Here is a 134,562-nt window from a genome sequence, read left to right on the forward strand (position 1 = left end):
ATATTCTTCAGGAAACACAAGGAAATGTATTTCTCTTAATGGAGAGTTAACTAGCGTTAACACTTTACAAATTTCTTTGAAAATCTATGTCTATGTACTATCTTCCAGTCCTTTATATTGGGTGTTAAGAAAAATACTGGATGGTTTTAAAGGAGCAGCAAAAATCAGTAGGCAGCTACTTAGAGTATTGCAGTATGCAGATAAGCAGCTTTGCTAAGCCTGAACTTTGCACAGCAACATCAATACAACTTGTAGAACAATGAACTTCAATATAAATGCTGTGGAGGGAGAGAGGAAAAATGCTTCTTAGAAACGAAGCAGTAAAAGGCGTTAATGCTTGTTGACAAGAGCCTGCTTGAGTTATTTACTGTGTTCAAATACTTTGCAAAAGAATTCCTAGCCTTCAGAAAAAAAGGCATGGAATTGATGTGGCCTGTTTGTGTGAAATGCAACCCGCTACCAACACAAAACTAGCACATTGAGAAAGGCTTCCCTTCCACAGGGTGCAGCAAAAGAATAATAGTTGGTGGTTTTTAATCACACAGAATTTAAATGTCTGTATACAAAGAAATATTTTAAATCTGACAAATAATATGTCAATGTAAAAGATTTGAAATATTTTGTGTGTCATAGCTTCTTAAGTGTATGCTGTAAGGATTATATTGGCATGTGTCCTGGATAACTGCATTACACTTAGGAGTGATGAAGACGTAAGTAAGTTATTTTGTTATACTAAAGAAAGGATGCAGTGAGGTGTAAGAGTTTTAAGTACTCACTCTTAAGAAAATAATTCATTGCATACCTGGCTATTTATTCAGCTTTCTGAAATGGAGTAGTGACAGCAATCTAGCCTTCAGGCTTTCCAAGCACTGAGTAGGGCCAAGATAGTAATTCCAGACGTAAAAGATGAATGCTTCTGTGATTATTCTAGCTTTGCTGGGAAAGCTGGTTTCTAAGAAGTTTTTGGGTAATCTGTTGGAGAACTTCAAGTGATCATCTGTTCTCATGCTTGTGTCTGGAAGGTCTAATAGTCTGTCAGACTTCTGGTTTCTTATTTTTTGGGATCATGTGACAGTTGTCTTCCTGTGTTTTTCCTGTCTTTTAATATGTATACTGAGGAAGAATATAATACTAGAGACTGCCTGGTGTGGGTTAAAACAGATTCAAAACAGGTATTAACATAACCACTGGCTCCTGAACATTCCCATCAGAAAGCTCTTAGGATATCTGTAGCTGCTGCCTTCCTTGTCCATGACTTAAATACATGTATGTTGTTAGGTGGGTGATCGCTCTTTCCCTGTCCCTGCACACACAAGCCTTCGAAACCTGGTTCCCTTGATCTCACCCCATGCTGGAGCTGGCCTTGACAGCACTGCAGGTGTGGTGGGTTTCACCTTCCCTGATGTGTACATTGGGGAAAATGCTTTAAAATTTAAAAATAAATAAATAAATAAATAAAAAAAAGTAGTAAAAGCTGCCCACAAAGGTTTAGGTCCAGAATGTGAATAATTTCTGAATAGTATTTCTCATTCTCCCCAAATTTTCCTGCTGCTTTGTATGAGTAGACATTAGCACTTCCTTACTCTTCAAGTCCACTGTCAAAATCAGATGAGAAATTAATTTACATCATAGGAGCTCCTGTGCATTTTGGTAAGGGCAACATTTAATCTGAAATTGATAGCTAGAAAAATCTAAGGAAACAAACAGTGTAGTGATCTGAAGCAGTGATCTGAAGACTATGTGTCTTGGTTTGATTCTCAAAGTACTACAGATCCTAACAGAGAAAACGTAACTTCTTGACTGTTGCTTAGATCAATTATAAGCAGAAAAAGTAAATGCGTTAATTTTTATGGCTATGTAACAGCGGATTTTTTTTTTACTGTTTATCTATTTCTACATTTTAAAACTATGAATATTGCAGTAGCAGGGGAAAAATGTGGAATTTAATTTTGTTTTAATTAAAAACACAATGAAAAGTGATGTTTCAGCACGGCTTAAGCAAATTCAGCTACTCTCATTTAAATGTTCAGAACATTTTTCGGTAATTGTAACTTCCTAAAGATTGCAGGATTTCATGCACAGATTTTGGCCCAGAAAATAAAAAAATCTTCTGGTAAGCAGTCTTCAGCATACAAGGGAAAACAAAAGGCTACGTTGCTATAAGAAACCTGAGATCAGATCCAGGGGTACACCTCAGCACCTTTGTCAATCCTTGTAGACCATTAAATGCCCCATGGCCTCAGAGAGCACTACAGACAAGTCTGTCTGCCCTGATGCCTCCTGAATGTCACCTGAAAGTTGTGCTTTGTCCCGAATATTTTATTATGCAAAACCCCAAATGCGGTTTTATTTGTTTATCTGTCTACATATACATGTTATTATTTATTTATTTATTTATTGTCCGGAGCAATTTTGCATAAGACTGGTAAGATAAGATGACAGTATTGCAAAACATCCAGCTACAATTTCAGGTATGTCTTTGGGGAAATTATTCTAATACTGTGATACTTCTGAATCAAACACATGAGTCCTGCATGAAAATCAGTAAGAATCAAACTGTTCTTATTGCCTTTCTGTCTTTGTTGGATACTTAAAAGGCTATCCAAACTTTAATGTGTTGAAGCTTTTTGTTGTTTTGTGAGTGGTTATAAAATTATGGGCTTATCAAGATCTGAGAGAGTTGGTATGGTTGGAATAGGCACACAAATTGGTAAAATGTTTTTTGAAACTTTGTTGGAACACATTATATCACTTTCATTTGGAAATTGGAACAAAGCATTGTTTGAGAATTTTCAAGTATTTTGAGTATTTCTGCTTCTAGTAAAGTTGTATAAATATTTTTGCTCATGGTTTCTCTCTTTGCATGTCTTCAGTGACAATCAACTACAAAGCTGCTGTGTTTTCAGATAGCTGCCTGAATTTTGGTACTTATGGTTGCATCACACATCAGAAAGCTTGACTGGTCTTTCTAATGGCACAGGTTAAAGCTAACCACGTATCTATTTCTACAGCTGAAGTATTCAGCTCCAAACACAACTTAGGAAGGGTGAAGACAACACAACTCGTTTTGCTTAACTGCAGCATTGCTGTGGTACATCCACTTGAAGGTCCAGATGCATGGATTTTGCTCATCTTTTTAATGTCAGCGCAACATAATTTCACTACTGTGAGCTTTGATTGTTTTCTACAATTTTCTCTTCTGCTGTGGAAAAGGTAAACCTAAATGTTCCGTGTAAAAGGTGGTGGCATATCAGCATTCTCTGCTATCAATCTGGTGGTTTTTCTGTTTGTCACATCTCTGCCGTCTGTGACTACAGTGATTTGTTTCTTTTCTGTCTGTCTGAGACTAATGTTATGTGATCTTGATTTGAAAAACTGGTAGAGTGGCCAGCCTTTCATTTGTCTTGGGAAGGATGCTGGAACTAAATCATTACTCTGTTGCTGAAGTAAAGGAATTATGCAGGAGTCGCTCAGCAGAGAGGACCCTAAGATTGTTTCCAGAACAGTTTTGGCTTACTGAAAAATAAGTGCTGTGTGAACAAACTGCTGTTCCTCATCTAATATGTCACAATATCCATCCAAATAAGTGAAAAGGCTGTTCTTTGATGTATTTTAAGTGCTTATTAACATGAAGTACTTAGAAAATATTTTAGATATTTCCAAGGGAAATCAGGGATAAATCAGTCATTTTTGCTTAATCCAAAATCTCCCCTGGACACATTTGGAAAAACTCTACTTAATTGTATATTTGTTCAGGGATATCAATTTGTACTTCATGATGTTGTGATGCCAAATGTAGTGTTTCTGTAGTAGGTCATAATTCAACACTCCAAATACACAGCAACATACTATTGATGCTCACCCCCAGGAGATAGGGTGGGTAAAATATTTGAAAGTCTGACTTCTAGTACTGATTTCAGCAAAGGGAAATGTAAACAAAATATCAGTTTTTATGTCTTTCACAACAAGGATTGCTTCCCTTTTAAAACTTATTTTCCTGTATGGGAAATGGGGCTTTATCTACATATTACCACATGCAATCCTTTGATGTTTCAATTTCTAAAGATTTGTTTTCTTTCAGATTTTTCATCTATGCTGTTTGTATGTGCAGTGTTATTTAATCCTAAGGAAGAGCAAAGTGGTTGATTTTCACAGTTTTAAGATATGAACACTGTCACTTGGGGCATCTACTTACCTTTTGACTAGGAAATGAAATTTCCCTTTTGCATACACAGTTTCTCTTTCCAAACCTACTGGGCACGTCTCTGTCAGATGCAGTTATATTTTGAAGAACTACTTCTTCTCATAGAGGAGAATAAACAGCAAATACTCAATGATTTATTTTGACTTTTAGGCTTTAGTGTTTGAAAACATTTGAAACAATGACTTGGGTAATATAATAGGAATTATTAGTGGGTTATGAATGACATTAAGCTCTTTTTATTCCGTATTAATAAGAAATCAAATTATTTATGAGGCCTTTAGCAAACATATAGCACAAGTTTAATGCTCTGGACTCCATAAGGAGCGGTTGTTCACATTTAACATACGAGGAAAATATTGAAATTGAGGTTTTCAGTGTCAGAGGATTAAAAATATTGCTTTTAATACTGGAATATCTCCTCACATATTTGGAAAATGGGGATGTAAATGTGTTAAACATATTTAAAAGATGTGCTGCATATCTTGGAAAGATGTGCTGCATGAAGTTTTATAATGAAGGACAAATCTAATACACAGACTTTGTTCACCAATATTGGCTTTTGCATATATCAGCAAAATTTTGAGTCAAATTTTGAGAGAGATTTAACTAATTTATGCTTGCTCATTTGAGGTTTTGAGCATTCGTTTGGGGGGAAGAGTTAGGATTTTAAAATGTTATCTGAATACTTTACATTTTTTAGTACACAGGGCAAATAATTTGTTTTATGGTGCAGATTGCCCCAAATACCATTTTCCAGACTGTATTTGCTAAGCAAATTCTGCCTGTGATAAATGTAAGCAATATGGAATGGAAAAATGGTCAGAATTTAAACTTGTTCTGCAATGATTTTCCACCTAATGACCATTAAGTTTTTTTAAGAACACTGAAATGAAACTTCTATATAGACAGTCACTTATATGCATTGCTAACTCATATGTTACTTAATTTCTGTGATTTTCCCCAAGATAAGCAACTGAGAGAGAGACTTTGCTGCTTGAATTTTATTCAAACTAATCAATCAGGACAGAAAATGAAGGCATTATTAATATTCAAACTGCATTTTCGCTTCCCACAGAAATGTTTTTTATTATTATGGCTAACTGTGTCAGCAGTCAGACTAGACATAAAGTCATTGCCAATTAATATAAAAAATCCTGTCTTTGATTTACTAGGAGAGACTGCAGGGACAGAATTTTTTATTTTATTTCATGCATGTCTTCTCCCCAGGCTTCACCTGATTAAGGTATTGGCTTTCTGTGGGTCAGTGTACTTTTAAATTATTAACTACTTTACTTCAATCTATAATACTTAATTAAAGCTTAAAACAAAAATAAATTGGTTATGTTTGGTCAGCCAGATGGGATTTTAGCAACATAATAGAGCTTATAGGTTTGTTTTGTTTATAGGAATACTGGATGACCTTGAAGTGTTCATTTGGCTAATGTGGACTCTTTAAGATAAGAACCCAATTTCTTTTCTTCTCTTTACCTGGGTTAGGATTAACAGTTTGCATTATCAAAAGGATATTAGTACATGACAAGCCTACAGATATTTCTTAAGTTATTTCGCTTGCTGTCATTCAGAGACAGGATGAAGGCACTGTCAGCAGAACTCATACATGTTTGACTGCAGCTCTGGGTGTACAGAAAAGAAGGTAGCTTTAATATTCACCCTCCAAGATTTGCTATTGCATTCCTTAAAGTCTCTTTTTGTGACTGAGCGGAACAATGCTGTTGTTCTGTTGCCTTGAGAGGCAGAATTTAAAAACGGAAAAGCTATTAGATTGAAACAGTTATTTCCCTGCAATCTTAGAACAGAGAGCAACTAGATTAAGAGTTAGGTATTAAACTCTTCCAACCCTTCTCTTTTTTGCTGGAATCATTAAAGTCCAAAGGACTTTGTAGTTGGTATCACTTAAAACCAGCTGGGCAAGAAATGTAATTTCAAAAGGCCACAAAATATTCTGCCCTAGTACAGACATCAATGATGGCTGCTCTGCTATTTCTATACTTTTCAGTTGCCACTCAGGAGCTGGAGCACATGTTCTTTTCATAATAAAAACAAAAACCTTTTCAGTAATAAACTCTGCTAAACTCTTACATTTTTATCCCAAATTCCACATGTATGCAACATACCATGATGCCCTAGTTTACATCCAGCTGTTTCTTCAAGGTTAATTTGCTGTGAAAAGAACTTGCTTTTGATATCCTAGAGAGACTTTTATACCTTTTAAATAACATAGATGCTCTGTTTTCTTTTGAATAACAAGTACAGCCTCATGAGATTATTCCTCCTGTCTTCCTCCCTTCTATAGTACAAATGCATTCCTTTAAAGGGAGCATCTGTGCTGAAGTTTTCTCCTGCTTTTATAAAACAAAATGTTAAAAAATTAATTTTAAAAAGGTCATTGTATGGGCTACGAGGGCCAGTCTGATACAGATGTTACTCAAAACTGAACACAGGCAAGCATCCTTTTGGCTAAGATCAACTTTAGCTCTGGTTTGATATATCTTACATCAAACACTTTCAGGGGTCATGCATCAAAAGAAATGGTGTGTAATTTCCACTAACTCTGTTTTTGGGGTATTGCATACTCTTAAATATCTAGGATTCAGCTTTTGAAATTCCTTTAGGTGTACATATTTCCTGGAAGTTGAGCACTTTACTGTTAAAACTTTGCCCCCATGTACTCCAGCACTCACTAGTCTGTACAAAATTGCATGGTAATATAGGTTGCTATCCTCCTGATCCTCAAAGACAAACCTTCTCCTTCTACTCTGCTATTTTCAGTGTGTATAATCTTCACACTCAGAACACTGAAGATCTGGATTGTCAATATGTACCTTGCTGGTTGGAAAATTCTGTCTCTTGCCTCCTTGGATTGCTAACACTCAGGAAGCAGGCTGAGCTGAGGTGCTAACAGACAGAGGAAATAAAAGGAAATAACAGGAGTTTAAAGAGGAATTGTACAGAGAGACAGAAAACCCATTAAAATGTCTTCTCACCCTCCAAGTTGTATGTTTCTGTCACATGGAGCCTTTGCTGTATGTATTTGGCAGGCCCTTTAGTGGAACCTATAGCTATCTGGCAAGAATAGAGGCATAAAGTTGATTTATCTGAGTCAAAAAAAGAGCCAGAGCTTACTGAAGCATGAATTTGCAGTGTACCTTAAAGGGTAGGTGTGGATATACAAGCAGAATTTCACATTTATATTCCCATAGCGTAAGAGAGGTTTTTACAGAGATTTTCATGGAGATTTTCTCTACAAACAATATCACATTATGCAGACATTCGTAATGCAGAAAAGACTTGCACAAGGTACGCAAGTTCATACCTGCCTTGAATACCTGGATAAGTTACTGAATTTTAAATCCTGTGTGTGTACAAGAAAGCACTGAAAGAAGATGCACAGGAGGAGCATAAATCTTGGTATATATTTTTTACATCTGCAAATTTTATTTTGGGGTTGCGAATGTCATCAGCTTTGTTTTTCTAGAAAGTACAAAGTTGGGAAATAACATAAACATGATCCACAAGTGAAACGCAAATGGCATGCAGCCAGCCCAGAAAAAATGGAATTCATTACTGTGATAATTTTTTTACATTAGGAGATATTTGTGGTGGTTTAGCCTGTGCAAAATAGATCAATACATTGAAAAGATATTGTTCAGTGAAAGCTTAATCAGTTCAGGTTTGTAATTGTCATTGCCTCAATAATTACATAACTGGATCCTTCTACCTGTCACATCCCTTCACAATCACTTTATTTTCTTTTAGTGTCACTATGTTGGATGTTAAATTAGTTGATAATAACTTTGGTAGGGTTGTATCTTGCGTTTTATAACCTCTTAGTAATTTTGCATATCATGTGTGGACATCATGGTAGTGCACTGTTAATTACTTCGCTTTGAATTTTAAATCTCTAAATATTTAGTACTTGGCTTAGATAAAAGAGGAATTGCTGATCTGTTGGTTGATTATCATAACTTGAGTCATCAGGTGACAGGAAAATGGATACTGAATTTAGTTTCATTAAACTTCTCAGACATGACTGGGTATTTTTTATTGTTATTTGATGCGTGATCTTTCTGACAGCTTATTTTAAAATGCACATAGTTAAATTTTCTCAGTTGTATTCATTTTCCCCATGTTCATGCAAAGAGCACTTTAACTTTCAAAGAATCCTAAATCAGGGAAAGCATGATCACCTTGGGAAGAATATTATCCTCAGCACATCTGAGAGAGTCACATGCAGAGGGCTCCAGTTATTTTAAGCCAATACTTCTGTCTAGAAATAGCAAAGCTACTGTGAGAAAGTTTATTACAGCAACTGGATGCTGGCATAGTGGACGGCAGTGTGGATAAAGGTGTTAGCAGAGCTGCAAGGTTAGTTATTTCCTGCAAACCCATAGACTCATAGCAGCACCATGGCTGACCAAAGGCTCAAGCTAACACTCTGATGTTACTCATAATCTGGTTCCTGGCATTATAAATCATGCTGTATTGACAGAGGGGTCAGTCCTCTGAAGGTGTTGTCATATGATAGGGGATGCTGACATTACTGATGTTCCCCTAGCAGAAGGCAATATGTGGGTGTGAAGTAGGCTTAGAGAAGCTAAGCTTTGTACAAACATCATGCACTTTCTGCAGGTTAATCAGGTCTTTAATAAAAGACCATGAAAATGTCAGCAGTCTGAATAAATAAACCAGAGCTGTAACTGAATGTTCAAACAATGAAATATAAACCCTTTTTTTATTAACACTCTTCACACAGAGACAAAATGGATGAAAATTACAATCAGAAAATATGTATTTTCTAAATATTGTCTATAAGCTTCAGTACATACTTGAATATGCATTACATGTTTATCTTGCAGACATGATCACACTTTAAAGCCTGCAGTCCAGAATTTCTAATGAACAATGTTGCTTGGTAAATAGATTAAATAAATGGAAGAATTAAGTAATTAAGCAAACTTTTGGATTAATTAAGAGATGATAATGATAGGAGGAAAAAAAAGATAGTTTTTGTATCAAGGCAAAAAGCCAATCATATATCTTTTTAGTCAGAAGTATAAAATGCTCTTTAGCCAACCTTTTCTTGCAGGTAGTGATAAAATAAAACTATTCATAAAAATACATTTTTCTGAATTTTGCATGATGAGATTGAAAGGTGACTAATAACACCTGCTCTCCAAAGGTCCCATTCTTGTATCTTGAATCCTGAATTAGATATATAACTTCTTGGGATAGTATTAATTCCTGTTATTCTTCTAGGAGGGTTTTGAGCAGGTTTGGTGGGGGGGGGGGGGGGGGGGGGGGTGGCTTGTTTTTTTTTTTGTTTTTTTTTTTCTTTTCAATATGAAAACTGGCTGAGAAGTTTGCTGCTTGCTCTTCTTATAGGATTTTTCTCTCTCATCTTAAAATAAAATACTGTAGCAAATTTTTCTCTGGTTTGCTTACCTGAGGAAGTCAAAATAATGACAGATCTCCTAATCAGTGGAACGTAGATACAAATACAGGAAAACTATACTTATTGTCAACTGCAGCTAGGTGGGAGTACAGTTGGTAAAGCAAGATAGATTTCATTGCAGCAAGAAAAATTTACATTTGGTAAAAGAAAAACATTTTCTATCCTCTACTGTTGAGAATATGAAGCACTGGTATAGAAAACCTAGCCATGCCCTTTAATTTCCATTCTTTAAATAAACAGTTAAACAAATATTAGTTAGGAATGACAGTCATGTCCAATCTTTCTCTGTAACACAGGATAGACTGTGTAACCTTTGTAGAAGAAGGAGTGTGGAAGAAATTATGCAATACCTATCTAATAAGACTGATGAGAAAGTCAGTATGCAATTCATCATTTTTCAACATATGGGATTTGTTTCTCCTGCCCCCCCCGCCCCCTTCTTCATTTTCACCTTTTTATTGTTTCCAAATGAAATGGAACAGGTTTTCCCAAAAGCACACCACAGACCTTGCCCAAGTTGATCATACCTGTAGAACCATGACCACAGCCTCTGGATCCTTCCTGTACTCTCAGATATACCCCTGTTTGCATTACCCAACTATGGTGAAGGTTAAAATGAAGATTTATACTTAGAGATGCAAGGTAAGTTCTAACTGACATTTAGTTTTGGCAAGCCTTCTCCTCTTTTATATGTTGAGCTCTAAGTTCTAGTGTTCAGCCAGGTTTTGACACAGGTGCGGTGTAGTGCCATCATGTGGATTCAGGATGGGTGGAGGCAGAAGATAGGCTTGAAAGACAAAAGTAGGTTTGGGGCAGGTATGCAGATAGTTTGAATCACCACAGACAGAAAAATTAAGGTGTTATTCTAGATTACCAGGTTCTGAATAGCCAGCCCTCCATGATTTCTTGGATATTGAGCATCATTTAATCCAGTAAATTGTGGAAGCAATAAAAATATTTAAAAACAGAACTTGTGTCACAAGCAGAACAATAGATAAATAACAGTTCTTTGACAGTATTCTTCTCTTTTCCTAGATGCCTTATTTTCTTGCATATCTGTCATGCTTATTGTAAATGTCAGTGCAGGTTGGTCTACTTGCACGAAACTTTTGGTCTAACTGTGATAGTCACCTAACTAAGCTCAGTAGCATGTATAGTGTTGATTATGTCAGGACAGTGGAATCCGGAATGCATCAGAAAAAAAACAGATATACAAATCAGTCTGTAGTGTGAATGCAGCTGTGGTAGTGGGACTGTAAACTGTTGTATATATGGAAGCAACTAAGGCTGAAATGGGACTTTTCAAGAAGTCCCACAAACCAGACTATATTTTGAAGTCACTATTAAAAATAAATACATAGAGGAGATCACCAAGTGGGATGTGAATTATAACACTATATGGTGTGTTGTGCTGCAATTGCCCATGGAAAACAGATGTTTTATTGTTTGCTATGGGGAAAATAGTAATGCGTATTTTGAAACTTCTTAATGAATTAAAATAATAATCTGAAATTCATGTAGTAACACATTAAAAACCTGTAACGGATACATTGTTAGATGGGTATTCTCCTATTCGGTAGCTGATCTAGCTTACTGATTTTAGATCAAAGCTTCTTGAAGAGCATAAGAAAGTGTTTCTTTCTGCAAAGACTAATGGTCTTTGCAGAAAGGTGTTTCAGTGTCTAACAGAGTTCCTGTTGGGTACTGTCCCTGTCACTGAACATATTATCCAGACATTAATGTTGATAGCTTTGCCAGTTTGTTTATGAGAAAGGCCAAAATCTGAAGAGGCACAGACTAAACTAAATCCTTCCTTCCTTCCTTCCTTCCTTGTCAAGGTCTTGATACTACACGTGAATAAGAAACCTAATATTACCTCTGCAGTGCCTGTCTCATGGATTAATAGCAGAATTTAGTCTCCCTGCATGTTAACATGCACTACTCTCTCAGCACCAATAAATTCACACAAAAGTACCAGCAGTTCACCAAAAACATTAAGTCCTGTGCTCTTTCAATTCACCTCAGGTGCACTATGGCTGAGATTTCATACGAGTAAGTCTGCTTGATGACTACTGTGTGAGAAGAGCCATATTATTGCTTTAATTACTTATAATGAAGGATCATGGGATGGTGATGTCATCATTTTAAGACTTACTATGTCTAAGTGCACTGCCAGGAAGAGGAAAGATGAATGATGACTTACGTACCTTGGACAAAATTCAGATAAAAACCACTTCAAAAATGTTAATTATTTGAGGTCATTTTCTATTACATAGGATCTGTTCTTCAGAATTTCTTACAGGTTAATAAAGATGATTGAGGAGTGTTCAGCCTGGGTTGGTTTGACAAGAAAAAGCAGCAACTGTGTGGGGGAGGGAAAAGAAAGAGACAAAGGGTGTGATTTATCGATGTGCACTTTGCTATTTGTCACTAACAAAGAGATGGTTCACAAATGTCTCAGACTCAAAGCTGTGATCTGTCAGAACTGCTGAGCTGGGGAAATAATGCCACTAAGTAAAAATAGATTGGTCAGCAGTTGCAGACTTATCTGTAAGCAGGTCATCCCATACTATCTATATGTGCAGCAGGCAGATCATTTTGCTGGGTTAGGAGGAAGATAACTTTGTTGCAGTGTTGTCTGTTATCAATGTTTTTAATTAGTTACATGATTGACTAATAATAATTCCCCACTGATTAACTGATTTTTTTTTTTTTTTGATCTGGCTAACACTTGCTTTATTATTAGGTGATTTTTCATTTGAATGAAATACTTCATTATCAAAATGCAAAGGGTTTTTACCACTTCTGAGGGAATGAAGCAGTCAAAGGGTGCAGAGGGGAAGGAATACTGACATCTGTCAGGGAAAAAGATATTAAGGGTACTATTGATCAATGTTAGTCTGATAAAAATTATTTGGAGGCTCTGTGAAATAATTGTGAGGATCCACACTTTTCTTTTAATCTACTGCCATTTGCCACAGATCAACCTTTTTTATAATGATGAATGGAATAGGGTTTAATATTATCGCACTTCTGTGCTCTGTAATAATGCTGATCATCATCCATAAATGCTCTTATATTTATTCAATGATAAACCTAATGCTTATTTACAGTTTTCTTTGCATCTCAACTCAAACATAGTTACATGTACATACACAACCATCCTCTCTTCTTTGAATAGGCAGCCTGTGTTATCATGGGTAGTGATGTGCATGTGAACTTCCTCATCATAAATCTGAGGCAGGCTTTGCTGCAGCTAGCAGGAACCATCACAGTAAACAAGTGATGACATTGAGTTGGCTCATAAGGTCCTGATTCTCCAAACATGTATATCATTATATCTTGTGTGTAGTATCTATAGAGTGGCAAATATGTTATATAAATATATCCCAGAAATGAGTTTGCAGATTGCATGGAAATACTGAAAGAGCAACCACACATGTTGCATTGAGCAGTTAAGCTGCCCTTAATATTAGCAATGTAAATGCATGCTTAGTAAGCTGTTAAACTGAGTCTTCCAGAGGGAATCGACTGAGCTGTACTACATAAAGGCTTGTAGCACTTTTGAATCTTAGGCTTTAGAATATGAGCCTTGTGAGCAAAGCTATTTCTGCTGGCATATGGACCATTATTTGTCTTCATCTCAGTGGCTTATACTGTTCTAGCACTGAATACCTCTTTATTTTATTTTCCAGTGTCTGTCACTGACCACACTGGCTGTTTCTCTTGACTGAGAAAATGTTCATGTTAACTTGCTTCCATCTTGAGATACTCATTTCATTAGACTAGTGACCCAGAACATTAACACGGTAATATGATTGAAGTCCTCCAAAGACTATCATCAGTTCATCCACAGGCCTATCAATCTGACTAACCCCTGCAGGATCAGAATGAATTACATCTTTATGATTTTCAAGGGATGGAGGCTTAAGAAGAAAACATCAAACTGACTCAAGATGAAGCAGCCGGATAACTGATTTTCAACCATGTCAATTAGTGTGTGCTTTGTGAGGCCTGTAAGTCACAGGGAGTGAGGAACGTACACAGCTAAGCTTAACTAGGGCTTCCCATGAACTTCCAGTAGTCAAGCAAAGTTTTCCTTTGTCTCCTGAACAGGCCTTTAGATACTGACTCTGAGCTCTGTTCCCAGCTATGCTGCTGACTCTGGGCAACTCACTTTATATCATAGTCCGCGTTTGTGGTCTCTGATAGTAAATGTGTTTTCCACTGAATCCCTTTCGATATGGGAAATATAATTCTGAGAACGGAGAGCATGAGGTTAACGTTCATGCAGCACTAAAAGCAATGGACATGTGAGTTACCTCCATGAAAAATCTTGTTTTTGTATTCCAGAAAGATAAATTATAAACTTTTTCGCATCGGAGCAACAAAAGCAAAATATGTTGTTCTAATACTCGTAGTGAGCTCTTTTACTGGCATCTAGGTAGGAAGTAATGGTAATATTTTTGCCACAGCAACTACGTAAATGAGAAATACTCCACCCCTGCTGAGACACTGTAGATGTGCTTTTTGCTACCTGACAGTTAAAATGCCTATTGTTAGCTGTACTTTCTTAAGTCATTCAACTGTTTTGGATAGCTAATGAATTATCAGTTTTCTGCAAATGAAAAGTAACAACTTTGCATGTGTAGTCTTTCCAGCTACAAGTATTTGCTAAGCTTTAGATCAACCTTATGCAACAGCAGTGAAGCAGATAATGTGCAAAAGGGAAAACTGTCATTGCCAGATCCAGTATTTTAGAGCATGTCCACTCATACAGCAGAGACACAGCACAGCTGCCTCAGACAGGCCCTAAGTCTCAACTGACTGGTGACAAACTTGCAGGGTTTATTCCCTGGAGTCCGATGCAGCTGATAAAGCCTTTCTACTCCTAGCTGTGGAGTTGGTGTCACTGTACTGGGGGATAAACATTTGAACAGGTGAAACATTCTGTCTCAGAAAGAAATTTCCAGATCCCATTCCCTTTGTCTCTAAACTCAATCATCACTCCTGTCCCAAATATTGCAGTCTCTAACACCTGAGGCTAGCTTTAGATGCTGACTGTGTAGATTGCAGGCTGATGTGAGCCATAGGTGAGCTGTTTGCCAATTTGTATGGGGTCATGGGTGGCAGCAAATCCATTTTCCTAGGTTTCCTGGGCATCTTGGAGCAACAAGGCCACTCTTTGGGCTGTGTCAGCAGGCTCTGGGCCACTTTGTCACTGTTTAGTGACTTTCAGCCAGTCTGTGGCCACGCAGTACCGACAGCTTGGAAGCAGGACACTAACTTCTCTGACTTCATCAGGAAGCTGATCCTGGTGGGCCTATACAGGTAAGAAGCCTTAAGCCAATCCTTATGTTTTGCTCAATACTGGTGCTGGGTAGGTGGCTGCTGGATAGAACATTGACAAGGAAGGAGCTTGTCCTACCTGAGGGTGTCCTCCTGGATAGCATTCACTGCTCCATTATGCACCAACGCATGTCCTTAGTTCATTCCTTCATTGTGCCTCATGTCAGCCTTAGTGGCTTTGTGTCCGTATTAGACAGCCTTCAGGGAAGCACTTGAACAGTTGCTAGCAGAAGACTCATAGCAGTGGGAGGAGTTACATAGAGAAGTGCAATAAGAGCAGAAAGAGTACCTCAGAGTTCAGGGAGAAAGCTGAAAACATGCAATGAAAAAGTTAAAAGGACAAATTTTTATTGTGATTACATATTGGAGATATTTTGAATTCTTATTCATGTAGGATTTTGTGGTGACATTAAGTCATCCTGCCTAAGCTAAGCTCTGAATCATCTTTATGAAGTCACTGCAGGTTTCTTGTGGCAATAATCAATAGAAACTTATTTTCAGTCTTATTTCAAGCGTTTCCTGGGGCGAAAACTATTCTCAGGAGTTCTATCTCATGGGTAATCACAGAAGGTTTAAAGCATGTTGCTGACCCAGGTCAAACAGCATTTCAGGATGTATTTAGAAAGACTGGGTTAGATTCATAATGAATGCACAGAGCAAAATAACTTTATCTGAAAACATACAGTAAATAGTTTGATTCATATTGTAGAGCAAGACTTCTAAGCTAACACAAACAGATTTAGGATCTGTGGACATTGTTAGGTGATACTAAAGTCTTGAAATCCAAAATGGAAGATGTTGAAGGTAGTAGGTCATTTAAGATGATTTCAGGGTTGTGATTTGGAAGTTTTGTTTAATAGCTTAGAAGAAGCTATTAAACAGAAACTCATCAGCACTGAACATTACCTTCATGCTCCAATAGAGTGGTTCCAGTTGGTTTGTGCTACAGCCTCTTGTCATTTTCTGTCTATTTAAACTTCAAGTCCCCAGTGATTCAGAAATCAGTTCTGACAGAGCATGCATTCTTGGTTTCCGCTTTCTGCTGAACAAGATGTCCACAGGTGACAACCAGTGTTTCCTTAATGTAGTTAACAAGGTTTAATCTAAGGCCCTTTCTTGTGAATGTCTTATTATTCTGACGCTATTTCCCACTAGCTTCTTAGATGGTGGGTATTGAGGACTGTCAGCTTAATGTCTAACATTGTACTTCAATGTGAACTGCTTAATTTCATGTCCTCTTATCTGTGGAATCTTGTTAAGAATTATTGTGCTAAGCATGCAAAATAACAAAAGTAGATTCACCAAAGGCAGTTTCCTGTCTAGCTTCTTAGAAGACTCTATCAAGCCAGTGTTTTTCTTTTTTCTGACCAGTGGCATAGAAAGATATGTGTTTCAGACAGGCAATTTTTTTGTGTGCCATTAACATACAATTTTTTGTTAAATTTGGTTTGACACTGAGAATTTTTTTCAATGTGGACATACAGCACCCCTTGAAAAAAACAAGTACAACATCTCTACGATATTTTCCCAAGAGAGCAGGCATTGTGGCCAGCAGAGTGCAGTTAAAAGTCTCTTCAAGATAATGGAGAAACAGTTACCCTTATATAGGGAGTTGAAGTGTGATATCCAGGGATTCCTTATCAGTTCAGGCTGTTCCCGTGGCCTCGCTGCTATTCGGGGCACCTTCAGGAGAACCAGCCTGCCAGTGAGACAGAAGATTGCATTCCCTGGCTGCAGAAGTCAACTTCCTGTATGTCAACATCCCTACAACTTTCTGCTCTAGGATTTTATTTCTTACAATCTCTGTCATCAGTAGTTCAAGGGGCTGCAGCTTTTTTCACAAACCAGACATCCCTTTCATTCAGAGATGCCTTATGCAAAGCATTCACTGAGGAACCAACATAAAAAATTAAGACAAAACCACCTTCCCAATGGGAGCACTTCCTTGGTATGTGTTGATGAAATATGTCAAGACTCTTTAAATTGACTTCTTAGGTTCACTGCATGGTTTCTCTTTCAATCACAATCTTCTGTCCGGTCTGTGCCTTAGTTGTGTATATTTTGTTACTCTTCCAATGGTTGATTTATTGGTGGAGAGACCAGCTGTGACTAGTTTATATGAGATGTATTATAGGAGGGCTAAAAGAGTCTGGTTTAACTTAGAAATGTTGGAGCTGTAAAAAATGTTGATTGCAAGTTGACAGAGCATTGAGTTACTTGGTTTGATAGAGCATTGATTTACCTGATTTCTGTTTACCTGGATCAGTCAAACCAGTTTCAGGTGTTAACTGAGCAATGTTTCCATGTAGACAGTGTAATGGATAAAAGAAGATAATTTCAGGTCATATCTCATGAATTGTGTTTGTCAGATCTAAGGGGCAGTAGCCAATGTTCCAAAATTTTCTCTTCCAATTAATGAGTGGTGTGCCTGCTCCAAAGCTATTGCTGCACATCAAACACCACCTGTGTGGCCTTGCTTGTGTTCACCGAGTTCTTAGTTTTAGTTAAACAGAGTTGTACCTGCCAACAAAACTGAAACAGCTGCGTTGAATTGCTCTGAGATACCATGTAGTCGGGAGTTATAAACAAGAAACTGTTTCTTTCATATATATGCTGCTTCAGAGAAATTGAAATTCCAAGCAAGACAAATTTCTCTGAGCTAAAATACAGGATACTCCACAGCCCACACAAAAAGAAAAAGACTTTAAGCAGCTGAACCTACCATGCTAACTTAAAAGAAAAACTGCCGAGCCATTGATAATAGGAGACATATATATGACTGTCATCTCGTCTCATAACATGCATGAATTAAAAATATGGTGGTAACCTACTTTTGGTTATCTGCTTTAGGCATTTAAATTTTCTCTTCTGTGTCTCCCCTGGGCTCTGATTTCTGCTCTTCAAGTTCATGGAAGTCAAGGCACAAAGGAATAGTAGAATGAATTTCTAAGGGTTTATATTATTTCTGTATATGTGTGTGAAGGTAGGTGTAGTTTCACTAAAACAGAAACATTTCTATCTGAAAATTGGAAAAATAAATTTGAAGCTGTCCTCAGTGTTTTGATTTGCAACAGCAAGCCAAAATAAAACCTTACTGGTTTATAGTATTTTTTATTATGTGCATTACAAGCAGAGACAAGTTTGAAGTTATCTCATGCTTGTTGCTGTTTGTACTGTTTGTACTAGAGAAACTGCAGTCAGAACCATGTACTATATAATGGGTAACTGCAACAGAGACCCTGCCTCTTCTCCCCAAAATACACATATACAGTGTTTTGTGCTTTTACATAGGCAAGTGTGTCTCTTCAATAAGAAATGGTAGGAAATGCTCTATCAGTGTATACTTTAAAGGCTGTTGTGACCTGCCATTTTGAACAGGGACCTAACGGAAGAGAGGAACAGTTTTTTCCCATGTCCTTGAAAGTCAACCCACATGTGCCTCGTCTTAAGTCTCTAATTTAAGGAACTTGCACGCTTGTCATTTTCTGAAGACTTTCTGCTAAAATCTCAGAGTGGTTCATTCGTCCGTAATGTGTTCTCCACTCTATAGAGCCGTAGGGCCATGCAGGATGTTGGAGTTCATGGATCTCTTGCCTTAAGGTGAATCTATACTGGGCTGGCCAATAATTAGCATCCATTTCTCTTATTGGTCATGACAATTTTGAGAACTTTCTAGTCCTTTTTAAGCTCAAATTGTGATCAAATTCTGAAGTTCAGGGGCAGATATGAATCATGGCACTTTTTTGTTTGGGGTTTATTTTTTTGTTTTTTGGGTGGCTTTGGGGTTGTTTTTTTGTTTGCTTTGTTGTTGTTGGGTTTTTTTGGTGTTTGTGGGCCATACTTAGCATGTTGTATATTTACAATATATCATGTCTACCCACCGTAGAGTCCAACAGATTGCTCTTTTCCTTTGGAATGGTTGTTTTCAGCCATTTAAACTTTTGTGGTAAAACACGCAGCACTCAGTGTGGCTCCATATAGTGCAATTATGAAATTTTGATTTAAAAAAAGGTTTTAGGAAATGAAATATTGGAACAACCTACATTCAAGGACAGTATTGTCGTATTAGGCACTAAAAAGAGGAGCAAAGTTTATCTTTCCAATCTGAAATCAGATTATTTATTTATGTAATTGTATATTCTTGCGTTCATACAACTCTGGGCTGACTCAGTGCACAGGAAGAACAAAGCAGAGTCCCCTGTTAGTCTCAGGTATGTTATTTTGAGGTTACATCTTTGGGTTGGACGCCAGGAATTTGCAAGTTCCAGCACAAGTACTGCCGTCGACTTATAGGAGCTCTTGAATGAGACTTATAAAGCATACGAGTGAGCAAATAAAAAATATATGGGGCAATCTCTCTGTTTGCATTTCCTCACAGGCAAGCTCTTGATTTCATTTTTAATGTAATGTTCTTTAAATGTAGAGACTATGTGCACGTGTAAGAGAAAAACACATCCTGTTAGATCGATAGAATGCAGGGGCAAACGTGCCTCTATAAACCATGGCGAGAATGAAGATATGTGACCTGACTACCTGAGTGCTCTCTTTTATGACTATGATATTATATATTTAAAGATACACTTTAGAATGAATCCAGATCTCTTGAATTAGCTTAGGATCATATTTCCTAGTTTCTAATGATTACAATTTAGTAACATATGGTGTTGAAAGTAAATCAGATTTTGTAGATCATTTAACCCAATACAGGTTAACTTAGAGGTGAAGTCCCTTGTAAATCCTGAATCTGTTATTTTATACTAATTCCTATAGTGACAAAATTAATTTTTATTCCATTGAATGTGATCTTTTCTTCATTAATTTTAGTGTGCCTTCATGCTTATATTCGTAACCGAATAATGGTCATGATCTCATCAGATCTTCCTTAGCAGAATTTGACCTGATGAAAACTATCAGGTCAGTGGTTCTCCTTATGGTATTGGCGCAAATCTCCCACTAGCATAAGTTATTGTAACTCTGTTCTGAACCTATGAAAGTTTACAACAACTGAGCACCTTACCTGTTGTTACTACAAAGCTGTTGTGTTACAAAGAAGATCTGGGGTTTTTTTTGCTTCTAGTACTAGATCATACATAGGAGCAGCAGGGTTTATTATTTCTACTGCTGGCGGCTTCTTTTGTGGAAGACAGAATGATTTGAGAGTCCATGCCTCTTGGCTCTGGGCTCTGCAGAAGCTTTCTCATGGGTTGGTTTGATTTGTGTGGAAACTCTGTAACGTGGTGAGTCAGCAGCTACCATGCTTTTCAAACCCCCTGTTTCCCACCACGTATCTTGTTAGAACTGAAGACTGATGACTGTGGCAGAACCCCACCTGTGACTGTAGGTGACATTGCCAATGGCACTATGGCATTTACCAAACCTTCTTGTGGGTTGCAGGAACTGGCAGGAAGAGTAGCATGACTAGCAAGTCTGCTTGGCTTCCACACACAGAGATGTCTGTGCCAGGAGAGTGAGGCCTCTTCTCAGGAGCGGTGTGGTAAAGGTAAAGCTGAAAAGATTTCAGAGCTTAGCTGTTGAATTTAAAGCAAATCAGATTTTATAGTGCTCAAGGAAGAGATGGGTTTGTCACTCCAATTAACTACATTTCATATTGAACCCCGAGCAGATGTATATTTTTAGTTTTTCTACATTATAAGTTATTTTTAAAACTATCAGGTTTGAAACCTCTAGGCTCATGTTTTCAAGTTCTCTGCAGGCAAGTGTGCTATTTAATTAAGAAATAAAAGGAAACCTGAGGTCCAAAAATATTTATTGGGCATTCAGAAAGTATCACAGCTTTATATGGCTGTTGTTGTTTTTATTCAAGGTGGTAACGGAGTACTTTTTAGGGTCATCTACAAGCTTCAGAAATGGTTTTGGTGAGTTGCAAAACATGGTGAGTAGATTGAACAGAATCACTCTCCATGACATTCACCTCCTCCAGGTCGCTGTAAGGGTACTTTAGCCAGGCAGTAAGCAGGAAGCTTGCCTTGGCCATAACCCAGGCTGTAAGTTCCTTATGAATAACTAGGGAATTGAGGTTTCATATCTCTCAGGTGGGCTTTTACATTTGACACCAAATTCTAAGAAACAAGGATGAAATAACTTTTATATTATTATCACCATAGTAGTACATTATCTACTGGAAACAGACCTGGAAAAGAGTCAACAAAGAATGTTTTGTATTTTGTTAGCTGGTTTTAATTTATCAGCTGCCAGTTTCAATATATTTTTCTAACTAGTTGTACTGTAACTTCTGGAAAAATATCTACCCCCTACCATTCAAATTCTGATGCAGGATGTGTGAATATGCTTGTGCGTGTTCATAATGTTTCCAGGCAGATTCAAAATGTTTGTTTAAAAGCTAGAAAAATCTGGTCTTCAAAGTTCAGAAGAACTTTACTGCTCATACTGATGTGGAGAGATTTATCATACTCATGTTTGTTAATACCTCAGGGAAATTAGTGTCTCTTGAGTAATGGAATAAATATTGAGCCTCAATGCCAAGGTGCCTGCGGGTTACAAGTGTTGGGATTGTGTTAAAGTACGGTTCCAGGCAAAAAGGATTGTCTGTGCAAATGAGATAATCATGAGTCATCAGCCCTGTTGCTGCCCCTCATACTATCCAGGGTATATTCCTGTGGAGACGGAATGGCAGCAGCTGGCCCAGCTCTGCTGGATGCCCTTGCAACATGCACATCTGCCTTGCGATGTTGTGGGCTCTTCTGCATGGACCAGTGGGCATCATCACAGTGAAAGGCACGCATTATGTTTTAATCACACTCCTGCAATCCTGCTGGCCCACAATAGTGTACAAAATGCAGTTCTGGATTTCATTCTGAGTTTTAAAACTTATACTATTGAAAGTACAACAGTTGAATGTCAGTGTGCATCTGATTCCATATGCCTCTTAATTTATATAATAGGTAGCATTCATGGCACTCCCAGGACTATCCTTAGAATAATGGTATGAAAACTGAGCTGTATTTTTCTGTCAGCTTTCAGGGCTCAAGTAACCAGACAGGTGTAAGACATGAGATTCTTAGTGGAAATGAAACAAGAAAACACCCATTATTCACAAGTATTGGGAGAACTTGTTTCCTCTTTGCATTGAAACATCCTAGCACAGTTATCCTATGCTTCACAAAAACCTGCAGCAAAAGTCAAGCAGGTGAAAAATTCTGATGAACCAATAGTCTGAGAACTGTTTCACTACTGACTTGTGGTGGCATCAGATATTGAGGTCTGTTTGGCACAAGAAATCAGATGTATATGATTTATGATTTCATTATTGTTTTGATAGATAAGTTTATGCTTTTAGTGAAACAATTTGATGGCCAGAAACAGGCATTGTTGTGGATTAATGTAGTTTCAAAAGCTCTATGTTATATTCATAGTGACCTGAACTACCCTTTCTTGGATGAACTTACGGTCTTATCGCCAAGAAGCAGCAGTGGGGTCTGATGAGGGCAGCCAGCTCATGGCAGGAATAGCTTTATCAGGTCACCAAAGAATTTTGGTTCTTCCTGGTCTAGCCCAGGCTCGTGATCTGCTGTTCTGTTTTCCCTTACACAGCATCTTCACTTATGCCTGTCCCTTGTCACTGTTTTCACAAGAATCCTGGTTTTGCCATGAAATCTATGTATTGGACAATGCTGAGCCCTTGCTTAAATGACCAGGATGCTTGGTGGCATTCCTTCTCCACAAGAATGGTTTATTTCCTCCTGACTTGAAAGAAGTACATTCTTGGTTCCTTTCTCTAAGTGCTGTGATGGGCACATCCCTTGGCATAGGTTTGCTGCTTTCTCAAGATAATGGGTGTTTCTGATCATTTCATAGCACTTTTGGATGAGTACTCCAGGAAAACATACTGCTTTCTTTTAGGGATCTCAAATGGACAAAAATTAAAATAGATGGTGTGGTTATTGCACAGTTTAAGTGTTAGCTGTATGTAACAAGTAGGGAAGAAAGGAGTAGACAGAAGGATTGTGGAAAACGTATATGTAACAACTTGAATGAAGTATCAAGCAGATAAATTCTTTGTCATTCTCACAATCAAAATTTGATCTGTCCTTTTACCATTAAATTTATCTTAGGAAGAACATCTGTTCAGTGCCATCTCAGTTGTAACTGTATATATTTCCGGTTTGATCACAAAGTAGTGTTAAGTGTTAATAAGCATTTTTTATCATTTTAAAATGTTTTTTTCCTAACATGATCAACAATAGCTGTCAGACTGAAACTCTAAAACAACCAACTTCATAGCTTGGGAAAAAAATGTTTAAATCCTGAACTGATCAAGAATTGTATTTCAAACACAATCTTCTAGAAGGAGTTTCATCTATGAAAATGTTTCTGTGTTCATGCATGAATGTTTGGTTAATGTGGAAGCGTAGAACAGTCCTCAAGTGTCCTGATGCTAAATGAGCATGACCTAAGACTTCTGATGAAATCAAGAAACAGCTATCAATTAGCATCAGTTTCAGGAAGCATTATCGTATCAAGATATCTCCAGGTGCCTTTATAAAAGGGGAAAAAAAAAAAACAAACAATAATTTAATAGCTCAGTCTGCTGTGCCAAATGAATGACTCAAAGCAGGAGGGAAAAAAAATATGCACCTTAGTTTCACAATTGCACCAACCTGCAGGGAAGTGTTGATTTATTTCCAAAGTATTTTTTCTAGGAGAGTGATGTGAGAGCTCCCTGTAAAGCTTGAGCTCATCTGGAGACTTAAGGACATCTAACTTTTTATTCCTCATTTTGTAGAACTGATTTTCACTCAATTTTCACAGGGCCGTCAGACAAAGAAACCAAGTGAATGACATGAACGTGTATTTTATGCATATTGGAGCAGAAGTTAGCTGTTGGAAGGAGATGGTTGTTGTAGGCTTGTATTACCCCAGTAAACTCAAGGGCAGATGCTTCACAGTCTGTGTTGGGACCCCTTTAGGGGTCTGAAAACAAGTTCGGGCAGGAAGGGTTTCATTTTTCTCCCTGAACTTTGAATTCTGAGTGAAAATTCGAAATGCCCCTATTTTGATAGGTTTTTACAAGGTTTCATGAGGTGCTGCAGTTAAGTTATTTTTGTCTTCCGTCTGGTAAGCTAAGTTTCCTGGATGAACTATGTTTCCTCAATGTACCATCACTTTTCCTTGTTGAAGGCTTGCAGCAAACTGCAGACCGAAGAGGAGAACAGCTCCAGCAGGGATGGTGACTACATCAACATTGGAGTGATGATCACAGTAGCTGGAACACCAAAGACGTTAGTATTTAGTTCCTTTCTCATCCAAGTTGGCAACCTTTTTCCCATGTGTGCTGTGCATAAGCTATGATCCTCTGAAAACGTATAAATCTGCTTAAAAGCCTGAAATCAAATGAAAAAATTATTCTGGTGACCTTACTTCTGCTCCTTGTATGACGAACATGATGGCATCTAAAATCAGTTTTAATGCGCTGGAGCAGAGCCTGAAGTTGGCAGAAGAGTACAGCTTTGGCTTCACTTGCTGAGATGCCAGAAGAGATTGGAAGTCCTTGACATTCTTCCAAGAAGTCACTTTGTCCTGGATGGAAACTGGCGTTTATCAGTGCAGATGATAGTGGTGTATTTTAGATGGCATCAATATTGATTTGTATACTGTGCGAGCTTTTAAATATGATTTAAGATAAAGCTCAGCTTAACGTAAGACAATGCTTTCTCCACAAAGCATTGATTTAATGTTAATGTTTTATATGTTTCTTTCTTTGCTATAGCCTTTCCCTTGGTTTATGGAGACATCCTAAGTATGTTTCATAGTTTCCCCTTCCAGGTATTTGTGAAAGCCCTGCAAACACTTGCACATGTGAGTAAATATTCAAAAGTTTATACTGTCAGGCAGCTTCAAATGCAATTAATTTATGGTGATTGCTAGTGTTCATTCTCAAGTTTGTCATTAGTCCTTGTACTTCGCCTCTTGCTCTCCCAAGGCTTATGAAGACCAAGGGACTGCTTGATGGGGATCTAACAGAGGAGTTAAATTAGGCTAGTTCTTTATCAGCTCTACAGGGTAATTTCTTGTATTTTGCCTCTTGCAATGTTGGGTATTTTAAGCAGTGTCCTTACCAGGCTAGAGAGGAAATTTCCTATTTGATTTGTATGTGAGTAATCTCTAGCAGTTCCTGTTAGGTGAAATTGCACCGAGTATCACTCTACAGTGTGTGCCTCTTGCTCAGGCGTTTCAAAGTGTGAAGGCTGCGAAGGGTGAGAGTTGTACCTGGGATCTCTGCCTGAATCCTGACGCCCAAATCTCTAGAGCGGCGCGGCTGTGGCGAGGCAGCATCAGCTGTGGGGAGAAAGAGGGGGCAGAAAATATTTCCCCGGCAGGCTGACGATGACCTGGGAGGAGAGGTGAAGGGAAAGGGGCAGGGGTTTCCTTCTGCCGGGAGCTCAGCGTGCCCCTGCGGGCAGGCGGCAGGGTGGCCGCTGCTCGGCGCTGGGGAGCGCGGAGCCTGTGCGGGCGCGGTGGGCGTTGCGGAGCTGCACCCGTCCCGCCCCGTCCCGTCTGGGGGCTGCCCGGTGGAGTCCAAGAGCGGTGGCGAGGCGAGGGGCGGTCGCGGGCTCTGCGGCGGGCATTTCCCGGCAGAGACAGGTCCGGCAGCGGCGCGTCCAGCGCTCTGGGCGATGTTCGTTAGCGGCGGCTTTTTCGGACTGCGCTTGTCGGCGAGCCCGGCCTGCTGTTAAAGCGTATTTTGTATTTGAATCGGCTAGATTATTTTTTTTAATTATTATTATTAATAATTTTTTCCCCTCCCCCGCTTGTGGTTTAAAAGTGGCGCTCGGCCGTTAAGCGGGATGCTCGCATTCCGCGTTACTTTGGTTGCCTGCCAGGTAGAGCTCATCTCTTACAGCATCTTCCTGCCATCAAGCAAAAATTGTCTCTTCTCCCAAGGATTAATTATTCAACACGTTTAATGTGTTTGGGGCGGGGAGGCGGCCACTCGGATGCATCCTGGTGCCGCAGCGCCTGTCCCTGCTTTGTCTCGCACCTGGTGTGTTTGCGCGGCTCGCCCGCCTTCCTTCCCCCCCAGCCTTCTCGCACTCGCTCCCAGCTCCCCACTCCCCCCTGCGGAGCTGGGGGCCTGTGCACCGGACCCCGCACCTTGCCCGTGGGGATGCTCGGGGTGGAGCCGCAGCCGCGCCCCCTCCGCTCCCCTCGGCGGCGGCTCCGCGGGCGGGCGGGGTGTTGGGGGGAGGTCGGGGGGCTGCCCGCCGGGCGGGGCGGCAAGTGTGGGGCGGCCCTGAGCGGCCCAGGGAGCGCAGACCGGCGGCCTCGTCCCGGTGCGGAGGAGGGGCTGGGGGCTGGCCCGAGCCGGGCGGTGCCGCCGCCCGGGCAGCGCGGGGGGCTCGGCTGCAGGCGAGGCGCGGAGAGAGGCTTCGCCTGTGACTTCGGCTTCTCCCCGCAGAGCCCGAGAGGCGCCGGCACTGCTGAGGGGACAAGGGTGCTTTTTCCCGGCCGGTGGCAGTGGGTCGGGACCCAGGAGGGCCGAAGGAAGGAGCTGGCGGAGAGGCATCCCGAAGAGGCACCCCGGCGCGGTCCGTCCCGTCCCTGCCTGGCTCGGCGCGTCCCACCGCGGCCGCTGCTGCCGCCCCGGGCTATGGGCCGGCCCGACTGAGAGCCCGCTGAGACCGGTCCGCAGCCCGCCCGGTGCTGCCCGGAGCGCCGGCCGCCGAGGCGGGGCCGCGCCGCGGGAGTCCAGTCGCAGGGAAGATGCCCTCCGCGGGGCGGACGGCGGGCTTCCTCCTCGTCCTCCTCTGCGGGGGTAAGTACCGCTGAGCCGGCCCTGCGGGAAGCTTTGGGGCTTAGGTGACCGATGCCACCGGCGGCCGGGGCAGGCTCCGAAAATCTTACCCAAAATACAAACATGATATAAAAAACCCTAATACTTTCTCTTTGGTTTTTAATCTCCAAGGCTAAGTTAGAACAGATGTGAGTTTACTTGCACTTTAAATTTATGATGTGAAGGAGAAGAATATTCAAGTGTATTCCTATTTTAAGTTTCTAAAACATTATGCCTTCTCTGCTGCCCCCCTCCCAGCGCTTTTTGTATCATCAAAGTAAATGGGGTTTGGATTGATAAATGAAAATGACCAAAATATGAAAAGTTATTGGATACTAACTTGGATGATGCTATCCCACAGATGTTAAGTTACTAAAGCAAACAAAAAATCCATTATATCTCTTTTTCTTCCATATGGCTTTGTTTGCCAATACATTTCTGATGTTTACATGAACAAATCAAAGTTGCATGCTAGAGAATGCAGTATAACCTTGCACATCAAATATGCATTTGCGAAAACACAAACACCAAGCCATCCCAGTAGTTCACTAATTGGTACGACAGAGAGTAAAGGGCAGCATTAATTCTGTACTTGTGATTCTCTGTAAAATATGCATCTTGGTCTTTCTCGTTATTGTTTCAAATTCATTGTTTTAAGTTCACACCATCTTAAACTACTTTCTGTAACTAGCAGAGATTATTAAGCCTCTTTATTTCATTTTTTCCTTTGTATGCTAAAATGCTTCAAGTTGCCCTTATTCCTTCTCTTCCTAGCATATTATTGTTAAGGCCTGACCTTCATAAAAACTCAGTGGTACCCAAGCATAGGATGTGTGGGACATACTATGTCTAAAATTATTTAAAAGATAGAATGGATTTTATCCCAAGTCATTTCACTCTCAGGAAGAATTAGCCATACTTGTATTGCTAATGGATGATCTATCCCGCCTACTTTGCTTTTATCTTTGGCAAATCCATTTTCTTAAATGTTTTTGGCAGAATTAGGAGAAATGTAATTTACCTAAGTTGTTCAGTTTGAGGGGTATGTTTTCATTAGTGAAAATGATTCATATGCATTTGCTTGAAAATGATTTCCGCTTAAGGTGGACAGATGAACTTCTATTCATACTGTGATGCCCCAGAATATTGTATGCACTGAACTAGCTGGTGCTTGGAACTGCCGAGCTGCTTATACATTTATTTGTTTGTTTTTCTTCGTTGTTTCCCTTTCAGTTGGACTGTCGTTTGATTTTACGTTTAGCTGTATAAGTTTAGATGAATTTCACTCTGTAAGTCACAGGCAGGAAAGGGAGTTGTCTTTGTGTTCTCCCCACTCCAGATAGATATCTAAGCCTTTTCTTTCTGTAAGTATCAGACCTAAGCAGTTGCAAATGAGTTTAAAAGACTCTTTATTATTAAATGTGACCCTAAGTTGTTAACTCTTGGATCTGTCCATACCTTGGAGGAATATTATAGGAGTTTGATTTATTTGAGTAGAATAGATTCTCAGCTAGACTTTGTTTTTCTTAATACTGCTTGCTTATAATTGCAAATACTAATTTTGTCTACGTGCTCTGCTTTGACTGGTGAGGTTTAATGCTTGATTCCCCTTAATTTTCACTAAAACCATGGGGAAGAAAAGTTGTATACATTTAGGATCACACTTTATGGTAATTGTATTCATAGTTATTTCAAGAAGTCTAGCATATTAGCAATGTCGTATGGGTGTCTGTTGCTGGAGAAGCACTGTTTCACATTCTTGAGGTGTATGACACTAAGTCCTATTTATCTAATAAAAGCTGAGTTGACAACGGGGGTAAGATGAGTTACTATATCTTGAAGGTATCGGCAAAATCCCTGCATGCTTGGAGTTCCAGTTCAGAAGCAGAGCTACCTTATGTGTGATGCTGCAGTCCCCTGGCAGGAGGAGGAGGAACACAGTGAAACTTCAGTAGGCTCCATCCTAGGGGAGAGCCAGAGATTCATTAATGGTAACTCTGTTGTGTGTTTGCCGGGTGTTGTGATGGAATCTCTCTTAGCTAGGCAAGACCTCGTCATTGAGGATTCCTACCCAAAGTTAACATGCAGTGATACCCTTGCAGTCCTCTCCTATTGGTACATTTTGGGCTTATCTAACCTGGGGGGGTTTGGAAAGCTTAAAGCTGCAATAGTTCTTAAAACTACTGTGTTTGTGCTCACAACTAACCGAAAGGATTTCTCTAACTTGGAACAGGATTGCGTTTTACCAGGAGAGCTGGATTAATCAGTTTTGTGAGCATGCTGTTAGTTGAAAGGATTAGATATGGTTCTTTTGTATTGGTGGGCTTCAAAAAGCACACTGGACCATTTGTTCTGAAACAGAAAGGTTGCAGCCTGCTGCTTTTGCACCATAAGCTACATGTGAGTCTCCTACATGCACTGGTATTAACGTGCAGTCAGCCTAGGAATAGAGGAAATGAAAGGAATGTTTCATCTCAAATTAAGACTTCTGTCATCAGTATCAATTCAAAGAAAACCAGGTTTTTATTCTGGAGCATACACATGTATTTTTCAGAAGTTTTACATCATGTCAGTTGTACGCTTCAGGGTGTTTACTCGCAGGTTGCACTGCATGACTGTTTGGCACTGGAGTTCTGATTCATTTCTGAAAGCCCATTGATATAAGAGAAGGATCTTGTTAAGTGTAGAAAAAAGTGCCTGTGGGAAAGACTTGGTAGGATTGTCTTGTCTGGAAAGTAATTTTTATTATTAAAGGGAATACTTTTGAAGAGCTAATCTATCCTCAGTGGATAAAATGAAGTTTGAAGCGTTACACTATGTATGGAATTGGAAGGGAAACCTGCATCTACATTGAAATAATAGAGATGCTACTTCAACAAATGTGCTTTTGAATACAGATTACTCAAACTTTTTTATTGATTATGATATGAAACTACTCATGAGCATATTCTGATACTCATTTAAGCACTGTTTGGGATCAATTCTCATACTGCTAGGGTTACTGTTAATATTATATTTTGACTGGTTACGATTTGCAAGAGCTCCTGGCTCAATTTAAGCATCCAGATCAAGGACAGACTTTAGAAACCAACTGTGCAAATGTTGACATTCTTCTCCCCAAAGTTTAGCCATTTTGTGTAATATTTGTATTTCATAAGATAAAATGGATGTTTTCCCTAGGAAAGGACACCTAAGTGATTCTTAAAACCAAAACCAAACCCAAAAAACCCTACAAACAAGCAAAAATCCAAACCAAAACAAAAAAAGATTTGCTGTGCAATCTTTAGATAAATAAAACAGTGCTTATCAGATCAAATGGTGGAGCACAGACCACTGCCTTGAGTCACAGGCCGTGTTAAAGACAGACATAAATTTGTGTGCCTGTCATTTTGGCAGTGATCTGGTCAGACAATATGTGATTCTGATTCTACTTTGTTTGCCCTGACTGTAGGGCAAGCACAAAGATAATCTGTGGAGGAACGTGAGAGGCGTTTCCTTAGATCTTGAGTGTCTTATTTGGACAAGGTCTAAGAGCTATGAGTAAATTTCAAACCTCACTGTTCTTTTTGGTAGAAAAAAAGTGTTATTTATGACACTTTGGTTCTTTTATGCTTTTTTTTTTTCTCTGCCTGGAGGTTCAGCATCTTATATGCTGGCTCTTCCCCAGGCACCTCACAGCCCACTGGTGGCACCAGCAATTCCTCTCACTCCAGTCACCTGCTTCTGCCTGCATGGACCATGAAACTTCTGCCTCACCCACGCAGGACTGACTGTGGGGTTCATTCCACAGGAAGGTGCCTGGGTCCTCTGTGGCCTTCTAGGCTGAGCCTGTCTCCTCACTTTACTCCTATTCCCAGGTCCTTCACCTTCCAGTTCCTCCATAAATGAAATATGGCACTGAAGTTCACAACCTGCAGCATTTATCGTTTCACAAAAAATCACTGTACCGTTTTGGGCTTTTAAACTTGTTCTAATAGGATCCGTGTTTGTGTATATTTAATTTCCTTCTCATTGCTGTGCTGTCTGTCGCTCAGGTGCCTGTATTTGCCTGTCTGCCTGTCTTCTCAGGGTGTGTGTCAGGTCACTGTGCAGTATTGGCTTGATTAGTTCCGCCAGTCAGTTTGCTGTCGTCTTGGTCTTTGGCTTCATTCATGGGTTTTGTTGCTATCATAAAGACAGTACAAAGGAAATTAATATGAACATTACAAAACCCCAGCATTTTAATGCTAAAAACTTTATTCTTTAGGCTGTGATTAACAGACAAGATTTCTTGTAGTATTAACAGAAGCAGTCAGTTTGTATGACAGCATTAGTTCAGTACCTGAATACAAGATGCACATTGAGTAGCATGCCCACGTTCAGTTTTCCATCTGCATGGAACACTTTTTTTTTTTTTTTATTTTTTACTAAGGCCACAGATACAAGGGGTGAGAAACTGTGTATTTTGTCAGTCTCAGTTTCTCCCCCACTTTGGCCCCTGGCAGGAGGGAAAGGATTCATTCGCTTGTTGCTGTACTCACATTCTTGGCACTGCTGCTGAGGCTGGTAGCAAGGCGAGTACTAATTCTAGTTTTTTTTGGATTTGAACAGAGGTAACTGTTTTGAGGGAAGTTAAATAGTAGCTCTCTCCTCAGTACCTTGTTTAGCAACTGTACTGATTTATGCATACTGTGTATTTAAAGGGGACAGACAGTAAACAAGAATTCATAGCTTCCCCTCCTCCTGGGCTGCTCTCTCCCATATAATGCAAATATAATAGCAAACACAAATATACCACAGGTTGGATAAAATCCATGCTGCTTGGAGATCTAGAGAGCCTTTTTGTGTAAAGGTCACTTGGAGTCCGTCTGCGGTGAGGAGAGGGTTTGCTTTATTCATAAGTCAGCATCCTTCAGCTTTCCGGCAGAACCAAAAGTGGTGCCAGCTGGTAACTGACTGGAATTGTCTCTTGGTTTTGAAATGTAACAAATTGCTAGACACTGCTTATTGGGTGCTGGCATTTGTAAGGTTGCGAAACTTACTTGAACACAGATGGTGATTCCCTGCATGGCAAAGGTGTATGTTAAGAGCATGCTCCTTCAAGATTGAAGCATGCTCGTGGTGCCGAATCTGTTCTTAGCTCTTGCTTCCTACCTTGGTTTGATTTGACAGAAGCACACCTTAAAAATTCACCAAATTATTTAAAAGAAACTTTGGAATTGCTTTTTCTCCAGATGTTTGGGTTTTGTTGTTTGTTTTGTTCTAGCACATTTTGGTGAGCAGACAACTAAAGCATGGCAAGGATAAATAAAGCAATTACTGTTAGGAGAAGGATAGATTTGAGGTTTGCATATTAGATTGGTTAGATCAGGATTCAAGTTCAGTTAACAGCTGTGCTACAGATTTGCTTGTTGTCTCACACTGTCAGTTTTCTGTAAAATAGCACCATCGCTAGCATTCTCTTTTGCATGCCACATGCACTGTTGATTGCCCCTCACATAACCCCATACTGGGGCATAATGGACGTGACACAAAGCGGGGAAAATACACTGGAAAACAGTTTTCAGAATTTCTAGAGTGGTGATGCACCAGTGAAAAAAACAGTATCAGAGAAGTAGTAGATTGCTATAGAGTAAAATCTGTTCAGAAGCCTTATCTCTACAATGGAATCTTTTCTTTCATCAGTGAAATTCATTGGCTACTTCCACAATGTGGAAGTGAAGGTGAAGCCTTTTGACAGGTTTTCATATAGATAAGATGCTTGCTAATAAGTTTATAGAGAAAGTTTGTGTTGATAACAGTGAGTCTGCTGAGGTGTGAACAGCCAGATGGATTTTGCTCCTTTTGGAGCTCATCTTTTTTTCTAAAGAAGTACCTACAGCCATCTTATTCTTCAGGTGTTTTGTCTCTTTGGCCCACAGAGAGGACACAAAACTGGTTTTCTTAAAGGTTGCTTCATAAAAACAGCTCAATAGTTTCAGATTTCTGGATCTTGAAATGGGGCCATAAACATACCTTGTGCATTTTTACCTAAAAGAGATGTTCCGTAAATCTTCCAAGATGAAGATGATCATCAGCACTTTAGAGTTTAAGGGAAAATTACAGTCATCACAGTCAAAACAAGGCATTGGAAACTTTAAGGGGATAATAGTGCCAAAAATGTTGTTTGACTGAATTACTTTAGATATTTGGCTAATTAAATCAGGTGATTGTAAAAAAGAAAATGGATATATTACTCCTAATGGTTGTCTAATGGCTTTTCAGTGTATGCATTTAGAAAACTAATTAAACATTATATTTAACTGATATAACAAAGTTGCTTGTGTTGCTGTAATGGGTGGTTTTTTTTAGTGTCCATTATGGCTTTCTTCTAAATGACATAAACTTCAATCTTGGATAATAAATCAAGTTTTTTTTCGTTATTCAGAGACACCAAGTTTTCTTACATTGACAGTTCCATTATCTGTTCTTTCATGTGCAGAATGGCAAAACTCATGTGGGCATCAGTAGACCAGAATGTCACATAACTCGAAAGCCCCTTAAAGGCTAGTTTTGCTACTGAATTAGAGCAGGTATCCAGTAGTCCTATCAGTGCCATTCTAGAGCTGACTTGGAGTTGCATCTTAAATCTCCCAGTGGCTTAAAGACACAGAGACATTTCTCTGGTTTCGTAAAGAGTAGGTAAATAATTGTGAGTAGTTCTTTACCACGCCATTCCTGCATCAATATTTGAGGCTTTCAGATTGGTCCCTTTGACTCTTTTGAAGAGGATACTTCTACATTGAATTTTTTCTGGAGTTTTTTGCCTTTGTTGGTAAGGTGGCCTTCCATGTTCTGTTACCTAAAAGTAGACCTTGAGAAGTTATTTCTGTGCAAATAGAAATGAAAATGTAAGATATATGAATGGTTTACAAAACGTTGGTGAGATTTGATTTGATTTGATTCTCTAGGTTATCTTCTCCACCTCCTACCACTGTGTTCCTCAGAAATTACCTATGAAATTGAAAGTACCTCTTTGTGTTGCTCCTGTGTGTTTGGGAAGAAGATAAGATGACCAGTGTTCCCGCTGTTTTGTGCAGTAGGGGTGAGGGGAGAAAGAATTTGGATTAATATGAATAAAACAGAACAGAAAGCTGTAGAGAAACTATGGCTTACTGAAATTTAGTTCATAACAGTCATCTATGGCTTTAAACATCTGATTTTTTGAAATACATATATTAAATGAATTCTCTATTTGGAATACCCAGTATAGAATGATTAATATGTACATTTATGACGATCATTCATCTCAAAGTAGGAGAGGGTTTGAAATATGCATGTACTCAAGTGCTGCAATAAGGCTTTCTTTTACAAAGAATAAAACCAGACACTGGCAAGTTGTATGAAAATGTTTCTAAGTTATATTGACATTGCTTTGTGGTCTGCAAGACTGTAAGACAAAAGGGTGCTGTTCATGAAATCTAAGTAACAGTGATAGGAATGGAGAGGATTCAAAACTCTCATTGGGGGAAGGCTTAAAGTTTTATTTTACTAGGAAAAGAAGTAGTTTATTTTCCAGGGGAAAAAAATATTAAAAAATTCAAATTGGGAGTAGGGGAATGAGAGTAGATTTGGGGGAAGGGCGTTGACTGTTTTGATACCATCCTATGAAATTGCAGTGTGATAACTGGGAAGTTCTGACAGGACCTTTGGGGAAAGTATCCAATGCTAATTATTAACAACAGCAAAGTGCTTCATTGGCACTGCTGGTATGAAGAACATCATTTTGTAAAGCACTTTAACAGAGCCTTCTCACATCTCTGAAGTACTTGGGTGTATGCTTAGGTTTAACCCATATCAACAAAGTGTTTTAGTCTGGGACTGCTGAATAAAAGCCCTATAAAGAATTGCATAGAATTCCCTAAAGGTAAAACTGGCAGTATATTCAGGTGCCAAATTTCTTTGCTACCCTTTGATGTAAAATTCCCTTTCCTGTCATCTACCTAGACTAACAATTGTCATGAAATGTAGGTTTTACTCTCGTGCGAGCAACACATTACAAGTGTAAGATCTCAAACTTCTGCTGCTGCCTGCAGAACACAAATGGCCCTGGTAGTTTGGAAGCAGCTTATGTTACCACTCAGGAGTGTAGGTGAGGCTAGCTTGCCCTGAGCTCTGTGTTGTCTTAGTTTACAGTATCTACGCTAGTGTGTTTAGAGCAAATTTGGTTATTTTTGGGCTACCTTTTCATCTTAGAATTAGATACAGTGCTCCTGACCAGTTTCTCAATAAGAGATAAACATTTGAGATACTTCTCACTCACAGCATGGACAAAGTCCTATGTGTGTGTGTACGTGCATTTATTTATTTAGATAGTTTTACTGAGGAGCCTTCTTAATAGTCTAACTAACTTCCCTGGGTTCGACCATCTGCCTTTAAATCTTTCTGTAGGCCTGTTGTTTCCTTGAACTATATGCATATGACAACGGTTTCTGGTGCTCCACTGCCTTGGATCACTTTTGCTGTGAGTTACTATGGGGTACTTTGTATTTTGATAGTCAAAGTGCCTGTGGAAAGAAATGATGACTGCCTGTTACTGCTTTTGAGCAATTCAGGATAGAGGTTTCTCTAGTTGAACCTATGGATGTTGTTGAAATAAAAAGGACCGAGGAAAATGATTTCTCTAGAGTGGCTCATCACAATCCCAGCTATGAAAAGAAAAAGCGATGAGAGTGTTTAAATTTTGAGTTTGAACATCAGGTTTTAAAGTGATGAGGGGGGAACAGTATGGCTGCAATATAAATTTTATTGCACATTTCAATTGAGTATTGCTGACATCCTCCAAATGAGAAAGCATTTTAAACCGTTTTATTGCTTTGATAAAATTTTGCCTTTGTGAAGATCAGAAGAGTTGTCCTAAATTGCTTTGCTAAGGACGTTTTGGATACTAAGAGTTTATAACGTACATTTTCCATATCCTATTGTATCTTAAAACAACACAGAGAAAACAACCCAAGCATTTAAAACCATTTCTGTAAATTCAATAACAGGCAGCATCATCTTAAGACACTGTGACAGACCATGCGTATCCCCTCTATAAAAATCGGAAACATTTATAAATTATTTTTTCTTGTAATATTCAGGCATTTAAGGGAGCCTGTTACTGCTGGGGAGAGGGTCTTTATTTAACTCTTTCTATTCTTAAACTTTAATAAAATTTAAAATTAAAATTGGACCAAAAGTTTCAGGGTGGTAAATGGCTAAAGAAAACAGGTAAGAATAGAAAGCCCAAGGTTTTTACTCTTTGCCTTCTCTCTCCCCCCCCCCCCCCCTTCTCTTTTTAAAGCTGTCTGCCACAGACTTTATTGTTACTTATATTTTCATAATGTTTCCAATACTTTATTAAAGCTTTATCTCCTGGTGCCATGCAGTTAGGTGGGAGTCTTCCCCTTTGTTGAATAGCTTCTGTCCTTTGTCTCTACACAGGAAAACTCAGCATCACAGCCTAGACATCCTAAGTAACTGAAAATCAGAAAACAAATTAGAAGAATCTGTACAAGACTCTAGCCTCTCAGAGTCTGTGTCCCCACAACATGACTTCTAGGAGACAGTAAGGAAAAGGCATGTTATTTAAGTATTTATGTTGGTAATCACAAACTCAGCTTAGCTTGAATATAGTAGTGCCAGTGTAATAAGGAGACTGGTGACAAGGGCTTATTTTAGAAAATGTTCTGTTGCTAAAAAAATCCCTCTGCCAATATTTTTCTTTTTTTTTTTTTTTTTTCTTTCTTCCTGGTGATGGTGATGATAATGTCAGAATTACCACATGGAGTCACGCTAAAACTCCATCTGGCTCAGTAGCCTATTTCTTGATGATGACTGGCACTATCCAGTTTTGAAGGGTGCATTTTGGCCTTCATACTTCTTGGAATGTGATGGATAATAACAAGAAGTTTAGAAAGTGCTGTTTTTGAAGAAAAATAGAAACGATCGATAATATTTAGTGACAAAAATGAGAGCAGAGAAAGCAGTTAAAATTTTTCAGTTCATGCAGAAGTATTATAAAGATGGATGTAATGCTGAAAATGGACTAATGGTGGAAACGACATGGGGGTTATAGCAAGTAAAATTCAGGAAGTGTTTTGGTAACGGGCAGCCACAGGAATCAGTTGTCTGCATTCACTAGAGGACTTTTGTTACTGGGAGTATCTTAAGAACAGGTGAGACAGCAATGTATTGATGTGGGAATGTGTAACAGGTCCTACCTTCTGTGAGTTACATGACCTCTGCTGGTAACTTCATCTTACAGTTTTATGCTTAAGGTGTAAGAAATAGAACCAAGGCAGCCTTAACTTTGATGAAGTTAATGCCTGGTGCTTGATCAGTCAGGACTCTAAGAGATCATGATAACTTGAGTTTGTGGTCAATGGGATTTGAGAGTCAATATAAAAATACTTATAATCTTAATCGTTAACAGCTGAATAGACAGGAGCTAGATGCCTTTGATGTCAAGACAAGTTTCTGGAGTTTCTGGTTTCCAGAATATCCTCAGGGATGTATTTGATCTGTGGTGGTCTTTGTATTTTTGAAAATCAAGTTCTAATACCACGCTCAGTGTTCTCAAATCACAGGCAATAAGTTGGGAACCTCACACTGGCACTGAACATTTCCAGTTAGGGCCTTGAAAAAGCTGGTATGTGTATGGACTAACCCAGTCACCCAGAAGAATAGAGAGAATTCTGTTTTCTTCAGACAGAGAAGGAAATGCATTGGAGTGGTAATATTCATGTTGAAGTAGACATAGGATTTAAAAATCCATTTTCTTAAGAGTTAAACTGGATTTATGCTTTGGTAGGCAGGTCTTGTTAAATGAGATTTTGATGACAGCAGAAAGACCATGGGAAAAAAAACCAAAAACAAACAAACAGTGCTGGGATTATAACTCTATTGTCAGTATTTTCCACCCTGAATCCTAAATTCAGATTACCAGGACTGCTTATCTGTCTTTGACTTCTGCTGCTGAGAGCTGTCCTCTGGTTTTCCCCTTTATCAATGCAGTGCTTTGCTAGATTTTATTCTTTGAAGAACTACAGCTTGTGTTTTTTTCCATTCTTGGTTCTGTTTCACTGCAATAATGCATTCATTGTATTTCACATCATTTTCAAATAAAGTGTTTATGTTTAAATGTGCTTAATTTTAAAAAGGGTTTGGGACATGAGTTACTTAACTGCTGTTGGTTGCCAGTACTGGTCTCATTGAAGGAACTGATAAGGTGTTTTACAAAATAAAACTATGGGGGAATATGATGCAATCCTATAATGTTATCCTATTTCTCATTCTGAGATTTTTGTTCACCTTCTATGTGCCAGCATAGTATAACAATAGGTTGTATCCCATTCTGAATGCAAGATAGAGACAGGAAATCACTATGAAGAAAAGAGAGATTATTATTCCTCCTATCCAAGGATTGAATTCAATCCTTGTTAGTCTTGATTTAAAGGCGAATTGTTACCTTGTCACCTTTTCTGGCATTTGGACAGAAATCCACAAATGTGTGGAACTTCTGTTGAAAATGAAATTGCACTGGGCTACGTGATTACCTTTCCAAATGTCCTGATAAAGAGTGCAGGTGCTGTCACAGCACATGTGATTTTTTAGACGTGATTTTGCATGGTTTTTTTTTTTCCCCACCTCTAGCCTTTGAATAGTTTGTCAATGCCATCAATCTCACAATCGAATTAAAACTTAAGGCTTAATTTTTTTTTCTTTAATTAAAAAGATAGGAAGAAGCATTATTGTCACAGAGTTGACTTGGAGAAATTGCAGAACACCTCATCTTTCTCTTTTTACAAGATGCCTTCTTTTAGCAACTTTGATTACCATTAGCTATCACTAGGTAATAGCTGCAGGTAGAATCATAGAATGGTTTGGGTTGGAAGGGACCTTGGGGATCATCTAGTTCCAGCCCACCTGCCACAGGCAGGGACACCTTCCATTGTATCAGGCTGCTTAAAGCCCCATCCATGTCTGGCCCTGTATCATGGAGCATACTGCCTAAACTGCTGAACTTTTTTGTGCAGAGAGCTGCTAGTACCTTTTTTGTTAGAAGCCTATACATCATTAGGGTAGACAAGAACCCCAAAATGTAGCCTTGCTTAGAAAGAATGAGCTTAAAAAATCTCAATGAGAGAAGAAATTAAGAATATTAAAAAAATCCATAGTAAATTAATTCAGGTCCTACACTCCAGCTTCTGTGCCTATCTTATTTGCTTGGGAAAAATCTGGCAAAGTTGGTGTTAAAATATATTTATTTTCTGTTGCTAATGCCCGATCTACTTCATGAGGGAAAACTGACCAAGTGTAGGGAAAAAAATCAGGAAACTGTCAATGCAGAAAGTACTGTCGAAAGCAGTATGGGCAAGATTTTCATATTATGGTTCACTAGTGCATTTAATGGGGTCATAATCTTTTCTAGCTGCTCTTAATGAAGATTGGTTTTCCCCCTAGATTTCAGGTAACCTGTAGACTGTAAAATAATTAAAACAAGAATGAAATTGAGACTATAATAAATAGTGTGGGTGGTTTGTTTTTTTGTTTTTCTTCTTTTTTTTGTTGTTGTTGTTTGTTGGCGTTTTGTTTTTTTTTGGTGTATGTTTTTGGTTTGGGGTTTTTTTGTTGTTGTTTGGGTTTTTTTGTAGGTTTTTTTGTTTTTTTTTTTATCTTTTAAGGATGCTGTATGTGCTTCTGGAGAACAGCACATTGAGACAGGTTTCGATTCCTTTCAATATGGTAACTTCTCCCAACATCAAGTAATGAATGAATGCCAATTTGATGGCAACTTCCAGTGTTTGAAAATTACTTTGGAATAAAAGCTGTAAAAGGGAGGGATTGCTCCCTTTATCTCAATGAGACATTAACCCTGTGGTCTTCAAAAGTCATTTAAATGTGGTCATTGGCAAGGCTACATTTTTGTTTGTTGCCTTTGCTAATCTTTTTAGTAGAGCTGTCCAGATAAACAAGTTAATCAGTGGACTGTGGGAAACAAATGGCCGCTGATGGGCATCATGATCACTGCCGGAGTTAGGTGAATATTTAACAGGGTCTTCAAACTCTTGGCAAAGACCATCCAGCAATGTTACCAGTGGGCTAAGACACATAGATTTGGCAGTGGCTCTCTATTTTAAATATCTATGGTTATATTTCAATAATAAGATATTGTATTGTAATGTATGAAGTGAGAGGTTGCAGACTGACATAAAATGAGAATTAAATAGACCACATGGACTGTTTTGCTGATTTTTATCTTGCTGAATAATGTTAATGTTATTTTGAAAATACTGGAGGAGGACCAGGTGCATTTAAGTTGCTTAGCATTTGCAGGAGTCTGGATTTCTCATTATAAAATTGAATACACTGGTCAAGTACACAGATAAATATGTACAAGCTTATCTGGTTTTGCTCTCTTGGGAGTAGTACTTCTGAAATTATGATTTAGTTCAATACATGATCCAGAGATGTTGATAGTCCTTCTCTCGTATTGGTGTTTCTGTATTGTACCTCTGGCCATTGCACATCCATGGTGAAATGTGTTATGTTTTGATCACTGCTCCTGATGGTCTGTCAACCATAGTAAACATCCAGGATGCCCTAATAAACAACTATTTTGGTAGTGCTTGTGATTAAACCCTTCATGATAAACTTGCATATTATTGTTAAAGAGAGGATGAGGATTGAGGAACATAGAGCAGTATAAAATGCTGGGAATCCCTGTTACAGGTGGTGATACTGTATAACAACATTTTGTTAAACAATTTTGAATACACAGCTGTCTCTCCTCTTTTTTTGGAGACTAGGTTGGTTTTGTGTCAAAAAAGCCTTATGTGTACATATTAAGAATAACTGGCTAGTCACAGTGTCGTGGTTTAAACAAAGTCAGCCATAAATCACACAGTCGCTCTCTCAGTCCCCCCCTTTTTGGCCTACCCCCCTGCTCCTGGAGGGATGGGAAGAAGAATCAAAAGAATGCAACTTCCACGGGTTGAGATAAGAACAGTTTAGTAACTAAGGTATAACACAAACCACTACTGCTACCACCAATGATAATAATGATAAAGGAAATAACAAGGGAAGAGAATACAACACTCTCACCACCCGCCGACCGATAACTTGCCCCCCAGCCCAACCAAGCACCCACCGATACCTAGGCCAACCCCACAGTATCTAGCCCTTCTGGGTAACTCTCAGTTATATCCTGGGCATGACGTGCTGTGGTATGAAATACCTCTTTGGTCAGTTTGGGTCAGGTGTCCTGTCTCTGCTTCCTCCTGGCTTCCCCTCCTCCCTGGCAGAGCATGAGACTCAGAAAGTCCTTGGCCAGACCAAACATTTGAGCAGTAACTAAAAACATCGGTGCTACCAGCACTGTTTCCAGGCCAAAAGTCAAAAGCACAGCACTGCACCAGCTACCAAGAAGGAGAAAAAATGACTGCTACTGTTGAACCCAGGACACACAGAAAAAATTAACAAGCAGAAATCTCTGTCATATGACTTGAGGGCATCTGCTGCTATTCTTAAGGCATACAGAAAGGACTGTAGAGTAACTTTCTGAAACAATGGTCATTTTCCTTATAGCAGGCTTAAAAATATGTTTAAATTTAGAATCAAGCCTTCTTCCAAATACTTAAGGTTTGTCTGGTCTGTTGGCAGCTGTCAGGTTTCTTGGTTTGTTTAAATTTAAAATCTCTAAAGTAAAGATTAGTCTGCTTGATCTGTAAGGTAGGGATTCCATCTTCATACACTTAGGCCTGTCAGAGCTGGTCCAGGACGCTTCTGGGCACTGATGTCATACTTAATACATTTTATTTTAGCAATGGTTGATTAGCACCTCTTCCTGTCAGTAAAGCTGGATACATTTGTCAAGAGAGAAACTGCCATTTCTTATCATCCTGTGGTATCTCCTTACAGTTGTGATATTAAGCTCTGCTTCCCTCACACTTGGTATGCAGAATGAATGGGGCTGTTTTAGTATGACTTCTGTTTTTATAGTTAACTGAGCTTTGAAACTGTCTCCTAAATCATCCTTGCCAATAGCATTAACTACCCCTTTGCTGGTAGTCAGAGATTATTCTACAGTAACTTAAAGGGTAACTCATCTTCTTTTGTGATGACAGGAAACATGGAGGGATGTAAAAGATAATGGCTAATTCAAAGCAGATCACTCCACTCTGCTTCTGGAAATCCATCAACTCCATTCAACCACAGATCTGAAATTTTGCAACAAACTTTGAAAGCTCTTTCCCTTTCACTGCTTCAGTAAATTGTTATCTGGGGGAGGATCATGCAGATGCCCTTGAGTTATGATGCCTTTCATTACGAAGGGGTGAATTGCACCTTAGCCTGGCATTCAGAAGCCTGAAAGATTCAACTACTGACTGTGCTTTTGCTGCTTCAGAGAGGGTAAAAGAGAGATGCAAAGTAGATAAGTGATGTGATGTTAAAGAAAGGTCTTTGTCCTTCCTTCTCATTTTGCAGAAACAACCCCCTGGAAATACATCATTTAAAACTGTGCTCGTGCAGAGATGAGTCACCCCAGCCATACGGCTGGAGGAGTTAGTGAGGCAACAAGGGCAGGTGGAGCCATGGAACAGCAGGTGAATTGATCCTTGAGTAAACACCTGTGTTTGCTTTTTTGACATTTTCTTTTTAAAGACAGCTGTGGCAAAGGAACAAGAAGATGTCGTGTAATAATAGCCATTTCAGAGAGGTAATGTTTTCAGAAACAAGCTATATCTATCTTTCTTTGTATGGCAGCTCCATCCATACTTCCTTGTTCATCACCTGGGGTTGCTTCCGATATACAAAAGCTAGTTGGTTTGTTTGAGAGCAAGGTTGTTGCTGCTCCTTCAGAGAAATGTCATTAGCTCCTTCAGAGAAATAATGTTATTTACTGCGGATGTGGGGCTGGGATCAAGAAAACGGTCCTCTTAAGTTCGCCCCAGTCTAGATCAAGAGCATTACCCCTTGCGTTCTTCTGCAGCAAGGCACCTTGGAAGACCTCAAGCAAAGCACATGAAAATTCAGCATCTGACTGCTTGCTCATGGGGGAACTGGACAGTAAAAAGACTGAGATTGGAGAAACCCCCTCTTTAAACACTCCAGAAAACCTTAGAAAAATGCCATGTCCAAGAAGAGTCTAAAGACAGCCACCTGTTCTGAGAGGCTCTGTTTGAAGGCAGGGGCAAAGACCAGATTCTACTGTTAACAGCTGCTCTTAATCTTTGACTGTGGAAGTTAATTAGGCAGCATTTAGGTATGACAGTGACAAACACCATAAAAAATTATGAAGTAGATTGTTTTTGCTAGTCTATGATAATAATTACAACTCTTGATAGGTATCTTGATAAGTACTGTGAACTATTTTTAATTTCCTGAGAATAATGCAACTTATGATATCTTTATGAGGATGTTTGATTTATTGTTGAACTCCTGGATCCATGTATTGAAACTATTAATGATTGTTATGTATCATTCCTACTGTGAAAAAGTGAGAAACATGGTAACTTGCATGCGTTAAAATGTGAACATACATTTTAACATAGAATCATAGAATAGGGTTGGAAAGGACCTAAAGATGATCAAGTTCCAACCCCCCTGCCATGGGCAGGACATGCTATGGGCAGGACATGCTATACATCTCTCTATATAAGCTTTGTCCAAAGATAAATAAGGCAAATATTCCACAGTACTTGTAAAGCAGAGTAGGAGTTGCCTTATTAAAGTGGTCAATCTTCCTATGCTACCACATGCAAAATTGAAAATAGAGAAAAAAAAAATTAATGAAATAAGCAGATTTTCAGTGAAAACCATTATCACAATATAGCTGCACTGTTTAACAAACGCCTTATGGAAAACAATACAATATTCCAGTGAAGCTGCTTTTATTTTGTAGTATTTCTTTACAAACTAATTGACAGTGGGCTTGATAAAATTCATCTTGTTATGATAGATGTATTTCTATTACAAGTAAATTTTCTTAAATGAATTAATTTGTTTTACATATTCCTTGCAAAGTCAGTATGTTACTTGAGAATACAGCCATTTGTTAATGCCAGTATATTAACTGATGGGGGGGTAGGGAAGTAAATAAATGAAGTAGAAGGAAATAAGGTAGCCATCCACCAAAAAGAGTTTAAGTTTTGCCCAAACATTATGACAAGCTCTGCTGCCTTCAGAATACTTGGATCAATCCTTACAACTCACCCCCTTTAACAGAAATAAAAAATCCCTGAATGTTCTGAATATGTACATCCCCAGACTTCCTATCCAATGTTAATCAGAGAAGGAAATTTTGTGCCAAGTTGGCTGTTGTCTGAAAAGTTTATAGCTGTTTAATAAGAAAGTATTTGGTATATTTTTGTTGCAATGATGTACTTGTTTTTTTTTCCAGATAGTACGCTTGCATGCTTCTGACTTGTAGTACGGTTCAGGCGTTTTTTATTGGTAGCTCTCATGATTTATGGCTTGCCAAGTGACATTTTATTTTCTATTCAAGGTAGTACTGGCTCAGATTCTTCAGTTAATCACTTTTATAAGTAAAACTGATGCACTGGGTATTTATAGAGCAATTTTCAGGCCAAGGTCTTTGAGGTATTCAAATTACCAAAAACCATGTGGACAAACATAACCTGGTACATGCTGATATATATTAGTCAGAAAAGATTAAAGAAGGAGGCTGTAGCTGTAATGTCTAGACTAGCATTTGTGACTGCTTATACACTAATATGTGTCTCTTTTTTTTTTCAAGCAGAGGTGTTCAGATGGAGCTTAAGGTCTATTACAAATTTTCCCCTTGTGGTAGAGGTGAAATAACTTTGAATAGGATCAAGCTTTGCGGATTTCAGCTGCAAAACTCTCATTAAGTTCAGTTTCACCTTTTGTGTTGGTTTTGAGACCCTGCAGAATTTCATTTGTCACAGAGAGAGTTTGCTGAGGAAAGAGAGAGTTTGAGAAACCATGATTGCTATTACAGTCTGTGGTGTATAACCTGGCAGGACAAGTGCCTGTGCCCAAAGACGCTGTAGTTCATATCCACGTGTTTGTAATTAAATTTAATTTCTTAAAAAAAACATAAAGCATGGTTTGGGGAAAACACTGCAGTGTCAGCTGATTAGTGGTGGAATGAAAATACATGCTCTTACTGGAAATCAAGTGCTTTCCTCTGATTTTAAGGCATACAATGATGAAAGTGATGCTGCTAATGTGCATTTTTCACTCAGCCTTAGAAGTAGAGGAGTGCTGAAGAGCCACATGAATACATATGTGTTGGAATTAATGTGTTTTTCAAGGCCTGGTTGGACAGAGTTTTGGATGACATGGTTTAGTGTGAGGTGTCCCTGCCCGTGGCAGGGGGGTTGGAACTATATGATCTTAAGGTCCTTTCCAACCATAACTATTCTACAATTCTGTGAAACCTAGTGTAGATATCTGAAGGGATGTGTGTTCATACTTTGAAAAATAATAGGAACTTGAATGAACAGGTTATCGTGAGAGCTTTTGCATATCAGGATTATTTATATGGAAAAGAATAACCTACACGATCTCATGGGATTCTGGCTGCTGAGAGGGCATCACACTGGCTTGTCAAGAAGTGCTTGACAGGCTGCAGAGGACAAACTATCACATGAGGTGTTAGGAAAAATGGTTTCCTTGTCATTTCAGTTCTTGGCCAAATCTCTTCCATTTCACCGTTTTATTTCCTTCTCCGATTTGTAAATGTTGATCCAATGTTGTAAAAGCTCTTTGTGGTCTGTGAATGGAAAAGTACTCTTAGTTCTAGTAACTAAGTATTACAGTTTTCTTGTTTGCTATTTTCAAGCATTGTTGTAATTTTTTTAACCATTTCAGTATACAGCTTAGTGGAAAAACTTTTTCTCTTACAGAGATAATTCTTATCGATTTCATCATATGAGACACTGCAACACTGTGGGAATGGTGGAAAAAGACAAATGCTGTTAATTCACTCTTTTGTTGGTTTAAGTAGGATTCTCTCTTGGGTATTTCTTCCATTTGGAAGAATCAGGCAGTATTTGTGCCTGTTGTAGTACGGTGTTTGTTTAAAGGCAGAATTCCAAATACATTTGTTGGCTTTTCTCCTGAAACATGACTGTAACAGGGACATGGATACCTTAGAGAGCTAAATATCCTGCAGTCTGGTTTGCTACTGATGTGCATACATAATTTCCACTGACAGTAATGGGAGTTACATGTGTACAGAAAACAAAACAGACCCTTAAAAAATGTTGGTCAAGTAATAAAAGCTAGTCTAAAGAGAGTGCGGAAGTAGGGAGTGGAAAGGTGACTTTTTTTCTTTTTACTTCTTTCTCTTTAACTTATCCTCACTCCATTAATGTTAGCTTAATATTATTTTTATGGATTCACTCCTGAGTTGTTAACGGCATAAGAGGCAAGATGAGATCCATGTGTAATAGGTAAGCAGAAGATATTAAAATACACTTGCTCTAAAGAGAATGAGAGAGAAAACTAAAAAGGCTGGAAAAGGTTTTCCCTTCCCTGCTCCCAGAAGAATTACAAGAGCAGTTTTCCCATGTAGTGGTTGTACGGTAGAAGAGTCCACCATACTAATGCGCTGCTAAATATCTTTTGCACAGTAGCAAATAGTAGCAATGAGCCCATAGTGGCAATGCTTTGTGTGTAGCTGCCCTCATAGAGGCACTGGAAGGCGTGCCTAGAGCTCCTGTGCAGCTGAGTTACCCACACCAGCGCAGGTATGCTGGCGGCAGGGAAAGACCCTGCGTGTTCTCAGCCATTGCAGTGCCCAAGGACTGGGCTTCCTGCCTTGCCACAGACCAGGGCACTGCTCCGTCTGTGTATATTACAAATGAAAACTTAAAGATTCTTTTCAGCAAAACAAACCAGCAGACCTGCATCCCAGTAGCATTCAGCATCCAAAATGTAAAACTACCTATCTCTGTATTTGTTGGGAACTTAACGTTCTTAGCACCATGTGTTATTTTGAACTCTGAAAACAAGAAACGTAGCTGGTTTGGATGCTGTCAGGGTTTTGAGTGTCTTCCTTGAGCTTCAAGTGAGAAAGAAGAAGCAAACTCCCGTATAGTCAGATCTAGCAGTCTGTAGTCTATCCCCTAATTAAGTTCTCTGCAACCAGCATGTTTTCATTGTTAATCAGTAGGCATTTGTCCTCAGAAGAAACCAACCCAGAGGAGTGTAAGAAAGGCTAAAACTGTTGAGAAATCTGAACGTTACACAAAAGACATAAAGATCAAATTGTCTGTTTTCAAAATAGCTGAACATCATGGCATCTTAATAAAGGGAGCGCTAGAATATGTTCTCCTAATAAACCTCAGTAAAACCTCTAAAAATAACTACACAGATATATTCTAAGTTGATTAGCAGTAATTGAACTGACTTAATGTAGTTGGATGATGTCATGTATAATATTGCTCTAATTTCTGTAGACAAGCCATTTGAGGTCCTTTTGCAGCCAGCATAAATGTCTTCATGTTGCTAAACTGAGCATTCAGACTAAAGCAGCAGAGCTCTGATACCTGAGTGTTTTATCTGGTTTCTTTGAGCTACTGTGTCTTGCCTGTTTAGCAGATTTGCAATGACAAATATCCTTGTTTTAGTGAAAATGTGGAAACTGTATAATTGCATAACAGTTTAGACCTGCTAGTTGTATAATAATAATAATAGAATAATAAATGTGAAAGATGGAAAGGCCCTTTGAAAGCATATTGTTTCAAAGTTTCCCTGCAGTATGCATTTCCAGGGTTCTGTCCAACTAGGTTCAGGCTGCCCAAGCAATGGGGACTGTTCCACAGTCTAATTCATCTGAATAGAAGGAAGCCTGGAAAACTATTTTCCTAGGTTTGGGTCCTGGTTTTATATCTGCTCTTACATTTCCTTGCATACCTGCTCTTGTATTTTTACAGCCTTTAAAAGCTTGTAATTGGTTAATACACATGGTATTTTCTTTCAGATTTTTGCAGCTTGGATTATTGCTTTTGTGGAAATAGTTTTGTAGGGTTGTGTTGCTAGTTTTTTGAGGTCTTTTGTTTGGTTGTGGAGGTTCTTTTGTTGTTGTTTTTAATTTTGTTTAGATTTGTTTTCTGAGGGCCAAGACACCCATAAATGATTTAAGTATCCAGAGTGTAGTACAGGATGTAAATATGGCTTCTACAGAAAGAAATTGGTGTGTCCTTGCTCTGAGATTTTTCTATTTACTGACCTAGACTGCTTTAATATAGAAGTGCCTCTAAGTTTTTCTTCATCAAACTCTGTGTTACTGTCAGTTTCCTTCATCATGTCATGGGGTACTGGAGTATCAGCATTCTTGGGTGGTGTTTGATTGGGGCACCAGGATATCAATTACTGAATATTCGTTTTGCTGACCCAATGGAGAAATTCAACTGTCCAAGATTTTCCCTGCTCTTTACTAGATCTAAAGGTCAAGAGCAACACCTTGTGAGAAAAAATTAATAATTTATTTCTGAAACCAAAGATTTTTTGTTTGGTTTTGTGTGGTTTTTTTTTGTTGTTTTTTTTTTTGTTCAGAATGGTTGCTCAGTGAGTGATTCACTAAAGCAATGATGTGCAAATCCTGTCAGAAATTTGCACTAATCTCCTGAAACTGTTGAAGTTCCAAGGGCCCTGTTAGTTACAATCCTGCCCTTAATCAAGAGGCCTGGCAAGGCCAGGGCTGCAGCTTCTGTTCCTGTATTATTAAATATCAACAGCTAATAACCTACTTAGTTAGCACTAGCTGATTTTTTAAATGATAGCTTATGGGGGGAGAACATATCCTGTGGATGAAGGGAAGAGTCATTAACTTCCTCTTCAATAATGACATTTAGGAGCAGGCTTCAACATGCCCGTATTTTCCCCTTTCTCTGTTAGCCTTTGAGGAGATTTCTTCTTTCCCTCATATGTTGTTTTGCCAACTGTCCTGGATTGCCTGCCGGTAGCACTTAGCAGTTCAGTTTTCCCAGAGGGCTTGCAACATGTTTTTCTGGCTCCTGCTGGAGAATGGACCTATGTGGCTGAATGTGAATGCTTTTTATAACCTCTGTTCTCTGTGCACTTACTTAAGTGTCTTTTCTGACCTTTTGCAGAATCAGATGCATGTCTTACAGGTTTGAGAGTTGCTGGTGAAAGCTATTGTCTTCCTAGGAATGGGATGCCAGTAAGACAAGGGCTGACAGATTTTGGAGTCTTTCTGTCTCTTAAAGACAAGTCTTAAGTGATTCAAATCAGGATTGAACCTATAGCATTTTCAGAGAGGCTGACAATGCCATTTTTATGTGCAACAGTGCACTCTATTCATCAAGGAAATGACCGCAGAAATGTGTACCCAGCTGTCTCCCTATCAGAAACATCTATGCGTAGCAGCTGCTGATGTTTGTGATGATCATTTCCCATCAGACCCTTCTTATTTTAGTGGATAAGCATCAAAAAAAGTAGTTAAAATCTTGGAACTCAAGGACACCTAAGAGCCAAAATCAAAACTATTTCAGTAACACCACTGTTGCATTGCCTTAATCCATTTTAAATTTAAGTCAACATTGGATGATGTTCCCTACATGATAGAGCTGTGCAGCGTGCCCTGCAGTCCTTGTCCCTTGAGTATGCCCTGCTTAAAATCCTGGTCTTGGCTCACTTAGCCCAGAGGGCCTCTGGGGCTCCACAGCACCCTGCAGACCCCAAGTTACTTCCAGGCGCTGCGTGGGAGCAGGGTGCTCACATCTCCTCCAGCTGCTCAGGAGATGCCTGCGGCGCTCACTGTGAAGCGTGCCTTGGACATTAGCAGATAGCATCTGAGCAAGGGCGTGCTCTAATGCTTTGATTTTTGGTTTTAATTTTTAAATCTTTTTATCCGCTTTCATAAAGAGACTTCTCGTTTTGGGTTTGTATTTTTGTAGGGTTTTGGTGTTTTGTTTTTTTTTGGTTGGATTTTTTTTTGTTTGTTTCTGGGGTTTTTTTTAATTCCTTTTTGTACATTTTGCACAATTTTACAAGAATCACAGCTAAAGAAGAGATGATATCGTGGCAAGGGCTTTAATCTATTATTTATTAGACCTCAGTTAAATGAGGTGCCTGTGACAAAGCAGGGTGTGTGGTTTTGGTTAAGTCCCCTGGGTCCACTGGTACGCAGCGTATTAGGACTGTCAGTGCAAAGTGCTCTTAAAAGAACTTTGTATTTGGATCATAACCCCCCTTACTACTTCCAGCTCCTCTTTGCAAAGGAAATTATATCCTTAAAGGCACAGGTTGTAGATGGATTAGGTCTGTACTGAAAACACATCTGTGTTACAGACTTTACCTGATGGACATAGTTTTGTCAGCAAAATCCGTTTAGATGTGGTCCTTAACCCTTCTGTACCCTAGTTCTCCAGGTGAAAATAGGGATAAGTTTCTTGACAGCTCAAGATGGAAGTGGGAATACATTAAAACATGGTAAAACCACTTAGCGCTACAGTAATCAGGAGGGATTCTGTAATGAGGAGATATTATTTCACTTTTATGTTTTAAGGGTTTGGGAGCACTGATCCACACAGAAACCACACTGTGCAATTTGTGTTCATTATTCTATAAAAACCTTCTGTAAGGAAGAAACATATTGCATCTTGGAATAGCTTATAGCTGTTTCAGAACTTTGCATTCAAACTGTCGTGTACTTTTCTGGTGGGGCAAGTAAATATTTATCAACCTAGTGTGAAAATGCTTTTTCTTGTCCTGAGTCAGATGTTGTGGAAAAAACATAAGGTATGTGAAAAGGGATGAAAGAAATATGCTGGGGATTTAAGAACTTCGTTTACACTACCAAACAAATATGAATGCATAAACAAGCATGACTACTTTTTTTTCTTACTGTTCTTAAGTTATTAAACCATAGGCATACTGATCCAGTCAGCATGAAAAGTGTTGGGTCATTTTACGCTGTTCAGGTTTGGGCAGGAGGACACGTGGACTAGGAGATCTTGGACAGTGAGAACCTTCGTGGATGTTTTGGTCCTCAAAGTGGCAGAAACCTTGTTTTTTCAGTAACCTTAAAGCTATCTTTCAATGAATGTTACTTCTTTGAGAACAGAGGTAACATACTGAATACTTAAGTGGATTCTCAGGGCAGGAGTGACCCTTAAGCTCAGATCTGCCTTTTTTCTAACTACCTGGCAATGTACACGACCAAAGGAAACTGAAATGATCTAGCCAATAGTGCCGACAGTGCAGGATGATCCAGTAGGCCTCACAAAGCGGGTGTTTTTCAACCACTCAGAGCTTCCAGTCCAGGCTTTGCCTCCCAAGCTATTGAAGCTTTCTCTGTTAGATCAGTGACTTGGAACAATGATCAGTGCAGCAGGCTTCTTGTTTGCATGGTTTCCTGACAGGAGGTAGATTTCCTGTATTTCTAAGTGCCGATAAAATCAGGACACAATTGCTAGGTTCCCAGCCTACATCCGTGTCAGATATGTACTAGTGGGATGCCTTCTTTTTCTGAGGTGATTAGGTTGACACTGGAGTGTCTTCAGTGCACCTCGCATATATTCTTGACAAAAATTCTAATGAGCTATTCATTTAACTTTGACCCTCTTTCTTTTTTTCACATTAGTAATATCAAAGCAATAGCAATTTTTATTTTAATACTTCAGTTTCACTGTCGGTTCGTTTTGTTGTTTTGTTGTTATTTTTTCTCCCAGTTCTGTGAAGAGCTGTAGTATTTGACTTTACATGGAAAACTGTCAAATTTGTAGTCATTACAGATTTAGTTTAGAGATTGAAACCTAAAAAAGGGAAAGAGTTTGACAGTATATTACCCATGTTTTTAAGAATGTGTACGAAAATACAGACAGAAAAATTGGGAAACAGTTATGCTGAAGTATATACTGATGAGACAAGACACATGTATTTCTATTTAGGCATGCTAATTGATAACTTGTATTTGTGGCCACCTAACTATACAATAGTATCTTTTGTAGAATACCCTGCTAAAACTGTAATCTGCAATCACTTAAGAGTCTTAAGAAAATATAAGAACAAATTCACTGACTAGAATAGCATACAGAATATGGTGCTTGCCTGTTTTATCTGGTGATGTAGTATCAATGAAGATTGATTTAATGGTACTTTCCTCATAAGAAGTACTCAGGAAAGCAATTTCCCATTCTTTCCTAGTACTTTGTCCAGGAAAACAGAATTGGAATGAATTCTGTTAATGTTACTGGAAAAATTATGGCTTCTCCTTCTGGAAAGAATAATGGCAATTTTCATTGGGACATCTTTTTGCTTATTTGGAAAAAAAAAAAGGCATGAAGTTAACTTGATTTTTTTTTTTTTAGATGGTTATTTAAAATATTATTTGATTGAAAATAAATATTTTAGATTTTAATTAAATGAACATCCAGTGCTTTTCTGGGTGCACATGTTTATATACACATGCAGGGTAGTCAAAAGTCATTATTGCCTTACTTAGCTGCTCCTTTGTGACAGAGTTTTATTCCATTCATGAGAGATTAAATAGAGAAAATGTAGTAATAAATCAAACTTTATTTTGGTTAATGCCTTAACCATTGGAAATCATCTGGAATCTGTGATCAAATTGCTAGCCCACTATTACTAGCCATTTGGTGTTTCCATGTAAATAATGATGGACAGTAGGGAACCACTATGGTTGTGCTATACTTAGCAGGTTTGTTAGTAGTTTTTAACTTTCACTAGAAAAACCCCAAAACCACCCCCCCAAAAAAAAAAACAAAACCAAACCAGCAACCCAAAGGAGGGGGGCAAGAGATGAATATCTGAAAATAATGCTGACTTGGATTAAGTTAATAATGAATATTTCCATTTGGAATATTCAGAGGAGTGAAGTACAGACTCAAACTATATGTAAATTCAGTCTTTTTTAAGGCCGAAGCAAAACAAGGGTTAAGATTTTTCGTGTTTCTCTCTTGAATTGTGGTAATTTTATGAAATTGCTGTGCAGCTGATCTGGGCAGGAGACCAAACCTCTCAGTCTGAAGTCTGATCCAGATCTGTAACTGAGAGCAAATTTGTATACATGGAACTCAATATCAACTCTGTATTTGTTGCAAAAATTTTTAATTAAGGCACCTTTTTTTAGATCACTTGTAAACTCAGAAGCTTATTCCCACTAGTTTGCTAATTTGCCTCTGTTTCTTGCCTTTACCACATTTATGTAGCAAACAATGCTCATATAATATACATTAAAAATATGAAGTATGATAAATTTCACATAATCTGACCAGCTAGAATAAATTTTAGATGCTTAGAACATGTTTTCAAAAGCTACTTCACTAAAATAACTTAATGATCTCCAAACTTGCAATACCTTGGAGGAGGAGGTCTCTATTTTGTGGAGTCAGTGTTATTGGGCTGTAATGGAGATAAATAATTGGAAATTGTAAGAGTGCAGTCAATATACTAAAATATTCTCTGAATTCCTCCTTAGATGTTTGGTGAGCACTTATACTTTAGGGTGAGAAAGGTGTGTGGTAGCTGTGTAGCCTAACTTTTCTAGTTTCTCTGGATGAATGTCTGCTTTTCAAGGTCTGCTGTCATAGTGGAGTTTGTTTTAGAAGAACACTAGTTTAGACGTTAAAAAAGTCATGATGGAGAGTTGAGTTACCCATTAAAACATATCTGATGTAAAAGTACATTGGTAGCTTTTCAGTGCAACTGCCTGATTAAATGTTGCATTTCCTCCATGTGCAATTTTGTAGGTATTGGATTTGGGTAGTTTGTCTGTTGTTTGAAGTACAAAAGCTGTAGTTCGTTCATTAGGAGCATGAGGCTCAGGGTTGCAGATTAACCAGCTGCACTGCCTGCATTCATGTGGTCACAACCTTCCAAATTTACCCCATCATGAGAAGAAGAATTAATTATAGTCCTAATTGACTGCTTCCTTGGATATAAGCAGGAAGGAACTGCTAGGAGGCAAAGTGATTAGTCAGTTAAGCTAGTTACATCAATCAAATGTGCGAGAAAGTTCATCATCCTAAAGGCAGAGTAAAGTAACGTCAAAATACAAAAGCCATCAACTGTTTCATTGGGGGGTTTGCTGTGTTTCTTTTGTCACTTTTCAGAGGACTTGCAGAAAATAAAAATATAAATACATGCAATTGACCCGGTTTGTGCTCAACAATCTGTCTGGATTGTAGTGGAAGAGGCAATACAGCAATCTGTTCTCTTATCAGACATTGCATGTAGTCCTCGTTAAACGACCTTAACATATGCTTTTCATGCAGATGGACAAGTCACATGCATCTCCCAAACAAATAGCTTGGTGCTGCTATCTCATCAATCCCGTCAGTTGTGCCAAGGAGCTGGAGTCTCTTGGTTGCAGCCTACTGAGGCTGCAACCAGAGAGCTTGATATACTGAAATCGTCAAAGTTCCAACTAGAAGTTAGTTGGCAGTGCCTTGTAGCGCTCCCCCTGCTTCCCCCAGCTGCTGGCCCTTCCTCTCCCAGGGAACATCTGGCAGTTAGAGGGCAAGTGAAAAACTCCTGGAAAATCCCCTCGAGTCATGATCATATTCAGTTCAGGGTATGTTGGCTTATTGTAATAGACTGGATTGTAAACATCAGCTTTTAACGACCCGTTAAGTTTTCCTAGCTTTGGCTAGCAACCTTTGTGAGAGAGAGAGGGAGAAAAAGGATGGGTACTTATTCTTCTCACTTGCACTGGGATGCCTTTGTACAGGGCTAGACACGCAGATCTGGGTTGTCCATACAACCTTTCATTTGGGCAGAACTGATTTAAACCCAGCTCACTCCTTTAGTCACACGCCGTTCTGCAATGTGTCAGCACAGCTGAGGCGGCAGGGTGGGAGGGAGAAAAGATGAAATGTGGGTGAAAACTGCTTTTGCTGGCATTGGCAATAACGACAAAGGTCTGTGGCACTAAGGTCTCAGAGCCTCGAGGCGCAAGCTCAACACAGAGCGTATGAGTAACTTCCTTTGCTTCAGGGGAACCACTCATGTGCTTATATTTAGCCACATGAACTGTGCTTCAAGGGCTGAAAGCTTTGTTGCGGTGCGTTATTTTATAAAAGAATGCAGTTTCACTCACTTATATGTCGATAACTAGGAGCTTAGTTCAAATGGAAACAGAAGGCTTTCTGTTTGCCTGAGCTCTGGAGTGCTGTGGGTGCCAATCTTGTGACAATTCAAGGAAAACTTGGGAAATAAAACTGTGCAGGAGGTTAGGAAGGGTGTGAAACTATAAGAACCAGTAAGCCTTCTATAAAGTTAACATTGGAAAAACTAATTACGATTTTATATGGTCCATTGGATGTAGTCATGTGTTCAGATACCAAATTTGCACACACTGAATACTTTATCTAGAAAAAGGCACGTGAGCAGTTATGCTAAATGGGTCTTGACTGTAGCTGTAAGATCAGGGTTTGAAGTCTGTGTGTATGTGTATTACTACTATTTTTGTTGTTTGTTTTTTTCTAGACATGTGTTCATGCTTATGAATGAACATGTACTAGTATGTAGTCTAGTCTGTGGGTAAGATGTAACTTGTTTCAATCACAATAGAAAAATGAGCAATATTAATCTTGTCCTTGCTTTGCTTCTGTATTTTAAACTTTGGACTCTATAATGATTGATGGGCTGAATGTTAGTCAGCAGCTTCACTTACGAGCTTTCCAGGGTAAATGAATTGTTTTAGAACATAGGGTATTCCACATACTTAAGGAGAGACAGATTTAATCCAAATTGCTCCATAAGAAACATGGTTAGTTTAAAGAAGCGATTTAATTTTTTTTCTGATTACAATTATGATCTGTGCAGTGCTGTTTGTATTAGCATATGCATTTAGCATGGATTTTATTTGTATATGTTTGCTTTTATAAATATCAAATCCATAGCTGCATTAAAAAGTTGCTGCATTTAATCGTTTAGCATAATGCTACATCTTTGGCAGATGGTTCTCGTTTTGTAAAATGAAGCATTTCTAGGAAGGTCATCTTTCACTTGCATATAACTTTTTTAATTATCTTGAATCAAAGGTAAAATCTAAGAAATAATATCGGGACTGTAAATGTCTTTGTGCGATTAGATGTCTTTTGGCTAGCATTCTTTTGGGCTCAATGTAAAAGAGGTTATTGTAAGTAACAGGGCAAATGGTTCTGGGTGGCCATGCTTGAGTAGGGGTGTTGGGCCGTATGATCCCCAGAGGTCCCTGCCAACCTTAAGTATTCTGTGATTCTGTGATGTGCTGTTTTAAAAAAAAATCTATAGCACAAGACAACGGTTTCTGAACAAGTGCCATCTGTTTGTGCCTTCTCAATTTTCCTTGAAAAGTGGAAAAGATATTGATGACTGGATAGGCTTGAGAAAAAGGCACGATGTTTCAGAAATGAACCAACCTACAATGGCTAGGGTAATGCTGAGGAAACAGGAATACTCTCTGCAGGTGAGCGAGCCTCGAAGCTATATGACCATTCTATTCTGGACCTCAGCCTTATGACCATGGAGGTCTGCTGTATATCTCTACTCTCTGTCTTTTGCTCCAGAAGAGAGTTATAATTTGCCCATACAGCTGTATAAGTTGATTTACTCTACCTTTATTCAGAGAAAAGTGAATTAAACCTGTAATGAATAAATCTGATTTTAAAATTACATTGTTGATCATCACTGCAGCAACATGTGAAATCCTTTCTGAGGTTCACTAGTCAAATGTCTGAAGTACAATACAAAGTAAAATATATGCAGCTAGGCATTCCCATTTTGAGAGCCAAAGCAATGCGATCTTTGTAAAGTATTTTAGTGAAATTGGGTCAGCCAAAGAGCTTTGAGTTGAGCAGGTCCACAAAGTCCTTAAGGCATACAATGAAAAATAGTGGGTTTAATGATATGTAGACTGGTTGACTCCACTGGGCTTGTAAAGTAGCATTCATTCAAATGGATGGGGATCATTGAAGAATTATAGTCGATGTGCTACATTAATTTTGGTTCAAAATGTCCAACCTTAAACCCAAAATATTACTGAATTAAAGCTTCAGAGAAACACATTAAGCTCTTAGAATAGTGGTAATAGTCCAAATACCATTTTGAACCTAAGTTCTGGACAAAGAATTTTAAAACAACATATATCATTTCCCAGGGAGTACGAGCTGGGACTTTTAAATGTGTTTTCCTTATCTAAGGTCTTAAAACATAGTATATTCTCTTTTCTTTTTGACTAACCATTTTTATGCAACAGTTCTCTAAGCATATATCTTTCTCTCCTTAGGTGTAACCCATACTTTCACACATTTATGTCATTGTGAATATGCTAAAATTTGTCATTTTATCCTGTCTGCAAGTATTTGCAAAGTGTTTCCTGTAGTTTCAAACCTGCTGAAGTGTGTAGGGTTCTTGATCTCAGCAAGTTTGGATGAGGCCCGTAATTGTATTAAAAATAGATATTTTCGTAAGGGGTGCCTGCACTGTCAGGTATCTGAGTCTATAGTCCAGTACAGGCTCAGCATTATTTACACAGTAGCATGAACTCACATGTGCATTTAACCTGGGGTCTGTGAGGAAGAGAGCTGAGGTGCTGCATGTCCAGGCTCTCCTTTGTGAAGTTTGAACTGGCTTGGCACAGCAGTGCTAGCTGTAATACCTCCCAAGCAGTTAACCTAGACTTTCCACCCAGCTTTTCTCAAACTGTTTCCAGTCTAAGAGCCAAGACTGCCAAAATATCTGATCCTTAAAATTTGGAGTGTTTAAGGAAATGCTTGAGCCCACTGTGCATCCTTTAGTGAGACATAGTCCTTAGTCTCTAGTTTTCAAGATTCTCCTAGTGTGGCTGGTGAGATGGTGAGCATGAAAATCAGTCAGAAGTGTTGGCAAACAGTAGGTGTACTCCAATGGATCTTACCCTTATATATTGCTACCTGAATTTCCATCCTTAGTTCAATGCTAACTGTAATACATGTAACTAAGCATCTGATGCATGTTAGTTGTGTTAAGTCTTTCTGAAACACTCAGTTTTATATCCATGTATGTAAGCACATGTGAAAGGCCACATGGTAAGGGAGGTAAACTGTGTTTGCATCACAGGAAGTGGGGCTATAAGCTGCATGCCTCTTGACATTTCATTTTTATTTTTTATATAGCATAAAAATATTGTATGTGTGAGGCTATCCCTAAAAACGTTAGTGAAGAGGACGCATTTGGAGCAGATCAGATAGCCTTCATCTAAGTTGCTTCCCACAGTTGCCTCGTGTCTCTCAATGGACTACTGTATTTGCAGCATTAAATGGAACTGTTACGCTGAAGCACTTGAAGACAGACCTATGTAGAGTACCTCCAGAGAAATGGGCAGAGTGGTATGAGGTGCCAGGCCTCACTGGCAGTCCCTTTGTACCAGAAACCAAAGGGTTTTTTAACTCAACATTGTGTTCCAAATACAGAAGTCACTTGGGTTAGCTGTCTGAGCAAAGTCTTCTCCAGCACATGGAAAAATATGGGAGATCAGACCTGTCCTGGGTTCAGGACACCACGACAAGACCCTTTCTAATAAAATAGGAAAATATGGAATAGTCACTGGAAACCACGGTGCTTTTGGACTGATTCATGAAAGCTTAAAGCTGGAATCTTATCTTTTCCCTTGAAATCAATGTTTATTAAATTGATAATTATTTTAAAACTGGGGAAATATGCAAGGGACTGACACTCTGCTTCCAATCACTTTCATCTTTGCTAGCCGGTGTGTGGGAACTCCTAGCAGAACTTGTCAATATTCATTCCAGAGCAGAGCAACAGGAAAGCCACAAAATACTTTTAAGCAACTCTGCTGTCACTTTTCTCATACTGAAGCCTCATCAGAAAAGTGAGCAATTGTCCGGTACCTTTTGCTGTCCTTCACTCAGAAAAATATTAGTGCATCAGCAAAAGAAATGTGCACCAAATGTGCGTAAAAACTGACACCTGTGGCTGGTTAATGCTCTGGGAAATAGCATTGGTGCTCATCAGTGAATCTCTGAGACATGAAGATTGATTTATATGCTGGACATCTTATTCTGCAGCCCAAAACTAGGAGAATATTATTCAGGAATGTTCTAAGGTACCCAGCTTAGTTGATTGTTGTATGCATTTTGCATCATACATGAAGTGTCAGTGGTTACAGTCAGTGTGGATCCGTGTTAAAGCTGAAGCTGAGTTTCTTACTTTCAGTGAGGCCTGGATTACGAAACAATGTTTTAGGTCACCTTTTCCTCCCCAGAAGAATAATCTCTGGAGTTCTGCTCAAGTTTTAAATGCATTTTGTTACAGGCGTTTCAATATGTTACACAGATCAGGTTGTATTTCCCCCTTCTTCCCTTTCTCTCAGGTTTTTTTTTGTTGTTTTTGTTTGTTTGTTTGTTTTTTTAATTCCAACTGCAAATTGGAACTTTGATCTGAAATTTCCTAATGCAGTATTTTTTTATCCCATGTAGCATGAGAATCCTGGGTGTTTAGTCCAGCAGGTTACTATTTTTCCCATTTCTTTTCTTTCTATCACACTGAAAAATTCTAGGAAAGTTTAGCTTCAATCTTGAGTCCTGAACCTGTCAACAGAGAAGATTTGTGAAAGCAAGAGTACATCCTGCTGTGAGCATTTTATTGGTAGCTGTAGCATAGAAAGAAATCTGGAAGTTATAAAGGTTTGTATGTTGTGGTCTCTTTTTGGCATGAAATATAAAAGTTATCATTAATGATGAAATGAGAATAAGTAAGTGTATGCCTTAAGTTTAAGCTTTGTTAAGTTTTTACAACAAATAGCATGAAGCCAGGCAGCTATTTATTCCTAATCCAGGGAAACTCTATTTCACAAAAATCGTTCATGGAAAAGTCAGTGCACTTCAGTCTTAGCCATGACACAAAACCCTGCTTGGTTTGTTGATGTCAGTGTTTTTGTGGTGGTGGTTTGTGCGGGTTTTTGTCGTTATTTTTTTACTTGCACAGGGCAGAGTTTCTGAACAGAGAGACAGCCTGCAATTTAAAATCTACATTTTGGTGGCGTTCAGTTGAAATCTGAACTTCTATTTTCATTATGGTTTAAAGTCTTTTAGCTTGTGAATATTACTGCCTCGGTAAGGAAAGAGGAAAAGCAGAGGAAATGAGTTTTTTTTCTGACAGTTAAATTTAAAACATGAGCTTTTGATGAAATGGTGAAGCAAGCACCTTTGCAGAGGAGCTGAAAATCAAAATGCCTTGATAAAATGTGCATGGGGATACTCTGCTGGTATCTCCATGCTGCTACTGACCTGATTACTTCTTTGTGACTGGAGATGCCACTGGAGGCATTTTCAGCTTAGAGCAGAAAGTATCAATTTCTCGCACTGAGAAAGATGTAAATCTATAAACGTCGTGCTTCAATATTCTCTTTGGGTTGGGCTGCCCAGGGACTGGTCACTGTATGACCATAGTACTTCCTTTGACTCTGGGACTGTCACTTAGACTCTGTTTATACACCAAAAAGGTGTGATCAGGATGACTACTCTGATAGTTCAGAATAGATGTTAACATCAAGGACTGTCTGTGTACATGAGTGCAACCCAGGGCTCTGTACAGTCCTCAATGTAGTAGAAATTGCTGATAGTTAAAGATAGTAGGTGATCAGAAGTTACCTAACAGAAATGCTGCTGCTTTTCAGTTAGTGAAACCTTCATCAAAAGTGATAGAGAAGAATTGCCTTCTGTTGGCAGTGGAGGATATAAACATGGGACAAAGATTTAACCTGGAAGTGAAATCATTTCTAAAGTAAAAAAGGCATTGAAATAGCTATCAGATATGTTAACGAAATTCAGTCTTTAGTAAGCGGAGAATTGTTTTGTATCTGTGATTGTTTGGCAGTCTTGATTGTCTGGTATGCCCTGTAGCAAGGGACTGGGCTAGAACCCAGAAGTTACTTAAAGGAAAATAAAACTTTTGTAAACTCCTGTAAAGGCCCCTGCTATTTCAGGTTATACTGCTGCTTTTATTACTGGGGGTTTTGGGGTTCTTTTTTTCGTTTGTTTTTTTCTTAAGACTTCTCTAGTTCATTCCTATAACTTGTCAGGAATATAAGGTAGTTTGTGTGTCTCTTAAAGCTAGTTGAGAAGAGCTGTCTAAAAAAGCCATCAGTGTCAAACCCCATATAATTAGTGTTATGTCAGCCCATTTCCAAGCCTTGTCAATACAATTTCTGCCCTTTTGCTGACAGCATTTATGCTTTACGACAACAGCATAATGACTAGCTACTGTGTGGTAATAACAAGAAGTCTCCAGAGAAGTTTTTCTGTTTTATTAAACAGTGATATTCACAGCTGGGATGCAGAGGGTTCTTGTCTTTTCATTCATCTATTTATTTAAATGATGGCAGATGTAACATAGACTTTTATGAAATTATTTTAAAAGTAGGTCTGTATTGTGCAAGCACTTAAGAAAATATTCTCTGCCAGGGTATCTTCAGGAGTTGGAGGTTCAAGTGCAGATGTGTTATAACAGTATCTTAGGTCTTGTATTTTCATTTGACGCATGCGTTTATATTAGGAGATAACATAAAAAAAATGAAAATAACAAAATGACAAGACCTTATCGTCTGCATTTCATTTCACAGATAATCTAAGATAATAATCTAAGCCAAAATGTTCTGTCAATTAATGACAGAATTTTAAATAAATAAATAAGCAAGCTCACAATTACACTAAGATTTCACTTCCTGGATTGAAAAATTGAATTGCAGGCTCGTAGCTCCCTGGAGTGTTTGGAAAGAGAATAGCAGCTCTTAATAACAGAACACTTTTCCTGTGAGAGGTGGATGCATGTGTCATTACCATTTCTCTGGCAACTTTTCAACCACCAGCAGCAAAAGTTTTCACTGATTGCCTCCTGCAGTAAGTCAGTGATGATACTGCTGTCTCTTTCTTTAATGAAGTGCAGGAATTGGAGAAAATGAGGGAAGCCAGAGATATTATATATGGATAAAATACAATTCAGGCTGAGCTATTTGCTATGTCACTACATGAGGTCTAGCAGGCTAATTTTTATACATCTGCACTAAATACAGAAAATAGTTTTTCCAGTTGAACAGTGGAGAATCCTAAGTAAAGGAGTTGCCTACTTGCTAGAAAGCAAGAATATGCTGTGGACACCTTTTCTCTGAAAATCAGACCCCTCTTGCCATGACCCACGTAGAGGGGTTGCTGTTGTTGATCAAGAAGACTTCGTGCAATTACCCCAAAACAATACTGTTACTATTGGGTCTGGGGTTACCATTTTGTCAGTTGTTGCAATCCAGTGAATGGGGAGGGGAGGAAAAAAGCTATCTCTGAGAAATACTGGTACATATTTTGCTTGAGTGTATTTGCCCTATGAAGATGGCTCAAGCATAGGAAGTAGATGGCTGTATTTGTGGTCATTAGAATTAGGATTGCACTGAGCTGTCAGAAAGTGATCCCTGGTGTCTGACTCAGTCTGTAATTGACAGGAAGACTCATTTTCATTTTGATGGTGCAGAATCAAGTGCAGCTGGAGGGAAGGAAATGGGGAAACTTGATACAAAGTAGTAATGGAACATAGGAGTTTGTGCGTATACAAACCTTTGTCATAAATCAACAGTTAATTGTTTTTCATTCATTTTCATGAGTTGGGATTGTGAAATTTAGTACTTTATATTTATTAAGGAAGCAGCATAGGGATGTAAATCTGTATCTTAATATAGGAAGTGCATTATGATGCTGATCATCTCTTTGACTAAGATAATGAATTTAAACTTATTTGTCTTTACCTTTAAGGATGCATTCATGTTATCAAGTATGCATAAAAATTCTGCAGATAAGTGTCTCATGATTTATTTTTATTTTTTTTGTGAAACAAATATATTTAGTTGTCAGTGCCTTGTTCTCCTCCAAATTACTGCTACAATCTTTACCTTGTGTATGAACTCAGTGCTGTTGGAGTAAATATATGTGAAAGCTAATTAAAGTATAATGAGTTTAGAGCACTTGTACATCTCAAAATCGTAAAATCCGCAACTAATAATGTAGTGACATACAACTAGTGTGTCATTTTTATCACAGAACAGCAACACATACATTGATGGTCTTCTCTGGCTTTTCATTATCACAGTCTCTGCATATACATAATGCTTAAACACATTCTAGAAGGCACATAGAGAGTGTGCACAGACAGTGAATAGAAAAACAGTTCTTTACTTCTAAAATTAGAAATAAAAAAGCTGACTGAGTTCACCTTCTTGTCTTGGCATCTCTTGTAATATAATGCAGAATAATTCCACTTGCCAGAAGTACGAGCAACATGAATGAACCTTGAATGCGTTGAGTTGTAGGAGTTCATTGAAAAGAGTTGAAAATAAAAGAAAGTAAAATAAAAATTGAAAATAAAAGAAAATGACTAAAAAAGTGGTAGATAAGGGTAACCTAGTGGTTGCAGAGCCTGTCTACGACAAAGCCTGGATTTTAATAAAGATGTTATTCCAACACTTATACTCAATTTTGCCTTTCTTCTTGATAATCTCATCCATTTTCTGAAAACCTATATAATGCAAGAAAGGAGAGGACCATTTAAAATGTAAAATGAACCTTTAATTACTTGAATCTCTTATTTGGGTGTTTAGCAGTGCTAGGTTAGCTCCTAGTCCTATCCAGTTCCTGATGGGGGAATACATTGTAGTAATGTAAGAGTATAGTAGTGTAACGTATAGTACTGCATGTTATACATTACTATTGCAATTTACCTTTAAAAAAATAATTAAAATGGTACCTAGGATTGTACAAGATGCTTCCAGTGATAGGGAACTTAGAGCAATCTCAGTAGAGATGCTTCCTGTTTTCTGATGTTGACTGCTGAAACTTTGTCTATCTCCAAAGATTAAGCTACTATTTTTAAAAATTAATTTATCTTATTCTTAGTGTTCACTTTGCTTTAGATACATTCACACTGAATAAGATGCTATTTAGTAACAAAAATGTGATTTGCATTATGTCATGCAAAAATGAAAAAAAAATTGTAAAAAATATTTCTAATTAAACTTACATATTTAATTTGGGAAAGGCTGCATGGTTTATGCTTGGGGTCTCAGTTTGAACCTATCATTAATCCTCTTTCTTTTATTGTTTGTATAATTGTTAGACAGTAATATCGATATCTTGACATTACGGATTTGTGGATTGATGTTTCTTTTATGTTTACAGCCATGGGCTTTATGGTCCTGCAGATGACTTGAGCTGAGAAGTATGGAAAGCCTCTTATATGGACATTACAGTGTTTCCTTCTGTATAAACAGGAGGCACTTCCAGGTAGTCCTGATGGTTGTTCTAGCTGAACTATTTAAAGAAAAGAGATTATTGAAAATACAGTTGTGTGTGCATATGCATGTGTATTTTCTTAAATTACTAACTAACATCTTTTTTAGGATCTTATTTTAGTCTTGATACATAAATAACTATGTACATACACATTTTCAAACTTCCCATGTTTCAAGTGAAGATTTTTAGCTGTCATCCACTGTAAGCAAGCCCAAACAAACCCTCAAGCTTTGTGGCTTTTAGCATGGGCACTCTTTGTGAGATCATTTCTCCGATGCTTGTAAACTCAGGATTAGTTGTTGAAGCAAAATACAAAGAGATCACAGGAAATACAGATATGATAAATCATATCCGGACAAAGATGAATTGGAGTGGTATAAAAATGAAGCATTATGTCTTTTGTGCTGCCTTGTAAACACCCTAAATTCCATCCAGAGGTAAATAAATTATATTAAATATTTATTAATATAATTTGTGCTGGAATACAATGGTCCGTTTCCTTGTCTTACATTTCAGCTCTGCACTCATACAGAGCAAATTATATCTGAGTATTCTCATGAAATTAAACCATAATTTAAAAAAGGAGTATCTAATCACATAAATAAGGAGGGGTGACAGAATCAGGATCTGAAGAATTTTCAGAAACACCTGCAGTCTCTTACAAAAGCTTTCCATGCAATGGGATGGTTTAAGTTAGTAACACTGGTATTTACAGCAATGAAGCATCAAAATCTGGCCTTCTTACTGAAGTAAAAAAAAAAAGCAAACAAACAAACCATAAGAAAGTAAGACAAAGTAAGATTTTCTGAAACTTACCTAGAAATATGGGCTCTAAAAAGCAAGTTGTAGGCACAGGTTTGACCTTGTGTGAACTGGGCATCAGTGAACTAGGAGGTAAGAGTTTTAGTAGAAACATTGTCCCATTCATTCTGTGGTAGATAGTGTAGTAGGTAGAAGATTTTTCATTCTTCAGTCAAAAATGAAAATCTCACAAGTCCAACTGAAATATTTTCTTTTTGACAAATTTAGGGTCTCTCTTTGATCCTGACATTTTTAAAGTTTATGTTCAAAATGCCTGATATAGGAAGCAAACTTTTTGTCTTATAGAATCAACGAGGTTGGAAAAGACCTTCATCTGCACTGTTTTATCCTTCTTTTGGCTTTACCAGGTCTATCTTATTAATGTGTTATGAAATTCTTTCTCATTTTCCTTACTAGCAGGTTAATAGAGGTTGTTGACTGAGGGTTCGGGGGTTTCTTTTTGTCTAATATTTGTATCTACTTAATTTATGTGTTTTCAATGTAAAATTCAGGGTGGTTTTCAATATGAGCATGGGAATCTTGTGAGCAAAATCACAAGAGAGGCAATTAACTTTAAGCAGACCAGTGTAACAGGTCTGGAATATATTCTAGTTAAGTATTGTTTTCTGCTTACCGTCACTTTGTAAGGACCAGTTCCTTCTGGAAGTATCATATTCTGTCAAACATATGTGTTTCACTGATACTGCTGCTATTGAAATTCATTCTGTAATTCTCTAACAACTGTGCTACAAAACAGGTAAAATTTAACGATTACCCAGTTCCATAAAGTTTGAGCATGCTTTCAGAAAATTCTGGAACTAAACTCTACAGCATTCCTTCCCCAGTCCCCTCTAACCTAGGGTCTGGACAAGCAGCTTTATAAAAAGGGAATTAATTTCAATTTCACTTTAGTACAGCTCTCTGGTTCATATCACATCTGCTACAATTTCTGTAATGATCAGCTTTAAAGTAACACCCCTAAAAATAAATAACATTATGCTGCTGAGCCGTGTTAATGGCTTGCTAGTTAATTGTGTCCCAGTTCTTCTATATGTCATTGTTGGAGTGATTCTCAAATGTGCTAGGAGTTACACCTAAGCACTAATGCTGCAGCCTAAACTCAGTGAGGTGGTGACAGAATTTGACTTGACTTCTCTGTATAGAACCAGGAGAAATTTTTAATGGTATTTGTGCAGGAAGCAGTCTCCTGGTAGTGATGGTTATACCCCTAGGGCAGTCGGTGAGGCTGCCAGACCCTGGTGCTTGGTTGTGCAGGTGCATGGAGGGAGGGGTACAGTAGATGTAGGGTCCCACCACCACTGGTGCTGTGTCCCTGCCTGGCACATGCTGTCTCATGCTATGACTGTGTGGTCAGCCGAAGAGCTCCCTTGGAGAGAGGTGGTGAGTGAGGGAAACTGCATAGCACAAGCTCTTCTCCAGCCTGCAGTTTCTGACACTGAAACTCCCTGGCTTAAAAAGGAAGCTATCAGCTTGTGCTCTGCCATGAACTGCAGGTACAAGCTGAGCTCCAGAGCTGTTCCTTGATGGGTCCCTTTCAGTGATGTTCAGATAGCCTTTTCAGGGTGCTTTGTTTAAACCATGGTTGTTTTGCCTTTGTGAATATTAGTTCTTCGAGTGGGTATGTCAAGTGATGTGCAACTTGGAAAGTGATGTCTATTGGATATAGTTCTTCTGTAGTAACCCTGTAAATGAGTCACAGTGTAATGATAGCTAGTGCAGCGAGGAGTTCTTCATTTAAAAGTCTGCTGCTGAACCAAAGGAAAGGTTGGAGTAATTCCGTGTGTAATGTGAAGGTTGTTCTCTCTGTTAAACCATCTCTGACTGAAGAAACATTCATGTAAATGCTGGCAAGCCCATTTTTATTCTTATGGGATGGGTCAGCCTGTGTTAGATGGTGGATATTGTTTTGAATACATTGCAGGATGTTCAGTCCGCAGAGTGTTGTTTCCAGCCATGCTGTTCCGTGCTACCTTTCCATTAAGTGATAGTGATTTTTCTAAATTATTGACTTTTTGGTTTATGAAGGTGAGTTTGTTTCTTAATTCTGCAGGGGCTATAAAAGGGCATTAAGTGGGCAAGTCCTTTAATTTAAAATATACAATTGCATTGCTGCTCTTGTTTTCTGATGGATCAAACATTGGGTATATTGATACTAGTAATGGAACATAATGGCTACACGTCAAAAGTAAAGATAATTATTTCAGGAATACAAAACTAACCTTGACAGATAATTGCTTTTTGAAATCTGATGCAGCAAATGGGGATTATTAACATCAGACTCCCATGTTCATCTATTATTTCATTAAATCCTGTATGTTGCAATGATAGGGCTATCATTGCATTAAAAGCATACCCCTTTTCTGGGAGATGCATGATTCTTGATTAAGGATTTTTGATTGCATGAGAGCTTTCTGTCCTTAATAAATCATTGTGTTGTCATTCAAAATGCTGGAAAGCTCTGAGTAAATTTTGTCAGATGTGGGTTATATAGGTGTATATTACTTGTTGAATGAAAACCAACCCTTGTTCCATTTCTGTGTTTCTGACTTTTTTCAATCTTATGTTCTCTTAAACTCACAAAGCAGTCCTTGTGTTTTTTAAACGCATGATCATCCAGCAGGCATTGAGAGATTTCTGAAGATTTTTTCATCTACTGGAAAAAAGTGTAACTTTTGACATGAAAAGAAGGTGGAAGGTAGCGAGCGCCCAGGCTAGGGAGAGTCTTCAGATTACGTGAGTAATGAAACCCAGAAGAACTTTAAAGAGATATGTCAGATTTCAGTCAGTTGAAGTCTTTAAATCAAGAGCAAGCCTTTTGTTCAAATGCATGGGGTGCCTTAAATCAAGCAGCAGTCATTTGAACTTTGGATTTTTGCTATGAACTACATAAGACATCTGTTTATTTAGCTTGAGGAAAATGATTTGGCTGAGAACCTTGAATACGAGCAATGCGGTGCTTTCACAGTTTCTGTGGGTTTAGCTCTTAGGTTTTCAATTCCAGGTTCAAGAGCGAGCTAGCTGCTGCATTTTACTGACCAGCAGTTCACTTACCGCTACAGCCTGCACCGGCATCTCTTCAGAAGAAAAAGTCACAGATGGATCTTTTGTCTTGTGGACCAGGGTGATGGGATGCTTCTGACCAGTGACACCGCTATGTGCTACTTGTCTTCTCTTCTCACGCTCCCTAATGTGCTTTGAGACTCTGCAAGTGATGCACATAGACCTGAGATGGTTTTCTAAGGACTTCCCTAAGCATGTCCTTTCCCAGAGCAAATTTTCTGACTGGGATAATTTGCTCCAAAACAGGTTTTCTGAAGTCTGCAATTGTACTTTGAAAGATGGTTACAAACATTGACTGGGAAAATGTCTTAACAGTGATGTCTTCCTTCACACTAATAAAAAATTCTATCTCACTTCATTTTGTGACTAAAAAGCTGAACTACATTTTTCATCATTGTGGTCGATGGTAAGAGTATAATGTTGCTGTAGTCAGTTTAACAGTTTTCATTAAGAGTAGTCCACCAATGCTACTCAAGACTATGGTGGTAAGGATAAAAAGCACTAAAAACATGGAAGTTTTCTACAACAAATTTTATTTTAAAAAAATATTTCTATCAAAAAAGGCATTATTTACCTAATCATCCATGACTGAAAAGAAGCACATGAAAATTTGCCTTATTTCAAAATACGGTGAAGTCTTCAAAGAATATATAGTCTCATTTCTCCACTCTCATCTGCTTTCTCTCTCTGACTTGGAAAACTGCTGTCATAGCTGTATCTGTTTCCTGTAGGAGCTATTAGTCGGTAGCACTACATCCGCCTAAACATGATCACTTTTCTGTATGTTACTGATGTGCTAGTATCACATAACGCTTTTCATCCGTCAGAGGTTGCTGAGTTCTCTGTGCTGATTGTAGAACAAAGCACTGAAGTGTCCTCTTGAAGAAAGTTCTGGGCTCCCAAAATATTTTAGTAACTCTCTATTTCTCTCATGTAACTCATGAATGTTACAGAGGACAACCTTCTTGTGGTGCATTTCAAGGTTGTAACATGAAATACTTCTCCACTTTTGATTCCAAAGCCAGAGAACTTCAGCCATCAATTTTGACCATAACCAGCTCAATTCCTCTTTATTTAAATGGCAGATTCAATAAAAAACTCCACCTGGCTTCCATAGGAAGCTTGCACAAGTCCTTTTTATTTTTTTTTCAGGACACAAGGAACTGTGGCCAGGATTAGAACCTCTTCCTCCTGCAGCATACTTGCCAGATGACAAGGTTATTGAATCTGGTTTTAACTTACTATGGCTTAAAGGAATGAACACAGCTCAGGGAAGTGGGTGCTACTTTTCTACTTCAAAGGTCTCCTATGAAATCAGCCTCCAAAGATTTACATGCAGAGTGTGGTTTTGACTTGGGCAGTCTGTTGCATACCTCTCATTTCTTTCAGTGCTTGAAATAGAGAGTGACACAAACCACATTACAAAATCCCAGCGATTTCAAGATCAGCAGCATTGGGTGAACCTTGTTAAAAAATCCCAGCAATTTCAAGATCCGCAGTGCTGGGTGAATCTTGTTACATGACTAAATTCAATTTATATTTTTTCTTTTACCATCTAAGTTTCAACAGTATTGTAAAGTCTCTTCAGATGCTTGTTTTCTAAGTAAAACATGAAAGCATTTCATATCCACTGGTGTCACTTAAAATTATCCTCAGGTGTTGTCCTCAATGAAATACACACTGTGCTAAAAACTATAGCTTTTGATGGACAGAATTTAGTTTCATCAGCTTTCAGGTTTGAATTGGGGAGAGAAAGATCATGCTTCTACTTTAAATTTCTTAAAGTGGCTTTTACTGATTTCTTAAAGTGGCTTTTCTATTTGTGAAGAACATTTCTGGTTAATCAGTGATGCAAATCCTAAGTTATTTCAGGAAGGAATCCTTCTCCTTTTTCAAAACGTAGATCATTGTTCTGCATTTCTGTTGTCTACAGAGATACCAGATTTTAATATTACAGGATTTTTTTTTCCCTTTTTTTTTCCCAAGAACAGAGAAGAATGCTCCTGTGAACTGATGCCAAAGTATTTCAGAGTCTGCAGCGTAAATACTAACCTTAATCTTTCAGATGCAGAGCAGTCAGGATGCTGACTTCTGCTGAGGTGTAGCTGCATGCAAAGTTTCAGACATTCAGGTGGCAGTGCCGGTCATAATTATGCATGTACTTCATTAAACATGACTGTACATAATTGCATGCAGTGTGGGCCCAGATTTGTAAAGCAAAGCATGTAAAAATTAGCACACTTGTGTAAGATGAGGAAATAAATAAATCCAACCTAAAATATCCTGGGTTTCTCTTTTCAAATTTTACACTTTACCTGTACATATTATTTATATCTACTCTGCGTTCTATTTGCTCCTTTTACTGGAGGTGATTTCATGTCTTTGCCACTGTGCCAGTTCTTGCACTGCATGGTCTGTTTGTGATGCTGAGCACACAGCATTGCTGGCATTAGAGCTGTTCAGACCAGTCTTAGAAATAAGGAAATATTTCTCTGCCCTGTAACTAGCTTTGTATGAGCCTCATTTCTTTGCATCAATGGGTTAGAAGTAATTTTTTAGTCTTGAGTGGTGAATTTCAGTGCTGGATATGTTGTGAGGAAGTTTTCATAAGTCTAAAATCAGGTTTTTATGTAAAATAGTTCAAGGAAATTTATTTGCTTGCACTGGGAGTGGGCTTGCTATTTGGGTATCCCTTTATTCCTCTTGTTGACAAAAGAGTTTGTTGGAACTTCTGGCAGTGAATGTTTGCCAGGTTTGCCTTCACTTCAAAACAGACAGAGGGACTAGGAAACTATTTAGAATTTATTATGGATGCTCAGGAAACTTATCTCACAAAAAAAATGATGATGATAGCACCAGAATCGGAAGTAGTACTTTTCTTCGAGACAGGGGTCATCAGGACTTAACGCTTTTCTAAAACTCCCCAAAAAATTATTGTTGGCTTTCCTTTGAATGAACAAATTTGGAGCAAATTCACCTACTGTATTACTTTAGCACTTTATTAAAAGTTTGTTGCAAAATATATGTAGAAAAAATAATGGGCCTCTGTAAATCTCATGGATGTAATTGCATCCAGGGATACTGATGTCGTGAAACATTACAAGGTACAGTGGTTTCTGTGGTATTTCCAAATGAAATTAGAGGTCTCTTGTTTACAGTTTGTTTGTGGTCCTGTCCATTCAGTAAACCAGTGTATGGATCCAGTAATAATAAAGAATAAATATGTGCTATAGCCTGATGCTATTTTGAAGAAGTTTTGGCATTATATCTCTAATTTTACTGCTGTATTGCCATCATTTCCAGGTGTATCTGGCTTGATTTATGATATTCTTGTATTAGTAACATATGAAAATCGTTATTACTTTCATTTGTTCAGCAGATGAGTAAATCTTTTATATGCCTTACTCCTTATCAAATCAGATTAAATGATTCAAAATTCTGTACTATGCAAGTATTCTTTCCTACCTGAGTGACTACTGTTAGTGCAGGTGAAGCATGAGCAATAGTTCCAGTATTTCAGTTCTTGTGAGTGCAACAAGTATCACTTTGTACCTTTCTTGCTTACCAAGCATTCCACTGTGATTGTATTTGCAAGCAGTAGAATTGGAAGGGAAGTACTGGAAAGGGGGAGAGAGGCAATTGAAAGTGACCTGGTAAGATGAGATCATCTGAAGAAAGAGGTATCTAAATCACAATTGAACCCTACTAGATGTAACTGTCAGAGGGTGGAGGGAATTGGAGAGAAACAGTGGGTCAGTCACAGCCAATGTATTAAAAGTAAATTATGTTCCCCCCCGCCCAGTTCAGGCAAGTCAGTTCTCTGCCTTCTCCTCTATCATATTCAAAATACTTATAAGACTTTTATATCAATTTTATTTAAACATTTCCCATTTTCAGAACCAAAAGTATCATGCTGTTTCGAAAGGGAGGGAGCCACAAAAGGACTGTTATGTAAGAGAGGTTGCAAGGCATTGCTATATTTCTGTGTTTTCTCTCAACAGAGAGTGCATTTAGGTTTTTAAAGTATGTGATTTCAACAAAAGGTTTTTCCTTCTTTGAATACGATCTGTGAGATAATGGAATTACATCTGAGAGCTCCAAGTATGAACTTAAGTACAATTTGACAAGCAGAGCTTCATTGATGGGGCTTTGAGCAATCTGGTCTAGTGGAGGGTGTTCCCTCCACTTCCCATGGCAGGGGGGTTGGAACTAGATGATCTTTTAAGGTCCCTTCCAACCCAAACCATTCTGTGATTCTGTGATTAAGCGTTCTGCTTGAACTGGGCCATGTTTACAGCAAAGCAGTTTAGTTTTCATATGATTTTGTAACTTGAACATAAACCATAGGCCAAGTTTTTTGGTGGCTGTGCTCATGATTTGAGTGAAGTACAATTGTGTTTATATACACCACATGAGGATTTGCCTTCTTACACGTCTTTTTTAACACTTTTTTAATCCTTCGAGAATGAAGCCTTTGGTTATTTGGAACTGCATCTTTTAAGAGAATGCCAGCACAAAAATCATTTAACTGTGAGCACCTCTCCTCTTGTGTGCCTTCCTTTGCAGCTGCCTTTGGTCTCTACTTCCCCAGGAAAGAGTACTTGGAAAATGTTTACATTGATGAGCCAGCAGGTACACCACTCCTGCGCATCCACACCTTGAGGGATTCACATGGAGAGGTGGCCCACTTTCATCTGTGCCAGAATCTCATCATTTCTCGAGCAAGATCGCATGAAAATAATTGGTTTCAAATCCGAGAAAAAACAGGACTTCTCTACCTCAGTAAAAGCCTGGATAGAGAAGACTTCAACATGCTGTGTAAGTATGAGAAGACTATCTTTTCTTGTTGAAGTATTTCTTGTTAAAACAAAGTATGATTAGATCATGAGGTCTGTCCATTACCATATGAGCATCAAATTTGGAGAAAAAACATATTTTCCCTTTTAAAATCAGAAAGCAGACCCAATGAAACACACAGCAAATTCAGGAAACCATATGCCAAAGCAATCACTGCCCTGGAACAGATCCAGCTGCTCACACTATGGACTTTAGTACGGTGGGAAAGTTGCCTTATTTGAAATATTTTTTCTGCATTTCACAGCTGTGTAAGTCACAGCCGTACATAGAGATTTGCTCATCTACTGGTGCAAATTAAGCCAATTCCACTGTGCTAATGCTGGGCATTTAGTGCCCAGACCAATGTAGTTAGATTAGTTAAAATCTCACCTAAAACATCCTTGATTGGTAACATGGATTCACAAAGTACCTTTGCATGTTACACCAAGCAGCAGCCCTTAGAAGAAATGGTTAAGTATATCTCTCCCCTTTTTTGAGATTTGGCATTGTTAGAGAAGCTTACCACTGAACTACAGAAATGAATTATCTCTTTTTTTTTTTTTTTTCCCATCTTCTTTTATACTTTAGCAGTAAATTGGTTTTGGTGATTTTGATCTATGAGGAAATTAGGTATCATTAGATAGTGGAGGAGGAAATGGGTGAGGAGTTAATGGCATACCACTGTGATCAGTTGCAGAAATTCTGCTGTGGGAGAGAGTCTGTAGTAGCTGTCTGGAGTTTTTAAGAGCCATATATCAATACTACCCTTTGACTTAGGTGCCTTGATGTTGAAATGTTCAACTTCAGACACTCACTGTTATATTTTTTAAGGGCTGAGTGCTTGATATCTCACCCATTTTTGCTGCATTTTTGGTACTCAGTGTTCATGAATATCACTTAGCTATTTGTAACTGAACAAAGGAAGAACAGCTATCCAGAACTTGAGGGCCTTGTTTTGTCCATATGGGTCAAAGTGACTTAGAGCATCTCTTCAAGTGAATTAGATCTGCTACAGAAATACTATCATTCCATCTGTAGTCAAACCAAGGTAGTAAAAATAAATAAAGCTTGAGGTTTTATTTGTAGATGTCACAAGTTGATGTCTGTGTTATCTTTTGACCAGCTCTTTATATTTCAAAATTATAAAGCAATTTGTCCTCTAAATGTAAATAATTTGGCCCATATCCTCAACTAGTATAAACTATCAGACTTAAATGACAGTAGTTACGAATCTCTCCTGAGTATCTATCCCATTTCATGCCTTTTTTTTTTCCCTGCTGCCACCCCACTCTGTTGTAGTCCTTCCAAAAACCAGTCCTATCAATAAGCTGATTACTGGTAGTGACCTGGTTTATGTCAGTGTCTTACAGACAGAATATATCATTCTGTGAGATTCTGATAATGTAAAACTGGTGCTAACACCTATAGTTTTTTGCCTTACTGGGGTTATTAAGATTAAAAGTCTTCCCACCAACAACTAGCTTACTGAAGAACTGCTTCTGCATAATAGGACTATATGGTTGCTTGTGCAATAATGGACTAGAGTACAAAATGACTAAAAATCTTGGTTCATCACCTGCAAAATATTTTTTTTTGGCTTTTTGTTCTTTTATTTTTTCCTCTGAAGCTGTAGGAAACTGGATGCCATTATCAAAGGTGATGCTGTATGTCTTCCTTTCATCCCACCCCTTTCAAGAGAAGGAATGTGACTCGGCTACACGCACCACAGTTTTCCTCTCCTTGATGAATGCTACTGCACCAGCTTGCAGTTCCCTGACAGCAAGGCAGCTTTGCTTCACAGAAATGGATCTCTCCTTTCACATCAAGGAGAATAAACCACCCGGCACATTTCATCAGCTCCAGTTACCCTCAATTCATCATCTGTGTCAGAATCTTAGCATTTCCTACAAACTGCTGGCAGGTAAAACTAGAACTGAGCCACTCATGTACCAGCAATAGATGTAAACAGCTGCACTCTGTTAAGATCTCTTTTGTAGTAGATCCTCTAGATTGATTCTGTAAAGGAAATTCTATTGCAAATATGAACTCAACCTGAAGATTTTTGCCTTTGAGATATATAGGGATGGGAAGAAGGTCTGTCCCCTTCCCTAGGGAAAAGGTTGGGTTTAGAAGTTTGCACCAGCTAAGAACAGACTGGGAATATCCTGGGTTTTAAAATGTGCTGCTTCTAGATCATGGAATGGTTTGGGTTGGAAGAGACCTTAAAGATCATCTGGTTCCAACTCCCCTCCCATGGGCAGGGACATCTTCCACTAGGGCAGGTTGCTCAAAGGCCCATCCAGCCTGGTGTTAAACACTGCTAGGAATGAAGCATTCACAACTTCTCTGGGTAACCTGTGCCAATGCCTCACCACTCACAGTCAAGAGCTTCTTCCTGATATATAATCTAAATCTCTCCTATTTTAGTTAAATGCCCTTGTAAAAAGTCTTTTCCAAATTTCTTGTAGGCCCCTTTTAGGCGCTGGAAGCTGCTCTAAGGTCTCCCGAGCCTTCTCTTCTCCAGGCTGAACAAGCACAACTCTCTCAGCCTGTCTTCAGAGAGGTGCTCCTCTTGTGTTGAGGGTCCCAGAGCTGAACACAGTATTCCAGGTGCCTTTTACCATGCAGTCCAAAATGGATTTACGGGATTGCAAAACGGTATTAAAGAAGAAAACCATCAGAGTCCTACAGTGGGAAGTGATAGCAGCTATTTATACTGAGGCTCTGTTTTTCAGCTGAAGGTATACCCTTCCGATACAATGAGAACACCACCGGTGTGAGTGTGACACAGCGCCTAGATCGAGAAGAGAGAGAGAGATATGAGCTGATAGCCAAATGTACCGTGAGAGAGGGCTTCAGGGAGATGGAGGTGGAGGTGCCTTTCCTGGTGAATGTGTTAGATGAAGATGACTCTCCGCCCTTCCTGCCCAATGGCACTGATACTGCAGATGCTGTCGTGGAGTTCAACAGGAAAGAGGTAATCTTCTTCTTTATCTAGTTCCTAAAGTAGGACCACAGCAGTGGGAGGCATGCTCTGGGTAGTGGATCTTGGCAACAAGCAAATCACCGCACTATGATCTACAGCCCTGTGACTGTAAAATGCTGGGTTTGTAGGATTCCTCTCTCCTGAGTTGTACCTTACTCAGACCCCAAAGAAAGAATTAAACAGAGTAAGGGCATGTCACCAGTTCCTGAGGCCAAGATGGACCATTGCTGAGATTGTGGTCAGGATCACTGTATCTCCCTATACTGAGGTCTGCTCTGTATTTGTTACGGAGTTGCTTCCCCCGGGTAACTAAATCTGAGTGGTGTTAGGGCAACACTCAGAAGAACATCTGTGTGTCCTTCCCGTATATGCAGATCTATGTAAGATATCACAGCTTTACTCAGAACGTTTATTAGAATGCTGTACCATTAACAGAAAGTTAAAAGAAGCGGTTGCCTTGTGCAAACACTGTACCTGGCAGTGGTGTTTCCAGGGCCAGGCTGTTAACGGAGAGCTCCAGGATCTTACTTTGGTGGTGCTTTTCCACTTTTCCTTTACCATCACCTGTCCTAGTGATCTTTCAAGAGGCCTTTCAAGAGGTTTTAACCCCTGGGTGTCTTTGTGTGTGCCTCCTGAACATGTACACCCATGTATATGTACACTTCAGTAGAAAAGTATACAGGTTTGTTCCTTGGCTCTTCAGTAGGAGCAAGAACACTTTATAAGTCAGTGGTATAGAGAAGGCACTCTGGTGGTCTCAGTGATGTGTTTTCCTTGAGGGGACTTCTATTTAGTAACAACATCTGTTTTTTTTGTAGTCAGATTTCCCTTCAAAGTACATTTTGCTCATATTTGTGTCTGGAAGGGGAAGAATGATTTTGGGAGTTTGCTGCCACCTCCCGACTAGAAGAAGTGTTGACAAGACACCTGCGAACATACCACATTTGCCTGGGGATACAGTAATTCCTTTTTACTTCTGAAAAATTTGAGGCATGGGAGTTCTGTTTAGATCTGGATGACAGAAATTGAAGATCTCCTGAAAGTGTTTTATACAGTAAAATATTTTCTTTGAAATTACATGCCTACAAAGTGTTTGGAACACAGTGAATTTCACTGGCATTTTGCAGTGGAAAAAAAAAGGCATATTTGTAAACTTTCAAATTTTTCTAATACCTAAGTGAACTTGAAACAACAGAATGGCTAATAGAACTCTTAAAGGCCTTGTGGCTTCAGTGTCTCAGTAGAGAACAGCAATCTAGTAGACTAAGCAGAAGACGGACAATCCAGGTCACTTTTGTCATTTGGGTAGTGAGTTTGACCTGTCTGAATGTATTTCATGCCTATTAAGTGTGCATATTACTTACCTGGTTTTGGGTTGTTTTTTCTTTAGTAGTAGTGTAGAATAATGTTGATTTAAAAAAATTTAAAAAATCAAGAGCTTTCAGGTGCACTCATTTCTTACCTCAAAAGTTTAGCACTGTGTTTAGATATAGACTGATATGGTGACATGACAAGATGATAAGTTTTTTTTTAACTGTCATCTTCTTTTGATCTTCTAACTCAGATCCAAATAGGTGTGAAATAGTGATAACCTGAAGCTTAAAATAATTTTGAATGAAAGTAGGCTTGAGAGAAAGTTGTAAGGTTTTAGTTGGCCAATATTTCAGTCTCCCAAACACATATCAGTTGAAAAAAAGCTTTGGGTAATTCAGCAATGTCATTTATTATTTTCTTCTAGGGAACTGTTCTTGCAACGCTAACTGTATACGATGCAGACACAACACCTATTTATCCCCTCGAAAGCAGCAGAAAGAAATACACAGGAACCATTATTACTGACGATCCCTGGATGAGTGAAACATTTCGGGTAGAGCACATCTTTGATGAAATCCACTTCAGCCCAAACGGCAGCCAAGTGAGGGGAACTCGACATGAGTACAGTAAGGTCTCTTTCTTCAAATAAAGAAGTTGCTTGGTAGTAATTGACCAATAAGCTCTTGAAGTTTTCCAAGTATTCTGTAAATATTGAGCCAAAGAAAGCTGAGAAATTTCCAGTTAAGCAAACACTGAGTTCTAAAAACATACTGAAAAAATTGAGTTAGTTCATCTCTGGAATAGGGAGCTGGTGGCGTGATGTTGTGGATGCTGAATAAGCAATAAGTTCTGATTGCGGAGTTCTCAGTGTTACAGGTAGAAGGTAAGAGGACTTCTTCAAACATCTTGAATGGCACAGAGCATAACTCTGTAGAAGCATATTTTCATTTTTAACTTGCCTTCTGTTTCCTGTTAGGGATAACTTTGATACATATGATTTTTATATGTATCATTTTACTGGAATTGCATCAAAATTTTGGGACTCTATTTGGGAGGCCAGGTCTACTGGAAACTGGTGGAGCGTCTTAAATCGAAGGGGAAGAGCAGTTTTGGTAGGAGGCTTGCCAGGCTGGTCAAGAAAGCTTTAAACTAGATGTGTTGGGGGAGGGGGGCATCATTCCATCCCAACACTCCCAGTCAGTTGCCAGCACCTATAATAAATGCTCGGAGCAACGTAGAGATATTTCAGCTCCTCCAGCCAATGAGCTGGTTTCATTTGGAGCTCAGCTCAGATGTGTCTATACAAACGCCTGTAGCATGGGGAACAAGAGGAATTAGAGATGTGTGCATGTCTACGGGGATATGATGTAACACATATCACAGAAACATGGTGGGATGGCTCCTATGACTGGAGCGTTGGAATGGAAGGTTACAGGCTCTTTAAAAAAGACGGGCCTGGCAGATGCAGAGAGAGATTTGCAATTTATGTTAGGGATAGGCTGGAGAGTATGGAACACTGTCTGGGGACAGATGAGCAGTCAATAGTTTGTGGGTCAGGGTCAAAGGGAAAGCATCGATGGGAGAAATTACTGTGGGGATCTGTTACAGACCGCCTGATCAAGAGGACTCTGTGGATGAAGTGCTCTATAGACAGATAGGAACAGCCTCACGCCCACAAGCCCTTGTCCTCATGGTGGACTTCAACCACCCTGATATCTGTTGGAGGGATGGTACGGCCTGGCACAAGCAATTCAGGAGGTTCCTCAATTGTGTGGAAGACAACTTCCTTCTGCAAGTAATAGAGGAGCCAACAAGGAGAGGTGCCGTGCTTGACCTTGTGCTCACCAACAGCGAAGGGCTGGTTGCAAATGTGATGCTCCAGGGCAGCCTTGGATGCAGCGATCAAGAGATGGTCGAATTCAACATCCTCAGGACAGTGAGAAGAGCGTGCAGCAAGCTCACTGCCCTGGGCTTCAAAAGAGCAGACTTTGGCCTCTTCAGGAACCTGCGTAGTAAGGTTCCATGGTATACAGCCCTAGAGGGCAGAGGGGCCCAAGACTCTTGGCTGATATTCAAGGATCACCTGGTACAAGCTTAGGAGTGTTGCATCACAACTAGAAGGAAGTGCAGCAGGAGGGCCAGGAGACCTCCTTGGATGGATAAGGAGCTGCTGAGGAAAATTCAAGGGAAAAAAGAGGCTTATAAAAGGTGGAAGCAAGGACAGGTGGCATGGGAAGAGTACAGGGATGTTGTCAGGGAAGCTGGGGACCAGGTTGGGAAAGCTAAGGCCCAGTTAGAATTAAACTTGGCTAGGGATGTTAAGGATAACAGGAAGGGATTCTGGAGGTACATAACAAATAAAAGACAGACTAGGGACAATGTAGGCCCTCTCCAGAAGCTCTTGGTAGAGCTGGCTACACAGGATTTGGAGAAGGCTGAGGTACTGAATGACTTCTTTGCCTCTGTCTTCACTGGCAAAGGCTCTGACCACACCACCCACGTCTTGGAAGGCAGACACAGAGACTGTGAGAAGGAAGACCCTAGGCCCACTGTAGGAGAGGATCAGGTTCGAGACCATCTTAAGAACCTGAACGTGCACAAGTCCCTGGGACCTGATGAGATCCATCCGTGGGTCCTGAAGGAGCTGGCAAATGAAGTTGCAAAGCCGCTGGCCATCATATTTGAAAAATCATGCCAGTCAGATGAAGTTCCTGATGACTGGAAAAAGGGAAATATAACCCCCATTTTCAAGAAGAGGAAAATGGATGACCCGGGGAATTACAGACCAGTCAGTCTCACCTCTGTGCCTGGCAAAATCTTGGAGCAGATTCTCCTGGAAGGCATGCTAAGGCACATGAAAAACAACAAGGTGCTTGGTGACAGCCAGCATGGCTTCACTAAGGGCAAATCCTGCCTGACCAATTTGGTGGCCTTCTATGATGGGGCTACGGAACTGATGGACAGGGGTAGAGCAGTTGACGTCTTCTACCTGGACTTGTGCAAAGCATTCGACACTGTCCCACATGACATCCTTGTCTCTAAACTGAAGACACCTGCAGTACATTGATGACATTATTGTGTGGGGTGATACAGTGGAAGAAGTCTTTGAGAAAGGGAGGAAAATAATCCAAATCCTGCTGAAAGCCGGTTTTGCCATAAAACAGAGTAAGGTCAAGGGACCTGCACAGGAGATTCAATTTTTGGGAATAAAATGGCAAGATGGACGTCGCCAGATCCCCACAGATGTGATCAACAAGATAACAGCCATATTTCCACCAACTAATAAGAAACACAAGCTTTCTTGGGTGCTGTGGGGTTCTGGAGAATGCACATCCCAAATGTCCTGGGTTCAGCAGTAGCAGTCATGTTTCTCCTCCTTGGTAGCTGGTGCAGTGCAGTGTTTTGACTTTCGGCTCGGGAACAGAGCTGATAGAGATGTTTTGGTTTGGCCAAGGACTTTGTGAGCCTCATGCTCTGCCAGGGAGGAGGGGAAGCTGGGAGGAAGCAGAGACAGGACACCTGACCCAAACTGACCAAAGAGCTATTCCATACCACAGCACGTCATGCCCAGGATGTAACTGGGAGTTAGCCAGAAGGGCTGTGGGACTGCAGGGTTGGAGAAGGTATCGGTCGGAGCTTGGTCGGGCTTGGGGGGCGAGTGATCGGTCGGTTGGTGCTGAGGTGTTGTATTCTCTTCCCTTGTTATTTCCTTTATCATTATTATCATTGGTGGTAGCAGTAGTGATCTCTGTTATACCTTAGTTACTAAACTGTTCTTATCTCAACCCGTGGGAGTTGCATTCTTTTCGATTCTCCTCTCCATCCCTCCGGGAGTAGGGGGAGGGAAAGAAGCGGGGGGTGAGTGAATGAATTACCTGACTGGGTTTAAACCACGACAGTTCTTTTTGGCGCCCAACGTGGGGCTCGAAGGGTTGAGATAACGACAGATCTGACTGGATTAATAGTCACTCATCACAATGATGATTTATTGGGTATCAGAGTTGTTTCTCTTGATCTCACAGCTTCAGAATGTTGTAACTTACGTAGAGCCGGTATTTGCTGTGATAGTGTTTATCAACTGTGGGGCCTGGGCTAAGGTTCTTGTCTCACTGTGCTTTATGGCAATGGCTTGTAATACGGGCGGGCTCCAGCAGCAGGGCGGGACGGACGTGGCCGTGGACTTGTACCTGGCCGTCCGGCTGCTCTTCACCGTCCTGGCCCTCACCCTACTCTCCATCTTCGTGAGGCTGCGGGGAGCCGAGGGGGAGCGGCCCCGGGAGCCGGCGGCAGCCGAACCGGCCCGGGAGAGCGGCCCCGGGGACCAAGCGGCGGCGGGAGCGGGGCCGGAGGCCGCGAGGGGACGGCTGCCGGTGGAGGAGGTCGGGGCGGTCGAGGAGAGGAGAGCCGAGCAGCGGGAGAAGGCGGCGGAGGAGCCGAGCAGCGGGAGAGCCCCGCGGAGGGCGGCGGAGGAGCCGAGCCCCGCGGAAGAGCCGAGCCCCGCGGAGGAGCCGAGCCCCGCGACGGCCGAGAGCATTCCCCGGAAGCCGCCCGGCGAGCCCCAGGAGGATGCAGGAGACCACGCAGCATTTCCCAGCAAGGCAGAGGAGGAAGAGCTGGACTCAGGAAAAGAGAAGCTGGTGGTGGGAGAGCCGGCAAGCACAGCAGCTACACCAGCCCCAGTGACAAGTACAGCAGCATCGTGTGAGAGTTCTGAAGGTTTTGAATGGCCTTTGGGTATCCTTGGGACCTGCCTGCTGATTGTGATGGGGATCAGCATGTTGGCACACACACAGGCTGTGTTCTACCCACAACCATTTTGTCTGATCTCAAAAGTTAAGCAGAGTCAGGTTTGGGTCTTGTCTGGGGTTAGACGACAATTCAGGGGGACCAAGAGGTTTTCCCCAAGGCTGGACAGTATTGAGTGGCAGGGTGTGTGGGACAGTATGGGCAAGTATCTAGTCCACTGGGCCCCTCCAGTGCTTTGGAAGCATCGGAGATGGAAGGCAGCTGTATGGAGTCCCCAGCAAGAAGCTGCAGAAACTGCTTAAGGGGACAGTGAATTATTTTGAGTGGGCCCATGGCACTTCTGGCCATCAGAGCAGAGATGCAGCACAAAGATGGACTCATGATCGAGGGGTGGACTTAGCAATGGACACTATTGCCCAGGTTATTCATGAGTGTGAACACTGCACACAGTCTCTCCTGCTCTGGAAGACTGTTACAAGAGATGGAGCCTGACATGGACCAGATGGACGCAGCAGCTTTATAGGGACTGGTCCATGCACTAAGATAAGAGTGCACCGAGATAAGAGTGATGGTATATTGAAAATGTGGGATCTGAGCATGACGTGAATGGTATGGAATAAGGGGTGGATAATGTCCTGTGTTCAGCAGTAGCAGTCATGTTTCTCCTCCTTGGTAGCTGGTGCAGTGCAGTGTTTTGACTTTCGGCTCGGGAACAGAGCTGATAGAGATGTTTTGGTTTGGCCAAGGACTTTGTGAGCCTCATGCTCTGCCAGGGAGGAGGGGAAGCCGGGAGGAAGCAGAGACAGGACACCTGACCCAAACTGACCAAAGAGCTATTCCATACCACAGCACGTCATGCCCAGGATGTAACTGGGAGTGAGCCGGAAGGGCTGTGGGACTGCAGGGTTGGAGAAGGTATCGGTCGGAGCTTGGTCGGGCTTGGGGGGCGAGTGATCGGTCGGTTGGTGCTGAGGTGTTGTATTCTCTTCCCATGGTATTTCCTTTATCATTATTATCATTGGTGGTAGCAGTAGTGATCTCTGTTATACCTTAGTTACTCAACTGTTCTTATCTCAACCCGTGGGAGTTGCATTCTTTTCGATTCTCCTCTCCGTCCCTCCGGGAGTAGGGGGAGGGAAAGAAGGGGGGGGTGAATGAACAAATTACCTGACTGGGTTTAAACCACGACACCAAATTACAGTTCAGTTTTAAGCCCTCTCTGTCGTGTGACCTGGAAGAAGAATGATTTTAAATGGGGCCCTGAGCAACAACAAGCCTTTGAGCGAATTAAACATGAGATAGTTCATGCAGTAGCCCTTGGACCAGACCGGACCGGGCAAGATGTAAAAAATATACTGTACACTGCAGCTGGGGAGAACGGTCCTACCTGGAGCCTCTGGCAGAAAGCTCCAGGGGAGACTCGAGGTCGACCCTTCAGCTTTTGGAGTCGGGGATACAAAGGATCTGAGGCCAGCTATATCCCAACTGAGAAAGAGATACTGGCAGCCTATGAAGGGGTTCGAGCTGCTTCGGAAGTGATTGGCACTGAAGCACAGCTCCTTCTGGCACCCCGGTTGCCTGTGCTGGGCTGGATGTTCAAAGGCAGGGTCTCCTCTACACATCATGCAACCGATGCTACATGGAGTAAGTGTGCTGCGCTAATTACACAACGAGTTTGAATAGGAAATCCCAGTCATCCAGGCATTCTAGAAGTCATCATGGACTGGCCAGAGGGCAAAGATTTTGGAATGTCACCAGAGGAGGAGGTGGTGCGCGCTGAAGAGACCCCACCATATAATAAACTGTCAGAGAGTGAAAAGCAGTATGCCTTGTTTACTGATGGGTCCTGTCATATTGTGGGTTAAGCATCGGAGATGGAAGGCAGCTATATGGAGTCCTGGATGACAAGTTGCAGAAACTGCTGAAGGAGAGGGTGAATCGAGTCAGTTTGCCGAGGTGAAAGCCATCCAGCTGGCCCTGGACATTGCTGAACGAGAAAAGTGGCCAGTACTTTACCTCTATACTGACTCATGGATGGTGGCAAATGCCCTGTAGGTGTGGTTGAAGCAATGGAAGCAGAGCAACTGGCAACGCAGAGATAACCCCATCTGGGCTGCTGCACTGTGGAAAAATATTGCTGCCAGGGTGCAGAACCTGGTGGTGAATGTACGTCATGTAGATGCCCATGTACCCAAGAGTCGGGCCACTGAGGAACACCAGAACAACCAACAAGTGGATAAAGCGGCTAAGATTGAAGTGGCTCAGATGGACTTAGATTGGCAACATAAGGGTGAATTATTTTTGGCCCGGTGGGCCCATGACACTTCAGGCCATCAGGGCAGAGATGCAACATAGGGATGGGCCCGTGATCGAGGGGTGGACTTAACATTGGACACTGTTGCCCAGGTTATTCATGAGTGTGAAACATGTGCTGCAATTAAACAAGCCAAGCGGTTAAAGCCTCTTTGGTATGGAAGACAATGGTTGAAGTATAAATATGGGGAGGCCTGGCAGATTGACTATATCACACTGCCGACAACCTGCCAGGGCAAGTGCCATGTGCTTACCATGGTGGAAGCAACCACCGGGTGGCTGGAAACATATGCTGTGCCCCATGCCACTGCCCAGAACACTGTCCTGGGCCTTGAGAAACAGATTTTGTGGCGACACGGCACCCCAGAGAGAATTGAGTCAGACAATGGGACTCATTTCCGGAATAACCTTATAGATATTTGGGCCAAAGAGCATGGCATTGAGTGGGTATATCACATCCCCTACCATGCACCAGCCTCTGGGAAAATCGAACGGTACAATGGGCTGTTAAAAACTACACTGAGAGCAATGGGTGGTGGGACTTTCAAACATTGGGATGGACATTTACCAAAAGCCACCTGGTTGGTCAACACCAGAGGATCTGCCAACAGGGCTGGCCCACCCCAGTCAAAACTTTTACATACTGTAGAAGGGGATAAAGTTCCTGTGGTGCATATGAATAATTTGCTGGGGAAGACAGTCTGGGTTATTCCTGCTTCAGGTAAAGGCAAACCCACTCGTGGGATTGCTTTTACTCAGGGACCCAGATGTACTTTGTGAGTAATGCGGGAAGATGGGGAAGTCTGATGTATACCTCAAGGGGATTTGATTTTAGGGGAAAACAGCCAATGAACTCAATTGTGTGCTGTTGCCTGCTATGTAGCACTTTCATAGCCCACCACCTAGATGTCTTCAGGTCACCAGCGACTGGCCCTAACTTCCCTCCTACCATCATCCCAACAAAGAATGAACTTTGATGAAACCAGACAAGTTCTGTAGTATCATCAGTACGCAACAATCCAACACTGCACACAGCCTCTCCTGCTCTGAAAGACTGTTACAAGAGATAGAGCCTGACATCATCGACTGGATGAACTCAGCAACTTCATAGGGATTGGTCCATGCACTAAGGAATGATCTCTTTCTCTCTCTTTGTGTGTGTGTGTAAGTGTATATACATATTATATGAGACAAGAGTGATGGTATATTGAAAATGTGGGATCTGAGCATGATGTGAATGGTATGGAATAAGGGGTGGATACTGTCCTGGGTTCAGCAGTATCAGTCATTTTTTCCTCCTTTCTAGTAGCTAGTGCAGTGCTGTGCTTTTGACTTTCCGTCTGGGAACAGCACTGATAACACCGATGTTTTTAGTTGCTGCTCAGTAATGTTTACTCTGACCAAGGACTTCATGAGTCTCATGCTCTGCCAGGGAGGAGGGGAAGTTGAGAGGAAGCAGAGACAGGACACCTGACCCAAACTAACCAAAGAGGTATTCCATACCACAGCACATCATGCCCAGTGTATAAACTGGGGGCAGTTACCCAGAAGAGCTAGAGATCACTGCTCGGGTGGGGCTGGGTATCGGTGGGTGGGTGGTGAGCTAATGTATTCTCTTCCCTTGTTATTTCCCTTATCATGGTTATTATTGGTGGTAGCAGTAGTGGTTTGTGTTATATCTTAGTTACTGGACTGTTCTTATCTCAACCTGTGGGATTACATTCTTTTGATTCTCCTCCCCATCCCTCTGGGAGAGGGGGGAGGAAGGAGAGGGGAGTGAGCGAGCAGCTGCGTGGTTCTGGGTTGCTGGATTGGCTTAAACCATGGCAGACATCAATTTGATAGATGGACCACTTGGTGGATAAAGAACTGGCTGGATGGCCACGTGCAAAGAGTTGTGGTCAGTGACATGGTGTCCAGCTGGAGACCAGTAACAAGTGGTGTCCCTCAGGGATTGGTGTTGGGACTGGTCTTGTTCAACATCTTTGTCGGTGCCATGGACAGTGGGATTGAGTGCGCCCTCAGCAAGTTTGCCAATGACACCAAGCTGTGTGGTTCGGTTGATACGCTGGAGGGAAGGAATGCCATCCAGAGGGACCTTGACAGGCTTGTGAGGTGGGCTGATGCCAACCTTATGAAGTTTAACCATGCCAAGTGCAAGGTCCTACACCTGGGTCGGAGCAATCCCAGGCACAGCTACAGGTTGGGCAGAGAAGAGATTCAGAGCAGTCCTGAAGAGAAGGACTTGGGGGTGTTGGTTGATGAAAACTAAACATGAGCTGGCAGTGTGCTCTCACAGCCCAGAAATCCAGCCGTATCCTGGGCTGCATCAAAAGGAGCATGGCGAGCAGGTTGAAGGAGGTGATCCTGCCCCTCTACTCTGCTCTTGTGAGACCTCTCTTGGTGTATTGTGTGCAGTTCTGGTGTGCTTAACATAAAAAGGACATAGAACTGTTTTAACAAGTCCATGGGAGGGCCACGAGGATGATCAGGGGACTGGAGTGCCTCCCGTATGAAGACAGGCTGAGAAAGTTGGGGCTGTTCAGTCTGGAGAAGAGAAGACTGCGTGGAGACCTCATAGCAGCCTTCTGGTGTCTGAAGGGGGGCTGTAGGGATGCTGGGGAGGGACTCTTCATTAGGGACTGTAGTGGTAGGACAAGGGGTAATGGGTTAAAACTTAAACAGGGGAAGTTTAGATTGGGTATAATGAGGAAACTCTTTAAGGGTGTTGAGGCACTGGAATGGGTTGCCCAGGGAGGTTGTGAATGCTCCATCCCTGGTGGTGTTCAAGGCCAGGTGGGACAGAGCCTTGGATGACATGGTTTAGTGCAAGGTGTCCCTGCCCATGGCAGGGGGGTTGGAACTGGATGATCTTAAGGTCCTTTCCAACCCTAACTACTCTGTAATTCTATGATTCTAAAATATACATTTGTGGATAGTGTGGGTCGGTAATAGACTAATCTTTTCCTTTGCAGAACTGGTACTGAATAAAAGCATTTCAGTCACAGAGCATCGTTCCTTCCAGTTGGATGTTTTGGTGAATGACACAGAGTTTCATGGCCCAGAAAGATCAGTGATGCTTCATTTCAATGTCTCCATCCTCCCTGTCAGCATTCAGTTTCCAAACATGACCTACCAGTTCACAGTGAACAGAAATGCTGAACGCTTTGCTCAAGTAAGAACTATGTAGATTATACTTTCACTTCAGACCGATCTCAGCAGATAGATCACAGACAAGATGCGTTGGAGCATTGGTTTTAGTGGTTTTCAGTAGAAGCAATGAAAAATATGGTATCAGTATGATTGTTGCTGGACGCAGTGGATAGCAGGTAGACTGTACACTAACTCTCCCATCAACAGAGGAGGAGCCACACATGGAAATAATGTGTGTTATAGACAGGAGGACTTGCAACCCTTAGGCATAAGTAACTGGAAAAATATCAAAGGCAAAAAAAAGAAATTTGAAATTTGTCCCAGCTATTGGAGTCACAGCTTTACATATTGCAGTATGTTAATGGCTTTTCTCTAGATAATGGCTAGTTAGTAATTAATGTGTTTCCTAATTTAACCCTCATTTTAGCTTAATCACCACTATGGCCATTAATAATGCCTTCCAGAAACACTTTCTAACAGGTTGACATTAATCAGGTGAAAATTATAATGTAATTTCTATGGAACACGTACATTAATAAGGAACTAGTTTAATGTAATTAATATTGTGAAAGTGAATATTAAAAACATTAGTGATGAGCCATTTTTGGAGACTTTCTGGAAAGTATACCTAAAAATGAAATAAAGTTATAAAACTGCCACTGTATTTGTAGCAGAGAGGAGGACTGAGACTAAAATATGATATGGTCATCCCAATTGCAGAGAAACCCAGTTCATTAGAAGATTTCTAAGGAAGAATTCAGTTTTATTAATCTTCAAGCCTCTGGCTAGTTGTAAAATTAAGAAGGAAGTTAAATATATTGTGTGTTTTTACATTCAATCTGATGAAATGTGCTTTGGCTTGATAACTCTTCAGAGTACGGGATGGGCCTTACACAACCAATAATAATGCCACTGCTTCATCAAGGGATATTTTACCCACAGTCTGCACTGAATATACTAAATAAGAGAAGGATATTATTGGTGTGTTCACACAGTGGGCTCTTTACAAAAGGCTACTTCTTTATATCATTTTATGATGACTTGCAGCTGCAACTTTTAAATTTGCAGTCTGTTAGAAACTTCAGCACATAATTCAGTGCTTTTTGTGCAGGTCACAATATTTTTGATGTTCTCTTTGGGTAATTTGTAGCACCAGATTGTGAAAGCTTTATTCTCAGTAGTGTAGAAAAAACCTCTTGCTTGGAGATAGGATGAAACCAGTTCTTATCCCCTTAAAAGAAATAATAGCATAGGTGCACAAGATACTTATAGCCTAGCTCTTAGCATCTAGAAATAGATTCCAACTGTATGTTCATCACTACATGTCTGTAATTGTAAAACGTGCGGAAACTTAACTGTTGGGTAGATACAAATATAGGTTAATTTATTGCAATTTTTTGCATGTGTATATATCTTGTCAGGGCAGTCAAACGTCTGAAAGGGAAACATCTGAAAGGGAATTTTAGGGTTTCTGGAAACAGTGGTGCTTCCCACTAACTATGCAGTTTCACTGGGTGGCAGTAGTCACAGGGAAAAATGTGCCAGGCAAGAACTCCAAGACTGTGGGAAGAGCTCTTTGTGCTGCCTAAACACAAATTCACAAAGAGTGTTAAGTGGTCTGATTCTTGACCAGGGAAATGCAAAACTCATCCTGGCTCTGGAGATGGTGTTCTCAATCAGTTAAAGTGCCATCCGCTTATTTCCAAGACGAGGTTTGAATATATGGGATGCTCGGCTTGGAGCACAAGTCAGTGTAAACAGCTTAGTCCCCAGCACTTCACATTATTGAAGTTGTCTGCATAATTAGCTGTGATGTGCCATGGCATTGAGGAAAAGTACTAGGCCATATTAGTATGAAGGCTGAACTGTCTCTTGCCCTAAGGAAAACACAGAGCGTGAAGAAATGATTAACTTCTGAGCTGATGCCATTTGTCTATTTGAGCACCTAAATGAATTGAATAACAGAAGCATGGCCTGACAGTACAGGCTTGCCAGTGGCATTTAACTTATCAAAGGACTTAAAGCTCTATTGACATTTACTGAGAAAAATGATGAATAACATTGGCTGAGATTTTCAGAAAGGTTATATGTCCAAATGTCCCTGGAATTCAGTGAAGAGGTACATTATCTTTATCCAGACTTTATTAAACTCTGGACCTCAAAAGATGTTTTTTTCTATTCCTATTTCTGATACTGGTATTTCTATGTTAACTATTTAGAGTCTTGCAACAAGCAACAAGTAGGTTCCTCCCTTATATGTTGATGTTAATTCTGATTACCAGGCTATTTTTCACCATCCTTATGAGACAGAAGAACTTGCTGCTTCTACCTCCTTTCCCTGGAGCTGTGCTCTGCTGCATCTGGGAGCTGTCCTCACTCCAGAACCTGTGGTGCAGAGCAAAGTTTTGACCTTGGGCTTTCCCTAATGGAGTTGGGCAAGAAGAGAAAGCCTCTCTTTTGTGTAGAAATGTCTTGAGGAGAGCATTTTTAGCTTCTCAAATTATGCAGAGAAAGGAAAACTGGCCCTTATGCTCTCTGAAGGATAATCTGCTCTTCAGGGACCCCGTATTTATGGGATCTTCTCCATCCCTTTTGCAGAAAATTTCTGTTGATCAAAAAGGTGCCTGGGAAAAGTAATTCTAACAGAGTGGGCAGAAAAGGGCAGTTTAGTCTATATCAAGGTTAATGCCAGGGAACATTGTTATGTTCTTGTACTGCCTTAGAGAAATGCCATCTAAGAAATTGGAAAACACTGCCAGTTGCAATACAGTACCAAAATGAAGATGACATGGTTCTGGAAAGGACCTGTCTAGACCTTATGTCTAGACAGAGTTTATGAACAGTTGAAGTCTTGTCTTCTTTTTTTTCCTGCCAGTCCAAGCATGCTTGGAGAAGAGATGGCATGGAAGAAATGGCTTAGCTTCTGGTTGCTTTAATAGTCTTTCTGTGTTATCCTGCCAGAAAACAAGCAAGCAAACAAACAAATAAACAAACAAAAAACCCCTAACAAAACCGCAAACCAACCAACAAACAAAACAAAACAAAACACAAACCAGCAAAAAATGGTGCCAAATGACCAGTAAAGTGAATGGGAATAAGTTAAATTAAGTGGGACTATCCTATGACAAAGTATGTCTTCAAGGACTGCAAAAGCTTCCTCTCTGACTTTAAATAGTCCAGGTTCATAGGAAGAAATCATAGTATAATTTTTTTCTTTTTTTTTTTTTTCTCTTCACTTTCTTTAATAAGAATGCTAAACCCAAGATCATAGAATGGTTTGGGTTGGAAAGGACCTTAAGAGCATCTGGTTCCAAGCCCCCCTGCTATGGGCAGGGACACTTCACATTAGACCATGTACAGATATGCTTTTATGAGTGGTGGTGTTATTTGAAAATACATTTTAACTGCAGCAGTTGAAAAGGATCCATCACCAACTTCCCTTCAATAACACTCCACCCTTCACATTGTGGCTTTCCATGCAACAAAAGCCAATGCCTCTTGGCCTGATCTGAATCCCACTCTTGTAAATGGAAAAACCAAAGTGAGCTTTGGATCAGTTCATATAGGAGCTGGACAGGAGATGGGACTTTACATTCCTATGCTTCTTAAATCAATTGTTTCGGACTGAAGAGTGTTCTAGGACAGATATTTTGGCAGGCAGAAGTTCAAATACAGCAAACCAGCATATTTCATTTTTAGATTAAAATGTTTTAGAAATTGCAAATGGCGAACAATGAAGTCCTTATTCCTTTTAAGGCTTCTGAGAACTCTGCTGGCCAAAAACTTTTTTGACTGTAATATTATGAAAATTACATATTAGCAATTTCTGTCTTACTTGAAAAGAGTCTCAGCTTTGTTCAGACTGAGCTCTTTGCTTTGTCAAGCAAGACCAAAGTGTTTCTCTCTGAGAGGCCTGGGACAGACCAGGGACTGAACTCAGACTTTCCCAAATCACAGGGTCTGGTTCTCACTTAACACTGCTGACCGGATATCACTGGGTCTCTGGGTCAAGTCTTTTTGCATGTCCACTGCTAGCCTCAAGACAATGGTAATACTTTATCTCTCATTTTTACTGAGGGTAAATCACATTTGAAGCATTTACATAATGAGTTGGTAGTAAAATATCAAATCTGTTGTAAATCCGAGATAAATGCTGAAGTCTGCCAGCTGTAATGTGCTTAACTGTCTTTCAGATGTTTTGGGGAAGCACAGAATATTTTTGGTGTATGGTTGTTTTTGTTTGGTTTTGTTTGATTTTTTTTTTTTCCTGTTGTCTGTGATTCCTTTTTTGGTGCTTGAGTCTAGATAGGAAAAATCTGCATTGAAAACTGTATGAAGTTCCGTGGTGTGAACATCACCTACAAGTTACTGTCCCCCAACACAAGCTGCTATGCTGTTGGCATACTTCAAGGCCGAGAAGACAAATATGGAAGCCTTTATGTGAATGATTCCTCTGTGCTGCGCAGACCCGAATGCAGGGAAATACAATACACCATTCAAGCTACAGACAAGCAGAGCAGGAAACATACCAAAACCCTCCTCAGTGTTTTATTGGAAGGAACTCGTAAGTACCTGAGTCAATTAGAACTATTTACTTATTCATGAGTGTTACTGACACTGGGTGATGCATAAGTAGGGTAATCTATAAAGTCATGGCATTAACAATGAAAATGAGTCTGAGCTGCAAAATACAGATCACAAAGTTTGATTTTTGAGTTTTGATTCAGACCTGCCTGTGGCAGATACTTGTTTGAAGAACTAATTCACAAGAAGGTGGTTTAATATGCGCAATTCCTAATGTTCATGATGGCATTTGATTTATAAGAATCTTTTTTGTGTGTTTGTGACCTTTATTTCAAGAAAAGGAAGGGGGAAAAAAGTTTTATATATGTATGAAACCACAAATCTCTGGCCTACATGTATTTATTCAATCATCTTTCTCTCCGCTTCTCTCTCTAATTTTTCCTTTTAAAAAAACCAAAACCACCACCACCAACAAAAAGAACCACCACCAACATAAAAAAAAAGCTTAACATTCATGTAGGGCTTTGTTTTACTGAAAAGTTTGCCAGGGCAGAATGTTAGAGATATTCTGTAAAAAATCACAGCAGAGGACTACACTGGAAATAATAATTTCTCTCCAAACTATATCACACTTTATGCAAAAGCTTACAGTTCTACCTGATAATTGCCTCTCTTTGATTCTGTCACATCAGAACTCTTGTGCCAAGAGCAGATGGCTTGAGGAGGAAGAAACAAAAGCTTGCAGTGGACATCTCTTTTTGCAAAAGCCTTATGCTGTCTGAAATCATACATTTCTAGCTGCTGCTTTTTGGGCAGCTGCTGCATTAGCCCAAGTACTAGGTGTTTTCCTTTAATTAAAAGTTTTGTATGAAGCTATAAGTACCTATGGTCTCTGTTTTTTTTTTATTAGTATGTTACCACATTTATACAGTTTTAGGCATTGACAGTGTGCTATTAAGTAAAGATGACTGCTGTCATGATCTTGCTGTTTATTTCACAGAAGAGAAAACCTGGACTTCTCTTTAACTGTTACCTAAGTTTTCTAAGCACTGGGACAGTGTTCAGTCTTTCACTCCTTTTTCCATCTTTCTTTCCTTCCTATCTATCCCTGAAAATGGAATTTTCTTTCTGATTTGACCTGACTTGCTTGTGTATTCATCTCCCTTGTACTGAACTCACAGCAAACTCTTTTTCCCAACAGTTTTAAAGAAAGAGGAGGACTGTCCTGACTCTTGTGCTGTGAGTAAACACCATGCTGAATGTGAAGAGTGTGGTGGCCTGGGGGTGCTAACAGGAAGATGCCAGTGGAGACAGGGGAGTGGAAAAGGTACATCTCTGTTGTGTGAAATCAAGCTTCTGTTTAGTTGTAATTGTGCATTTGACTTCTATAGATATAAAATGATTTATTCTGGCTGGACAACATGGTACACTAAACTACACAGAAGTTGAGGCTAAAAAAAAATTATCACAATACCCAAATTAAACATAGAATCATAGAATGGTTGGGACTGGAAGGATCCTCTAGTTCCAGCCCCCCTGCCATGGACAGGGACACCTCACACTAAACCATGTTGCCCAAGGCTCTGTCCAGCATGGCCTTGAACATTGCCAGGGATTTACCGCTTCTTTGGGCAACCTGTTCAGTGCCTCACCACCCTCGCAGTGACGAACTTTTGCCTTGTAGCTAACCCGAACTTCTCCTGTTTAAGTTTAAACCCATTACCCCTTGTCCTGTCACTGCAGTTCCTAAAAAAGAGTCCCTCCCCAGCATCCTTATAGGCCCCCTTCAGATACTGGAAGGCTGCTATGAGGTCTCCACGCAGCTTTCTCTTCAGGCTGAACAGCCCCCACTTTCTTAGCCTATCTTCGTACAAAAGGTGCTCCAGCCTCATGGCCCTTCTCTGGACCTTCTCCAACAGCTCCATGTCCTTCTTATGTTGAGGACACCAGAACTGTACACAGTACTCCAAGTGTGGTCTCACAAGGGCAGAGGGGCAGGGTCACCTTCTTCGACATACATGAAGAAGAAGTAAAAGGAGGTTAAGTTGGAGTAGTGACTCTTGATCTTGTCACTGGTGATGTTGAACACAAGTAGTGAATTGGATTTGCAGCAGTGCCAATGGAACAGATGACTTATAGCTCGCAAGGTAATCTCTGCAACTATGACTTGAGCTTGGAACATAGCAAACATAAGCCTGTGAGCAGGTATGCCCAAGCAGGCAGTTAGTGAGCACAGAAGCAGTGTCTCTGTTGTCTCTGTTTTCTGTGGTCTGTAGCACAGATCTGACAGGTGACAGCACTCGACTCTTCCAGAGTAATGCTTGTGTGCTGATGGTTTATCCTTTCAAACTGCATGAATATCACAAATTCTCTTTGACTATTTGTAAGCTTCATATTGAGTTATGTGTGAAATTGTGCAGACATCCCTAGTTGTGAAAGCAACTCTTCAGTCTCAAAATGGTCAACTACTGCTTTTTCAAGTAATACTTACTGTAACTGCAAGTGACATGCCCAGAGGGTTGTTGAAAGCAGAAGACATAGTAAAAAATAGATTTCTTCCAGTTGGTTTTAGTGGTTGTCTTGCCTGTTACTTTAGCAGGTGATATTTATATTCATAGATGTTTATTTGAAAAAAGAAGTAGCCCGTGTGTCAAGGTGCACTAAGAAAATGGAATAAGCTTTCTTTCAAAGCCTGTGGTATTTGTGCAGCTGTATATTTCTGTGTTAACAGGGATCACCACAAACTATTCCACATGCACCCCGAGTATCAAGACTTGTCCAGATGGCATCTGTGATGTGATTGAGAGCAGAGATCCAGCTGTGTGTCCCCAAGACTGCACAAGTATGGAAATGTTTTAGGATGGGCTTTTCTATGTCACTGTTGATCAAGTTCCGATTTCCTGATAACAGATTCTTTTACAAGCTCAACATATTTAGTATCTCTGCATTATCATGCCTGCATTTCAGTCATACAAGAGAGTTAAAGTTATGGTGACTAATCTTGTTCTTTTTTAAGCCAGTCAGCCAGCACCTGTTGGCTGACAGTAATGGCAAGATAATGTTTTCTCAGTGTTTCTCATTCCTCTCCCCTGTTAATTTGCAGGTAGTGTTTTTTAGTGGAGGTGTTTGCTGAAACAGGTAGAGGTGTTAGGCAAGTTAAATGCCCTATTTCCAAACTTTAGCGCAATATGATAGAAACCATGCCTTTTGAACTGCTATTTAAGTAAGTAAGAAAAAAATTTCCATTTATAATACATGTGATTACAGAGGATCATTTGGGGACATGCACCTGGCCTTATTTGACAGGTGACCATCAAAATGATCCAGTGCCTTATCTATTTGAAGATACATGCAGAGATTCATATAAGCAGCATTTATGAAGGAAGAATTGAAAAGCATTTGCTTTTTTTCTTGAGCGTGTATTTCTACATTCCACTCATATACCTGCTCATACCTGCAAGGTTGCAAATCACTATGAAGATATAAAGGTTAGAAAAACAGTGTATGGCACTTGAGCAATTTCAGTCTTTCATGAGATTGTAATTTTTAAGCAGATCTTTTTATCTATTGGTATCTAATTCAGGAATAAATATATAGATGTTTCTTGAATAATTCTTATGTCTCTGACATAATATACTCCAAGTTAACATTTTAAAATTGAGTCTTAGAGGAATTAGCATTTACTTACAGGCTAAGACTTATGATCTTCTAGAAAAGGAATTAATAAAGAGGCATCTTTGTATTTTTTACATGTAAGAATCAGACTGTGTATTGTAAATATCTTATTGCAAAGATAATTATTTTATTAGAGTGCATAAAAACAATCCTGTGAGTGGCAGAAATGCTTGAAGTGAATGCAGGTAACTTCTCCAGTCATCTGAAAAGAATTCTTTATTGGTAATTACCAGAGTCAGTTATCATTCCAAAAGTTGAAATATTTGTGCCAGAGGCTGCAATGCTGAACCATGCAATGTGGAACATATGCAACATAAGATGTTTTGCTCAACAGAAGCCTGAAAGAAATAGTGTCTTATTAGATAATAGAAGCAGGCAACTAAGACAAACTTTCAAGATGTTATGTATGCCTTTTTAATGCCTGAGTTTGATAATATTATTCATGATCTAATGCAATTCAGAACCTGGGCTGGTGTCCAAAAGCAGTGTGTTTACAGACAAATTAGTGTGTTTTGGGAACTTAGAGGTACAGGAGTACCATTATATCAGTTTTTACTGGCAGGGGACATTTCTTTGGGATTGGCAAGAAATAAATAGAAACCCCCAAATGCGTTCAGATCAAGGATATTCTTTAAGCACAGACAGTTGCTAAAATACTTTTTTTTTTTTTGTAATTCATCTGTCATTATGATGGCTGTGTACTGCAGTCCCAAATGTTCTTTCTCACACTAGCACTATGAATATTATATAAAAGGGCACTCAGCTGAAACAACTGGTGCTGTGTCTGTGCCTATCAAATAGAGGCAACCTAATTGCATTCTAAGCAAGAGACTCTCTTGTAGTAAGTGGCTGCTTCTGAGCTGGTTGCAGTGGGTGAATCGGGTTACACATTCATAAATGATTGGTCTTTGTAGGTTACTCTGAACTTTGGCTTTCTGATAATGGAAAAGACCCATAGTGCCTAGGCTTCTACCTTGCTTTGTAGGTCTTTGTTTTCAGTGGTAGTCAGATGTTGTCTTTTGTCCAACAACCCATGTTTTTAACTTTCTGAATTTCTGAGTGTCTGTGTGATGTAGGATAGAGCCACATTTTAGCTTTTTCCAAATGACCCTGAAGCAGGGAAAGCTCTTTCTTACCACAGGGCAAGGGAAACAGCTGATGATTTCAACAAGAGCATGTGAAGTGCCACGCAATTCAAAGCAATATTTTGGGATTTCCTTACCAGCAGTGCATTGGTGAAAATGACATTTTTGGGTCGCTGGAATGCATATAGGAAGTTCTATTTTTCTGATACACACCTGCAGTGACAATGCACTCATTTCCTTGCTGTGTAAAACCCCTTTGTTTTTAAATACTTTGCTCAAGAACAGTTTAGATAGGACCTGCTCATCCCCTGCTTCCCCTTCCTCAGGCCCTCAAACATAGGCAAATATAGATAAATACGTAATATTTTTCCGAGGCTAATGGAAGTTTTACTTCATCAGCTCTTCACAATAGAGAAAGTTAGCTGGTGATGGGATATTCAAGAATTTTTGGGAATGCCGACTCTTCCTCAAACAAGTGTCAGCTCAGAGCAGTGACTCAGCAGAGTCTCTTCCAGAGTTAACCAGCTGAGCTGCATACAGTTTGGTAGGTGTGGCCTCTCTAGAAAGATGATCAAAATCTATTTTGCTTAAAAACTCAAGCCCCCGTTACACTCCTTCTAAAAAAGGATATTTGCCTTTATGTTGCCAAAAACTATCCAATTCATGTTCCACATCTAAGGAGTGTAAAAGAGAGAGTCGTTCACTGTAATATTGGCTTAGATGTGATGGAGGAAAATGAGTTAAAATGAAACCAATACTATATTGAAAAAAACTCATTCATCTTTTGAATCCCTTTATAGTTTAGCCAGTTTTTCTAAAAGGTAGCTAAACTTGCAGAACTTGATTGATTTCTGTCTATAAATGCTATTTGTGATTAAAGGTAGTTTCTAAATAAAAAGTGTCACAACTAATGGTCATTTTTACAATAAATGCACAAAAAAGTTATTTAATTGGAAACACAGTTGCAATTATTTTGCTTAAAGAACTCCTGCTTGAAATCAAGAGCAGTTCTGCATAAGTTTCTGCGCTTTTTCCTTAAAATTAAACAATGCCTTTTCAGATAATGGAAGATCTATCTTTTCTCACTTACACTTGGAACTTACTCGTAATGCTTTTGCTAGACTATCCCATCCCATTTTACAGATGTGATTAAGTATTGTTATCTCAGTTTGACAATGGAACAAATGATTTCTAGAACAGTATGCTGACTTTCCCAAGGTAAGAGGAAATTGGCATCAGAACCAGGAACAGAACTGAAGTCTGTAGACTGCTGGTCTAAACCACTGGACATCATCTCAGGAGTGAAAAAAATACCAAAGGCAGTGGCGGAGACAAACTAGATAAGTAGACTAGAGCAGGTATTTTGGGGAGAATTTTAAAATGTAAGATACCTCACTGATACAGAACAATAATGTTTTATGAGGAAACTGAGTCAGGACAGCCATGAGATGATTGTTTGAGGTAGATGTTTGTCATTAAGTACAGGGGTTCTGTATAAAGTTTCAAGGGGCACGTGAAATTAGGCAAGTAACCCAACTATGCAATGCAAAGAGAACTGTTATATTTTTATTAGAGATAAATTTTGATCCAGAGTCTTCCCTAGTGGCAATAGCTGCTAATCAGGGCTAATGTTCAAGCAGTCCAAGGTCCCCTTATTTCAGAATTTAGACTGTCCCTTAATTCTTAGGATTCCCCATCTTTATCAATATACCGTGCTGTGCCCTGTCAAATTTCAAATGCATACTAAGATAAACCCATGGGAAACTTTTTTTTTTCCCCTTTAACTATATGTCAGAATCTTAGGTTGTGTCTGTATTTGATTAGATGGAAACATTATTGGTGGTCATGGGAAAGGCATTGGAAATCTTGGAATTAAGTCAGGACATGGCATTTGTTACTGCTTCCCAAGACAGAACTGTTACTGTGAGAAAGATGATATCAAGGGTAAGTCTAAACATTATTTGCTGTTCCTCTACTGATCTTTCCTCTGTTTGTATTTACCAATGATTGAAACTTGTGGGCATGTTAATAAGCATTGTCTTTGGTCAGAGACTGCTAATATAAAATTACTTAAGAACTGGCAACTTGACTTCTACTATGGAGCCTGAAGGGGGGGTTATATCTAGCCTTGGTTAAAGATTCTGTTTTAGCTGTTACTACATGACAAACAGGTTAGTCATCCTTTCATTTCCAGCAGCATTTGCATTTCAGTGAGACTCACCTGCTATTTGCAAGGACAGCTAGGAGAATTAGAATAAAGACTTCAATTACTTTCAAGTAATTCTAGCTTCCTAATCATTTCTGAAAATCTCGACTTCAAAATGTCAGGGGTAACCAGCACCCATTGTGTTAGGAGGAGGAGTGGATTACTTTTTTCATTGACCTTTGTTTAAACAGAAAAACTCTATGCAGTTGTTTGAAACAGATTGATGAGGATTTAAAAACGGTGGGGTTTTTTTTAGTTTTTTTTATTACTAATAAACATAAAATATTTTGCATCTCTAAAACCAAGTTGTTTAGAATATATCCTGATTTGCTTTTTTGAGTAAATTTTCTACAGGCGTAAGACAAAATAAAGTTTATTGCTGTATTTTTTTCTTTTTTCTTCTCTATTGTTTTGCTCCCTGTTCTAGAGGGATATTGGGCTTTTTCCATTAATTTCCACTTATTTCTGAGGTACAGCTTGCAGATGTAGCTAAATTAATTGTGTATCTGAAGTCAGGATTATCTGATTAGCAAAGGACTGGATCTCTCAGTTTCTTCGGGAAGTGACCTCCTAGGGATGCTGTCCAGGTACCCTTAGAGATAAAGAAACTTAGCTTCCAAAGTAAGGCACTAAAGTGCTTCTGTAAAAGGGGAAGTAGTAAATGGTGAGGAAAAAAAATGCTTATTACTTTAGAAGCAGTTGCAGCATTAGGCAGTGTTTTTCAGAAGCAATTATTTAGTTTAATACAAAGTAGAAATAGTCTCTCATTCTGTAACCTAAAAAGAAATATTCTGTAATAGCTAATAATTGACATAATAAATTGTATTTGAAGACTATTGGATGGGTTGAATGACCCTAACATAAACTGTTGTCAGCAAACAAAATTCAGTTATAGGTCTTCAGGTGGTATTAGAAGATGAATATGTAGTAGGCTGGGTCTTAATGAAGAGTGGCAGAAGTAGCCTACATCTATGAAGATGCAGAACATGGGATAAAGCTAGCTATCCTTACATTTACACAGACAGGCAAACACCTGCTGGTGTCAAAAATAATAATAATAAAAAGAATTGGTAAGTTTTTCTTCTAGGTTTTTAAATGATTTTGAGTTATGTTTCTGTCACACCTGCGTGCATTATATGCACTGCCTAATCGGAAGAAGGAGACAAGAAAAGTTCTGAGAAGCTCTTCTTGATCCACAGAGCCACTATGTGATGATGTGTGCAAGACTGTGATAGCAGGAGCAGTGCTGCTGTCCTTCATCATCTCTGTGCTGCTTTCTTCCTATTTCATCCATCGTTACCACAAGAATTCTCCGAAGCCACCTATTGCCTCTGCGGAAATGACATTCCGGCGCCCTGCCCAGTCCTACCCCATCAGTTATTCTTCTACTAATGTCCGCCGGCCTTCTTTAGATTCTATGGAGAACCAGGTGTCTGTAGACACCTTTAAAATACCAGTAAGTCTGATGTCATTTTGCATGGTTTCTTTTGTCTTTTTCCTGAAGAATGCTGCTTATGCATGCAGAAAAAGTTTCAGAAATGCAATCTATTCATAGAAATACCCAACTCAAAAAGCTAAATTGGGAATCAGGTGTACAGGCAGAAAACTGAAGATACTTGATGAGTAACTGAATAAACCATATAATTTACTCTATAAGGCTAGTATATTCTTACACTTTTATGTTTTAATATATAGTATATCTTAGCTCTGATTTGAACCAGTGTTTTTTTTTCTAAATGTAACTCTGCATTTGACACTAGCTGGGTTTTACTTTAACATTGTCCAATTAAATACTAATAATCAGCAGCTTCATAGTCTCTTTGATAAGCCATAGTACTGCAACAAGGCTACGTTTACAACAAAATTAAAAATCATGCTGAGATGCATTTGATCTGTTCCCAGTTTCTGATATACAGACTGTAGGTGTCAGTTGGAGTGGTATTTTTACCCGCATTTGAAGGTTTTTTTACCCTTCAGACTGTCATACCTTTAATCTAGTTTCCTCTGTGTTAGATCATGTACTACCCAGGATGCCTTCCAGCTGGTAGAGAAATACTGCCACTTTATATGACATGTGGCAACATCAAATCTATATGAATTTTTGATAGTGAAGTCTTCACAGACCTTTCACTTAGTTTGCTTTAATTGCTTGTCTGGTTTGTACATCTCTCATCATTTTGCAACTGTAAGGCTTAATAACACTAATTTCATAAGAGGAGGATTGTTGTCTCTGATGAATTCTTAAGGGGAAGCCTTATTCCGTGAGTAAAACTGATTTACTTCTCTGTGAAGTCCAAAGTCACATAGTTACTCTGAAGGCAAGCATTTATACTGTATCACTTCATTTTTCACATGTACCCAATTTTCCAGACCTGCAAATATAATCCATTATCCATAGACTACATGTACAGCCTGTTTTGAAGGAGAGGTTTTCAAGGTAATGGAAAATTCTTGTAAAATACCTAGAGTGTCAGAAGCTTTTATCAGAATACACTGAGACTGATAAAAAGAGCAGCCAAACATTGTTCACTGAAGTGTACTTATTCCTAAAGAATGGTCTCCTACTGAACATAAATGCTTTGAGCGTAGCTAGCCATTCCTTTTCTTGCTTCATCTTATAGGGTTCCTTTTCTCTCCTGCAGGAAGATCCAAAATGGGAATTTCCTCGGAAGAACCTAGTTTTGGGCAAGACTCTTGGAGAAGGAGAATTTGGAAAGGTTGTCAAGGCAACAGCATTCCGACTCAAGGGAAGAGCTGGCTATACCACTGTAGCAGTGAAAATGTTAAAAGGTACATTTCCATCTGGGTCTGAAATTATTTGAAACCCTCTTGTTGTAACCTTTGAATGGATTTTAAGATGGCCTAGCATTAAAGTAAATGTTAGCTAAAACCAGCCAGTACCACAGGCTGTATTTCTTCCAGCATTCTGTTACATGCTGGCAGGTTTCTGACGGTAAGAGCTAGCACCACATTGATCTAGGTAATTTCCACAAGTAATTGTGATGTTCAGGGAGCCTCTGTCTTAATATAGCAAGTGTATTTAATTTTGTTTGGCATTGATGGAAATATTGCAAGGCTTTATTACAGCTTCCTGGCTGGTCTTTTTTTTTTTTTTTTTTTTCTCTACCCAGTTTTCTTTGACAGAGCTTTTAAAATAAATCATGTTATAATCACATCAAGAGACAGAACAGACCTATTAAGTTACTTTTCAGTTTGAGAATTCCATCTACTTTTATACTTTATGATTTGCTTTTTAATTACTGGAAGCTCTGCCAAACTGGCATGAATAGACCAGTGCTGTCTCCTGGTGTCTTCAGTTTTCCCTAAGACTCTAAAGCTGAGGAAAACACAGTATGCCTAGATAATGTTAAGATGATAACATGAAGCCTTGAGCTCAAACATTCACTGCTGCTTATAAGTAAAAACATGTCATTATAAGACAGTGTTATACTACTTATTTCCATTTGTATTATATGCAATTAAAAAACTAGGGAAAAAAACCTTAAGAAAATTACATCCGTTGCTACTTGAGAGCAAAGATGAGGTATGTCCCATTGCGTTACCAAATAAATAAATGCATTAAGCACATGTCTGCATTGCAGAATGATCAGCGGAGAATAGGTCATATAGAGGAAGTCTAGAAACTAAGTTTTTCAGAAGACTAACTAACTTGTTACTTGTGATAGTCAAGTAACGACCTGTAAGCGATTATCAATAGAATAGTCATATTATTTCATTTCATATATATTTGTGCATTCAGTGTCACTGGTTTTTCTAGCACATTTTTACCAACAACATGTGACTGAGTTAAAATTCCAAGACATTCAGTTTTCCTTAGCTATTATGAAGGAAAGAATTGACAGAATTGATAATGTGAAGGAGTAATCCTTTATTTTAAGCACCTTATTTTAATAAATTGATCTGACATTTACAGTAATACTTCAGGTTCTAATGAATTCCTTTGTAATGCAAATTACATTGCAGATAGTCATCTGAAATTCCATTTCCCAACTCTGCAGAGAACATTTGTCATTCTGCAAATATTCATCTGTTGTTATTGGTTTGACTTCACTGTTAACACATGACAACTGAAGTATGAGAAACGCTGCATTAGTCCACCGTGGTCTTTATAATACTGTCAGGAAGTATAAAGGACATTTACTTTGGATTGGGCCAACATCACCCCTTCTTTCCCTATAAGAGATGCAAAGGGGGTCATTTGTCCAAGTATTAGGAACTCCGTGCTGACCGATCTTTAAAAGGGAATGGTATGTATACCAGCATGTTAATGGAGAAAGCCTCTTGCTTATTGCATGAAGGGTATCTCCTGTCTGAGCTGTGCAGATGGACACAATCTGTGGTTAAGAACAGACCAGGGTAGAACTCTCTCTACATTGTCAACTTGGTGTTATGCACTGGGGAGGGAACAAAAAGCAGTAAGTAATAGCTGAACCAAAATAGTCTCGGAGCTATGAACGGATGAGAAGGAACAGAAGCATATTTTTTTCAGACCATTATGGCTGCTTTTCTCATATGAATTAAATCTGGTCTCCTGCATGATGCAAATGCCCTCATTACAATAAAATTAAAGGGGAAAACAAAAAATAATACATCAATAGACAACGATTCACAATTTTTAAAAAGAAGGGGCATAAGGCTTCAGAGCTAATTGTCTCAATTTGTGCACTACTGAAGTTACTTTTTCCAGCAGACAAACAAAAAATAGGACTTTCTCACAGGCATTGAGTTGATGTTGTTCGTTTTTGGTTTAGATAAATACATATTTTTCCGTAGTGTTTATCAGTAGTGAGAGAGCATCTGATATTGCACTCCCTGGGATGAAAGACTGAAGTCTGAGTGGAGGTTCAGACTGCAAGATAACACATATAAACATATACCACTGATACAAACATACAGTAGAACAGAAAAAAATACCATGACCAGGGAAAACTGTTAGCACACATATTTTAAATAGATATGTAAATAAACCCTTTGGTGGTTACAGCCTTTATGCAAAAACGTGCAATACAGTACCAAAGAGCAGAAGCTGAGCTTGTAGCCTTAAGTAAAGGTAACCACATATTTGTCAGATGCCCAGTAATAATACTCTAGGAACTGTCCCGCATGTTCTGTGTGTCAGAGAGATTAAGGATAAGGTAGAAAAAGGGTTATTTCTGACCTGTGATGTCTTTATAACTAGGGATCTACTTCAAGCCCCAGTGCATTCTAAGAGGAAGCTTGTAAGTCAGAAGAATTCTGCAAAAACATAAGGCTTGAAAGGCTAAGAAACCCTATAGGGGTAGTATGTTGTCACATGATTCCCACTGACACCAGAGAAGCCTCCTTACATGTCTCCCAGTAAAATCAATCTGAACTGTACATTAGCTTTAGACTCTAAATCTGGATGTGTGCTACAAGTGTAAGCCAATAGATTAGTGGATTTTTTACATTGTCAGAAAATGTATTTTTGTCTTTTTTGTTTGGTCAACATAAAATCTTGTGTTTCAGATGTTTGTGAAGCTTCATCTGCACTAATTCACCCTAAAAAGTTCCTTTAAAACACCAGAAAAGGTCTGTAACAGTTTCCTGGCATCTGCTAGACATTACAGGCTCTGGTTGATTCTTGGCTGACCTACTGGTTCTATCATCATTTGTATCAGGAGAGAGTAACGATCCTTAGAGCAGGTTTCCAAGCCAGAACAGCAGCAGTCCTATTGACTTTGTTCTGATCTGAATGACTGTAGGACAGTGGAGGTGGGAAAATTTCTTTCCTGTGGGGAAGTACAGAGTTTTCCAGACTCTTGCTTATTCCAGGATAAACAGTCAATCGCATACTTCAGATGGTACATAGAAAACTCCTGAGTAATGCTTTCCTAACCACAGCTGTGTTTGGACACTTTCTGCAGAAAATGCTTCCCAGAGTGAGCTGCGAGATCTGCTTTCAGAGTTCAACCTTTTGAAACAGGTGAACCATCCTCATGTCATCAAACTGTATGGAGCCTGCAGTCAAGATGGTAAATATTGGAAGCTCTTTATTAAGATGAATTAAGAAATAGTTCATTGATGGGTTTGGACCACTGCTTATATTTGCTGAGCACCTTTTAAATTTGCTGCTCACTGAAAAAATGAGGGATATATAAAAGTGATATTTGAAGGAAAGAGGAAATGTTAATTCGCTGTAAGCATTCTTCCTGTGCTTTTCTTCAATACATGTTTTGATTTAAATTTAACCAATCTACTACTGATTCTCTTCCAATGTATATTTGCATATTATGTTGATGCTCATTAAGTGTTTTTAAATGTGGATAATATTTAAAGTTTGAGTTTTCATTATTGTTGTTGTTATTCATACTAAACCAATGCTTTGATGCCTGATCCAGGGGGTGAGATCTCCTTTTGGGAAAAAAAAACAAACAACCCCACAATCAGTCAAACAAACAAAAGATATCTGCAGATCCTTTTGTTAAAATATAAATGGATGGTTAGATTGATCAGTTTTCCTCCTCTGCCCCAAAATTGTTGTCTGCCTCTTGTAAAATAGTTGCTAAAAGCTACAGTCATTGAAAGGTATGTTTTAAGGGGGGAAGGGGGGGGGGAGTTTCAGATTTTTGTATTATAAACTGCCAGTGAAGCAAATTTTGATTGTTCTGCGTAGGAACTGATATGAATAATTTGTGTTCATTTTAAATGAAGTTGCATGGCAACATCCTCTTCCTTTTGCATCTGTAATTATGCAGCCTAAAATCACAGTCTGCATGTTGCAACCCTGGGCAAAGGCCTGCCACCTTTGCCCCCCCAGTTCTCTTGAAAGTGTCACTTTCAGTTGAGAATAGAGAATATAATTCAGAACTGAGTCACCTCTGAGTCTTAGTAAGGTAATGAACCAGTGGGGCAGGATTTCTTTTTTTCCTTTTCAGTACAATGTATTTTTTCATCCCAAAGGAAGTGAATTGTTTCTGAGTCACAGGCTTTTAATAAATATCAAGTTAATTCATTAGCGTATGAGGTGGGAGGGTTTTGATGCGGCAGACAAATGTATGTAGCATTAAAGCAATGAGTGGGTATTATTCATGTGGGTAATGGGGAGGAGAAACTAATGGATTGAAATGTCAGAATGTTTCTAAGTGGTCTGAAAAGGCACCTTAAATACAACACTGGAATTAGCAGATGATTTGTGAGCTCAGTGGCACACACTCCAGAAATATAATTTTTTAAGTTTCTCTAAGTTTGGCTGTTTCACAAACGTGATTTGTAAGAGGGTTGTCTCTTCTTTGGTCTCAAGTTATCTAGACGAGGGAATACAGGCAAGAGCCTGAATTCTGCTTTGATTTAGGCTGAGGTTCACTCACTTTGCTTAGAGGATGTAAGCTGAAAATATTCTATGATTCTATGGTTGATTCTGTGCCTTTTACGTAAAGGCCAGAGGTGTCTGGACTGTTAAGACAATGTGTTGATTAGAAAAGGGTTTTTTGGGGGAGGGGGGAAAAAAATGGTTATTTGTTAATTTGGTTATCTGTTAATTGTTTACTTACCAGTGTGTTTGTTTATTTCAGGCCCACTGTATTTAATTGTGGAATATGCTAAATACGGCTCATTGCGCAGTTTTCTCAGGGAAAGTCGAAAAGTAGGACCAAGCTATGTGGGTAGTGATGGCAACAGAAATTCAAGTTACTTGGATAACCCTGATGAGAGAGCCTTAACAATGGGAGATCTGATCTCATTTGCATGGCAGATATCACGAGGGATGCAGTACCTTGCAGAAATGAAGGTAAGGCAGTGTAATTGTGATCCGAGTTTGTCCTTTTGATAGAGAGACATGTCAGCAGTTGGATCCTCCAGAAGAAGCCTAAACACTCTTGTTGGTTTCTTCCAAAAGCTCGTCCATCGTGATTTAGCAGCCAGGAATGTATTGGTGGCAGAAGGGCGTAAAATGAAGATTTCTGATTTTGGCCTCTCCCGTGATGTGTATGAAGAAGATTCATATGTCAAGAGGAGCAAGGTACAGTGCATATTAAAAACAGTAGTGGGAATTATTACCTAACCAAGGGAATGAATTTATACTGCAGGATTTGACCACAGAAGGAAAAAATAATAGCCATTTATTATTAATTTAGAATAATTGCTCTATTTTAAAAAAATTAAAATGAAGTTGAAGCAAAATTATGAGCTTAGTCAGTGGGACAGTTTTATATATATATATATAAAAGGTGTATTACATTTAAGTCACCATTACCTCCTCCAGCTCTTTTTGTTGACTTTTCAACAAAACCAATTCATTTCTAATATGTAGAAATTACAAGTTAAAGAAGGGTCACTATGATGATTAAGGCCTTGGGGCATCTGACATGCAAGGAGAAGCTGATACAGCTGTGTTTATTTAGCCTGGAGAAAAGAGGGCTCAGGGGAAACTTGTTCATGAGAGGGAATAAAGCCAACAAAGCCAGGCTCTTCTCATTGTGGCCCAGTGACAGAACAAAAGGCAATGGGAGCTATTTTAAATATGAGCAATTACATTTAAAGGGAAGAAAAAGAAAACATTTTTACTCTAACAGTGATTGAACACTGGTACAGGCTGCCTGGAGATACTCAAAACCTTGGTGGAAATAATGTCAAGAAATGTGGTGTGGCTGACCCTGCTCTGAGGTTCCTGTACACCTCAGTGGTTCTGTGATCCCGTGAAGAGCTGCAAGACAATTATGTAAAGAGCAGGATGAAATCTGTTGGTTTTTTCAAAAGCAATGTGCCAAACAGGCTGTAATATAAATTATTTCTTTTTCTTAAGACTAGAGAGTTCACACAGGATGATTAAAAATAGCATGTTTGGTTAACATAAATACAGAAGAATGACACCTTTTTGAATTGCAGGAGCTCTTAACTTAACCTTTTTACAGGCAGCGGGTAGCCCAATTTTAAATGAGGTTTATCTAGTTCCTCATCACTCTGCTGGAAAATACAAACAAAAACCACCACCATTTTTCTCTTTTCCTATTTATAATTAAAAACCTAAACAAAAAATTCCCAAGGAGTTGGAAAATAAAAAAAAAGCGACTTCTATAAAAATCCTAATTTCAGTAATTACCACATCTATGCAGAAGACATGAAGCAAACCCCTCCTACAGATATTTCCAAAAGTACGAAAGATACGGAATCTTAATCAAAATGGTTCAAAATCACAGGTTGGGGTAGATGAGGAGCTAATGATACCTGCCGGAGATTATTTAAAGCAATTCCACGTTCCTTGCCACAGTAAATTATTGTCAGGTGCCTAGATACAGTTCTGTCTGCTCAGTGCTCACAGCAGGATTCAGGGTATGATAATATTTCATCTGTAGCTCTATGCAAAGTAAATACGATGGAAGGATGAGTTGTTGAGTCACATTACTACCTCCCTGAAAAGAAACACTTGAGCATAATAACTTTGAGATTGCGAAGTTAAGACTTGTCATTTATTTATTCTTTTAAAAAATACTCTTAAATACAGTGAGCCAAATCCTGCTTTCTGCCTGTTTGTATTCACCTGTTACTGACATCAGCAGAACTTTTACAAATCAGACCCATGCCAGACACTGCTTTCTATTGACTCTTCCTAAGATGAGTAGTGTTGGTTCAGGTCCCTCTATGACTTAGTATGAAAGAATTGCCAACCCATTTTTTTTTTTTGTGTGTATGTGAAAGTGTTAGAATCTTATGGAAAGATTTCCATAAATACTGTGAGTTTTCAGTTTAGCTTTCCCTGTTTTTTTCAGGACAGTTTTTTGTGAATGTTTCGTAAGTCGAAGTAAGTTGGAAAGGAAAAAACACTTCTAGAAGACATGATCATATGTTAAAGGGCTTTGCTGCATTCATTTAGCTGTCTTGTGATGTATATGCTTCACATTGATCTGTACCAGTTGCTCTGTATTTTAAGAATGATGAATTACATAAAGGCGGTTTCATTTTATTTGGCAGGGTGTTAACATACTGAATGGGTATTTTCTCTTTACTTCTGAGACACTTGTCACTGTAGACATTCAGAGCCTAACAAGCATCTGTCTGTTTGCATAGGGAAATAGGAAAAAGAAAAAAATAACATGGAAGGAAAAATGATAAGTCTCAAATCCTTTTGAAACAGTTGTTGCGTATATATATATATGTATGAATTTCATGAGAAGAAGTAAGTTGTATGAATCCTAGTGATATTGTAAAGGTTATGAAACATCTTGGAAATTTTGCAAAGCCAGATTTTCATTAATATGTGGGGCAGATTTCTCACATTTTATCAGTGAAGTTTTGCCAGCAGAAACTACCAACTTGTAGATTCTATCGAGTAACAAGTAACCAAATATGACTATCCAGGTACAGTTCTGGGACCAAAGATATTTTAACATATAGGTGCTTCCATTTATGCATCATCTCTTTCTTTAATCATCATTCCCCATCATTTTTGCACTTACATGTTTCCCAAGAGCAATGGGAAGCAGATATTCATGTTTGGAGAACTTAACTGTTTGGATGAAGCTCTTTGTTGAGGAGAGTTGAGTTTATCTGATGTAAACTGGTGACTACCTGGAAAAAACCTACACCACCTTATTGCACATAATTAGATTGCTGAAGTGTATGGAATGAAATGAATGAGTGAATTTAAAAACCCTTGCAATTGTTCTCACTGGTTTGTTTTTTTTATGAAATGCCAAATCATTCAGTCCATTGGAAAATACTAGAGTACAGACAGAGTATCTGTTACAGTTTTGAAGATAAACACCTTGGTTTTCCACTTGGAAACTTAATTTTCTGACAAGTAATTGCATTGTTGCTTTTTTTTCCTCCTAGGGTCGGATACCTGTTAAATGGATGGCCATAGAGTCCCTATTTGATCATATCTATACAACACAAAGTGATGTGTAAGTGTAAATTCTTGCGTTCTTCATGTTTTATGTATTTGTTTTAAGGAGATGAGGGAGGAAACACAACAAGGTACATAGGAGCCAAAGCTGCTACTCTTACAAAGAGACATGAAGAACACAGCCTGGATGGCACCATTAGCTGGCAATGATATGCAAAATTATTGTAATGTTGAATAAAATCTGAAGAAAATATTATCAAAGGCATTTAGGTGCACTCAACAGAGGTATTTAGGTACAATCAGGTACAATTTAGGTACAAGGGTTGGATTTGTTCATGTGACATGGTTGCCTTTGAATTGACACATTTTATTATTCTTTGCTAAAGATAATGGTTATCCCTGAACATCCAGTTCCTGTTCGTTACTTGTCTAGAACACTTGCTGGCAGATGAGGAATGGGTTGGGGAAAGAAGGAAGAAGAATTTAATGCCTTCCCTAAGTTATGTTGAAATCAATGACACAACTTCAGTTAATTTTAATGACAGAACTTCAGTTAATTTTAATGACAGCTACCTCAGACCTTAGAGGAATAGTCTGGTTCCAGTGCCAAGATGCAAGTTAATTTGCATGATTAGGAAAACAGAGATCTTGAAGATAGATATGCTCCTATCTCCACCTGGGATGATTAGGTGGCAAAGCAACCACAGCTAAGCTGTTTTCTCATCTGATAAGCAAGGGGCCAGGCAGAGGATGTGTATGTATACATTTAACTTGGGATCAGATACTTTCATTTCTTTCTCTCTGGGATGAATGATGTTTGTGACTGATCACCAGGTAGACACTAAAACAAAATATTATTTATTTAGGAGAAAAACCTCTTGGAAACTGCAAAAGGAACAGTACTTATGCCTGATTTTCTGCTAGATAGTGTTTTGGGTAGCAGTTTGATACCTTCCATGTTTCTCTTTGAAAGAGGATATGATAAAATTAAGGTTTTCATTAAATTCAAAGTAAACAAAACATACCAATCACAATGACATTTCACTTTCGGGAAAAAAAACCACTTTGATAATAACAATATGTGCAAATAGGAAGCTTTTGGCTTGTGCTTCTAAATTTATTTATCTTCACTTTTTTACACTTCTCTCTGCAGGTCGGAGTAGTTCTAGTGCAATAGAATATTTTGCTTGCCTTGGAAATTCCCTACAAAATTAATTTCAAAACTTTTTAATTTATTTTGTTTCACTTGGAGTAAGAAAAGAAAAAAGACTGGGGTAATTGTTGGGACAATGTCACTTTTACTTAGGTCTGTTTACAGGTTTTTCTGGGTCTCTTTTTATCCTCCTCAGGGTATCCATGTGCTCACCTGCTTCTCTACAATGACTTTTCTCAGAGAATCGTTATAATTCTTTAAAAACTTTCTAGCATGTTTTTCATTTCTTCATTTTCTGCAAAACAAACGGGTCACTGTGATTTGGGGCCAGAACAGATTGTGTTGTTGTGTAACTGCCTCTTCGTTGATTGTTGATTAATCTTCTGGATCCGATACATTCCTCTTTATTTGCTTTCCTGATCAGCTGCTATTAGGCCTAAGAGCACATCTCTTGTATGTGTGATGCAACACCATGCAGAGATTGCCCAGCTATCTGGCACTGAGAAAGCTAGCTCAAAGCCCTGGGCAGCATGCTGGTGCTGTGTAGCTTTACTGATGTCCAGATCTGGATTAGTATCTCTGTGTAAAGCCATGCTGATTTACCAGCTTTCTTGGAGATGCATCAGGTTTTCATAGCAGAGCACTGCATTGTGCTTTGTAGGTCTGCTTCAGTACAGCGGCATAAAAGGTTTAAATATCTGCCACACTTACATGGTGCCTTTGACTCACTGGTGAGGAGCTCACCTTCACTATTTATGTTATTATGCATGAAGTAATCTGAGAGTGTTATATAGAAGCTCCTAATTTAGCCAAGTCTCTACAGGACAGTACTGAAACACAGAATTGCAAAGCAAATCCCCTGCAGCGCTAGGTTTCATGAATGCCGTTTGAACAGCAGAAAAGTGGTAAATAAGTACTTTTTTTGCAGCACTGATTGTTATATTAGATAATTAAGTCACTGAAAATATTATTTTATGAATATGCTTTGCTTTTTTGTAGTCCTGCAGTTATATTTTAGGAGACTGTATATGCAAATATACAGCAATTCCAATATGGTCTTTTTTTCTGATACTCTCAGTTTCCATTTTCCAGCCTCTTCCTTCTAAAGCCTTTCTATATAGTTAGTGGTTAGCAGTGCCTAATAGCAGTACCACTTGCCAGCATTTACAGAATCCCATTTGTGCTTCAGAGGTTGATGACATCAGTGGAAAGCTAGCCTACTGTCTTCCTTTTCACATATTTTTCTTTCCTAACTTTTTTTTATTACATTTGTATTCAGCAAAATACCTAGCACAATGGGGAGTTTTTCATCTCCCATTCCTCCTATCATAGTTCGTAGTTCGTATAATGATTTGGAAGCATTGCAGCATTCTACAGGATTCTATTCTAATATGTTGTTTCACTAAACAGCGTTAATGAAGAAATTATTCATCTGATTCATCCTTCCATATTCCGTAAAATTCCTCTTAAACAGGAGTATTTTAAAAATAAAACCTGCCATGTTACAAAGTTTGTTTGAATTAATCATGGACAGAATCATAACCTGACGGCAGAGCATAATTGGCTTCAAAAGGGTATGAGAAGATATATTAATAAAGTATATGAAAATGCTATAAATATTCATTAGCTTTCAAGAATGTGCAGGGTGATTAAAAATTAATTCAATGAATGGCATTAGGGAGAAAACCGGCAGCATACCACTTCGGACTGAGTAAGACTCACTTTGCCTTCTCTGGCCATTTTGGAAGCTTTATTGCTGTACTTTTGGGGTTACCATTGTTCTTTAAAATGCAAGAAACACAGGTGGAATGTAGTCAGACGGGAGATGAGGTTTGTGGCTAACTTTTTGAGATGGAATTTTCAAAGGAATTACATACTGCTGTTTGGTTTGGTTGATGTGTAACACTTCCTAAAATCTTCTTAAAAGTGGAGTTTTCACAGAAATTACCCAATGATGAGAACACAAAAGATATAATTTGTCATGAACTGCATATAATTTTGCTTGCAGATACATCCCATTGTGTATTCTGTTTGAGTGAAACAGTGCTATCTAGTTTCTTTAATTTTGAACATCCAAATTTTGGCAGTCCTGTCAGTTGAGCAGATTTGGAGTAATTTGTAGCTTGTGTCTCAAAAAAGCCTTCTACTAAAGAAAGAAAAATATTTTTGCATCTCTTCTCCTGGCCTGCCCTCCAAAACCAGACTAATTTAATCTATCTAAATATTTCTAACCCGTTGAGTAGGATTTTGTTTGAGCTCATCAATAATGTAGGCTAAAAACAAGTCTTTATTTCTTCTGTTCATTTCAGAAATCAGTGTCTTCTGCTCTATGTTAAACTATATTTTAAGCATTTGGTAATTGTAGAATAAATTATTTCCTGTTCTTCATCAACTCTGGGAAGAAAATTAAGTCCTGAACTATTGAAATGGCCTAACAGAGCAGCTGAAATCAGAGGTGCTGATTATGGTTGAAATGAACATATAAAGAAGCACAACCTCATAGTCAAGACAACAGACCGGTTCCTTGGTAACTGATGGGTCCAGCCTGTGTAAATTTAGACTGTTATTTCTTAGTGGGACTGTAAGAGCCAATTAGGGAGGTTAGACTCCCTTCGCTGTCAAGGGAGGCACCTCCTGGAGCACTGTATGGAAGAGGAACAGCCTTTGGACTGGACAGCCATGGGAGGGACTTTCTTTTTCTGCTGTCTAGAGAACAGCCTGGGCCTTCCCAGGATACAGTTAGCTTTTGTCAATGGAGAAAAGAGGGGTATCCCTTATTTCTGCTGTCTTGGTTGCTAGCCTTTTTAATGAATATTTGGGAACAAAGATGGCCCTGTGTGCATCTGTACAGCCCCCCTGGCTCAGCAGTGCCTTGAATTTGGTTGGGTTCTCAAAACCCAATTTGTTGGCAAAAGCTACACTAAGTTCTTGAAATCTACCGCTCTAAATAAAAGCTCATTTCTTCTTTTTCAGATGGTCATTTGGAGTTCTGCTATGGGAGATTGTAACTCTGGGAGGCAATCCCTACCCAGGTATTGCTCCTGAAAGACTCTTTAACCTCCTAAAAACAGGCTACAGAATGGAGAGACCAGAAAACTGCAGTGAAGAAATGTAAGTAGCTTTTGATCAGATTAGATTCATAAACATCTCCTGAATAAATACAGTAAAAAAAAAAGTTTAAATAAATGTTATTCTTTATATCTCAGAGGTATAATCAAAATGTGTAGTCCTCAAAAGAATGTAATAAAATCAGTGTACAGTAAAGTGCAGGAAAAGAACTGCCAACAGAATGCTTACAGCTACACTCAAAATATTTGTAGGATATTGAATAATGCACTTTCCAAACAATTAAAAGAGTTTGAATATTCAAAACTTTTGAGGGAGGAGGAGCAGAAGAATTTCATAAAACACTGATAGCTGAAATATTCAAGATGTTTCACTGGTTTTCTACAAATGCAATAGTTGTTCCATCCACAGTCCTTGTCTATTAGTTGTCCTGGCATTGCATAGGAGAAATGATACCTTAACTAAGAAATCTGTACCCTGAAAGACACAAATTTTTGGTGATTTGATAAGCCCATGGCAATTTCTTTTCTTTTTGGAGACAGTTCTTTTGGCTGATTTACTAAAACGATCAACATGAAATATCTTCTCTCTGTGGTTGCTCCATGGCTGCTGGAGATGAAACATGGTTTTATATTCAGTCTGCAAATATGGTCACGGTCACTTTGTTTTTAGAGAGTTACCAGGCTATAACCACTGTGATATCTCTTGACTGACTTTCCACATGAAAGATGCTTTGGCCATATCTGGGCTGAGATAATACAGTATAAATAATATAATTATTTTTTGTAATACTATATATAGAGAAAAAACATTAAGGGTTTCTGAAGTTAAGCAGGGTAGAAGTTTACAAGTATCACTGGCAAATATCCTCTAGCAAATACTTAATTTTTTTTTGCTTATTTCATTTCAACAGGGAATAAGACTTCATTCCTCAAAGATATATTTCATTATTGATAATTATTAGGTTACGCAAGCTGACCATGATTGAGGTGTTTTTTTTTTATTCAAGCCACATCATGGTTTTCTGACTGGTTGAGATTTTTCCTGTTGTACTCAGAATTTTTTCTGACATCCTTTGAGAGCCCACTTTAAGGACCATTTTTTCTTAGTGTTCTCTGATTTACCCAGTCAAGTGAGAAAGAGATCATGGATAAGGTCAAAAAGTGCCTTCCAATAGTTTGCTGTAGCTCTTGTAGCCAACTGTTTCCACAATTAGAGCAATTCTGTGACTGGATCACTTAGTCCAGAAAACGCTTGAGCTAGACAAAGTAATATGAATGGCAGAGGTTGGAGAATTACACATCCAGAACTTGGCCAATGTCTGTCTGATAGTCACTCAACTCCAAGACTTTAATTCTGCTTCCTTCAGTTTCCACACTGTATGCTGTAGAAGGTAGTTGAAGATAGAAAATAAATATAATCAAAATAACAATAAGAATAGTAATCAAAATAATGTTAATTTTGAAAATAGTCTTAGGTTAGTCTTTGCTTTGAAGAAAAGTTTACAGAAGCTTTCCAGAATTTAAACAGATTAAGTACAAAATTCTACTTTCTGATATAACAGCAGAATTTTTCAGGTTTGAGGGATGCACATCAGTGATGAGATACAAATTTCTTCAAAGTCACATGCAAAAGAAATCAATCAGGAATCTGACACACTGTCTACACATGAGGTAGTCCTTTGAGGAAGTGAAAATAATGAAAGAAATCTAAGACTGCAGTCCTTCAAGGACAGCCCAAGCGCATCATCATTTAAACTGATAGGGACTCATGAAAATAAAAGCCCATTCTTGTGAATGTCAGTTTTTGATTCAAGGGAATGTTTGACAGAAGACACAACAAAGATTGATGTACTTGTGGATAGCCATCATACCACAGTTCAACTTCAGTACTCTAAATTATTTGAGCAGAAGCATGACCCACTTGTAAGAATAACAGTTTGGTTTTTTCTTTTCACTTTGTGGCGGGTCACAGGTACAACCTAATGTTACGCTGTTGGAAGCAAGAACCTGATAAAAGGCCAACATTTGCTGAGATCAGCAAGGAACTAGAGAAAATGATGGTGAAGAGTAGGGTAAGTGTGGAAAGGCATGAGGTTTTGAAAGCTTTTGTGATCATCTGAGCTTGAATATACAGAAATAATGATTTTATTTATATTTTTTAAAGCTGAGTGATTTCATTAATCTTTGAAGCACATACCTAGTTTCTTCCAAATGCATCCAGCTTTTTGAGAGCAGTACTACTTTATATAGTGTCTTTAGTAACTTCAGCCCTAAATGCAGATGAGTTATTCTTAATTGCTGTAGCACTCTTAAATAACTGTAGGAAGCCTAGAACTAGAAGAATGCAGTGTTTCCTTGCGCTTGATTTAGTTATATAATGATAGCAACAGAAATACAAAAGCTGTATGATTCCACCCATATGAGTTACTTTAAAACTATTATAATCCTATATAGACTATCTTTGAATGAATGGATGCTGAGGTCTAAAAATAAGTGCAAGTTGCATAAATTTATGAAATACATACATACCTACTTGCACATAAACACATTTGTATTTTTTTTAATCTAGTAGTTACGGGAAGGGGGGCAGTTACAAATGAAACCCAGGAAATGTCAGATTTGCAAATGTGATGGCATTTACATTGGGTGCAAAAATGACCAATAAACAAATGGGAACGTTTTTGCTCAGGATGTGAATGTAAAAATGAGTTCTGAATTAAAAATGGCAGAATGAAAGGTCTAAGCTGTGTACTGTCTAGCCGACTTGCACCACTAACTTATAATGGCTGAGAACTGGCATGCAAATGATCTGCATGTCCAGTGACAGACTTGGCAAGTTTTCTGAAATTCTCACCATAATTAAAGCCAATCCAAAATAGAGCTTGAAAAAGTAGTCATTCTTCTTGCCTTTCTGAATAAAAAACCCTGAAGGTACTTCAATTTATAAAATTGGGTAACTTTAACTTCTTAAAGTTTTATTTTGGTCAGTTTCCAAGGGAAAGCCATTTTAAAGGAAAAAATGTGTTTTAAATGAGTTAAAAAAGCTTCACGTTTGGTTTTTGCATCAAAGCAATTCAGCAGCATTGATGAAAACCTACGAATTCATGTGGTTGACCTAAATATTTAGTTTTAGAACAACGGCATCAGAAGTTTTATTTGGCAATATTTACACAGCTAATTTTATACACGATTGTGTAATAGCTTTTGTAAAAATGATGAGAAGATCTGAGTACCTTCTTTAATCACACATATGTATCTATATATTTCAGGCACGCATATGTATTAGGCATAACAAACTGAAGGTCAAACAAATCAGTTAACACAGCACTTTAACTTCCTATTTTACTGATGTGCAGATTTAAGGAAGGGGGAAGTATTAATATGTCTCCAGCATGTCTAGTGTTCTGGCAAATCAGATACTTCCAAAGATGCTATGGTTGCAGAAAGGAAAAATCCTATTCAGGTGCCAGAGGTACTATCAAAAGACAAATGTAGTCAGGTCTGTATTTACTTGTGTTAAAGGCACCAGATGTGCATAATAGCGTTTATACCCAACCAGTAATACAGCCACATATGTTAACCCAGCTTTTTCTGTGTTCACTTCTTAGGACTACTTAGATCTTGCAGCTTCCACACCTTCTGATTCCTTACTTTATGATGATGGGCTCTCAGAAGAGGAGACACCTCTTGTGGACTGTAATAATGCTCCCCTCCCTCGAACCCTCCCTTCCACATGGATTGAAAACAAACTCTATGGTAGAATTTCACATGCATTTACTAGATTCTAGCCACACAAAAAAAAAAATTCTTCTGCACTGTTCTCAGACTCTGTAACCCCATTACAGTGTTTCTTGTTTGAATGGAGCCAGTCAAAATTTGCTTGGAAGCTTCTTTTGGGTTCTTTTGTTTGTTTTTAATTTTGGTAAATGTCAAAGTTTGCATCAGGATCATCCTTTAGTCATTTTGCAGCTGTGTTTAAAATGAACATTTTTAAAAGGATGTGAAAATAAGTAAAATGACTAGATATCATACAGTAAAAGAAAAAAAGATCAGGGACGTAATCTCAGGGGAAATATAAAATGCTAATGAGTATCTAATTCAACTATTCTATTGGGGGAGGCTAGGAACATTTGAAATATGTTAGATTCTGCATGTCTAATTTAAGCAATAGATTTTTTTTAAACACTGGTCTTTGCCATAGTTCAGTTATAGGACCCATCTGCAACATTTTTCATTTATCAAGATGGATTTCTAAATTTCAGCTGCTGTTAATGTGTTCTGGATCCATAAGCTGAAATGTCTATTTAATGTATCATAGAATGAAACCAGAGTATTATATACAGAAAGTAGAAATACTGTATGTAAGTATTATATACAGACTAAATTGACATGTAAAGTCCTTTGAATATTGAATTAACAATGGGCATTTTGAAAATACACTCAGCTGTTTTCACGTCCTTTGATTTATTATGAAAATGTCAGTACTAAACCTTGATTGAATGATGTAGCAAGTGTTTTTAAAAAGAACATATGCTTTCATATTGTGATGGTGAGATGGACAGTAAAAATGGTTCTTGCCAAAACTCCTACATTTTGTCTCCTGATTAAATACTCTACATGTTAGATACTTACTAACATCACAGATATTTTTTTTCATTCTTCAGGCAGTATGACTTTCGAAAAGTTGGATCTTTTAGCTTTAAAGTTGCCATTAATACATGGCTTTGGGTCTATTTTTGATCTATACCTTAGTTTTGATTTTCTTTAATAGGTTCTCTTTGTGAAGAACTCATGTTCACTTTGGGGCACTTAGTGGCCAGATTGTTAAAAGAATGCAGTAACAGGAAAAGTTGCCACCAAGGTTGATGGCAAATGCTTAATGCTTAATAAACAACAAAATCAGATTCCTGTTTTTGAAAATCTTGACCCTGGTGTGGTTCTCTGCTTGTACAGCTGGATCAACATGGTGCTAAGCATTCTGTTTCCATGTTGGTGATCACTTGTGCTTAAACTGAGAATGAGTTACTGGACTCAATGCAAGTAGTTACATGCCTGAAATACAGATTTAAAAGCTGAATCAAAACAAGAGTGCTCAGGACTTTGTTGAACTTTACTCGGCTGTGCTACTGGGATTTCCTAAAATTAAGCAGGGAATCCCTGGTGAGGGGATGAGAGTGTCCCCAGAACTTCACTAAAGCCAAAGGAAAGGTGCCCATATAAGTAAATGAAATACTCTCAGCCATTGGAATAGACTTTGGATCCTGTCCCAGATACGTTTATTAATTCTTGGAGCACTTCCTGTACAGCAAGAACTTCCTCTTGCAAAGCTGTATATTGCTACATGATTGTTAAAAAAGAAAATAATGGAAAGTTGGAGGCTTATCAGAAGAGAAATTACTAGCTTTTCATTATGCATATGTGCATGCACGCACACAATTTTTTATCAAGTAAGCACTTTATTTTTTTAGGGTTTTTGCTTACATTTGAATTTGTGCTTCAGGGAATTTGAAACATCATTTATATGAATTGATTTGGGACAAAATCCAGTGGACTGGCTTAAAATACTGAAGGGAGTTTTGCCAAGGGCCTTACTGTCTGCACATGAAGTTATGGTTCTTCAGTGCAGAAAAAATTATCTGTTTTCATTTTTAGGCATGTCATACCCGAACTGGCCTGAGGAGAGCCCCGTTCCACTCACAAGATTCGATGGCACTAACTCTGTGTTTTCAAGATATGCAAATGATAGTGTATATGCTAACTGGATGGTTTCACACTCAGCGACAAAATTTATGGACAAGTTTGATAGCTAAAATTTTCTTTGTGAAAGGTAATGGACTCCTGAGGGGAACAAAGATGCAAAGAATGGAAAGTCCATTGGCTCGTTCTTTGTACAATTAACAACCAACTTTTAAATTGGCAAAACCTTTTATTGGTAGTTTCTAAAGTGCGTTATTCATGCTGAAGACTATAATTGGTGATTTCCCCATTCAGAAAACATATCAAGCCGGATAAGAGTTGTAGTTCGAGTACTTCTTTCTAGATTGCCGTTTTGCAAATGGTTCCATTTGGCAACTTCTTACTGGAAATGGCTTCACACTTCATTCTCACTGTTTTTTAGACTAACCATCCTGTGTTACAGCTTTCTTGGATGGGAAAATGTACTTGAACTGCTACTGTTATAATGGCTGTTAGCATATGTCCACTTGATCTAAGCAGGAAGCACAAACAATATATGGAAGGGAGGGGGGAAATAGGTTCCCAAATTACTAAGCTTGCTATCAAATGAGAAGTGTAACAAAGCCTCTTTCTTGGTTTGGAAGCAAACATGAAGTAACTCAATAGCGGACTTGAGAGTCAACATTTGAAGTCTTGTAAAATGTTTTGTCTTAATGAAAATTTGTTTTATTAGTCTTAACTTCTCTTACCTTTAGCACAATGGAGATAAATTTGATACAAGATAAGCTGTATAGACTGATGGCAATCGAGTGTTCACCTGAGACAATTTACTTTCTGTCACCTTTATCTTACTAATGTTAAAATGTACAGTCTTGTACAATCATAATTCCTCTTATGAGTTCAAAATAGTCTGTACAGGACTTTTAGATTGAATTCAAGTAAACAGATTTTGTTTGCAGTCATGTTCAGAGGATTGGAGTTCTCTTCTCAGCTCCAAATTGGATACACTGCCATGCACAGGACACTGCCATGACATAACTTCAAGTAAGCCTATAACCTTGAAAGTCATGAGTGAGCAACACTTGCACAGCAAAATTGGTGTAAAAATCTACAGTTAATTTAACTATACAAGGAAAATGTCATCAGAATTTATTAAGGTGAAGTATAAAAATGTTGTGCTTACAACACTGACAGTATTTGGGAGGATTATCAGACTGTGAGTCATGTTCTAGATGGAAGAGTAAATGATCAGCTCTACTTTTGTCTTTATTTGTAATCTAATACTGTTAAAGGTAACTGTTTGCTACAAATGTTGGGATGTTAATCCTGAGTGACCAGTTGTTAGCATTGTGACGGTTATTCTAAATAATCCAGTTCTACCAAAGCTTGCTCCTGTCATTTACAATCCATTTTAGCTGTTTTCAGATGTTGTTTTGTGTATCAACTTTATGTTTCCATTAAAGTCTGTGATTTCAGAAACAAGATCTTGAGTCAGACTGCCAAACACAAACACAGATTTTCATTTTACAGAAAGTGGGATATAAAGTTCAGTGCTGGAACTTAAACACCTTCACTGTTGGACGTCATACTTGGTCCTATCCTGGTTTCAAGCACTAAGCAGAGTGACTTTTGCTTTGTAAAAACACTTGCTCTGTTGTGTAATGCTTATGTACAGTAAACAGATACCACTATGTATACAGAAGGGGCTTGGTTGTGATATAATGGTGATCTTCACTGGTATGACACAACTATCAGAATAGATGAGCTTTTTTTTCTATTGAGATACCTATCAAAAAAGAAGAGAAAAATGGCACTTGTAACTTTTTGCTTTGTCCATTCCTTTTCCTATGTGTTATGTGTGTAAGTGGGAATTCTTTATTTGGACAAGACATCAAGATTTTGTTGTTTTTTTTCTTAATTCTTCCTTAAATTAGGGGTTTCTTTTTGTCAGCAATCTTCTGCAATACCACTAAACTGGGAGATGTGAAGCACCCACAGTAGGTGAGTGGGATAGTAACTGATGCCGAAATAACGAGTGGATGCAGGAAGTATTGCGTATTTTAGACTTTCAGCATGAGTCAATGTTGTTTCAACCATTAATTCCTGTGAAAAAAATTACTAGTAGTTATTGTCACCTATGCTACCAGACATAGATTCTGCATATAAAATACAAGCACAGCTCATAGTTATAGTTGCCATACATAATTACTTGCATTAAGTGCAATTTAATGAAAAATTCTTAACAGGTGTTTCCTAATCCAACTGATTTTGACTCCCTTCCTGCTTGTGAATGTCGGTAAAATAGTTTTACTTGCAGGTATTCATTTGTAATATGAAAGATTCTTATATATTTGTGTATGATATTTTTATAAGTATTTCCCTTTAAGTGTTTCCTATTTGTTCTGTGTTGCCATTAGTCAGAATGGTGAAAATCTTGTTTCAGTTCCCCATTAGAGAGTAAATGTACTTCCCATTTGGGAAAAAAGTGATACTGCAGATGATTATTTCCATCGGTGCTAGAAATACTTATGCACTTGGCTGCCCTGAGGAAGGAGAATTCAAAAGGAACGAATGACTGAATTAAATGTACAGGTGGGAGGGAATAACGTTCTAAAAATTTCTGCCAATCTTTTCTAAATATCTATGGAGATATTTAAAATGGAGATGATGTGGTTTACCTGGTTTATGCTTTATGTTGTGAGAGATGGGAGAGAGAATGAATCTCATGTGTCCTTTCAGTCATCACAGCAGCACAAGGAAGTTATTATAATACTTGTTTCTCCAAACTTTTCCAGATATGATACTCAGAAAATCTCCTGTGAGAATGCAGATATAATCTGCAGACAGTGGCCTGAAATTTTAGAAATTTAGACATTTTAGAAAATCTTGTCCCATGAATATGAGGTACATAATACTTGAATTGTGGATTTATCTACAACTTGTCGTGCAAAATATGCATGAATCTCTATGGTACACTCAAACAGACCTAAGTATTCTCAAAAATTTACAGTAAAAGCAATTCCTTGATATTTTATAATCAATCTCACAAGAATAATAAAACCCTTAAAGTATATCTGAAAAGGTTACTTCTACTGTAATTTTTGAAAATCCCTCAAAGAATTGCTTATAATTTTGAAATGCTTTCTTTTAAAACTCAGCCCAGCTGAAAGCCCCCTGTCTGTCACTACAGCTATAATGGTAAATTTATAACAAAATATAAGAGATGACCTTCAGCAGCACCAGTTCTTTGGGAGCACCAGGCAACATTCCCCATAAACAAGATGCAGAATTTCCATAGTGAGATGAATGCTTTGACTTTCTCAGTTACCTTTCTGAAAAAGAATCCTATGATTCCCTAAAGATGTATAAAAGTATGTAAAATCTTAATAAGAACACTTAAGCTGTTCAGGTCCACTGCATCTAATCTAAGCAGCCTCTCTGAAGTTAGTGGTTTCATTCATAAACAAATTATTAAAAAATTGCTGGTCCAAAATCAAATATCCCAATAGTCTGCTAGCAAAAATATGAAAGATGCTATCAAAATATGGGCAAAGTAGCAATAGCCTGGTCTACCAAGCCCTAGCACAATATTGTAACTTGTCTATCTAGTGGCAGTATTTAGAAGCAGGTACTAGACACTAGAAGACAGGTAAGCATAAATATATCTCCAGCATATATCTAGAAGAGACAGTCCATGAAATATTTTTCAGTACTTAACCAAGTTCTTCAGTCAATATGAGTTGTCCATGTAAGCTGTAAGTTGTACATGTTTCTCATTTCTAATTCTTTGGAACAGCAATCTGCATCTCCCAGTTTCCATAGAGAAGTATATACTCTTAGTGCAGTTTGAGAAGATGAACAGTTCCTCTCTTTTCAGTGTGTGTTTTTGGGCTTACCTGGTTTCATAAAGGGTTGTATGGTATCTCAATACATTTCTTACTAAAAATGTATTTCTTTAAGCTGTTATGAAAGTTCATTTTGCTGATAACATTCTGAAATTAAGTAAAAAGGTGTTGCCTGCCTGACTACAGACAAGTACACCTCCCTGTAAGCTCATCTGAAATAATTAGTTCCTTACTTTGGGCTAATAAGTTAGATTTCATAAAAATCCATCTCATCTGGAAGTTGTTGCATATTATTAAAGGTCAGTCCAAAATGGTATGAGTCATTTAAGAGCACTGCAGTTGTACTTTACATGTCAAGAAATAACTTTCCAAGTTTCACTATTAGAAAAGAGAAGAGCGCTCATCTCTAGAGTTGTTAAAAAAAATCAGTAACTTTTGAAATCAATGACAATGTAATGATTTTTGTCACTAGGTATCAGACTGAGAGTTTGATTCTATCCTTGCTAATATAAGCAAATATGTATCAACATATAAGTGGGTTTAGTGCATTTTTACCTTGGCACGAGTAAAGCTTTCCACTTAATCAGCTAAGTACAGAAGGTTGTAGAGGTTCAAACCATTACACTGATAGCAAGTAATGTGCATATTTTGAATAAATAGTGATGTTTGCAGTAGGTGTTCCTGTTTCTTTGTTTTTGTTTTTTTTGGGGGGGTTTTGTTTTGTTCTTTTTATTGGCTCATAAATATAATGTAGGTAGGGTATTCACAGAGCAGTCAGCTTTAGCCAAGGTTACCTTCCATTACAACTTTGATAAACCTCTGCTGATTTTATAGAGAGAAAATACAGCCAATGGAGCAAATCTTGACTCAAAATATTAATATAAAATTATGCCTATTTTATCACGGTATTGATGTAGTGGAACGATCCACTAGTTGCATTGTCAAAATTACTGAATGTAGTTGTGCACAAATGTTTTAAAATGTGAATAGGGTAAAAGCAAAAGGTAAAAGTTAAATGCAGTCACTGTTCCCATCTACTCCATAGATAAGGGGGTAGGGTCCTATCAGCCTGGTACCTTAATAAATACCCACGGGAAGTTAGGTTAGCCCCACATTTTGTGTAAATTTTCTCTTGTATTTAGAAGATGACATACAACTAAAGCACTAAATTAGAGATTTGGGGGGAGAGGGGGTGTTGTGAGCTGATTTATCAACTTCATTTTCTCACCCTCTTTGCAAGAGATTGTTATTAACAGAACCAGATATTATGATTATTTCTGAACTTCAGAAATGTGTTGGCATGTCCCAAAAGAGAAATGGAGATCATAGAATCATAGAAAGGTTTGGGTTGGAAGGCAACTTAGAGATCATCTCGTTACAACTCCCCTGCCATGACAGAGACACTCTCTGCTAGACCAGATTGCTAAAAGATCCATCCAGTCTGACCTTGAACACTTTCAGGGTTCTTATACCCTGCAATGTAACAAAAGCCATCTGAAGTTAAAGAATGGAGGTTGCTTTAAAAGTATAGTCCTGATCTGAACAGAGAAGTTTATGTTCACATAGCCTCTGATGTTGAGAGGGTTGGTACCTCATAAGCATAGCAGGGTTTGTGATTGTATATGCCCAGAGCTCCAAGGTTGTTACGAAAAGAGCAAATTATCCTTACATAGAATCAGAGAATCATTAAGGTTGGAAAACTCCTTTAAGATTATCCTGTGGGGTTGTAGCTAACACATCTCCTCCCACAGAAGTAGCTGTTAAAACCCCTTTATACAGTTCTCTCTTAAATGTGCCATTATCACTAGCCAAAGTTCAAGAAATTCCCAGCAACAAAAGGAAGGTTTAGAAATGCCAAAATAAACCTGAATCTTCAGGGGCTTCAGAGATGTGGAACAGATCCAGTCTGTGTAGAGACACAAATGGAACGAGTTTGGTTGGAGCACATACACGTTTTTCTGGGGTTTTGCCTTATGCTGGTAGACATCTGATGTAGAACAAGAAAGTTTGGATTGCCAAACCTGAATTCTTTTGTCCCATGATACAGCCACAGATTTGAATTCCTGCAGAAACTCAGCCTAGATCTGGTTATCAGTCATTCTGCATTCCACAGGTCACAAAAGTACTTGGTAAAGCACTCATGTAATTTTTCAGCTGTTCGGGGCTTTCCCTCCTGACATGATAATAGTTGAAAGAGTTTGATGTGTGCACTGATTTTCAGTTGCAACATGTGCCATTTTTATAGTTCCCTGCCAATGCAATTTCCTGTCTGAATTTACTATGCTTAAGGATGGAAGTACTTTAATTTTTTTAATAAAACTATATCAAATGAACTTGTATTTTAAGTATTTGGTTTGCTAAGAATCTTCCTTGCCTATATTTAGATAAATGTTAAGGTTATTTTGCAGAAAAAAAACCACCAAGTAATTCATTTCCTCTTTCAGTTCTTGTAAAGTAAGTTATAGCCCAATGCAAATCAATAAAATATTAGAATACGCTGATCCTACTTGTTTACTGAGTTGCTACAAATAACAAGAATAGTATCAATTTAGTCAAGAGTATTTTCAAAAAGGGAAGAAATTTTTAGTAACTTTGTTATAACCTTACATCAGTTGAGAAGGAAAACTTGGAAAAGGTTGAATCCCAGGTAGGCGGTGGGTAATATACAAGACAAGGGGGGTTGCTCCCATTCCCTGAGAAAGCTGGTAAAGGGTGCATCTACTGAAGGTGATTGAAAAGTTTGGAAGAGCATTGTTAAGACTGAGATACGGGAAAACCCCATGGAAATATCCAGGAGATAAATACCAGATTTATAGTGCATTATTTTAATACAGCAAGAAGTGAGCAGGGCTCACTGTTCTTCAAGATAGCTTTTGCCTGGTCAGGACTGTTGGTGATTGATTTTCCAGCAGAGGACAAGAACGATTCTTCCTGCTACAGGGTATAAATAATTGAGAGATTTTAGCCTTGAGTCAGGAAATAATTCATGCACGCACTTAACTGGTTTTCATGTGCAGAGAGGCTTTCTGAGCAGTGACCTGGTCCAGATACAGCAAATATGAAGGCATTAAGTTTATGCTTATTACAAGGATTTTTATTTTAAAAAATGACTGTTGGAGGTATCATCCAGTGTTGCTCTTCCAGGATCATTTGATAAAATGAACTGTGACAATTTGCTAAATACTGAGCAGAAACAGATCATGTGAATTTTTGTGAAAACACTACTGAGCATATTTTAATTTATACTGAATATATTTACCACCATTTTTTAAAATACACATAACATAAGCAAATTAGATTGCAGCAAGTTGTCAACAGAGAAAACTTTTACACCAAATAGAAATAATATTTTTGAATTATTTTTACTTGCTTAACTGATTCTCTGTTATGGTTTACTAATGTTATGTGAAATTAATGTTTTGAAATACTAGGCCTTAAACTAGAGATTACTTATAATACTATTTCATATTATAATCACATATTTATTAGGCAACACAAAACAGAACACTATTCATGTTATTAGACCTTGAAATGCAGTAATATGAATAGCACATATTTTCTTTATTTCTATAGAAGGCATCAGATGTACAGTAAAGACCTTGTCATACAAGATTTGAACATAGCTCAGGGGAGCAGAGGGAGAACATACAGTTCTGTACCTTATACTGACCCTATAATCCACATTATGACAGAAAGTATACAAAAATAATCATCCCCCTCACCAGTTAAGCATCATTTCCATATGTATCACAGGTAAACAAAAGCCCCTAGTTAATCTGGATATTGGAGTTAAATTAAAAAATGACATTAGATCTTTTGGCCTCCTAGCTTATTCCATGCAGCCCCTCAGTGGCTCCCCATCCCCAGCATTAGGTTTGCTGTGCAGCAGGGAGGTTGCTGCTGGCCTGGGAAGCTGGGGCAGAAAGTGGCACCAGTTCATGCTGGGCTGCTGCTGCAGTTACCTGTCTCAGGCAAAGGATGCCTAAGGACCCCTTCCTTTGGCACCACCTCATCTTTTCAGAACCCCAGTGCTGTTAGGTTTTCCCCATGTAAATAGCCTATGTGCAGAAGCACAAGCTGACATCATCCTGATCACCAGCTCTGCCTCACGTCTCATTATTAGCTGGAGGATTCAGGACACGCTGCTCATGTTTAGCCCAGGTCTTACCAAACCTCACAGCTGCAGCTATCAAGCAGCTGGCTTGTGATCAAGAGATCAAAATTGTAGACACTCGCCCCACACAAACATACAAAAATTATCAGCAGCTCATTAGCATTCACAGGTTAAGCTATTTTTTTCATCTGTTACATGGGGCTAGATTTTATAATTTGCCTTCATCTGCATTCATGAAAAACATCCTCACGGTTTGGGTGTTCAACTCAAAAGTGTTGAAGTTACAAAGTTAACTCATGTTGAGTTAACTTTAACACAGGCTGCACACCATTTCTGTGATGCCTGAGTTGCAGAAAGTCAATTTTAAAGGCTTTTTATCTCTGTGCTTATACTGTCATAGATATGATTTGTTTTTTAAAATACTACAAGTTGTTGCTTGTCTAGCACAGTCACAGAATGGGTAGCTGACGTTCTTGAAATCTGAATTAAAAAGAGAATGAAAATGGAACAGAAATGTCATTTATAACCATTCAATTTCATCTGAACCTTATATTCCTTAATTTAAATGGAGAGCAAGCTACGAGATCATGTTCTTTTTCATTCTAGTTCTAAAAATAGAAGCAGGAAAGGAGAAGCGGGAACAAATTTTTCTTGCTCTTGAGAGGAGCTGGAAGAAATTCAAGTGAATTTCAAAGCATCTTGCTATTCAGCTCTCCTATGATTGCATTTGTAATGTAAAATCTTGTTTTCAATTAATTTGATTTGGAGTTCTGTTTTACTGACAGATGTGAGCCATCACAAGATTTGCATTAGCAAAGACTTTTCTTAACAAAACTAATAATAATTGTTACAGGTCAAAAATTAAAGAGGAGCTTGTGACACTGCTAGGAATGAAGTGCAATAACATTTGATCCCAGCTCTGAAAATCAGTTCATCTTTACCAGTTGCTTTTACAGTAATAGTGGACTCTCAATAGCATGCTTTAACACACTTCTCAAAATCAGACACCATTTTTATGCACCACAGGAACAGATGCTGATTCCCATGAAAATGTAAACGCAGTATTTTCAACTGCTCAGTTGAGGTATGGTATTTTTTTCTGATTCTCTGTTGATATTCTATATTAGCTTCTTGATGGGGGAATAGTGTACATCTTGCCTTCCTTTAGCACTCTCTTGCACTGCTTCAACACTGAGAATTTTTCATAGATAGTAAAGTACTACCAATAAAATCAATGTCATAATGTGATTTTACTATTATTTCCATGTCATTTTATGGGAGGAATAGTTTACAAATGCAGAAAAAGTTGCACTTAAAAATGTTTTAATGATGTATACAGAACAGTGATAGGTACCAGAAACAAGAGAAACAAACGTAACTTATGAACTGACTGGAGTTTGGACTTAGGAGGGTTAGGGTTGGAAAGGACCTTAAGATCATCCAGTTCCAACCCCCCTGCCATGGGCAGAGACACCTCACACTAAACCATGTCATCCAAGGCTCTGTCCAACCTGGCCTTGAACACCGCCAGGGATGGAGCATTCACAGCTTCCCCTGGCAACCCATTCCAGTGCCTCACCACCCTTACTGTGAAGAACTTCTTCCGTATATCCAATCTAAACTTCCCCTGTTTAAGTTTTAACCCGTTACCACTTGTCCTGTCACTACAGTCCCTAATGAAGAGTCCATCCCCAGCATCCCTATAGGCCCCCTTCAGATACTGGAAGGCTGCTATGAGGTCTCCACACAGCCTTCTCTTCTCCAGGCTGAACAGCCCCAACTTTCTCAGCCTGTCTTCATACGGGAGGTGCTCCAGTCCCCTGATCATCCTCATGGCCCTTCTCTGGACTTGTTCCAACAGTTCCATGTGCTTCTTATGCTGAGGACACCAGAACTGTACACAATACTCCAGGTGAGGTCTCACAAGAGCAGAGTAGAGGGGCAAGATCACCTTCGACCTGCTGGTCATGCTCCTTTTGATGCAGCCCAGGATATGGTTGGCTTTCTGGGCTGCGAGCACACAGTGGAGCTGGCCCATGTTCATTTTCTCATCAACCAACACCCCCAAGTCCTTTTCCACAGGGCTGCTCTGAATCTCTTCTCTGCCCAACCTGTAGCTGTGCCTGGGATTGCTCCGACCCAGGTGTAGGACCTTGCACTTGGCATGGTTAAACTTCATCAGGTTGGCATCAGCCCACCTTACAAGCGTGTCAAGGTCCCAGGGGCTTAGAGGGAGATGGTTTTTTGAACAGTGACAGACAAGGCTGTACCTGATGCTGGGAACACTGGCCTTGTATTAACTGTTTGTTAATCAGTTAGCATGTATGATCATCTCTGTTCTGTATGCCCCTACAGCTTTGTCTTTATTTTGTGTGGAAGGTGGTGTTTTTTGACTACAGGACAAGCTCAGTGGGTACAACAGGTTATGCAGTAAGGCATATTAATTGCTGACATACCAAATATTGTGTATAAAACATGAAGCATCTCAGATTAACGAAACCGAAGCGCTTGCTTCTATAAAGATATTGCATTTAATGTAGATGTTTATCTGAATAATTCAAGCTTTGGTGCATGAGGTTTTCAAGAACAAAAAGAAATCCAACCACATAAACAACTAAAAACCTTGATAATTTATACCATTATCTTCTCAAACTAGGAGTGCTCATGAGAGATTGTCTGTCCTAAATCTCATGTATAGAATGACCTAACATTTCTTTTTCTGCATCCTTGACAGTGAAAGCTACAGTTTAAATGTATTTTAATAGGATTGATTTTAAAAGTATTACTTTATGGCTTTAACGTCTTCCTGTTCTACAATACCAGAGAAGTTAAAAAAAAAAAAAAAAAAGGAATCTGTCATTTTTGGTGTTTTGCATAATATTGAGTTCTCTAGTCAGTCCTCCTAATTTGTTTTCCATTCTAGGTACAGAATATGGCTGCTTAGACTTTGTTTCAGAGCTGCTTTATAGTCAATATATTTGTGACAAAATTGTCTTCTCTTTTTAGGAAAATACCTAGAGCAGTTCTTGTTGTCATTACACAGAAGCTATGTAGTAAAGGTGTCTTGGAATAGTCAGAAATAAACCAATATAGAATTCTAGCACTACATATGTGAATTACTTTCCATATGTGTTGTTACTGGTTAGCCTGGTATGATACCCTGGTACAGTTGCAAGTGAGCAGTGAAGACTTGGTCATATAACCCATTGCACCTGCCAGAAAAAATAAGGCCATGTGGCCAGGAAAGATGATGAGCTACTGCTGCAGAATATTTCCTGCAGCTCCCTGCAATTCCGCTTCTATGATCTTGTTCCTCTGCTGCACAAACCAAAGTGATACACATACTTCTGATACAGTAATATTTCTCAGATCCATTTACTATGATGAAAGAGCTCAGCCAGCAACTGTTGCTAACAGTGACTACATATTGATTGCAAAAAGTTTTTTAAGACATTGTATCCAAACAATTCAGATGTATCCTTCCATACACTTTTCCAGATGCCAGTACCATTGGGAAAGTTAAACTAAATTATCACTATTCAAAGAAAACATAGGTGGACTATACTATGCATTTTTGTTACCCTTTCCCAGATAGTAAATAAAATTGAATTGTATTTACATTCACTTACAGCTGTGATTGTATTGATTATCTTTTCTGATAAGAAATGTTTTCTATTTTCTTGAATGAGTACAAAATTTACAGAGACTGCTTTAATGTATGGAAGGACTACAAATTTGAAGTCAGTTAATACTGTGGTTGATACAGTCTGTACAGTTTGTTTTGTAATGGGAATTTCTGAAAGGAAGTAATTTAGTAACTGTGATCCCAAAACAGCACAAAAAACCAATCTATAGCAGTTCATTTCCCAAACATTATATAAATTATATGCTTCTGGGTCCACAATTTAGTACATTATAATACCAAAAAATAAGTATTTATCTGATACCAAACCACAATGTAAATATAGTCCTTCAACATTCAAAAGCATAGAGGCCAAAATCAAAATGTTTCTACAGTGCAAAATAAACACTTAACAGTTTACCGTAAATATAGGAACAGTAACAATAAATATGGGAAGATTACTGCATGGTAGAGTTGCTGTGATGTTTTGACGCAAAGTAAGTTTACGTATGCACTGTCTCTCCTAAACCTATCCTAAGTCAAGAAATTATTTCAGCTTCTAAATCAGTAAAATATCTAACTTTCCAAGCACCTTTAATACTCATTGTAGATGCTCTATGATAATGATAAAACCAGTAATAGTTTCCTTTTTACTTTGGAAGGTACACATACAGCGAGTCCTAGGTTAGGCTTTCAGTGACCTGGTTGATGCTCACGCTACGGCATCAGCAGCAGAGCCTGAAGTCAAGGTTAGCATTCCCCAAGAAAGACTTAAGCTAATTCTCCTATAGTGCACCACCCCTCCTATGACCCCTTATTTCATAGCCCATAGCAACAATATGTGTTTGGGCAGGACCAGAAACAAATTAGAATATAATTTATATAGAAAATGTAAATCAAGATGATTAAAATACTATAATGTGGTTTATTTCAGGCTATTAAAAATTCTTTATACTTTTGGTTGCACTGTTCAATATCTGTTATAAATAATTTGCAACAACTAAAACAAAGATAAAGCAACTTCACAGGGGTTTGCCTTGGAACTGTGCCATCAGCAAGGCTGAGCTGTGGTATTTGACAAAAAGCCCTCTGTAAAGGCAAACTAATGACTATTGTTTGGCAATTAAAGCTCTGAATTTTTAAGCAAAGTAACAAACCTTTTTTTTTTACTACACATACATATTTTATTTCAGCTTGAGAGGATAAGAGAAGAAAGATATCCACTGTTGAAGTATTGCCTTTCTTCTTTCCTGCTTTGGTCTCATTTACATTACTCCTTCACTTAAGCATCATACTCTCAGATTAGGTCCTCTCTTTTTTTCTATTGCTTCTTCCCCTCCAGCCCACACATATGCTTTAAAAAAAAAAAAAAAAGAAAAAAAAAGAAAGAAACCAAAACCCACTAGAGGCTGGAGCCAATGCTGTTCTGGAAAACTCTTTTTTTCAAATAACCTATTGCCAGCCACTTCCTTTCCCTTAACTGTACCAATTTAAGAACAGCGGTTAACAAAGTTTAGCAAAATATTTTAAAAGTCTGCCTCTGTCTCTAAAATAATCATCCTATCATATTTTAACAAAATTCAGAGCTGTGTCACCGAGATATACACACACACACACACACACACACACACACACACACACACACCAAATAGGAACTACAACACATGTCAGCATAAATATATGTCTGAGTTAGGAATGTCTAATCTTGGAATAGCTCATGCTGATAGAAGAGTCGGGAAGTTATACCCAATATCACTGCAAAAATATTGTTTTTCCTGTTGTGAGGTAAACCTCTCACATAGTGATGACTATGAGTACCCAAGATGTAGAGTTTAAGAAACCTATTCTTCTTTCCTTCTCTCAAAATGGGGGTGGGGGGTAAAATCAAAATTAAGGAACTCTGGTAAATAAAGGAAAAACTGGCACTTAAGAAAAAAGTATTTTGTGTACTGTATTTTGTATCCTGTAAGGCACTGAAGGCATCCCCCTGCATAGTGGCAACTAGCTTTTATGCAGAAAAGCAGTACATGGAAGGCTTTAGAGTAGAGCTGCTCTCTGTAGACCAAGCAGTGGGGGGTGCAGGGTTGTCAGAGCTTGTTTGAGATCTACATTGTTAATTATACGAGTAATTTCAGTTATTTCCATTCTGTAATCTTCTTTTATGCCCAGATAGTACTATGTCTACAGAACACTGCAGTCTCCAGTATCAGTAAAATAACACTGGTGCCTAATAAACTCCTACCCATTTACCACAACACAGAAGACAAGCAGGAGCTGAGGTGTACTCAACAGTCAATGAATACTATATGCAACACTGAAACTTTGCATGAGGTCATGTTTAAAATAGTAATATATTTACACACTGTTTTTTAAAAAAGAATGAACCTACATTTACCTAGTTTCAGGAGCATATACATAAAAATCTAAAACCTTCTGATAACCCCCTTCTCCATGAGCTTCTTCAAATATATTTTGATGGGTACCTAACTTTGATGATCCAGCCTCATGACAAGCTTCAAAGGACAGGAAAGTGCTCACATGGACAGCTGGTCACACCAGTTAAGTATGCTTTCCCTGGACCAGAGCAGTGAAGTGGAGCCTGACAGTGAAGAGAGTTCCCAGTCTACGTGGAACACCCGACTATCTGAAATCACCGTTTATTTAAGGTATTGCCTGGAAAGACCTTTATTGTCTGAGGGCTTAAAATCCAGACTGAACAGACCAGGTCCTTCGCCACCCATCCCCCTCGCAGGCTGTGGTGTAGCTATTTATGAACAGATGGGTTTCCGTCTGCCTGAAGACAAAGGGCTGCTCTGTACTAAATGGGGTGAAAACTTCGACAGAGCAGTAATGTGACAGAGACAGCCTCTGCTGCCAACACCGTCGAGGGCTCCATTCTGGAAAGGACTTAGTGCCTACATTTCAGGCAGGTAAGCAGCCTCAGGCAGACCAGCAGCGTGATGTCAAGTAGGACATGCAGGTCTTTACAAGAATAAGCTTTTGCTTGCTTTTGAATGCATATGACTCTGGTTTTGATGAGCAGGGCCAGAATCATTTGATATATAGTTGTGAAAAAACACTACTACCTCATTAGTTTCCTGAGCTGTTCCTGGCCTTACCCTTTTAAGCTTTTATAGGCCACCCTTCATGCAGACTGCTCAAAAGTGCGTAAGATCCTAAGCCTTGCTTCAAGTTAAGACCTGCAGAAAAATAATTTAAAAAAATATGTTGTTGTTCTGGAAACGCTGAACTGTAAATAAATATTTGGGTAAGTAGAAAATAATTATTAGTAAATTCTGCTTGTTGTAGACCCTGCACCTCCAGCATAAAGGCTATCTCACAGCTCTACGGTTTTGTTACCTTTTGTAAAACCAACATCGCTGTGCTGCTGCTGGACCTCCCCTCG

The 134,562-nt window shown here is 38.9% G+C and overlaps 1 protein-coding gene across 1 annotated transcript; it reads left to right on the forward strand.

The window, feature by feature from the left end:
• Positions 1-25,912: 25,912 nt before the first annotated feature.
• RET (ret proto-oncogene) lies at positions 25,913-121,419 on the forward strand. The gene is made up of 21 exons (XM_057416379.1): positions 25,913-26,049; positions 26,464-26,820; positions 72,585-72,836; positions 74,482-74,775; positions 75,590-75,831; positions 77,579-77,780; positions 87,189-87,388; positions 91,672-91,930; positions 93,092-93,217; positions 94,622-94,732; positions 98,475-98,594; positions 100,056-100,312; positions 101,499-101,646; positions 104,763-104,870; positions 106,410-106,624; positions 106,733-106,855; positions 109,666-109,736; positions 113,805-113,942; positions 115,872-115,971; positions 117,508-117,655; positions 119,552-121,419. The coding sequence occupies exons 2-21, from the start codon at positions 26,769-26,771 to the stop codon at positions 119,707-119,709; spliced, it is 3,324 nt and encodes a 1,107-aa protein (XP_057272362.1). The 5' UTR covers positions 25,913-26,049; positions 26,464-26,768; the 3' UTR covers positions 119,710-121,419.
• Positions 121,420-134,562: the final 13,143 nt, after the last annotated feature.

Source organism: Pezoporus wallicus, unplaced genomic scaffold (assembly GCF_028554395.1).
Source record: "Pezoporus wallicus isolate ANWC-B61680 ecotype Strahan unplaced genomic scaffold, APGP_CSIRO_Pwel_v1 contig_2012, whole genome shotgun sequence".
Classification (NCBI taxonomy): domain Eukaryota; kingdom Metazoa; phylum Chordata; class Aves; order Psittaciformes; family Psittacidae; genus Pezoporus; species Pezoporus wallicus.

Coding starts and splice junctions, on each gene's coding strand:
- RET (XM_057416379.1), top strand. CDS start 26,769: ATGCCCTCCGCGGGGCGGACGGCGGGCTTCCTCCTCGTCCTCCTCTGC. Junction 72,837..74,481: donor AGAAGACTTCAACATGCTGT/GTAAGTATGAGA, acceptor TTTCCTCTGAAG/CTGTAGGAAACTGGATGCCA. Junction 93,218..94,621: donor GAGACAGGGGAGTGGAAAAG/GTACATCTCTGT, acceptor CTGTGTTAACAG/GGATCACCACAAACTATTCC.